Source organism: Taudactylus pleione, unplaced genomic scaffold, assembly GCF_031769625.1.
Source record: "Taudactylus pleione unplaced genomic scaffold, aTauple2 ptg000198l, whole genome shotgun sequence".
Classification (NCBI taxonomy): Eukaryota; Metazoa; Chordata; class Amphibia; order Anura; family Myobatrachidae; genus Taudactylus; species Taudactylus pleione.
The window spans coordinates 7,331,140-7,475,318 of NW_028284600.1; the positions used below are offsets into that span (position 1 = coordinate 7,331,140).

The 144,179-nt window shown below is 45.4% G+C and overlaps 2 protein-coding genes across 3 annotated transcripts; one reads left to right on the forward strand and one right to left on the reverse strand.

Annotated features, from left to right (window-relative positions):
* The first annotated feature begins 10,803 nt into the window (after positions 1-10,803).
* Positions 10,804-45,032, forward strand: CTBP2 (C-terminal binding protein 2). Its single transcript, XM_088476882.1, has 10 exons — positions 10,804-12,586; positions 19,052-19,206; positions 22,050-22,194; positions 27,554-27,760; positions 28,767-28,981; positions 32,335-32,465; positions 36,014-36,141; positions 38,673-38,790; positions 38,986-39,042; positions 43,598-45,032. Exons 1-9 carry the CDS (start codon positions 10,804-10,806, stop codon positions 39,023-39,025), a joined length of 2,922 nt encoding a protein of 973 aa, XP_088333008.1. The 3' UTR covers positions 39,026-39,042; positions 43,598-45,032.
* ZRANB1 (zinc finger RANBP2-type containing 1) lies at positions 44,881-120,625 on the reverse strand. 2 transcript variants are annotated; one of them, XM_088476884.1, is made up of 10 exons: positions 120,377-120,625; positions 66,192-67,025; positions 54,414-54,529; positions 53,834-53,987; positions 53,345-53,416; positions 53,054-53,252; positions 52,680-52,800; positions 49,077-49,206; positions 48,298-48,527; positions 44,881-46,033 (listed from the first exon to the last, which is right to left on the reverse strand). In XM_088476884.1, exons 2-10 carry the CDS (start codon positions 66,982-66,984, stop codon positions 45,815-45,817), a joined length of 2,034 nt encoding a protein of 677 aa, XP_088333010.1. In that variant the 5' UTR covers positions 66,985-67,025; positions 120,377-120,625; the 3' UTR covers positions 44,881-45,814. The 2 variants fall into 2 exon arrangements, with proteins under 2 accessions (XP_088333010.1, XP_088333009.1); XM_088476883.1 differs by having other exon boundaries at positions 54,342-54,529.
* Between the last annotated feature and the right edge of the window lie 23,554 nt (positions 120,626-144,179).

Sequence of the window (144,179 nt, forward strand, 5' to 3'; positions counted from 1 at the left end):
CCCCATAATAGAAGCACGGAGGGTGCGAACCAAAGGTGAGCACTGAAAAAAAAACAGGTGTTGGCTCACTGGGAAGGGGCGTGACCACACAATAGTACCCACAATCCAAATTATGCCACACAGTAGTGCCCCTTTGTCTCATTACAACCGACAGTGGTGCCCTGATTGAAAGTTAAAGGAAGGATGAGGATGGGGACACTGAAGGGTGGGTGAGGGCTGGGACACTGACTGGGAGATACAGGGAGGATGGGGGCTGTGACACTGATCGGGGCTTACAGGGGGGTGAGGGCTGGGACACTGGTTGGGGGTTACAGGGAGGGTGAGGGCTGGGACACTGCGGGTTAAAGGGAGGGTGAGGACAGGAACACAGGTGAGTTACATTGAGGACGGGGACACTAAGGGGGAGATACAGGGAGGGTGAGGGCTGGGACACCGATTGGGGGTTACAGGGAGGGTGGGAGGTGGGACACTGATTGGGGGTTACAGGGAGGGTGGGGGGTGGGACACTGGGGATTACAGGGAGGGTGGTGGCTGGGACACTGAAGGGAGTTACAGTGAGGCCATGGACACTGAGGGGGAGCTACAGGGAGGGTGGAGACTGTGACGCTGATGGGGGTTACAGGGGGGGTGAGGACGGGTACACTAGGGGTTAAAGGGAGGGTGAGGACGGGGACACTGAAGGGAGTTACAGTGTGGATAAGGGCTGGGACACTGAGGGGGAGATACAGGGAGGGTGGGGGCTGTGACACTGAGGGGGGGGTACAGGTGGGGGTGAGGGCTGGGACACTGATTTGGGGTTACAGGGAGGGTGGGGGCTGGGAAACTGGTGGTTAAAGGGAGGGTGATGATGGGGACACTGAGGGGGGAGATACAGGAAAGGTGAGGGCTGGGACACTGAGGGGGAGTTAAAGGGAGGGTGAGGATGGGGACACTGAGGGGAAGTTTCAGGGAGGGTGAAAGAAGGGACACTGAGGGGCACATATAAAGAGGGACACTGAGGGGGAGATAATGATTATACATATAAGTAAATAAGGTGCACACACTTACTTACCTGATAATGTTTGGTAGTGCCCCCTCTCCTCTCCAGGTTCCAGGAGATGCAGCTGTAGCATTGGGTCTCCTCCTGCTCCTGTAGTAGCGCTGCTGCTCCTCTTCGACACTTCCAGGTCTTCCCTTCACACACAGCAGGCAGGGGGTCGTGTGAGACAGTAGCTGTTACTAGAGGTCCTTCTGGTCCTCTAGTGTCTGCTGGCAGAACATGGTCAGTGGACACTAGAGGACTAGCGGGACCTCTAGTATCATTACTTTTATTAAAGTAAAATAAATGTCTTCTCTCCGGCGGTGACCATTTTGGGAAAGACATTTTGTATACTGTAGCATCCAAACGGACAGCCAGACCAGCCCACTTAACCATCGGCCCTTCTGGAATTTGCCAGAAGTGCCCGATGGCCAGTCCGGCCCTGGTGGGCATAGTAACTTAGCTCCCAACATGACCAATTCCAGGAGGGACAAAACGCCCTGTTCCTGGTCTTCCCTCTTAATTTATGATTGGCGTCACCTGTGGCAAAACACCTTTCTTATCATTTACCTAGTTGAACACAGATGTCGGCAATATAAATGAAGAGGGAACCAACATGCCCCTACTGGAATGGGTCATGTTGGTTGATATGTAATAGGTGGCCTCCTCAAACAGGAGGCCACCTATTCTGTATTCTCATTAGTACTACTCTAGTAGGGGCTGCAACAACTCTATTCCACTTTCTCATGTCTACCTCCAGGGTCCAAGTGAATGTCAAGGACCATATTGTACAGTATTGTACAACGGAGAGATCATACCCTTTTGCAAGTGTGAAGAGAAACACAATTTCTGGACGGGTAACATGGTAGAGGAGTGGAACAGGAAAACCCACTGGTATATGTATTGTACCTTAGGGAATAATTGGCAGGGGAGCAAAGGACGCCACATTCTGGCTCATGTGGGCCACCCAGTAATAGACTTTTAGAGGGAGATTTAATAAAGCTTGGAGAGAGATAAAATTGGAGATAAATAGCACCAACCTATTAGCTCCCAACTGCCATATTTCAAATACAGGGGTCTGTTTACTAAGCAGTGTTAGGAGACAGAGTGAAAAGTGATAAGAAAGTGATAAGGTGCCAACCAATCAGCTCCCAACTGTCAGTTTTCAAACACAGCCTGGGAGATGACAGTTGGGAGCTGATTGGCTGGCACCTTATCACTTTCTTAACACTTTTCACTCTGTCTCCTAACACTGCTTAGTAAATAGACCCCACAGCCTGTAAAGTGACAGGAGCTGATCGGTTGGTGCTATTTATCTCTCTCCAAACTTTATTACATCTCCCCCTTAATTCTGTAAAACCCCATCCTCCTTGTTCAGGAGCGGCAATTTGACTCTGGGTGGGTTGGTTTTCTAAACATATCTCGATAACCATTATTGGAGGGAAAAGAGAGAGGGTCTGTGTTAGCAATGGTTTGAAAATAATGAACACTCTTTTGAAGGTGGAAGATACTGGTTACCAGAATGTCCTCTGTATTGTATGCTGGTTACCATAATGTCCCATATATTGGATACTGGTTACCATAATGTCCCATTATTTGGATACTGGTTACCACAATGTCCTGTGTATTGGCTACTGATCACTAGAATGTCCTCTGTATTGGATACTGATTACCATAATGTCCTGTGTATTAGATATTGTTTACCAGAATGTCCTTGGATAGTAGTTACTAGAATGTCCTGTGTATTGGATACTGGTTACCAGAATGTCCTCTGTATTGTATACTGGTTACCAGAATATACTGCGTATTAGTTACTGGCTACGAGAATGTCCTCTGTATTGGTTACAGGTTACCAGAATGGTGTCTGCATTGTATACTGGTCACCGCATGTCCTCTGCATGTTCTAATTTTTGCATAGTAGAAGGGTCTGTGTTATATTTATTCATAGTTCTAAATGTTACAGTAAAACAATACCATGTGTGTACACTATGCCTGTGACATGTGTCTGTAACTGCTTTTTACACTGTAAGTTTTACAGTCCCAATGTTGTAAGATTTTATTCTAGATTATAGCTTTGTGTTATTATTATTATTGTTTTTATATTTTAATTATAAAATGCGGGCATATTACACATTGTTAGAAAAAAGTGTGGGGGGGGGCTGGGCTGCACATCCTAATTTAAACAGAAGAGGTGCTTCCATACTGAGACCTGTAGTTCTAATGCAGAATAAAAGGAGGGGGGGGGAATGCTTTTGCACCCTCTAAGCACTAAGAATACTCATTATCAAAATATATATAATAAACTCCAACAATAAACAAGATTTTATAATAAAACCATATTACACATTGTTTACAGTGAAGGGATTATATAAACAAATGACATACAATGACACAGAAGAAAAAGATGAGTTTGCTGCCTAAGAGGTGCTGGGACACCTGATACATAAGGTAGTGGAATAACAATTGTAGCTGCTGATGGGGACGGTATGTGCGGCTACTGTATAGCAGCATTGTCTGCTGCCAATCACAAAGCGACCATTGGTGATGGCATTTCTGTGCTGCTACCAGTGGTGCATCACTGGCAGAATTAGGGGAGACAGCGGAAAGCTGAGACATGAAATAAGGGGAGATGTATCAAACCTTAGAGAGAGATAGAATGGAGAGAGATAAAGTACCAACCAATCAGCTCCTGACATCTTTCAAATGTAGCCTGTAAAATTACAGTTAGAATCAGGGGCTTATCTATAATGGGTGCAGGGTGTGCGGTACACAGGCCCTGTCCAGGGGGGGCCCGCACCGCACACCCTGCACCCATATTGCCTAATACTTACCGGGTCAAGTGTCTCAGCCATGCACAAAATGCCGGAAAGTGGCTGCCGTGGCCATTTTTCTGCCGTTTTGTGCATGCGCAGTGAGGAAAACGCCGGGAAAATGGCAGCCACGCCATTTCTCCGGGCAATCTGTGCATGCGCAGTAGACTCTGGGCACACTCTAGTGCCCAGAGTCTACTGATGCTGCGGTCGACGGTCAGACGCGTCAGTCTGCTGCCGGCCGCCGGGGAAAAGAGGAGGGGGCCCGGACGAGGAATGAACACGGGCCCCTCCTCTACGCCGCTGGTTAGAATGTGATTGGTTGGTACTTTATCTCTCTCCAAACTTTGATACAGCTGCCCCCAGTTACTGTAGTCATCTTAAAACAGCTGATGTCAAACACAAATCACCTTCCTCTGCCCTCATAATCGTCCTCTGCCCCCTTCACCTTTCTTCATCCCTAGACCCCTTCACCTTCCTCTGCCCCCAGCCCGTGTCACCTTCTACCCCCAGCCCCATCACCTTCCTCTGCCCCTTCATCCATCCCTAGCCCCCATCACCTTCCTCTGCCCCTTCATCTTCCTCCATCCCTAGCCCCCATCACCTTCCAGTGCTCCTTCATCTTCCTCTATCCCTAGCCCCAATCACCTTCTTCTGCCCCCAGCCGGTGTCACCTTCTACCCCAACCCCCATCACCTTCCTCTGTCCCTTCATCTTCCTCTGCCCCCAGCCCATGTCACCTGCTACCCCCATCATCTTCCTTTGCCCCTTCAACTTCCTCTATCCCCAGCCCCCCCATCACCTTCCTCTGTCCCCAGCCCATGACACCTTCTGTCCCAAGTCCTCATCACCTTCATCTGCCGCCACCCATGTTACCTTCTGCCCCCAGCCAATGTTACCTTCTGCCCCAGCCCCCATCACCTTCTTCTGCCCCCAGCCCATGTTACCTTCTGCCCCTGCCAACATCACCTTCTTCTGCCCCCACCCATGTTACCTTCTGCCCCAGCCCCCATCACCTTCTTCTGCCCCAGCCCCCATCACCTTCTTCTGCCCCCAGCCCATGTTACCTTCTGCCCCAGCCCACATCACCTTCTTCTGCCCCCAGCCCATGTCACCTTCTGTCCCAAGCCCCGATCACCTTCCTCTGTCGCCAGCCCATGTCACCTTCTGTCCCAAGCCCCCATCACCTTTATCTGTATATCTGAAGGGCAGTTTCCGCATCCTCCTGTATGACCCTGCATCGTAGTGAAATCTGGGCTTCTAATCTTTAAAGCATCACTCAACCCAAAATTGTATGTGTAAAAGTTCTCATACCTTAACAGTATTTCAGATTGTTCACATTGTCAATTGTTATCCAATTGTAGGTAGGCTATCCATTGTAATTAGCCTACAAAGGCTGACCGTTCTAGTAATTTCACTGGCTTGATAACAAGGAGCCTGATTCTGAATTGTACGCTAGTCCAAATGCGACAGCGATTGTTAGCATACTGTGCATGGGCTGTAACCGGCATACACGGCTGAGAGCGTCTATGAGCGATTGGGACGCATTCTCAGTTGCTTCTCTCCGGCTGAATGGGCGTTACAGGGAGCTCACGCATGAGAAGTGTCCCATGGGTGTGTGGTCAGAGCTGCCACCTCTTCTTCTGAGTTGTGCTTATGCAGAGTGGAGCCATTTTCAGTGGCATCTTTGGTACCTAGCATGGTTTAGGAATACAAGCTCCGGGAAACTTCATGTAATATCAGGGGTTCCCAAACTTTCTTGAATCACGGTGCACCAGAGTTTAAGCATTTTTTTCATGGTACCCCTAGACAGGGGCAGTGTAAGGGAGGAGGGGGCCCCCTAGACGGGGCGGTGTAAGGGAGGAGGGGCCCCCTAGACAGGGGCGGTGTAAGGGAGGAGGGGCCCCCTCTTCTCCGACAACACAGTAGGCTCTTTGCTTTGTACCAGAGCCTCCTGCACACACTCTACGTTCCTGTGGACATCTCTAGTGCGCAGGCACAAATCACTGGGAGAATGTCAGCCGCAACATCTTCATGGTGATATCAGTCTGCGGCACCGGCCGATGTGGGTTCCCGGGGAGGTAAGTATATTAATTATAAGGGTGCGGTGTGGGCTTGTGTGCAGTGCTCAGCCTGCACCCGTTACAGATACGCCAATGCCCCTAGGCCAAAAGTTTCTTATTAAGAAATTCAGATAAAAATATGAAATTAAGTAAATTGTGCTTCTATGTCATCCTTAGGGTCAGTCATACGGTGGCGCACAGGGCTGCGCTTGGCCACAGATTTTATGATTGGCAGCCACCAGCACTGGTTTTGCCTATGAAATGGACCATAAATAATTTGATTTGGTCCTGGACCACCAACCGGTGGCAACCGTGCAAGTGCCCCGTGGCACCCAGTTTTGGAGTTACTGACGTGTTTCGGAATGTTATTATAATATAATTAATGACACTGTAAAGTATTTTTGTTTTGTTTTGTTTGAAGATCCATCATCTTCGTGGTTATATATTATTTTCTCCCAATATACTATAATTACATTTCAGGAAAAATACCGGGACATGTAGGCTACGCTAACTAGGGCACATGCTACGGCAATTTACTTTCTGTCCGCTCTTTTTTGGATTAAACCTGTTTTTGTTGAGTCACTTTGAAATGTGATCACTACACTGCTCATTGCATCCATTTTATTTATTTATAAGCCCCTAATGATCAGTAACAGATCCCCGTGATCTCTGACCTGGCTGATATTAGATCGCTGCCCTCCTTTGGTTGTCTAGGCTCCTTTGATTCCCATCCCTTCCCCTAGTCCTGCACTCTAATAAATTAAGTTACCACAAACTTTACAAACTGTGTTTACAAAAAACATTACCAGGGAACGATCACATTCGTCTTGTAACCGATACTACTTATTATTTACCTGTGACACCGTCCACGGCTCTGTATACAGATTGCCTGGATAGATGCTGCAGCCAGGGATAATAGCGTCTGTTTCAGAGAATATTGAGCTTTCTCTCTCTTATTGCATAATACATTTGTATTCCCATAACCATGCTGTGAATTATGAATTTCTGTTATTGACCTACCATGTAGACAAATACACGACAGCACGATTATAGCAATACAGATGTGTCCACATACATCTGTGCTCGAAAAGACGCGCCACACATATCTCGTGAGCGCTGTGCGACTCGGTAATGTCAACCGTCTTTTCATGCGACTTTTTCCCTTCAAATGTGTCTTGTTCGCGAATAGGACACTCAAGCAGCTTCTGCTGATTAAAATGATATGCAGATATAACCGCATATCATTTTAATCAGCAGAAGCTGCTTGTGCATCCTAATCGCATAATTTTAACACATTTGAGGGAAGAATTGCATGAAAAGACGCTCAGCGCTACCAAGTCGCGCCACAGCATGGCGCGACTAGAGAGACTGTTTAACGCGCAAGGAGGCTAGTTGTATGTGGAGATATCTATAGCAGCCCATGCTAAAAACGTTACCTCTTGTTGCATGCATACACTTCTCCTTCATAGACCCTCAAGTGTATACACTCCCTCTGTTTTTCACCCTTTCACATTTACTTGTGTCATTTCACACTGACCTTAATTACCTCCTCCCTCTAGGTTGTAACCTTTCACAGACCGGGTCCTCACTACCCTACGTCTCATGTCTGTTCACCTCGTATGCAGTGAAATGTCTTAGGGCAGCATGAGAACCTCAGTATATATGATTGTGACTAATAATCCCGACTACTACTAATGCCGATAGTACTCTGACCTACCGAATACTGGGCCTGGTTCAGAGACCCACGCTAACGTACGCATCGCAGCTGCGAAAATATGTTAATGGTTGCAAAGCCGACCCGAGCATAAGGACGCCTACTGCTGCCTTCTCATATGTGTACAACGTCGCTTAAGTGCGTAAATATTGGTAACATCGATGCACATCGAGCAGCCATCTTGCCCTTGCCGCAGGTCTGACCTGCTGCAGCCTTTGGAGCTCTTCTGACACGCAAAGCTGCGTATATACAATCGCAGTGGCTAATTTATGCACGCTCATGAAACGGCGTACAAACGGACAGGCACGCCTTCGGTTTTTAGACCACCAATGTCACTACTTCCAAAAGCTGACAACCTGGATGTTTTAGTATCTTTTCCAAGGGCTTCCGTCCCTTTTGATTTGGTGACCTGGGGAGGTTCTATTTATTAAGCCTTGGGTGGAGATAAAGTGAACGGAGGGTAAGGTACCAGCCAATCAGCTCCTAACTGCCATGTCACAGGCTGTGTTTGAAAAATGACAGTTAGGAGCTGGTTGGCTGGCACCTTATCTCCGTCAACTTTATCTCCACCCAAGGCTTAGTAAATAGACCCCCTGGTGTCTGAGAGTGTTTACAAAGCTCGCTGATGTGCATTAATGTGTACTAGGCCTAATGTGTACGTATGATTATCCAGAATTCAAAGTTAGTTGTACTTCATGCATCTACTAATATAATCTAGATACACTTCCTGGTCCTGATTCTGAGTTGTATCTACGATTATTCTTCCATGCGCTAGGCTGCGCCATCCACTGTTTTGCCGTCTGCAGCCACCATCATTAGTATTGGGATCTACACTCACCCCTTGCTGGGCGCAAGACCCGTAAGAAACAGGCGTCCCATCTCCGTCCGCTTGCTCCAAATGAACACGGAACTTGGACTACACTATGACACTCCCGTGAGACAGATCTGTGCCATGCGAGCCGCGCAGTTGCCACCTAGGGGTCTATTCAATTCAGTGCGCTGGTGATAGTGCCGGGGGGGAGCTATTCAATTCTGCGCGCTGTTAGGTCGCCAAAATTATTTCTTCTTGCACCCTCCTGAGGGGTGCTATGAGAAATCCGACCAAAGTGCTGGCTAGCACTTTAGTCAGAGAATGCCGGTTCTCACGACTAAACACCCAGGTTATGTTGCGGGAACCAGCATTCTAGGACCTAACTTGCAACTGTCGGACTAAACAGGGCGCTGAATTGAATAGCTCTGGGAGCTCCCTCCTGGCTCTATCAACAGCGCACTGAATTGAATCTGCTCCCTAGAAATTCCCATTTCACGCAAAGCGAGATCCATTAACAATCTCCGCCTGTGTGCACACACACACACATACACACACACACACATACGCCTTTGTTTGTGTTATAAAGTCACTTGGGTAAAAAATGGCCTGTTCCATTCATCGGTTTTGATCCATTTTGGGGGGGTTAACCCAGCCAGCCTGAGATCTGTGAATGGGTTAATGCCATCCTAATCCCAGCATGGCAGCTAAATAACACACATCTGCTCCCTCTTCATGTGTTCAGGATGAAACAGTCCTGTGCTCTGTAACCTGTAAAACAGGGCTCTGCCACCAGCACAGCACAGCAATATGCTGCAGTGCCTGCAGTGACAGAATATTTCATTAGGCAGAGGAACTTTCTGTAGGGAAGCAATTATTCCGCCATGCTTCTGTGCTGTGTATTTGTCCTCTGTATATAGATTTAAGGATTACTGTGTGATCCTGTAAGGATTAAGGTCAGCATGAGTTAGTGTGATGGGCAGGAATAAGCTGCTGGCTCGGGCAGTGACGAGCCGGATCAGGAAATTCATTACACTAAGGATGCATTATAAGAAAGTAAATGGATTTAATAGTTTGGAGGAATGGCTACCATTGTTTCACCATCTTTTTCTTTTTCGTGTGAAGGGGTCCCGACTAGACGTTACCAATCATTTTCACATTATAGGGACTCTTGCATTTGTTGCCTAGTGTAGGGACCGCCACGTGTTGCTCAGTGTAGGGACTGCCGCATGTATTGCTCAGTTTAGAGATTCGCATATGTGTTTACCAGAGTAGGGACTTGCATATGGGTTGCCCAGTGTAGGGACTGTAACACATGTTGCTTGGCGTAGGGACTGCCGCGTGTTGGCCAGTTTAGGGACCACCGCACCTGTTGCTCAGTTTAGGCCAGGGACTGCCGCACATGTCACTGTGACGACAATACGTCTTGTTCTTTTTGGCCACTGCGATAATGTATGTAGTGTTGAGGCCAGCACAGATGGTAAGTGGTACAGAGATGGCCCATGTATCCTGCTTGGCATTCAGTACCAACATTCTGTTTTATTGAATAAACTTTGTAGATGTACACTAATATATGTGTAGGAGTGATCATTTGACCTGCTGGCTGTCGGACTTTATTTGACAGTAATATATTATACTACTTCTAAAGATTGTATGTAGATTGTGGGATTACTGCAGTCTCAAAAAGTATTCCAGTGCCACAGATTGTACACGTCCTGTCAGTGTTGATCAGAGTCTCCACACAGCCCCCCGAACCTTACAGTGAAAGCCCCTCTCTGCATGAAGAGACATTGTATAGCATTGTGTGGTGATTAAATCCCGTCCCCAGATAGATTACTCTTTTATCTGGAGACATTTAGAAGGAGCTGAGGCGTTTTAGTTTTCCTCACGTCCCCATTCCTGTCACCAGTGAACATGAGACATGAGAGGTGCAGCAGTAAGGGGTGGGGTTGATAACAGCAGTCTGATACTGGGTCCATGCTGTCTCACACAGGATTATAGCTTTACAGGTTTTCTAATCTGCATACAGTTCTCCATACGAATAAAATGTCCCCACCACACTGTTTAGTTCAGGCAAAGCTACGAGGATTAGATGCGGGCACCCAGCCTGTGCCTGAAGCCTGCAGAAGCCACTATCAACGGGGTGTTGTACTGTGTCGTCTTCTATTACCTGGGATGAATAATTCAGCCGATACTTTGTAACTCAAGCCGCCTGTTTCTGTTTGTGCCTTCGGAGAGCTCAGGTGCAGCTACATCTGTTTATTGTGTGTGGGTTTTTTTTTTTTTTTTTTCATTTATATACGTGTAACAGAAGATTTTAACTGAGACATTCCCCTGCCTCCTCCTCTAGCACTGTGTCTAAGCTGAAAGGTTTTTTTTTTTTTTTTCCAATGCCGGTTCCAAGCAAGCATACGAACATCAGCCGTTCTCGTAGCTGGGATGCTGCAGGTTGGTATGGAGGCAGCTGGGAGGGAGACGTCTCATCAGGATATCAGAGAGCAGCCGGCATAAACAATTCTCTGACCTACAACGGAGAGGAAGCTTTTTACAAGCTGCCAAGCAGCAGATCCCGCGATATTATCGTGCCAGGCAGCTCGGAGATAAAGGCGGACCTCTGCTCCTACCCAGACGCATATATCCGAGGTCAGCAAGGTCACTTAGTGCGTCAGGATCGCAGGCCAGCGTGGAAGAACTCCGTTCCAGACTTCAGCTATCCCTACGAGAGGCAGATGGCAATGTCTGGGCGTGGATCTGTGCAAACTCACGATTATTATAATGAGCCTTCTCTGACAGGCAGATCCCTGGAGAATCCTCGTTATTATAGAGACCCAGTGCTAAGTCGATCAGGACACACTTATGGGCCCCCCACAAACCGAACCGCCTGGGAACAGACTCCTGCTCGTTCCTTTCACCCTCAAGAAGTAGGTCGTATGTACAGAGACCCTACAGGTAGAGTCATCACTGAGGGGCAACGTTCAAGGAGTCGGGATTCTTCCCCTGCTAGATACACAGTAGAAGCACCCAACCCCAGGTATGGATCCGAGGCTTCCACATTTCCCAACAGACAACTATATAATGAGATGATGGAAAGATCCATTGATCCTTCAACAGGGAGGCAGACCGCTCCTACCTGCCTGGTGGTGGAGCCCGGTGAATCTGCTGCTATGGACGGCACTCTGGGGACTTCGTCTATTTCAGGAACTCGCGGCTACGGTGCAGCAAGAGAGAACATGAACACTCAGATGGCTTATGATACGTACGATAGCTCTTTAGCCCCATCCCATGCCCAGATCCCTATGTCGCTCTCAGGAGCTGATCTGAAGAGGGCCGATATGGAGTTCCTCTCTGCCCTGCGGCATGAAGGCCTCTCCGAAAGTACTCTCGGCGCACTGATGCAGCAAGGGTTCGACACGCCCAGCTCACTGGCTGTCATGGAAGAGCACGACATTAAATCGGTGGCTGCTAATCTTGGTCAAGCGAGATTGCTTTCAGGTCTTATCAAGAGCTACAGGACAGATCTGCAGATGCTGAGACAAGACCAGCAGAAAAACAACTCCCTGAGATCCCGTGTTCGCTCCAATAGCTTCAGCCACCGCGGGGATCTCATGCGCGGTGATTTCAATGCACAACCCCTTAGCAATTCTGTGATGGATGGCGCTCCCAACCAACAACACTCCTTGTCGCTGCAGCCCGTCTCCCCCCGAATAGCTGAACTCAATCGCCGTCCTTCTAGCGCCCCGTCCCAGCATTTGTTGGAGACAGCCAACTACCCAACTTGTGGAATGAATGCCCCTAACCCACAATTCGTGCAAACTACCGGCTATTCTATTCCTGTTCAGCCTCGGCCTGCATCCGTCTACCATGCTCAGTCTGGTATTCCCATGACTGTTGTACACACTAACATCCAAACCGGGCCAAAGACGGCTTACCCCACTAGTTACACCGTGCCCATGGAGCTGATGAAGAGGGAGCGCCTTCCACCCACCTCTCCTGTACACAGCCCTCACTGCAGCCCTCAGCTCCTGCGCAAACATGGGAGTCATCTGGAGACCTCCATGAACTTGCCACTATCTACCATACCCAATCAGCACTCCCTCCACTCTCCTTATCAGAAAGTAACCAGGAGGACTGGACCACCCATCATTGTCTCCACCATGGCATCACCAGAGCCAAGTAACTATGATCTGTCTAGTTTCAGCAGGGCAGGGAGGCTTTATTGGTTTTCCTTGTAGCACAAAGTTTGACTTGACAAAGTTCTTGCAGTAGCGTAATGGAAATAGCAGTAAGAGATAGATAGAATAACCTTTCTTTGCAATAGTATTATATTCTTCCTGCCATAGTTTATATCCATAGTTTGTTGATTACTCCAGAGGTTCCCAAACGCGGTCCTCCAGCCACCCCAGCAGGTCAGGTTTTAGAGATATCCATGGTTGAGCACAGGTGGTTAAATCAAGTTGACTGAGGCACTAATTAAGTCACCTGCGGCCAAGCATGGAAATCCTTAAAACCTGGACTGTTAAAGTGCCTTGAGGACCGCGATTGGGAACCTCTGGATTATTAATTTACATCTTTGTTGCATGTTCTTTATAAAACAAAAGCAAATATCAGGCAATCTGTGGTTCTCGACTAAGTCCTACGCCCCCCCCCCCCCCCCCCGCCCCAACAGCATTTGACTGGCAGAGCATGCTGGCGCCTGTAGTTCAGCATCTCATGACCCATGGATTAACCAAGCCTGTCATTGTATTATACAGTTTATATTATAAGTATTAAAGAAAAAAAAAAAATCCCCTATAGTTAAATTTGATTTAAATACTAGACCATAATAACATTGGGACTGGATAAACCTAATACAGTAGCTAAGAATCACTGGTAAGGACCTTTTGAAAGCAAAGCTACAAACATTAATAATTGGGGATAGGATACGAGTCTGGCTTGGCCGCGTGTTGCTTAGATCTGGTTTCACTAGTCGATCCAGGTGTTTTTATCTAAGTGGGCAACAGGTGATCGAATATACCAAAGTGAAAATAATTAACCCTTGCCCTGCCAGTAGGCAGTAGCATTGGTGAGACACATGATGCAGTCATTGAAGGGGTTAAGTCATGTAAGCTGAGAGATCATTAGATGTGAAGAGGCTTTTTTTCCTGGATGAGCGGAGTACCTAAAAAGATCCCTATGTATAGTCCTACAGATAGCCTAATCTATAGCCCAGCGCAGATAGTGTTCTGGGATGGTGTTTAGGATTGGACCAGGGTTGAGTAACATATGTCTCTGCATCTGTTGTGGAATTACAAGTCCCAGCAAGCCTGGGCCTCCTGATTTACCTGCAGGACTAAGGGGGGGGGGGGCTCAGACATACAGTAGCTCCTGATCACAGACGAGCATCAGATATATTTCATTTGTGAGAGTTCTGGATGTGAGAATAATACTTTTTGTAGGCAGTGAGGGGGTTAAGTTTTGCTGCAGTTGTTTAATGAGATTCATGTTGTGTTACTGCGCATTCACTGCCATATAGAACTCATGTGAAGAAGCTGTTTTATTACACACGTGAGGTCTGAGCACAGGAGCAGAGAGAATAGCCAGCCCAAGTGATCGCTCTATCCTTTCTGTTACATCAGCCAGAAGAGGGCATATATACACACTTAAATGGTAACCAAGACCCACTGCCCTGGCTCACCCCCCAAGTATTGGAACCCATCCAGGAGAAGTCTAAAAGGGGAGCAGCCAGCCACATCTCCTCTTAATGGGCCTCGCTGCCCAGCAGGTAGGGGGCCGGGGGGGGCTGCGCAATACGTGCCAGACATTGGGAGCCTGTCGGAAGCTGAGCTTTGTTAGTGGAGTCCTGGGGACTGGTTCTGAAATCAGCGTTTTCTAATTCCTTTCTAGGCGACATAATCATGGCTGCAGTGTAACTGGTCACATTGCATGTAGGCTTCTGGTACATCTACTGAAGATCAAGGGTTACTGGAGATGAAAGGGATCTATTTACCTGCCTCTTTACCCTGCAGCCCTTTCATTCCCCGAGGGTGGCATTATAAGGAGAGCGTATGACATGAGACGTGTATACTTGCTGCCGTAACTTTGGTCCTTTTTATTTAATTTTATGTAACGTGTCGCCCAGCAACCAGAGGGTGTGATTAAACTCCCAGGATGCGCATCTCCACGGTAACCTCCAAATTGATCTGCCAGGGCCTGCGGGCTCCGGAGGGTTGAGGCTGGCACAGCGACACTGCTGCAGTATGTTTACAGAGGCAGGGAATTAGCTGTGTAAACTGTGGGCGTATGGTTATTATTATCTTTAGAGCAAGGGAATAATGTACTTGTAAGGCTCTGTGACACAGGGGGGTGCTAATGAGATAATTACCCACATCAGCCATACAGTAACATGCTTCTTTCTATTGTTGTTCTGTTTGAGCACCGGATGTTTGTTAAGAGATTACAAATGTCCTAATAATGTTGGTTATCTGCTGATACGTTTGGTTATTGCAGCAGTTAAATATTTGCCAGTTCCGTCTATAGTGCATATATCAGAGGGGTGTGATATGCTATGTCAGCTGTTATCATGTCAACATGTATAAGGTCAACAGGAGAATGTCAACATGTCGGCATGCTTAGTATGTCGACAGTGACCATGTTAATATTCATCATCTCTACGCGGATGACGTGTCAACATGATAGAATGTCTACAGAACGTCCGTGGTGGCCCAGCGATCACTTACCTGGTCCCAGCTGGAAGGCCGTCTCTGTCGTCTTTTTCTGGGTCCTCCTAGTACATAACCCACTCGCCCCACAGTCTAACCCTAACCAATTTCAGCCTAACCCTAACCTCCCCCTAGTGCCTAACTCTTCCGTCCCACAGCCTAACCCTAACCTCCCCCTAGTGCCTAACCCTTCTGTCCCACAGCCTAACCCTAACCTCCCCCTAGTGCCTAACCCTTCTGTCCCACAGCCTACCCCTAACCTCCCCCTAGTGCCTAACCCTTCCATCCCACAGCCTACCCCTAACCTCCCCCTAGTGCCTAACCCTTCTGTCCCACAGCCTACCCCTAACCTCCCCCTAGGGCCTAACCCTTCCGTCCCACAGCCTACCCCTAACCTCCCCCTAGTGCCTAACCCTTCCGTTCCACAGCCTAACCCTAACCTCCCCCTAGTGCCTAACCCTTCCGTCCCACAGCCTACCCCTAACCTCCCCCTAGTGCCTAACCCTTCTGTCCCACAGCCTACCCCTAACCTCCCCCTAGTGCCTAACCCTTCTGTCCCACAGCCTACCCCTAACTTCCCCCTAGTGCCTAACCCTAACCTTCCCCTCTACACCTAAACCTAAGTGTCAGCATTCTGAGTCTGTCTACATTTCAGATGTTGACATTGTGGACATGTTTACATTCTAGTGCTGACATTGTGACCGGATACCATATCAGAGCATATCCTCCAGGGGCCTGATTCAGAGACAGATGCAAAGGCGATTACGCATGCAATCGAGCGATTGTTTGCCATCGTGCATGTGTATAAGCAGCACTGCTTGTGCTCAGCAATCACTCTGCGATAATGGACGCACATAGGAATCCATCACAGAGAAACGCAGGCGTGTCTCTCTGTTTAAACGCCGTTACATGGGCGTGCATAAATTAGCCAGTGCGAGTGCATATGGAGCTCTGCGTGTCTGAAAACCTCACCAAAATAACTGTCCACGTGGTGAATCAGCCATACTGGTAGAGCACAAGTAGTGTATATACATACTGACGTCTGTCTCGTGACTCGGTGAGAGCATCCCTTATGTATTCCTGTCATTGAAGGTCATACTTTTCAGTTATGTCCCTTTCATGGGGAAGCAAGATAGGGTGTGGGTGCACCTAGTTCATTTCAACATGCTGCAGGGGAGTGATAGAGAGCATGGTGGACATTGACGGATATGTGCGCATGGGCGCAAATGACGAGTGTTCATACAGCACATACACGTGTACATTTACACATTTTTGCCTAACTCTGTCCTGTACGGAACTTGGTCGGATCTGTCTTTCTGTAAAATTGGGATTTTCGGGGAGGTAACCTTGTGAGCGCAGGGATCCACCTTGTGGGAGTGTCATGGGTGTGTTATCTACAGCTCCGTGCAATCATGAGTCAGCGTACGGGGCTGGGTTTTTTGTACCTAGAATGGGGCTGGTGCAGATACTAATAATGACGATTCCGGCAGCTGGCGTAATAACGGTGGCGCCATGGATTTCGGCTTGCAGGCGCATTAGTTGAACGGAATCTCGCATTAACCTAAGGTTGTAAATCAGGATTCCGCAGCTGCAGCCTCTTTGCGCATGACTCGGAATCAGCCCCACAGAGTATTCAATGCTGTAATGCACAGCACTTCATATATGCTCACCGGATGCCCTTATCACACCCAATGCCCTTGTTATATTGGGCAGGCATGGGCTGTAAGCCTCTATGCAATGGTGGAATGGTGCTTTGCAGGGCTCTATAGCTGTATTTATGACGCAATTGTAGCTTATTCTGCATGGTGTACCCATCCCCCCCAGTGATCACATGATCCCCATGGCCCCTGCAGAAGAGAGCGATATTGGCGCTGATTCAGAGATTGATTCAGAAGCGTGCGCAGCAGCGTCTATTGGCCGTCACCCCTCCGCAACTTTATGCAAATGCTGCTATGAGACGCCCACTTTCCTGGTCTGTACACGCAGCAGTACCGATTGGTTAAGACCCCACCATCGGCCACACCACGGAGTCCTATGTCTGGGACGCAGCCGCTGTCACTGACGCTCCCATAACGCTGACTGAACAGACCATGTTTGCGTAGACTACTAACCACCTCCCAGTCATTGCCCAGGAACGACCATCACTTTTCCACAACATGTCTGATACATTATGTGCACACACGCAGTGTAACGCATGCGCCGTTCCAGTATTTAGGGATTTTCGCGCATGCGCAGTTACAAAAACTGTCCCCGCTACATGAACATCAGCGATGCCTGCAGCTCTGAGTCACGTCCTCTGTGTTTGGGAAGACCCAGATTGGCGCTCACAGTAATAAACACATATATAGGGCCGTTTTCAATTGCAGACGAAAAGCCGTTCTCGGCGAAAAGTTTTCGCCAATGACATAATTTCGCCTATTGGAAACTTTCCGCCGTATTCAATTGCAATTGCTTTTTGCCGGTGGGAAAAGTCTGTATCATGTAAACAGCAGAAAAGATTCACCTCTGAAATGAGGCGGAAAAAAGTGCAGGTTTGGGGTGCAAAGTTGCGGGAACACCTCTGCAGCCTTGGGACAGTCCCCCAAAGGTAAACTGCGGCAAAAATCTTGAAAAAAATACTTAGATCACCCCAAAAAAAGTACTTTCATTTTGAGGGCTAAAAAGCAAAGTTGGGGGACAAACTTAAAAACTAGCAAAATAGACTCAGGTATGCCCCAGGTGTTTTTTTTTTTATTGCAGGTGATTGCTGAAGGTGCGTTTTTTAAGACCTCACTTTAGCGATTTTTAACCATACTTGCACCCATTTTCATGTACCCCAAATTTGCTGGGACTACTAATGTTCGCAAAAAAACCCCCTGCTAAATGCTATTCTTCACCACTTGTGCAAAGACGCTAATTAGCAGCTCTTATGAGCATTTAAGCACCACAAATACCTTCAGCAGGGCTAATCAGGGAGAAATCCATAGTGATCCCCCATGCCAGTGCATCTTTTGGGGGGTGTCAGGATGATTTCCCCAACTCTGACAGCACTTTTCGCCTGTTTGAGTTTCGCCGGGACGTGTTTTCACATCTTTTGGAATTGAATAGGGCAAAAAGCAGCCGTGCGCATGGAAAGTGCTTTCTCCAAAAACATGCAATGTAGGTGGAAAGTCCGGCAGGCAATTGAATACGGGCCATAGATTGGTCATCTCAAGCATAAATGATTCCCAGGCTGACAGCATGTATCTGGACACACATAATCATACATGTGACACATCTAGCTTCTATCTGTGCTACACTCTCACTATATAAGACGATCGTTTCGAACATTTGCAGTAATCTGTGGTATACTACGAGGGCAAAGGAAACTTGTACCGGTGGCAGAACTAAAGTATGTGCAGGGTCTGTGTCTGCTACGCTGTCAGGGCATACGCAGAGGAGGGCATACGCAGAGCAGCGTGTGGGCGCCTAGGAGGCTACAGCGGCTTCATGAATACCCAAATTTACTATGACACCCTGCCATGTACTGTTCTGCCCCTGCTCTGTACTGATTCAGTATACATTCAGGGGCGTCTGAACGATTTTATGTTGGGGGGCAATATTTAATTTTGGCGGCGGATGAAGGAGGGTCTCCATTGATAAATGAATGCTGTATGCCTAATCAGATTTGCTCCTTACTCCTAGGGGTACATTTACTAAAGTGAGAGTTTTTAGAAGTGGAGATGTTGCCCCTGCTTGGTTGCTATGGGCAACATCTCCACTTGTAAAAACTCTCACTTTAGTAAATATACCCCCTAGAGCCAGTGACTTGTGGGGCATAATTACATAGAAATGGGACAGCAAATTATATTATAGGTAAACGGAGATATTCGTAGAAGGATAAGAGAGTAGAACTCGACATGCCCTTACATATAATGGCTATAACTAGCTAAGCTGCTGCTGTGTGTCTATCATTCCCCAGGTATGCGGCCACAGACTCTCAATGGTCCAATGCACCCTCGCCCGTTGGTTGCTTTATTGGATGGAAGGGACTGCACGGTGGAGATGCCAATCCTGAAAGACCTGGCTACTGTGGCGTTCTGTGATGCCCAGTCTACGCAGGAGATCCATGAAAAGGTATGACCTAGAAATGATGTGTGTAGCAGGAGCTATCGTGTATTATCTGTCCTCATTACTAACTCCCATAGAGAGAGAGAGAGAGAGAGAGAGAGAGAGAGAGAGTGCCAGTCAGTGCATCCTATGGGGTTGTGTGGACGTCTGTTACATCCTGTTATGTTATTATTATATGGATTCTGCACTTTGTGGCCCCCCCTGCTCTGTAACACAGGGTGCCGGATCAGGCTGTGGACAAACAGCAGGTGCGCTAATAAAAAGGTGCTAACCAGCATCATTAACGGCAGCTGAGAGTAAGGGCCGTATATTTACTAAAGTGAGAGTTTTTAGAAGTGGATATGTTGCCCATAGCAACCAATCAGATTCTACTCTACATTTAACTAGCACCTTCTAGAAGATAATAGCTAGAATCTGATTGGTTGCTATGGACAACATCACATCTATAAAGTCTCACTTTAGTAAATTTACCCCTAACACAGAATCCTGCTAATTTCCCCCCCAAAAAAGCAAACGAAAATTGTGCTGCGTGTCTGCGCTAGTAATATCAACTATGTAACAATGAGAAATAAAATGTAGAATGTAAATTATCCCAAGAGCTGTTAAAATAAATATAAGTAACTTTTATTGAATCAAAATTCTATATAAAACCATTGACTGCAGTCATAAACAAATTGCCAATACTATAGGTCAAAGAGTAAATGGGAATAATTCACTACTGCAATAATACCTTATTCAAGTATATACTTAGTAATTAAATTAGTTATTTACAATATATTAAAGACCAATAAAATATTGGCATTTAGGAAAAAATTGTGAAATATGATCAGTTCCTATCAACCAGCATATTCATTGCCGCATAAGGAAATGTAGGAAGACTATTACCGGAAATGTACGAGGGTGGTTCAGTAAGTAAGGTAACAAGACCTCTCACGTGTGTAATGTTCCCTATTTCATTCTAATTTCCCACCATCCCAGAGCAGGTAGGCGCAGTCCTACTGTCCCAACATCAGTTATAAGATGGCAGGGCTGGCGGAATCATGGTCACACATTGAGGTGCGCAGTGTGATCAGACTTCTGCGTCTAAAGGGCACATCAGCAGCTGAAATTCATCACCAACTTGGCGAGGTGTACGGTGATAAAGTCATATCACGGAAACGGGTTTGGTGCACTGCCTTTGATAACAGCAGGACAAACGTACAAGATGAGCAGCGATCTGGCCAGCCAAGCACGTCCACCATAGTTGAGAATTTGTGCCGCATTGAAGGTCTGATTGAGGAGGACAGATGTATGATTTCCATCTCTTTGGACCATTGAAGCAGCACCTGGGTGGAAGGCAATTTGCAGCGGACGGTGAAGTTCAGCAAGCCGTCATGTCCTGGCTTCAGACGCTTGACACTGATTTCTTCTATGCTGGGATAGATGCCTTGGTGTACCATTGGAACAAATGCTTAGACAAGCATGGGGACTATGTGGAAAAGTAATATGTACCAAGGCCATACTATTGATAATAAGTATATGTACAAGTTGAATTAATTTATGCAATGAGCGGTTTTGTTACCTCATTTATTGAACCACCCTCATACAGAATACCTGCCATTTGAGTTACCACCGGGAGTCCTGAAAAAATTATAATAGAGAGGTCCCATGGCCGTTGGTGCACTTTATGAAACTCCCTCTTGATATATCACTTAAATAAACAGACAATGGGCGGGATGCATGACGCATCGCATTAGGGATACGATGAATCTCACCGGGCTTCGATTGCATGCCGGCATTGGTAATGTCTGTATGCATGACGAGCATCGCAAAGGACCGCTCTGTTGGTAAGAGCGTCCCTTTGTGATGGAGTGACTTCCGGGCCTATGACTCAGAAGCCCCTCTGGCGTCCCTCTGTGCATGCGCAGAAGGACAGACTCACAGCGGGGGGTAGCTGGGTGGGATCCAATTGGATCCCTCTTTCAGCACTCTCCCGAGAGAAGTCCATAGGCTTCTATAGGTAACTCCATCAGGAAGATGGCGTTACCCACCACAACCAAGCCCTGGAGTGCATCGCATTGGTGTATATGAGAAATGCGATCAAACACGCATTTCTCAGGTTGCTGCATCCTGCCTACTGTGCTGCTTTGATATAATCGGTATGGACCCGGTGTAGGTTTTCGATCGCAGTGCCTAATTGCCCACTTGTGTCAGCACAGCGCTTAATTAAGCAGATGGAGAATATCTGTAACTCTTATGGAAGGAACTAGTAAGGTCCCATAAGTTAGAGTTCAAGGTCAGCGTTCTGTAGCTCACAGACACACAGCCCTCTTAGAGGTTTCCATGAGCATGGGTTGAGACTCCCAATATTAATAATACGCTCCCATAGGTGAGCCTGAATGGTCCAGATATAATTACTGGGCAGATCTTCGGTAGACTTTGATCAGTATGGTCCAAATGCAGCAATGCAGACAGCAGTCAGCTGATGTCACATGATGCGTTTCCCCCCCTTGCCAGGGATTTTAGCGAATGGAAATGCTATGCTGGATCAGGTGGTTGCAGCACGCTCTTTATTAGAGCTCTGTTGAAGAGTTTTGCACAGATTAAATCCTTTAGCACTATGATCCCCTCTATTTGCATTATGGGGGCACGTTTATTTGTTACTCTGACACCATATTGTGCCATTTGGAGTCCAGAACCACAAGATGTTGCTCTGTGATACCGTATGTGCGTCATTTGCTGGACAAGAGACTGTTGGGTGGACAGTTGCCCTACAGTGTACGGAGGGGCAGGACATACACAACCCTGTTGTAATATTGAGAAGGCACTACTGTTTTCTTAGTTGTGTAATCAGTATATTTACGTTGTAGGTTCTGAATGAGGCGGTGGGCGCCATGATGTATCACACCATAACGCTAACACGTGAAGACTTGGAGAAGTTTAAGTCTCTGCGGGTTATAGTGCGGATAGGCAGCGGATATGACAACATTGACATCAAGGCTGCGGGAGACATGGGTATGTAATACTGTGTGACCATATGGCTGTATGATTTATGTGTCATTGTGAATGACTGTGTCCGGTGTACAAGGTACGTACATGCCCCATCTCTGTTAATTTGCCATTGCGGCAGATACAAACACCAGGACTATATAGAAGATGGACCAGAATGTCCCACAACATTAGGTGCATGCGTGTCCGTTATATGGGGTTCTCTCGCACTAGGGGCCTGTATTCTGAGTTGTACGCTATTGCATTAGTAAATGTGCGGAAATATGCTAAAGCCGCTAACAGACTCCCTGCCTGATATAGTGTGCGACGGACTGTGCAAGTGTTGCTACACCCAGCTGGGGGTTTAGAACACACCACCATCAGTGCAACATCGGATGCACATCAACTCCTTGAGTAAATCCTGGGCTGCGTAGATTCTGGGTCAACTTTCTCTCTAAAAATGGCCTCTGAGACTGTGGTCAGTGATTGGAAACGTAGCTGCGAGTGCAGAAACCCCCCTGGAAAATGCCCACAGGCTGGCCACCTCTCCGACTCCAGGAACGCCTATGGATCGCACTGGTCTGCTCTGGACCTTGTGATCATGGAGACATTGTGAATGCCATCTCAAACATTAGTTCACGCATGCGCAGGGGGGCGACTTTCCACAGCATTATGCGCAGTAGCAAAAAAAACACTCAACTGCGTGAACATCGGCATAACTTACAACTCTGAATCAAAGTTGGCACTGAATCAAAGTTGGCACTGAAGTGTCAAAAGTCATGGGATACAGTAGATGTCTAGTATTTTGAAGAACCACTTTAGCCCAGCATAGTGCAGTAACGTGACGTGGCATCGATTCCACAAGTGGATAGACCTCTGGAGAGGTGTTGACCCATGCCATTTGGATAGTGTTCCACAGCTCCGTGCAACTTGTAGGTGCAGGATTTTGGGTGCGAATGGATCTCTCCACCACGTCCTATAAATGCTCAATTGGGTTCATATCAAGGCGAATGTGGTGGCCACACACTTGGCCGGAACTGTCCAGAATGCTCCTCGAAAAAATTCTGTACAACTGTGGATGGATGACACGGTGCGTTATCCTGCTGGAATATTCCATTATTGTGGGGGTAGATGAAGTTCATGAAGGGCTGCAAATGGTTATCAAGCAATGCAACATCACTTATGCCTTGAAGGTATGTCCTACTTGATTATCTGGACTCAGTCTATGTGTAATAACATAGGAGGTGGTGCTACTAATAACCACACTTTAGTGAAATAGAGCTGGAGAAGCTTGTCCTTTCTCTTACAGCATTGCACTGTTCTTAAAAAAGCCAAAGACTATCCCGGCTTTTACATCTAGGGAGACACAACGGCAGCGGCAATGTGCACCATGAAGACATTACTTGCCTGATACTGAGTTTGACGGATCACTGGGCCTGATTCAGACCCGCTCGCAAGTAGGTCGATGGCCAGGCGTGCGCGAGCCCTGCAGCAAGCGAGAAATCACTCTCTGCGGGACTCACTACAAGACGGGGCGGCTGTTGATGTTGATCGACAGCTCGCCCCGTTTTGTAGGCAGGGAGGGGGGGTGGCTGGCCAAACGGAGGCGTTCCCGAAGGAACGCCTGCCATTTGGGGGCGGCCCTACTGACATCACGAGTGATGTCAGTAGTGAGCTTCCTGTTCTATTAGAGCAGGAAGCTCACTGGGGCTTGCGGGAACGAGACCCTACCACAAGGGTCTCGTTGCAAGCCCGATGATCGCGACCATCACCTGGCCGCTCGCAAAAGCTGTGGGTGGTCACCCACAGCTTAGCGAGCGGCCAGGAGGCCGGCTCCATAAAATAATAAAGCCCTGATTCAGAGCGAACGCTCTGAATCAAGGCCACTGTGCGATGATGCAAATGCGCAGTAGCGAATTTACACAGTTTTTCAGTTCTCCGTCCTGTTGTCAGTCAGATGGAACTTTGCTGGATCTGTCTCTCCATGAAATGAGAGTTTTGGGGAAGGACAGTGCAATCACATGGACTGTTCTGGCTTATGGGAGAGTAGCTGGAGTTCCGTGCGAATCTGACTTGTGCGTATGGAGAAAGGAAGCCTGTTCCTGACTGATCTCTTGTACCCAGCATTATTATTATCCTTTATTTATATGGTACCACAATGGGTGCGCAGGAGCTTACAGAGGACCTAATTCAGAGATGGACGGTATTGCACAAACGCACACAGGTGGCTGTGCATTACCGTCCATCTACAATGCTAAATCTGCAGGACTCATCTGAAGATGAGAAACGTCTCCTGTCAGCATCTGCGATCTAAGCGCTGCGACCGATGTTGCAGCCTGGGGTCCCCGGAGCGATGTTCCCCAGCATCGGCCAGCTGAGTAAGGCTCAGCTTATGCAGGCTGCCGGCTTCTGGCTGCTTGCGAGGTCAGGAAGTCTGTGTCTGTGTCCATGGCCTCAGCACTCCCAGAAAACAGGGACAACAAGCCCCCTCTGTCTATCAATCAGGCAGATGCTTTGTGTGCGAGATCACAGGACCCATTCTGCACCTACGCATAACAGGTCCTGTGCAAGCGCAGACTCCCAAACATCGGAGATGTGCGCTAACCATCGGGTTAGCAAACATCTGTGAATCAGGCCCAGATTACGTAAACAGTCTATGAACAGAACAAGAAAATCGTGACTTACATAGCAGGACATGGACAAGGTTTATAAACATGGCTGCAGCAGCAACGGTCATAATACCCAAATAAGCAGCAGGGCGGCCGAACTCAAAGGTGGTTTAAGTGAGGAAAAGCACATGAGGGAAGATTCCTGCCCATGGCAGCTTACAACCTAAAGGGGAGTGAGGGACAGACAGGGGTGACACAGATGGGGTAGACAGTGAGCAAGGAGCATGGGGCAGTGGGTTAGGATGAGAGCTGGATGACCTTGATGCAGTAGTGGGTATGGAGAGCACATTTGAAATTTTTAACAGATGCGGAGAGTCTAATAGGTAGAAGGAGCGAGTTCCAGTGGTAAGCCGCAGCACTGGCAAAATCTTAGAGGAGGGAGTTGGGACCAGAGGCAGCATTTATTGTGGAGCGAATTGGGCAGGCGATTACCTAAGCGTACATCTCTGAAGTGAGCAGAGCGGTGCATGTTAGCCAACGTGTCTGGCATCCATGTAGACCTTTAAAGATCACGCCAGTATATAACAACGCACTGTGGAAAGACTACATTTCTCAGCATGCCAAGCATTCAGATCTACCTCCAGTCCTGAAACATACGGGAGGATTGACCGATTGCTAACCCGATTCAATCCGGTTGTCAGAGTCAATCAGAGGGGCATTAGGTCCATCATAGGCAGGGACCCGACTGGAGATGAGAATAATATAGACAGTCTGAATACTATTTTTGATTTAATACATGATTCTTCATTTTCAGTTTTTTTAATGTTTAGTTTCTTTTATATTTACATATAACTGTAGTTTGCGTATTAACCTTTTGCCCTTGTGTGTTTAATATTTTTGTAATCAGAATTTACCCTTTGTCTTGATTATTCTATAGTTGTAGCTCAGTGGCATTAATATCTAGAACTATCATTATGGATACAGGAGATAAACCGCATAGCCGTATGTAGAACTGTATTCAGGCTGCTGCTGTTGTTGCAATTTATCAAATCTAAGGATAGATGAGCAGTTTGTGCTGAGTGTAGCAGGGTACTCCATTTATACATTTTCCTTTTGTAACATTAAATAATCACCACAAATCAGACTTGTTAATTTTCTATAAACTACAATCATTTATATGCAGCTCACTGGGCTCCTGGCATGTTACACTACACAGTAAACAAACATGAGGAACCTATATCACCAGTATACATTATCAGGGGCGTCGGAACAATTTTATGTTGGGGGGGGCGGGGCAACATAAAATCTTTCTGACGCCATTGGCCCCCCATCCCCTCCCCATCTCTCTTACCAGTTGCTGGGCGGCTGCAGACAGTCAGGCACTGTGCATTATAGCAGTAGGCCGCACAGCCTCTGCACTGCACGGAGTAGGATGTGTAATGTCTTTTAACTTAAAGACCGCAGATTACACCACCTCCTCCATGCGGTGCAAGGGCCGTGCAGCCTATTGCTATAAAGCACAGCCCCTGAGCGTCCACGCCGCACCTTTCAAATGTTTTTTTTTTTTTTGGGGGGGGGTGAGCCGCCCCCTTGCCCCTCCCCCCCCCCACCGCGTATCAACGCCCTTGAACATAACCAATGACAACATTTATTCCCCTACTGGGGTTTAGGGGTCTATTTACTAAGCTGTGTTAGGAGAGAAAGTGAACGGTGATAAGGTACCAGCCAATCAGCTCCTAACTGCCATGTCACAGGCTGTGTTCACCGTTCACTGTATCTCGTAACACAGCTTAGTAAATAGACCCCCTAGTCTCCTAAGAGTCCTACCAGAAAGCAAAGTCTGCAGATAGAACCCCCAAACAAATCCAGAAAAATACGGCACACAACCCCTAATCCGCTACCATCTGCCACATAATGCAAGCAGCTCCAGACCCTCTAGTACCCCTACTGCTTTGGCCAGCCTATGCCGACTACCCGATCACAGTTCCAAGTGACGGTCCATTATGGGCTTTCTTCTGCCCAACAGTAGTCCCTAAATCCAGGGGCCAAGACAGGCCTGTCAGAAGCCTTGTTTCACAAGAAACCACCTAGAATTGTATAAAGGATGATGGCAGACAGAATCTCCCTCTAAATAGTTCTTTTTCCGCCTTGCTTTGGCCCATCTGCAGGAGAGGCAGTCTGGGTGCCCGAAGGGAGTCTCTGTCATTGGCCAGGAAACTGGCTGGACTGGGCCGAGCTATGCTGTTAAAGCTCCTCCTCAACTCTCCATTGGAGAAGGCACCAAAATGTCATGAGCAGGACAGCATGGGGCAGTGGTGTGGCCGAACTCACACAATGGACTGGTATCTTGTGAGATAGGGGCCTTGGGATGGGAGTACCCAATGTAATCCCTTCCTGTGTTCTGGGTCTCTGCCTCACTAGTCCACACACTGCTTATTTCTTTTTGTCGGGGAACGGCACTACAGCTATCCTGGGGATCATCCATAGGGGAGCATTGTGCGATGGCGTTAGTGGGGTACAACGCCCAAGGAAAGCCAGTTATGGTATACAAGGCACTGCCGTGCAGGCGTAATCTGTTTTACATTGGACTCGCTAACTTGTTTCCCCACAGTTGTTATTTTTATTGTTGTTATTATTTCTAACATCAAAACTTATATGGGGAATAATTGCCATGTGGAAATGTGAAAGCCTCTGTCCTGTGTATGTATCGGGGGTCCCGCAGGACAGATGATTTGCCGCAGGTTAGCTGACACCTACTGACCCTGCTTGTGTTGTAGGCGTGGCTGTGTGTAACATCCCATCAGCTGCTGTGGAGGAGACCGCCGACTCTACCGTCTGCCACATACTCAACCTCTACCGGAGGAACACATGGCTGTACCAAGCGCTGCGGGAGGGTACACGGGTACACAGTGTGGAGCAGATCAGAGAGGTGGCATCAGGGGCAGCACGGGTTCGTGGTGAAACACTCGGCTTGATAGGATTTGGTGAGTACTAAACTGTCCATTTTATGTGGTTATTAGCTGCGCCATATAATACATGCTAATATAAAACATGCAATGTGCCAGGGAATAGTGAGTGTGGCAGAGAATGTAGCCTTATTACTGAATCATTATTCTATATAACAATGTTTTTAATTCATGTAAAGGTGTTTTGGGATATTTTTGTCAGCCTCTAATACGAGACCCCACTCCCCAGGTCCAAGTATTTTTGATATGAATTACCAGGACTCTTCACACCTCTATATATCCTGTGACTGGGCACCAATGAAGTCCAGAAATAGTGGTACTCTAGTTAGCGCAGAGGGGCAGCCTTGAGAACACACATTAGGTTTGCCCACGAAAAAACGGAATGACAATAAAATGCGCATTCTACTGGCCGTGAGGGGAAGCCGTGACCTATCTGCTCTGGCTTGGCGGGAAATTAGAATGAAATAGCTTCAGTATTTCTGGACAGTGATTATGAAGAAATTGTCTACAGACTGCAAAGGATTAGAGATTACAAACTGAAAAGTCAGATTTAAATTACTCTCCTCTGATTACATCTGAAGGAAAAATATGAAGGGAAACCTAAGACGAACAGATACTAATTGTAAACACAACAAGCATATTTATCAATATATTTTTGTACTACTGTAGTAGTATGATGTCTGTAGAGGATTAGTAGGCAATACAACAGTATTTGAATTGTTAGAACAAAACCAACTAACTATCTTGAAACATTTACCAGTAAAACCATTTACAGCTATAAGACAAATCATTATTTTGTATTGACCCTTTGCTTTTAATGGAACAGGGTTTCCATATCACAAGACATGCGTTTCACCTGCTGGCTGGGAAAACATATCACTATGAAACACGTATGCCACTTATGATAGCCGTGCTCGTCTGGGGAGGCATAGATCCATAAATTACCAATGCCATTTATATACTGTGCCCCAGCTTTCTCCCCGGTGGAAAGGCCTCCTCACCTGCTTCTGTTTTCTCCTCACAGGTCGCGTAGGTCAGGCCGTAGCTGTGAGAGCGAAAGCGTTTGGCTTCAGCGTTATCTTTTATGACCCATACCTGCAGGATGGAACGGAGCGCTCGCTGGGTGTTCAGAGGGTGTACACATTGCAGGACCTGCTGTACCAAAGCGACTGCGTGTCTCTGCACTGTAACCTGAATGAACACAACCATCACTTAATTAACGACTTTACAATCAAGCAGGTAAGTAAGCTGTTCATTATATATACCGTATATACTCGAGTGTAAGTCGACCCGAATATAAGCCGAGGTACCTAATTTTACCACAAAAAACTGGGAAAACTTATTGACTCGAGTATAAGCCTAGGGTGGGAGATGCAGCAGCTACTGGTAGTAATCCCTCCCCTGGTACTGCCCCCAGTAGTAATATTCCCCCTCTGGTAGTGCCCCCAGTAGTAACACTGTAATCCCGGAAGATGGCTCCCGCAGTGGGAGCAGCAGCCGCCTATGAGAGTCTGACAGACTCTCATCGGCTGCTGAGTACAACAAACACACAGCTGCCGGCGACTGTGTGTTTGGCTGTGTGTAGCGCAGCTGTGTCACAGAGACACAGTCTGCACCGCGGCCCGCATGGTACGCTACTCAACTGCGTACCATGCGGGCATCACTCGAGTATAAGCCGAGGGGGTGCTTTTTCAGCACAAAAAATTTGCTGAAAAAACCCGGCTTATACTCGAGTATATACGGTAATCCTTTTAATTCAAATATAAGTGCTGGGCTGTCTCAGGCCTGGAATAAATAGGATATTTCAGTTTTATTTGACTTTGCTAGTGAAATAAACCAGTTTCTCAACCCCTCTAAGTGTGCCCCCAAATCACACAAATACTATGGTCCTTATGCTGGGCATACACTGTCAGACATTTAAATGACAGCCTGATACCCAGCCGGTATCGTGGCCATACACTGCGAGATATATGTATAGCCACGATATCAGAGTTCCTCCACTGTGTGATAGAACAGGGGAAATTCATGGTGATTGGCTGCCGCGGCGTATACATTGGCAGATGCAGACGACCAGTGATTGGATCAGTCGGACGTCTTGGAGGATTTTTCATGCCTAACCCGTCCGATCATTGTTTATTGGTTCGCAGACATACACTATGCGATTACCCGCTGATAGTCTGTGAAGCGGGCCGATAATTGCACAATGCACAGTATGCCCGATTTTAGATCAATACATCTGTCTATGGTTTAGGAATCTTTAAAAGGACACTCTAAGGAAGCCTGTTTCTCATGTTAGTATTTGTTATACTGAATAATTAGCATACCCAAGGAAATGATTTTTAATGGACTTAAACAAATGTCAGTGTATCTTTACACTACCACCTGGACCCTGGGTCGATCTTGTCTGTTGGAATAAATTGTAACTTGCCTGAGGCCAAAATAATCAGTGAATTCTGTGTTCATTTATTCTGTCTACTTTCTTACTAGAATTTTCCATTGATTGGAACTGAGCAGAGACAAACACATAGTGCAGTTGTCAATAAACATAATTACCCTCGTAGCTGAGCGTGTTGTGTGGCAGGTACAAAGTACCTAGACCTCTGGTAGGGGTCAGCGATAGCGATCACGGTGGGAAGGGGGGGCTGATTACCCGGGAATACGTATGTAACAGAGTGCACACTTTCTGTGCATATTCCCAAGGTCTGGAGGAAGCCAGCTACAAATAGCACTGGCTTTGCTAAACGCACAGGGGCTGTCGCTGAGTGAGTACTACGCGGTGTAACGTTTAAAATCACTGTACGCATGCAGATTTGTGACATTCAATCCCTTTCACCTGTCTCCAGCAGCTTGCACCTCGATGTGCAGTACAGGGAGGGACGTGGGGGGTTCTGCCAGAGGCCAAATGCAGTAAGGGTGTGTTTCCATAAACGCAAGCACAGATGCAGAACGGGAAAAAGGAAAGCCACATCATTGGCAGGAGGTCAGGGGTACGCTTAAACACCGTATGATGATGACTGCCCCACAGACCCTAGCAAACTGCTTGTGATCGTCTGTTTTTGAATACTGATTGGTGCTTTTGAGAGCATGTATGCAAGAAGGGAGGGAGGGGGGGGTAGTCCGGAAGCCGACGGTCTAAATGCCGACCGCTGACTTCCAGACACTGTAATCCCGACTAGGGACGAATGACGCCTGTCATTTGACCGACGACGGGAGACCGGCATCCCGATCGAACAGATACCGGGCGCCGCAGCGGACAGCCGCAGGGGGGGAGGGTTAGGTTTAGGGCTCCCGGGGGGGACTTAGAGTTAGGCACCCCCCCGGGAGGTTAGGGCTAGGCTAGGGGGAGGGAGGGTTAGGCACCCCCTCGGGGGACTTAGGTTTAGGCAGCGGGGAAGGGGGGGTTAGGGTTAGGCACGGGAGGGGGGAGGTTAGGGTTAGGGGGAAAAATAGGTTAGTTTATACTTACCTAGGGACGATCGGGATTTCCTCCTCTGTCGGCCAGCCGTAGTCGGGATGGCCGGCGGTAATACATATCACACCCCTTCTCCATTATAGTTTTTTGCAGTTTAAATGATGCCTAGTAACAATGTGGTTGTTGCATGTAAAGAAAATGATTTATAACATGGTCGCAGGTAGATTGTAACAGTCTTTGACGTGTACCTAGCGGAACGCAACTTACAACTCTGCTTATGTGCAAACATCCGTCCTGCTTTCCTGAGGAGGGGAGCAGAAACGTGCGGAAAGTCTGTGGTTCCTAACTAGGACTTTAGACTTGTTTAGTCGTTTTACGCAACTAAACCCAGTCTAATTGGGGCGCAACAAGCGCAATAATAAATGTGCGCCCAAAAACAATTGAATGGCCCCTTAGAGTCTGAGTCAGAGATGTATGCAATGCCGATATTTTTGCACTCGAGCAATTAGTGGTAAACCGCGCTTGCGTCTGTCACACTGCGCATTGCGTTAAGGAACATGATGGTAGTTACTCACAGCGAATTATTACATGCTGTGTGATTGACAGTCAGGGAGCGTTTGGGGGAGGTAACTGGGAGTGGTGGCAAAGAACGCGGGTGTGTAGAGACTGTTTACTGGGCGCCACAGCCTGCGTCAGTGATCCTGTACGCAGCGAAAATGGCTCCGGTGTCTCAGTTCTCACAAATATTCTGAGTAGTCATAGGGTTACTTCGATAATTAATCTGCGACCGATGATGCGTTGCTTGGACTTGCAAAGCCGCAGGTGGGCGTCTCAATACATATATCCCACCGGCTGTGACATTTGCATATTTTCACACAACAGCTGCGTACACGGACACGATGGCGGCGTTAGCGTACATCTCCGAATCAGACCCTTGATAAAAAGCTCTATTAAATCTCTGGTTCATTTCTCAGCTAACCGCAGGCTACACCCCATATCCATATTCTCCTCTACATTAGAGACTGACTGTGTGCGGAATGCTGCGATACATTCAGGCTTTTATTTGTCAAAAAGAAACCTCAGCTCATTCCAGCGGTGACCACACAAAGAGCTGTGATCATGGCAGACGCTGGCACAGACTGGCGAATATTCCATGAACGTGTTGTGTTTTTGTCGGCAGATGCGGCAGGGTGCTTTCCTGGTGAACACCGCGCGAGGAGGCCTAGTGGATGAGAAGGCTTTGGCTCAGGCACTGAAGGAGGGCAGAGTCAGGGGCGCAGCTCTAGATGTACATGAGACCGAACCTTTCATGTGAGTATCACTAACCCAGACATGTTTTCTAAAAATATAAACATTCTAGAGACACTTAAATGAATGAGCACAGGCATAATGCTTACATCCGTCCTTTCCTGCTCATCCGTTACTCCCCAGCAGTAGACGGGAAAAGAATAAGCATTAGCAGGGCCGAAACTAGGGGGGGCTAAGGGGGCACGTGACCCGGGTGCCGAACTTGAGGGGGCGCTGGGAGGCTAGGTTGCTGTTTTTGTGGGTGCCAAATTATTGCCTTGCCCTGGGTGTCAAAAATCCTAGTTTTGGCCATGGCATTAGCCAATGATCTCATAGGAATACTCGCAGCAGCACAGATTATTTGAGGAGACGTGTACTGATCTTGTGGGAGGCAGTGACCTGTCATATGATTAAGGAACTAGATGGACATGATTCAGAGCCGCTCACTAGCTGAAGTCGCTCGCTCCCAGCGTATGCAAATCCAGCGCACGCCCAGCAAGGAAGGCGATCGCACGGCAAGGCATTAGCACGTCCACTATGTCTTGGCGAGCGATCACTTTGTGTATGCAGACACCCACCAGCCATTCATAAGATGCCCACTTGCACACGTCATCTCCAGGAAGAGCATGAAAACATTGGTACATTGAGCACCATCGGATGTGCTTGCAGCGCTTGAGGTTGACTATACCTTACCGCAAGCACTGCGATCCCTTCAGTGTGATATACAAGCAGGTGACATGCACAATGACGCTGCCTGTTAATTATGCACGCCTATGAAACGGCATCTGAGCTATGGTTACTCCTAGATTTTTTTTTTCCCACTTTGCAGTAACAACACTTACAGCTGACCAGGGCAGCTCCAGCAACTGACTTTTTATGGCAGTGCCATGTTGAACTCTTTAGTAAAAGCTAAGTAACTGCTAATGTTGCTGATATGTGTGTGTACTATTTGGCCGTAATAAGCAGTGTAAATACTATACACCAGAAAATCTACAAGAAGGGAGGGTTAGGGTGTGGGGTGGGGAGGATTAGGGTTAGGCTAGAATTAGGGAGGGTTAGGGTCAGGCACCACTGTGGGGCGTAGATAGGGATAGGCACTAAAGGGGGGGTTAGGTTTAGGCACGAAGGAGGGAGACTTAGGTTTAGGCACTAACTGGGAGGGCTAGGGGGAGTAGGGGGGAGAAGTATACCTACCCGACCCCTGTCGGGATACCAACCATCGGGATGCCGCTGTCTGTATTTTGACAGGCGGCATCCAGACAGCCGGAATTACATACAGATTCCATATTCAAGCATGATGCATTTAATGGACTTATACTCAAAGAGAGAAGACGTAAGCTGTATCTGTGTATATAGGTGGTACTCCCAAAAACACAGAGATGTTTGACACTTGGTTTTCTTCCAGACCACACTTCTATTGGTGTTGTGTCTTTTGAGGCAACTGTGAGAGCACGATTCTTTAAATAAACTGCAGTAGACACTGCTTCCCCTCAAAAATGCTTGAGGCCTGCATCTTTGTGCTCTGGAGTGTAGGCGATGGTCAATTGATGCACAATGCCATGCTTCTTTTACAAAGATTTCCACATCCTTGTTGAGATATTCTTCTCCATTGACAGACCTCAAGGCTTTCACCTGCAAACCTGGTTTGCTTTTTACTAAGCTGTTGCCGTCTGCAATTTTCTTCATCACTTCACTCTTTTCTTTGATGAAATAAATGTCGTTTTTGTGAAATCAGCAATGAATGTTATGAAGTATCAGTATTGATATTTAACTTCCTTCAGACCACACACATCTGTATGCACCACGAACGTGCAGTCAGAGTTGAGATTTGATATAAAAATGATTAGAATAATACAAAGAAGATATGTATAACTTATAAACATCTTCTTTGTTTATTGTAAAATTTTTTATAGTTAACACTCACCAGCTTTGTGAAGCTCCCTGGGACTTCAGGGAGATGAAAGATGAGGCAGCAACAGCTCAGCCTCGCTTCTGTATACTCAGACACTGGGGGTGGGGCCACACCACAGACGGCAAGCTGCACAGAAAGACAACCAATAGAGGTATGCCTTGAGCACTGATGGACACCTTGGATGTGTCATGTGACCAGGAAGTGCACTGCAGTATTTAGAGATTGGAGCTCATCAGCAGCAGCATGAGAAGACTCAGTGATGCAGGTAGGATAATAAATGGACACTGAAGCTTAGTGCAGTGAGAGGAGAGTTACAGTGAGTAGGGGGTGAGCCAGACTCCCAGCACTCAGATCCATGTGTGCCTCTTTAGCCATTGACCTCACCACACATCACAGGTATGCACTAACTCCAAGGGTGCCTCAGCTCTGCTTGTTGATTCTGGAAGTGGACAATGGCTTTGTTTTCCTGTTATACAGCTTTCACACGAGCCTTTCTGTATCAGTCACTGATATTCCTGTAACCATCCCATTAAGAAGTTCCTGGACATTGTCATATACAAGGTGACCTAATCTTTTGTTCCATAGACTATGAGTTAAATATCAACATTGCATAACACGGTTGTGTGCCAAGGACATATAACTGACGACATTGGGTATCTGTTGCTATTACCGTCCATCTTTTATTCCGTACAATGCACTTTCCCTTTACGAATTATGAGGACTCTAACCTATTTGCTGTAGGACACTAATAGCTATGGATTTGTTCTCATATCTGGTACATAAAGCACATCTTGGATTTCTGTAACTTTGGTTTTAGTCCCTATTTTTAAGTAGGTAGTTGTTATAGAACCAAGTGTTCAGTGCAGTGAACCACTCCTCATTGCAGCTCAAATGTTTTGTAGCACCTGAGTCAATATACTAGCAATGTTTTCTGCGGTGGTCTTTGACACTTAAAACAGACTCAACTTTGCTGTTGCGCTTCTTACATTGCATAGCATTCACATTTTTCAATATACATTCAGTTGCTTTGTGTGCGATCTTGTGATATACATAATATTTTTATTTGCTGGGCTTTTCACTTTTAGTGTGCAATTAAGTATTCTCAGCATTTAACTGAACGGGCACATGTTCTTAGAACTTTAGCAGTTTTGTCTCGACAATTTCTGTAGTTAGCTTGGCTGTGTTAGCTTCCAACGCTACCACCAGAATGTCAAATTCATGTGTTAAGTTCTGTAGCATCACCTAAGCAATCTCATTTACTTGTACTCCTACAGAGGTTAACTGCTGGGATATGTATGGATGGCGCTGCGCATATGCAGAAGACCAAACGGCAGCCATCTTAGTAAAGGGAAAGGTACTTCCTTGAAGGAATAACATGGAGGCTGCACAGTAGCATACTCCATATTTCAACAAATTTTCGGCTATGGAGACTTCATAGCTGTATACTTTGCTTTATGCACCAGTTAGCAATGAATGTGGCTGAAATGGCCAAATACACTAATCAGAAGGAATGTCGGCATATATTTAGCCATGTCATTCTTGTATATTATACTTTACATACTGTCACTCAAGGCTCAATTGTGGCATTATAAAGGATTTATTTTAGCAGATTATGGTCAGCTCTTCATAACCTAAATAAATCATTTGTACTGATTTACAGATTTGCTCAGGGTCCACTGAAAGATGCCCCAAATCTGATCTGCACCCCCCATACGGCCTGGTACAGTGAGCAGGCATCCCTGGAGATGAGAGAAGCTGCAGCCACTGAGATGCGTAGAGCGGTCACAGGTATGGTGCCAGCATCAGGTGTATTATTAGGTCCCTCTAAGATGCACTAAGATGCTATACAGGTCTCCCAGTCCCTGCTTCTACCCACTGCTCACAGGTGGCAGTAGAAACATTACATAGTATTGTAAATGAGAGCCTGAAAGGTGGGACAGGAAGCAAAGTGGAGATATAAGCCCAATATATACACATCCTTCAAAAAGAATAAAAAAAGGAAAAAATCTGCGCTGTCTATAATTTGTACTGGTGTTAATATTGTATGTAAACTAAAACACAGATGATACTAAAAACATAAAATACCATATATTTAATACATATTTGAAAAAGTCACATGATCTGTGACGAAACGCGTTAGACGGGACCTACTCATGATCCGACATACCATTGCCAGCTAACAATATTCCGACACCTGTGAATCTCTATCCGGGAGCCGGTTAGCGTACCAGCAGGATTCAGCTGGCTTGCACGTATTGCGGGATCGACATACAGAGATACGCCGCAGCTTTGTTATCCACGGCTCCAGCAGTTTTCACCCTGGATTCCCTAGCCACTGGGCACTGAGGACGGCACTGTAAATAGGGGGCCCCCACACCGCTTGATCTACTGGTCCGTGAGTACTCAGAGCAGTGCTCTAACTATGTAGTACTGACGCTTGGAATGAATATCTTTCAATATAATAATAGTCAAGCGGTTATATATGTGCCTCTAATACAACAAGAAAATTCCCCTAAAAAAACGTTGGGGTTACCTTGGACTTGCTTGACTTTTATCCAATATTAATAGCCCAGCAGAGCCAATATAAAAGTCGGAATATTATAAATGTTTTACAATGCAAATGTGATCTACCCCAATTGCTGCAGGATATACTGATTTACATCAGCTGTGTCCGCTGGAAACAATTACAAGGGTGATCTCTTACATGTTACAAGTGAACTGATAGTTTCCAAGTGGAAACATTGATAATAGACACAAATAGAGACTTTTATACGGATGCCAGCAGCTACTACTTCAATTTAATTGGGAAAGATTGCAAAGATGCTTTACCTTGGTCACTGGCAATTATTTTCCTACTAATGGTTTTTTTGATTCATGATATTATTGTCATTGTTGTGTGTCTTTTCTTAAATATGTATTAAATATATGGTATTTTATGTTTTTAGTATCATCTGTGTTTTAGTTTACATACAATATTAACACCAGTACAAATTATAGACAGTGCAGATTTTTTCCTTTTTTTGTTCTTTTTGATCTTCTCTTCAAACCCACACAGAGTTTGATATCTGCAGCAGTCTTTATTATATTTGATTATTGTTTTAGCGCCAGAATTGTTTCTTCCTTCTCATATACACATCCTTGGCCACAGGCCCATAATCCGTTATGTTTATTCTGCATTCACCATGAAGCTTAGGTCAGCTCAGACATAATTACAGAATATACACACAGTATGCCAAGCCTTTATAGTGAAAGCTGAAATGCACCGATAAAATACGGGTTTAGTAGGTATGGGCGGCGGTTCAAATCCCGACAGCAGCAGCCCGGCAAGGGTGAAGATCCTGTCAGCAGCAGCCCGGCAAGGGTGTGTGTGTGTGCCTGCCTGCCTGCCTATCCCCACCCCCCCACCCCTTGCCCCGCTCCCCCCCCCCCTTCCCCTAGCCTAACCCTAACTGCCCCCATTCTCTCCCCCCCAATTTTCCATGATGAGAACAAATGCAAAGCAGAGGGGAAGAGAGAGATCGTATTGCTTTATAGAAGTTACCTCCCATTGTGAGATCAAGTGGCAAAGGCATAGAGACGCCGGCAATGCCACTGCAATTCCAACCTGTGCGGCCTTATCTCCCCCCAGATTTGGCTGCGTACAAGGATGTGCGAGTCCGGAGGCCCCGTAAGTGTGGATTGAGCCCTATAAATGGTGCATACTACATTACTTGTCTATGGTAAAGAAAGTGCAATATAATGGGCTTCCTGCAAGTAGCAGCCTTTAGTTATACTGTGCAGGATATGGCTCTGAGGGCCTGATTCAGCACCGATCGCAGCTGCGTAAATCACACACAATACGGCTGCGAAAATACACCAATATCTGCCACCGCTCAGCCAGCATAGAGACGCCCACTATTGTGTTCTCACATCCGCAATACCTCACAGTCCTGCGTATACATCAGTAACATCGAAGCACATCTGCCTGTCATGCACAATTACAGCTGCTCTGACCCATTGCAGAAATAGCTAACCTCATCGCATGCAGTGAGTACACCAGCTGTGTAGGCAATCGCAGTGGCTAATTTATGCACGCCCATGCAACGGCATTCAAACACACAGGCATCCCTGCGTTTCTGCAGCTACCCCCCAACGCTCACGGCCTGTCACTCACTCTACGATGGCTTCCTGTCTACGTGCATAATCATAGTGCATGCGCAGTACGCACCATTCAGACGATCTGCGTACGCGGTTGCAATGTGATCTGTGCTAAATCAGGCCCCGAGTCCGCTGGGTGTCTAGTACAAAACATGACGGGTTGTGATTTCATTTCTCCAAAGGACGGATTCCAGATAGCCTCAGAAACTGCGTCAACAAAGAATTTCTAGTAGCGGCAACGCAGTGGCCAACCATGGAGCCACCAGGGACAAACATGGAGCTGAACGGTGCCACCTACAGGTGAGAAGGTTTTGCTATCCCAAACAGATACTGTAGATTTTTTTTTTTGTCAAATTAGTACATGGTATGACAGCACTGACTGTAGAATAGGGGAACTTTTTTTTTTTTTTTTTAGCTTTAATAATACCATGCATTGGAAACTACCCAGGTGCCAATTGTATATTTATTATTACTGCCATCTTTCCATTGTCACAGATCTGTCTGTGTGCAGCCGATCCAGGGAGAGAAGCGCTGATGGACTGCCTCCAGCACGTAAGTTCCCCATTTCTCTCCTCATAACTGTTACACATAAACTCTTACTCTCAAACAGGAGCATGATACTGTCCTGGGGTTATACCGATGTACAGCCGTGGCCAAAAGTTATGAGAATGACACAAGTATTGGTTTTCATAAAGTTTGCTGCTTCAGGGGTCTATTTACTAAGCAGTGTTAGGAGACAGAGTGAAAAGTGATAAGGTGCCAGCCTATCAGCTCCTGTCATTTTTTTTCAAACACAGCCTGTGAGATGGCAGTTGTAAGCTGATTGGCTGGCACCTTATCACTTTTTACTCTGTCTCTTAGTAAATAGACCCTTAAGTGTTTTTAGACCTTTTTTGTCAGATGTTACTATGGTATACTGAAGTAAAAGTACAAGCATTTCATAAGTGTCAAAGGCTTTTATTGACAATAACATTAAGCTTATGCAATATTTGCAGTGTTGACCCTTCTTTTTCAAGACCTCTGCAATTCGCCCTGGCATGCTGTCAATCAACTTCTGGGCCACATACTGACTGATGGCCGCCCATTCTTTCCTAAACAATGTTTGGTATTTGTCAGAATTTGCGGGTTTTTGTTTGTCCACCCGCCTCTTGAGTATTGACCACAAGTTCTCAATGGGATTAAGGTCTGGGAGTTTCCTGGCCATGGACCCAAAATTTTGATGTTTTGTTCCCCGAGCCACTTGGAGCACCTTGCCATAAGGCAAAAGTGATGATGAACAATGCCTTTTCCAGCATGATAGTTATCAAACTGTTCTTGGATGGTTGGGAGAAGTTGCTCTTGGAGGATGTTTTGGTACCATTCTCTATTCATGGCTGTGTTCTTAAGCAAAATTGTGAGTGAGCCCACTCCCTTGGCTGAGAAGCAACCCCACACATGAATAGTCTCAGGATGCTTTGCTGTTGGCATAACACAGGACTGATGGTAGCGCTCACCTTTCCTTCTCCGCACAAGTGTTTTTCCAGATGCCCCAAACAATCTGAAAGGGGATTCATCAAGAAAACAACTTTACCCCAGTCCTCAGCAGTCCAATCCCTGTACTTTTTGCAGAATATGTCTGTCCCTGATATTTTTCCTGGACAGAAGTAGCTTCTTTGTTGCCCGCCATCCTTCCAAAAGTCTCCACCACTCTGTGCGTGAAGATGCACTCACACCTGCCTGCTGCCATTCCTGAGCAAGCTCTGCTCTGACGGTGCCCCGATCTTGCAGCTGAATCAACTTTAGGAGACTGTTCTGGCACTTGCTAGAGGTTCTTGGGTGCCCTGAAGCCTTCTTCACAACTATGGAACCTCTCTCCTTGAAGTTCTTGATGATCCTATATATTGTTGATTTAGGTGCAATCTTACTAGCAGCAATATCCTTGCCTGTGAAGCCCCTTTTGTGGAAAGCAATGATGCCTGCACGTGTCACTTGCACGTAACCATGGTTAACAGAGGAAGAACAATGATTTCAAGCACCATCCTGCTTTTCAAGCTTCCAGTCTGTTATTCTAACTCAATCAGCATGACAGAGTGATCTCCAGCTTTGTCCTCGTCAACACTCACCTGTGTTAACGAGAGAATCACTGACATGAGGTCAGCTGGTCTTTTTGTGGCAGGGCTGAAATGCAGTGGAAATATTTTTGGGATTAAGTTCATTGTCATGGCAAAGAGGGACTTTGCAATTAATTGCAATTAATCTGAACACTCATGACAGTCTGTAGTGTATGCAAATTGACATCATATAAACTGAAGCAGCAAATTTTGTGAAAACCAATACTTGTGTCAACTTTTGGCTATGGCTGTATCCTCATACACCTAGGCCACTATCCATTTAGCCTCAAACATTATTTTGGTGTAAATGGAACCCCTGGCCTATCCAATTATCCCCGAAAACCAGCACTTACCGGGAATTTTGGCTTGCCTGCCTGATAGACTGCACAACAATGAAAATGTTTCCGATGTGAAAATAGTTACTTCTAATTGATTTCAGCATGCAAAGAATGAATATGACATTTAAAACTCTGTTAGCTCTGAGTTCCGAGATATAGCCCATTTATGACGATGTAGGGGTATTCCTAGCGAAGTGGGCAGAATGGAGAGAATCTTAGCAGCAATCTGCGTTCTGCGCAGAGGGGGCGGGGCCTAATGACCCAATTAAATGAATCAGTTATTTGTCCCCTCCCCTATTTAAATATATGCGATTCACAGGATTACCCACACAAGATAACTGTGGTGCACTGAGTGACAAGCATAGTGAGTGATTCCACCAAGACATTTCAGCAATGGGACAAAGATATCAGGGTGGGTGATCACTACTGTTGGACAGTGACAAGAGATGCCCCAGAAGAGGAGTACAAGCGACAAGCAAAGAGAAAGCACCCCCATGAATAGGCCACTATATTAGATAGTACTTTCCTATGCTGTATGTTTGTTTTGTTTTTGTGTTCTTATTTGTGATTGAATTGTTTTAATTCAATCAAGAAAATAGATTTTAAAATAGCTTTTCACTATGACTATATTACTAATGTACATACACTATAGTGCAAGTAGTATAGCTAAAAAAATAGCTAGTGAAAACATTCTGAAGTAATTTGTTTTTTTTTACCTCAAATTAGTAATGTATGACTTTTTAGAAAGGAAACTAATTAAGAGAGTTAATTTGTTGTACAGTGATATCTGCCCCGTTTTCATGTCGGCGATCGGGAAGACACACAGGTTGCACAGAGCCTGTGAATTTTCTCACTAAAACGGGACATTTTTCTCACGAGGATAAACGGACCCTGATTGGATAGCCAGATACTGAAAATTGCAATAAACACCCCATTATTTTCGTGAGAAAAATTGTTGGGGCTAATTAGATACTGGTCTTAGAGTCTATAGTCCATGTGGTGCGATAGGCCTAGTGTGACTGAGACGCTCTGAGATGTGTAGCATACGGTCTCTATTTAAATTATGCATCTTAATCGCATTTCTGATGCAGCAAAGAATCACTCACAGGAGCCTATGTATCAAACCTTGATGTGAGATAAAATTGTGAAATATATATCACCAATCAAGTCCAAACTATCATTTGTAAAACACAGCCTGCAAAATGTAAGTTAGAAGCTGATTGGTTGGTGATATATATCTCACATCAAGCTTTGATACATATGCCCCCAAATGTATTAGGGATGCTGGGCTGCGACTTTAACTGCACAGGAATTAGCTTTAAAGGTTTACAAAGGCGCAGATGAAGGACAACGGAACTTGGCGTGAGGAAAAACTGCAGCCACTTGCATCATAGTAGTTTGTATACAGATTCAGACTCAGTCGCACATAGATGTACTAATGCAACACATCATATTGATCAGTGCAATCGAGCATGCTATGCACAAATGCTGCAGGCTTACTCTTTGCACAATATAAAAAAATTAAATAAAAAATAAGTAGTCCACAAAATAGTTACCATCTTGTAATAGATGCATTTTCTGTACCATAAATCTTGGTATATACTTGACAATACTATTGGACGATTTGTCATGTAGAAGTGAATGGGAACGTCGCATCACTCAGTGTGTATGTCCTATTGCACGCTCCCCTGCATTGTATCGTCAGATCTGCAGGCAGACACCATACTTCTGGAGGAGGTGGGGAACAATATATTGATCGGTCCCTTGGAGTTAGGTTGTGTTTGAGAGATTTTTAGTTTCATAGTAAGAAACGTGACATTTGTAAATCTAATTTAAAGTGCGTAAATTTGTTTTATTTAACCATTTCATGAGTCACATTTTACTTTTTTAAGTCTGGGGTGCAATAAATCCCTTTTGCCGACTGTAAAGCAAATGCTGTTTGCAGTTCTGTCTATAATTTTACCTAGAAAGCTGCCAGGACTTGGTACAGTTATACTAAGTTTTTTTTTATTTAATAAAATAAGCAGGAATAGTGGGGGAGGGGGGTGTAGATATATATACAATATATATATGTGTAAATATCTATATATTTCTATTTTTTTTTTAAACCATATTTGTTGGATGTGCCTCCTATACTAGATTAGAGCAGATTACGGAAAGTAGAGAATTGGCCCCTTTTCTCCATCACCTGTATTTAGTAAACCAATCAGGTCTATTGTTTCTGCCAGCACCAAAGCCTTCAGTGTAAAGTGAATATATTACAGCGGCTTCTCACACCCAGGTTACATGGATCAGTAGTGCTCATCTGTTATGGAGCTGCGAGTGAGAAACTAGTAACTAAATGTAACCAATGACAGCCAGGGTTATTGGTGTCCCACACTCCCAGGAGATCCTTTCTACCTGCTGTTATGTTGTTGCATGGACCTCACCCATACAGAACATTCCTCCATCCATTCAGCTAGCAGAATGGGCAGTGCTCAGGGTCCTTACTGACAGCTCATTGGAGGGGAAGGCAGTCAGAGAGCCAATCACTGCCCTGAGAATGTTACATACTATTGTTACATGGAGCAGTTCAGGTTTTGGAGGCACTTTCTTTGGTGAATATCTTTTTGCTACCTCTTTAATACCAAATACAAGATGAAGCTGTTAATGGGTGTTGTCCTGCTTTTCTCTGCACAGATTCCTTACTGGCTTCAGCCAGCTCTCCTGCAGTCACATAAGGAATAATTCATTACCACTCATCCCTCAGTGCCCATTCTACCCAGCAACCTCAAACACATGGATTGCCCTGCGCGCCATCGGAAGAAGCTCGGTTCATTAGAGGCCAGTGACTGACAAAAAAAAGGACCGTGAGAACTTGTAGCAAGTCGGGACAATCGTGCAGCTATATATGGAGTGGTCAGCAGACAAAGCAACCAGCCAGCACGACCACACAACCATGGAAACTACACACCTACAAGCACACAACAGGGGATACGTAACATGTCGGGAAAGGGTGGGGAGGGGGTCCTATGTGAGCAGCAAGGTCTCTGTCCTTTTACCTTGTTACGCCTAACACACTGCTGTCCTTGTCCCTTTGGGAAAACTTGGTGCAAACTCTGGAAGGGACCAAGATATGAAATCCAGGAATGTCCCCACGCTTGGGACAACGTTGAGACCTCCACTAGCCGTCCATGCTGGGGTAGTCACCAGACTGAAAAGGGTCATTTGTCATGATGTTTGTCTCTCGTTTGTCCATCTGCTCCACCGGCTCAGGAAAAATCTAACGTCTATATATGAAATAACTATTTTGTAACACTGAATTCCACACTTTGCTTTTTTTTTTTTTTTTTTTTATTACTTTCCATTTTACCTGTTACATTGATGTAGACTGACTGTAGTATTGCACTTAATGTCCTGTGTGTTCTGAACTGCGTTTTAATTTTTGAAATGGACAAGAAATTCAGGCATCAGAGACTGCTCCAGACACTTTGAAATAAAATTAAGAAAGCAGAAAAAGATAATGGTCACATCTTAGTCCCGATGGCACTTTCTGGGCAAGGGAGATAACACAACTTGTGTAATACCAGAGAGCAGCAGTCCTAACCATAGCACAATGTTCTGGCAGGTTAGGGACAATATCCCAGCGGTCACAATACCGACTGCGGAAGCCCGATGGCTTTCTGTGAGTATTCTAACCCTAACCCACCAATCCTGCACTGCAGCCTAACCCTAATACTCACAGTCATGAATCTGCTGCCGGTATTGTGACTGCCGGTATCCTGCCTACATCCCTTCCTGACCACCGCAGACATTTTCCCAGTATACCTCCTACACTCACATGTTCTGCAGATGGAGCTGTGATTAGATGATTCTAAGAGAACCATGGCTTTAGGTGCATATAGACAAGTTAACAAGACACCCCAGAACAGTAACACAGTCTCACTCCATTCAGGACATAGTAAACACATTGCAAGAAAAGGTTCACAGCAAGATGATGTATTTTTGTGTCACATTCTCAATCAAGTTCAAGCTGGCAAACTGCACACAATCACTTTAGAACCTAATTCCTGCATGTGGGGAGGAGGGGGGAGAAGTGTTTCTGAACAAATAAATATAAAGTTTTCTGAAATTGGGAAAAAAAATAAAACAGGTGACTCAGGAGAAGAAAGCACGCGGGGGGGGGGGGCACAAAAGGTATCCCCAAGCTCTTCTCCTATAACTTAGTAACTATTTCATTACCACATGTCATTATTTCATAAAAGGAAAATTAAAAATGGTTTTGATCTGACACCTGAGACCATCATTGCTTGTGCAGGTGGCAGGCCACATATAGTGTTCTTACCACTGGTGTGTAGAATCCTAAAATTAAAAGTAACCTTAACCCCTTTATTGCTTGAGACAGCTACAAGCCATGTGTGTGTAACTGTGCAAAATACAACGCTTGGCCTGTCTAGTAATGCCAGGGTTAAAATGAAGTGAGGGGCAATTTAAAACAAGAAGTGAAAAATGAAAATAAAGCTTTGCAAGTTTAAAAAAAAAGAAGGGGAGGGGGGGGCAGGAACCAGGGGCAAAGCAAAAACGTGACCGGCCCATTTCTCTGATGGGTTTGATCATGGGATTTTATACCTTCAAAGTCCTCTCTCTCCCCTGCTGCACAACACATGCATTATACGCCAAGATTTACAACCCAGAGTAGTAGGGAGAGACAGAATGAAAAACAAAACAGTGTCCAGTCCTGGTAACAAAAGGATGTTTTCATCGGAGCTACAGGTGCGGTTTTCCGGGACTGGGTGGGCTGGATCACTCCTCCACGCGTCAGGCCTCAAGCAGATGAGGCAGGGTCCCATTACCTCAGGTCCCAGTAATGACACACGGTGTGTGTGTGTGGATCAGCCATTACTCCAGGGGATCTTCTCACTCGTCCTCATCTTCTTCGTCCTCCTCTCCATCAGACAGCGCCGTGCATGGGCGGATCTGACGATAACCATCCAGCCACTTTTCCACCATTTGTGTCACTAGTGGGTGGTTACGACGGCGGGAGCTTTTTTGCATGGCTACCAAGACTCCGCCTTCAGTCACACAACAGTCCAACCATTCGCGCAGGAGCTTCTCCTGCTGGTCCTCATTGCCGAGCTGGGAAGCAAAAACACAACGGCTTTAACATAGGAATTCTCAGTACTCATCAGATAGGAAATAGATTCAATGGTCAACCAATCTTTCTTATGCTGGGCATACACTATACAATGATCTGTCAGATATCTGTCCAATCTGGCTGGTTGGGATGAAAACCTGGTAATGTATGGGAGTAAATGACAGTCGGTCATAAGGTTTTAAACACTGGAAAACGGACAAAAATTGTTTGTGAGTAAATGGTCAATTGTCATTTGCTCCCATATTTTACCAGGTTTTCATTCCAGCCAGCCAGCCAGATTGGACAGATAATTGTATAGTGTATGCCCAGCTTTAGTTGCTAGTGGAAAAATGAAGGAAAATCTAAAAGCAAATATATTTCTATTTAAAAAGTGGCCACAATTATATTTAAAAGCATTTTTATTCCCTTACTATATGCATTGTGCAATTCTTCTCAGACTTGATCTTACTACATAATATAGTGTATACAGTTAAGCATCTCTCAACTGCTCTATCATATGGCTCTTCATTGTAATTCTAATAACCATTCCAAGCAATAGCACTTCACACAATTCCTCATTCATTTATGTTAAGGTCAAGTTGTGCAATTCTTAAGTGCTTACAAGATAATACATAAGAGATGGCTGAAGCACCGTCTCACTGACTGGAAGGACTGATGAGGAGATTAATGTGGGCACCTAAGTAGCAGCTTCTGGCTGCCTATTTAATGACAGGACAACCATTGTGAAACGGTTTAATACCCTGCGGAATAGATTACCTGTATACTTGTGAATGCTACTGATAGCGCTTATAGGGGGGAATTCAATTGTTTTCTGAGCCGCTATAATTAATGGTCTCCCGACGGAGCAATTCGATTGTTCTGGGCACCTATTAATATTCGCGCCCAAGAGACCGGTTTTAGCCATTTAAAATCCAGTCCAAAGTCCGGGTTGGCGTGGCCAAACAGCAGTCTGGATGCCTAAAACCAGGACTTCGTACATTTCAGCCGGCCACCTCAGGAGGGTGTGAGCAGAAATGTGTGCATTCGCGTCTGAATGCAGCAATTGTTGCTCCGTTCAGGGTGTCCATGAATTAGCTCGCAGCCTAAACAATTCAATTCCCCCTATAGACCATTATATGAAAGTCAAGCTGGGTACACAGTCTATGCATGGGGCATATTCAATTGGGTGCAAGAATAGCAAAAATCCTACACCTGCAGGGTTTTGCCTTCAGGTGCGGTATTTTTGCTATTCATTTAGGTGCAGGGTTTTGCCTTCAGGTGCGGTATTTTTGCTATTCATTTAGGTGCAGGGTTTTGCCTTCAGCTGCGGTATTTTTGCTATTCATTTAGGTGCAGGGTTTTGCCTTCAGGTGCGGTATTTTTGCTATTCATTTAGGTACAGGGTTTTGCCTTCAGGTGCGGTATTTTTGCTATTCATTTAGGTGCAGGGTTTTGCCTTCAGGTGCGGTATTTTTGCTATTCAATTAGGTGCAGGGTTTTTGACTTATTGCACACCAGGATGTTTTTTTTGCGCACCTCTCCAGAGCACGACCAATTTTTCCTAACATCCACAATTTTAGGAAAAATAAAGTCGGTAAATGCTCTGGGATCCCGGCGGCATCCCTCCGAGTGAGAATGTGAGTAAGTTCAGTGTGCCTCCCTGGAATGGGCGCTGGGAGAACTACATCTCCCAGCAGCCCTTGCCCCTCCCACCACCGAGAAGATAGAGGGGTGGCCACCGGGAGCTGCAGCGACCCCCGGACAGGTGGAGTGCAGAAATGCTTCTATTATTTTTTTTTTTGTGCGATGCGGGGTTTTGAGAGCTGAAAACCACTTTTTTCTTTTAATTGGAGACCGCGGGTATCAGTAGCACGCATACCCACGGTAATCCAAAATTGGGCGTGAGGTTTCTTTTTCGATAAACCTCGCGCCCAATTGAATATGCCCCTATGTGTACCCAGCGCAGCATTGCTGGCAACGGGACCCAGCATGCAGCAAGTGCATACACACTTGCCAATGCCAGGTACGATGGGGCTAAGGGGGGGGGGGTGAAGGATATGCCACGCTGCATTCATTCATGATGCATGGCATCGTTAGCGACATCCCCCGTCGGCCCTGCATCTAAAATATAGTCTACGGTGTGCCCAGCATTAAGTTTGGCTGGCCCAAGATCTGTGGCAAATAACAAAATACCCATCTGTGTGACTTGTGTAGCGAATCCGTAACAAACTACAGTACAACATGCAATGACCGGCGACAGGCTCACCTCTTGCGCAGACAGGAAGTGAATGTGCAGGAGTTTCCTTTCACTGTCCACCAGGGGGAGAAAAGTAACCGTTACATCGTCATCTGTGTTTAGATTTGCGCCAGCCCCACGATTGTCATAGCCGTCGTTCTCCATGGCGACCAGGGCAGAGAAGTGGCCTCTTGTGTAGCCCAAGGCAATAGGGCTTTTCCAACAGAAACTCTGCTCCCACAGAAGCGGTAAGTAGACTCCTGATGGAGTAAGCACAGAGGTGGTTACCTATAGCACAGCCATGACACTTCCAGCTACAAAGACTTATAATGGCCACAAAACACTTTACACACAAATTACATTTTAGCTTATAAACCTTCTAATCAATGCAAGTCCTCTGCTGACAGCTAAATAATATCAGCCCCCACCACTGGGTGGTGTTCTCTCTCCTCTCCAGCTCTTCTAGCCAAGCGCACATCATCAGGGCTGCAGAGGGCTGTGTTACGTAACTCACATAATGGCTGGAGAGGTTTAGCCCCTATGGCACTCTGGCCAAGCGGCAGGATGAATCCATGTGTAAGCAGCTTTGGTCTACCCAAACAATTTCTATATACAGGTTTGTTTTTTTTCCCAGGAGCATAAAGGACTAAATATCTATCAACAGGGAAAATGTAAGCGAAGGACTTCATAGAGAAACACACACACACACATATATATATATATTTATATTTTAGTATATATGGGGACCTAAATGATACATTGTATTATGCAAAGTACATTAGCACAAAGTCAGTAACGGTTGATGGTACCTTGAAAGCGAGTGTATCCCAAAGTCTCCCCGCGGAAGCTCTTGTAATATTTCACTCCATATACTATGATTGGTCTTCTAAGAATATGAGCAAGAACAAAGATGTGCGTCTGTTCCAGGCTGGCCCCTGGCTGTGACACAAGGATAAATACACCACATAAGAGGCTCTGTAACAGGAGGAGCACTACACCAGAAATACATATATATTTATATAAAGCTACATGTAACAGTATCAGATGCCTCTCATGTCCTCTCCTATACTCACTACGTCTGGTTGGTTGGGGGTCACAGAGGAAGAGTCAGAGGGCCACATAGATGGCTGATGAGACCATACCTCGCAATATGGCAAATGTAAATAAACCATCACAACTTACATTCTGTTGTGAGACCGCACGAGCCGAGGAGACAACATTGCTCCCTCGGTTCCCTGCTCTTCTCCTGTCATGGGGGTATATGTACTAAACCTTGGAGAGAGAAGTACCAACCAATCAGCTCCTGTCATTTTTTCAAACACATGACAGAAGCCGACTGGTTGGTATTTTACATTCTCCCCCTTGGTGAGCTAACAAACGCCAGACTCTATGCTGATAGCACACACAACTCTCCAACACCAGCCTCTCCCATATAGAAAGATGATGTGTGCCTGGTAGCAGGCATACACTGCAGCTGTGGCTAAACGGGATGATAACTGCACACAGTGTATGGCCATCTTTACTCTACTCCCACCGTGATATGCCCTCTTGTCTCTATGCCCCTTCCACCCGGACATCCTTACCCCTGTATAACAGCTGTTCTGTACCCTGCTATTACATCGTATGCACAGTATTAGGCTTCCTGTATGCCAACTACTTGGCCTGCCGGCTTGTCTGTTATATGCTCTTACATTTTTGTGGAGCCTAAAATGAGGATAATAATTTCTGTAAGTGTTGCCACACAGGACATGCTATATAGTAACTACAGGTGTGGCAATCACATTTAGTTACATGATCTTTAAGAAGGAGATGGTAAAGATGGATAACCCAGCACAATCAACATGTAAATGTCATTAGTATATTAATAATAAAATGTTTTCACTGAACAATGATAAACATTTCAAAGGACCTGAGATTGAGTTGAACATCCGATATGCCCACACACATACGGATACGATTGGGTTCAAGTAACGACCAATCAAAATGAACTACTACATACATCTAATCTCTTTTGGATCAGATTATGTTACGTGGTGAGCGTGCCACACAGGCAGCAATATTTTAAAGTCTCAATAAAAAGGATTGAATTGCAAAACAATCACTGTCCTCTGTGGACGCCTTATAGACCGGAGAACGGAAGCGCAAAATTTACATATATCAAACTATTAATATTCTTGCTTGACGCAAAGTCATTTTGCAACAGTGGGTTAAATACATGGAAGATGCCTCAGTGATAGGCCAAGTAAAGGCGGCACTGGTGTGAGCGGGTATTTGAATGTATATGTCATGTATTAAAGTAACCTGTGGTTACCTGGCAGTGGTGGAACTACAAGCTCCAGAAGGAAGGCATGCCTGCACAGGTGGCTTGCCGTCACAGAACTAGGCCAAGAACTGATGTAAAATCATTAAATTCAACTAGATTTCGTCTCCTGGGTTTAGGCAACAATAATCTTTGCAGGAAGCTGCACATTGCACTTAATTCTACTGTAATTGCCCAATCTGCCTCCTCCCATAGTCCGGCAACGCTGTGCTGAGAGGTAAAATGACAGCTAAGTGCTGCACTCTGCACTTGGAAAAGCAGAATGTGATTAGAGGGCAGATGGTGCAATTACAATTTTAGTAAGGGCACCGCAGTGTACCCGGCCACTGAGTGCAGGTTGGCGGTCGTAGAGATTGCAGGGTCCCAGAATTGGAGTTAGAAGGGGAAATGCTGGGCCTGTTACGTGCAGAATGGCCTAGTAATTGAGGAGGGCATGGGATCACATTAGGCACCTGGCTCTTGTTATAATGGTAAATGAAGGTGTAGGAGCTTTGTGATAGGAAGTGCCAGAGCAGAGCTTTGTGGGAAGACTCCCCGATAAACGGATGCCACTGCCAGAGGTATGTGTGCCATTCTGTACAGTATGGGGCAGCTACAAAGAAGTTCAGTTACAGTTTAAAATGATCCCTATTTTCATAGATCGTTTGCATTAGCCCATGCATATAATTAACCTATACATGTGTCTACATACATCTTACCCCCGTGCGCTACAAGTCGCGTTAAACATAACGTGTGAACACCATACGACTCAGTAGTGCCAGACATCTTTTCGTGCAATTTTTTTACCTTCAAATGCATCTTATAACAAAAGTGCTGCGACGCTAATGTAGCATTTCACATGAAACACACCCGCAGCTACACACCGAATACATGCATGATGCATGCAGACACACCCGCAGTCACACACAGAATACAGGCATGACGCATGCAGACACACACAGAATACAGGCATGATGCATGCAGACACACCCGCAGTCACACACAGAATACAGGCATGACGCATGCAGACACACCAGCAGTCACACACAGAATATAGGCATTATGACGCATGCAGATACAGCCGCAGTCACACACAGAATACAGGCATGACGCATGCAGACACACACAGAATACAGGCATGACTCATGCAGACACACACAGAATACAGGCATGACTCATGCAGATACAGCCGCAGTCACACACAGAATACAGGCATGACGCATGCAGATACACCCGCAGTCACACACAGAATACAGGCATGACGCATGCAGATACACCCGCAGTCACACACAGAGTACAGGCATGACGCATGCCGATACACCCGCAGTCACACACAGATACAGCCGCAGTCACACACAGAATACAGGCATGCCGCATGACGATACACCCGCAGTCACACGCAGATACAGCCGCAGTCACACACAGAATATAGGCATTATGACGCATGCAGATACAGCCACACACAGAATATAGGCATGACGCATATTATTTTAATCAGCAGATGCTGCTTGTGCATCCTGTTGGCACTGCTTTGCAAATAAGAAGCATTTGAAGGCAAAAGTTACCAGAAGAGACGCTCAGCGCTACAGAGTCACGCCACGGTATGTCACGACTAGAAGGGCTGTTAAACTCACAAGGAAGTAAGATGTATGTGGACAAATCTGTACATAATAAACCAAATTCTTTGTTGCACTTCAGACTGTCCCTTCCCTCATATCTGTACCCATCACCTGCACCAGCAGACAAACCTATGGCAATATGGTGCCGTCTATCTCAGTGTGTGTGACCAGCTATACTTTAACTGTTCGTATCCATGAGATTCCCAATAACTGAGTGTTCAAGTGCATCAGTGACCTAGATGTAGTGGAGCCATTGTGGCAGATCAATTAATTCATTTGGAACTTAGCGGACTGATAGGCCACATCCTCATATACACAATTAGGATACAATAGCTGCACCCTTGGTTTGGAAGCATGTTATTGTTAGTTGTAGAGTTTATAACCAATAGATGTAATTACCACACTACCACCATAAACACAAGTTGACTGCCAGGATCTTGCTGCTTGGCTAGGTTACTTGTCCATACGTCACAGTGAGCGCCTCCAATGCTTACCTGGCTTGCAAGTGACAGGATAAAGGCCCAGTCTTCCTGCCACTGTTCCTCTCTTAGAGAGAAATGTAATCCGAAGCTCTGGGAGTACCAAGACTCCCACTCCTTCCAGCGGCTGTAAAACCTGCACATAGAACACACAGCTAGTCAGAAACAGAAGGGGAGGGAATATTGGGAAAACTTTAACTGCAGTCACCCATGAAACCCGTGTCACACTGATCCTGTAACCTTAAAACAAGCGTAGCATGCTGCCACAAGGGGGCAGCAGTTATACATTTTCTGATAGAAAGCATACAATGCTGACCACGGCACAGTACAAGAATGCAGACTAATGGCATAAAGCAAACAAAGGCCGTTAGGGTTCATGTTACATTTACCAGTGGGAGCAGTCGTGGAGGCTGTCATGTAGAGCCTTCCTTAGCACCGAGTCTTTGTCATAGATGCCCCAGGTTGCTTGAAGTACAGAGTCCAGCAGGCAGTCACCTGCAGTGCGGTTCCAAAGTGCATAAAGTCTGCTGTCCAGACGGGTCCCCAGCTCCAGTGACCAATTAATAATAGGAGATTCCTCCTCTAATTCTGAGAAGTACAGAGAAAGGTGTTGGACAAAGCAGCACAAATCTAGGATGTGAAAGAGGAATAACCCTGAGCTGAGTGTCACTAACGCTTACCTTTCTGCACATCCCGGTCCAGGACTTCATCAAACAGTTTCTCCTGAACAGGAGGCGGCAGATCCTCTATGTCTGCAAAGAGAAAAGCCACCGGTCACTCAGCTCAGGTGGGCTCACAGTACACGTGCAATGAAGCAGAGGCTCTTGCTGTGTACACAATCACATATTACATTAGAATATCAGCGTGACATCTCTGCACAGACATCTGTTACTCCAAGGTCTCTAGTGAGAAGATACAAACATGCAACACAACGCCGCATGGTTTTCGAGAAGAACGCCACAATAAAAGTTTCAACCCCCCCTTCCCCCTGCCCTCCCTTAGATGATCACAACTGACAGTTCCAGTGTCTGGGACCTCCGCAAATCCTTCAGGCCTCACCAGTTTACAGTCCATTCATCATGGAGTATTAACTTGGATGCCTAGCAACCCAGCAAAGCAGAGAGCTAATTGGGTGAAAATGTAAATCCCATAACGGGCTGGATACTCACCTGCAGGTAAAGTGAAAGTCACCAGGTCTGCCAGGAAGTAACAAGCAAAGTCGCCTTTCCTCTGGTGCATGGAGGCTGCAATCTCCCTCCGGATTTGCTCGGTAAGCTCAGGACACACCATGGCTGGGATACATTTGGCTGCATGCTGAGACACCTGCAGGTATTCAAACCATTATGAGACAAAAATATAGAACGTTCGCCCTCAGGAAATCTATAATATGCTTATACTGGGCTCTTATTCTAGCTTCTGCAAAGGCGTAACAGCTTTAATGCATAAGTAATGCCAAGCATCGGGAGCGTTTCATTAAACATTTAGCACATATCAATTATTGATACATATTTATTTACATGAAACTGTGTAAACGGAAATCTCAGCAGTTTAACGCTACAGCCAGTAGGCATCACGTGGCCAGGGGCTGTGCGATGTAGGTAACCCACACGTGTAGAAAGGCCAGGGACAGGATCTGTGAGTGCAGGGAGGTAGGGAGTGACAACCCTGGCTGCTCACTTCTGTCAGAAGTATGGCCAGCATGTCCTGCCTCTGGAAGCGAATAGACAGGTGCACCAGAGTGTAACCCACATCAAAGGCCGATGGACGGTTCAAAAGGCGAACTTCATCGGCAGAGAGCTGACGAGCGATGTCTCCTCCTGACGTCTTGTACGCTTCCACCGCTGACAAATCGCCATCCACAACACCTGGAAGACAGGACGCACAACTGTCAACACCTATAGTGCACACACAGGTCATCGTGTGATCATCTACTATACACAGGATCAGCTGTGACCCACGCAGGTATGTATTACACAGTATCACCAATCCTGCCACTAGCAGCTTCTACTACAATGATTCTACAATGCATGCCAACGGCAAGTGAGAGGACATTAGGAGTTCAATTCATGAATTGTGCGAGGTCTAAAGTGACTATACGTAAATTAAAAAGTTAATTCCACCAAAACTGAAAGATCTACTCACTCCTATGTAGTGACAGAACTGCCAGTGTGGAGCACCCTGCCTGTCTGATAGTAGTAGAGACTGCCCTGGACTCCTCTCAGACAGGTGGCGTGTTGTCCTCCAGCAGCCAGCAGGGGGCAGAAGAGCAGCAGCTGTGGTACAAAGTTAGGGAGCCGCTATATAGACTGATTGCTGGACACTGGGTAATCTTACACTTGGGTGGAGTTATTTGTAGGGATGAAGGAAACATTTTATTGGTCATGGGATTTGGTATGAATGTAGAATTTTAATCACACTGAAGATAGACTGTGCTTTATAATACATTATGGTCATTAACTGCTCCCTGTAAATGCTCCCTAATGATAAGGTATTCTCTCTATGACATATCATTATCATGCCCTTACAGCAAGGTGCCTGGTGTCTCCTCTCTACGACAATTGAGGATGGCAGCATGTTGTAGACAAAGTCCTTCTAATACCTGTATAATGCTAATTAAAATAAGAGTCTTCAGTGGATTTCACCCTCAGAGTCAAGCCAGTCATGTCTGGACGTCCTGATACTGATCGTCCATTACTCTACAAGAGGCTTCACATGCGGAGATAACAGTTCTGTGGGCTGACCAGATATACAGAGACTGTCTAGTAGCAGGGAGCTAGCGATGGCACTGCAAGGCCAAATATCATGTTCCTAAGATACGATCCCTAGTACCGAGATAGGCTGTGTCCAACCTGTAGGTGACCAATGCACTTTCAGCCTAGAAACCATTAATGTGCTCCCAATAACCACAGAAGGCCAACACTCCCAGGATGGGTCACAGATGAGGACCTGCCAATGGCCATCTTTTCCCCGTGCAGTGACATTTAGTAGATGCAGAGATAGAAATAAAGCTAGAGGGCCATAATTCCAACGCTCGACACTTTAATATCTACTATAGCTCTGGCTCATCACAAATGATACAGGACGCTGATATGGTTCATTTACGAATGGAAACCAAAGTGGATAATAGGAACTTGGAGGGGATAATTCACAGAAAGGTCTCTTCTATAATGGAAAAAGCTGTTTTACACAATAGGAGTAACCCATTATGATTTATTACACATAATGGACTGCGGTACCGCTCACCAACTAGGAAACCCGCCCTCGTGACCAGAACAAACCCTATTAAAGGAAAAGGAGGATATAATGCCTGCAGTGTCCCTCCAGGCTGCTGCCTACACTAACTATAGGCGCTCCACTTTACCTCCCGAAAGATCAAATTAAAAAACAAAAACAGTAAGTATTAGGCGCTACCAGAAATTGAGCAAAGTGCAATATTGTCATACTACGCTACAACACATGCATCAACGTCAAACAGAATTAAAAAAGGAAAAAAAAAAAATCAATCTTACTGAACATACAAAAATATACCACGAGGAGGAATGAGGTTACTGAACATACAAAAATATACCACGAGGAGGAATGAGGTTACTGAACATACAAAAATATACCATGAGGAGGAATGAGGTTACTGAACATACAAAAATATACCATGAGGAGGAATGAGGTTACTGAACATACAAAAATATACCATGAGGAGGAATGAGGTTACTGAACATACAAAAATATACCATGAGGAGGAATGAGGTTACTAAACATACAAAAATATACCATGAGGAGGAATGAGGTTACCGAACATATAAAAATATAAAAGCTACTCTTGAAAATAGAACAAGAAAACATAAGTGAATTTATTTTCCCTTAAGCAGGCTGCCTAACATCAGGCCGTTTTAATTTATACACTTTTATATTGCCATCTTACATTTATTACAAATCTTTTTGGTCTACATCGGAGCTTTTCGGTTATGACACCGCTCTGCTCCCTACACTGAATGGAGTTGTATCCACAGCATTAGTCAGATATCCTAGGGCAACTATAATAGACCACTATCTAATTATATAAATACAGGACTGGGCGACCACTAGAAGATGCCATGTAGTATACAGTTAAGGTTTCAGGGGTCAAGAACAAGCCTATAAAGTCATATAAATATGTATTTCCCATTTATTTCCACTTTGAGCTCTATGACACCTAGTGCTTTATCAGATTGTGCCTGTGACACCAGCATTAGTGTCTCTGTCCTGTCACTTTCCAGGCACCAAGTAATATTCACTGACAACACAAAGTATCTATGGGGGGGGTTAGCTATACCCTAGTCCGCCTACATGACCAAAGCTAATGCATTTAAACGCATGTAACAGAAAAACATAGCTCACAGGACAGGACGTTGCTACAAATGCACGTGGCCATATAAAATACACACATCTCATGGCATTTACTACGCATTCCACTGACATGAATGCACATGGGTCAGATACACAGAAGTGAAACGTAGCAAAAATTAAAAAAACAAAAACAAAACAGTACACCACTTGTGTGCAGGAAGTTTACAGTACATAAACATATAGTTAGATGTTGATATATATATATATATATATATCTCTCTCTCAACATGTCAGGTGGGACATTGACAGAATTTTCACATTTTGGCCTCTATTCACCACCACAATGACTTTGCAGTTAAAGCACATCTTGTTTGTTTCATTTCAGACTTTCAGATTTAATTTGTGCCTCCCACTTTTTAAGGGGCCAAAAGTAATGGGACAAACTAAACAATCCTAAATCTAACTTTCACTTTTTAATACTTTGTTGCAAATCCTTTGCAGGCAATTACAGCCTGAAGTCTGGAACGCATAGACATCACCAGATGCTGGGTTTCATCCCTGGTGATGCTCTGCCAGGCCTCTACTGCAACTGTCTTCAGTTCCTGCTTGTTCTTGGGGCATTTTCCCTTCAGTTTTGTCTTCATCAAGTGAAATGCATGCTCAATCGGATTCAGGTCAGGGGATTGACTTGGCCATTGCATAACATTCCACTTTTTAACCTTAAAAAACTCTTTGGTTGCTTTTGAAGTGTGCTTCGGGTCATTGTCCATCTGCACTGTGAAGTGCCGTCCAATGAGTTCTGAAGCATTTGACTGAATATGAGCATATAATATTGCCCGAAACACTTCAGAATTCATTCTGCTGCTTTTGTCAGCAGTCACATCATCAATAAATACAAGGGAACCAGTTCCATTGGCAGCCATACATGCCCACGCCATGACACTACCACCAACATGCTTCACTGATAAGGTGGTATGTTTTGGATCATGAGCAGTTCCTTTCCTTCTCCATACTCTTCTCTTCCCATCACTCTGGTACAAGTTGATCTTTGTCTCATCTGTCCATAGGATGTTGTTCCAGAACTGTAATGGCTTTTTTAGATGTTGTTTGGCAAACTGTAATCTGGTCTTCCTGTTTTTGTGGCTCACCAATGGTTTACATCTTGTGGTGAACCCTCTATATTCACTCTTGTGAAGTCTTCTCTTGATTGTTGACTTTGACACATATACATCTACCTCCTGGAGAGTGTTCTTGATTTGGCCAACTGTTGTGAAGGGGTTTTTCTTCACCAAGGAAATAATTCCATCACAGTGGTCTTTCGGGTCTTTTGGTGTTGCTGAGAACTCCGATGCGTTCTCTCTTTTTAAGAATGTTCCAAACAGCAAAAACATAAGGTATGGCCAAATCAACTATCGCTCTGATGGGTTTGTTTTGATTTTTCAGCCTAATGATGGCTTGCTTCACGGATAGTGACAGCTCTTTGGATCTCATATTGAGAGTCGACAGCAACTGATTCCAAATGCAAATGTCACACCTAGACTCAACTCCACATCTTTTACCTGCTTAATTGATAATGAAATAACGAGGGAATAGCCCACACCTGTCCATGAAATAGCTTTTGAGTTGATTGTCCCATTACTTTTGGCCCCTTAAAAAGTGGGAGGCACATATAGAAGCCGTTGTAATTCCTACACCGTTCACCTGATTTGGATGTAATTACGGTACCCTCAAATTAAATCTGAAAGTCTGCAGTTAAAGCACATCTTGTTTGTTTAAAACTTCAAAGCCATTGTGGTGGTGAATAGAGGCCAAAATATGAAAATTCTGTCAATGTCCCAATATTTCTGCACCTGACTGTGTGTAATTAAATATATATAAATATATATATATATATATATATATATATACACACACATACATACACACATATATATATATATACACACACACACACACACACACATATACATACACAAATATACGCACACACAAATTTATTTTTTTGTACACTGACTTGTTAGTTTAGCAGTTTACCAAAACATTCAATCTACAGTTATACATACAATGAATATGTGGTTTGATTTAGCGCATGTCTGGGAAAACAGACACCTGGGGTGAGTCTATGGTCAGTCAGAATGGACGTGGTAACTAAGATGTTGAAGCTTTGTCCTGTGTGCGCAGATACTGGATAGTAAATACCTGGGATACGGCTCCCGATATGCCCGCGTTTTGCCCGGAATGCCCCGGAAACCACCCACAAAGCGGTCTCTTCCTGTTACTCAATTGCGAGTGAATCCTCACAACGATCGCAATTCATTTGCAGCACGTGCGCAATGCGACTGACGCATGCACAGACCACCGATAATCCCTCACATGCGTGAACATCGGAACAGCGTTCAAATCTGAATCAGGCCCATGGTTTTAAGCTGTAGACTATCAACTTTCATTTTGTCACATCCAAATTGGAGGATGGGTTTAGGAAAGACAGCTGTTTAATATGTAGCCCCCTTTTTTTAATTTTTTTTCAAGGGACGGAAAGTAATTGGACAATTGACTCAAAAGCGGTTTCATAGACAGGTGAGGGCTATCATTTAAGCAGGAAGAGAGGTATGGAGTGGATTCCAAGTGTAGCATTTGTATTTGGAAGCTGTTGCTGTGAAGTCACAACATGCGGTTAAAGGAGTTCTCAACAAATCCATCAGTGAGACAGCAGGAACCTTATGAGTGGTGAAACCTTTGGTACATTCTGAGAAGAAAGTGACGCACTGGCAAGCTCGGGAACACAAAAGGGCCTGGACGTCCATAGGAGACAACGGGGGTGGATGATCGCAGGATCCTTTCCATGGTAAATAAAAACCCTTCACAACATCCAGCCAAGTGGAGAACACTGTCCAGGCAGTAGGTATATTTTTATTCAAGTTTACCATAATGAGAAGACGACTTCAAGAGAGCAAATACAGAGGGTTCACCACAATGTGCAAACCACCAATAAGCCTTAAGAACAGAAAGGTCAGATTAGACTTTGGACAGATGAAACTAAAAATCAACTTATATCAGAATGATGGGAAGAAAAAAAATAAAAAATAAATAAAAGTATGGAGAAGGCTTGGACTGGCTCATGATCCAAAGCATACCACATTACCTGTAACACACGGTGGAGGCAGCATGGTGGCATGGGCATGCATGGTTTCCAATGGTACTGGGTCACCAGTGTTTTTTGATGATGTGACAAAAGACTGAAGCAGCCGGACGAATTCTGAAGTGTATAGGGATATACTGTCTGCTCAGATTATCCTAAATTCAGCACAGATGATTGGACGGCGCTTCACAGTACAGACAGACCATGACCCAAAACATACTGTGAAAGCAGCCCAGGAGTTTAAGGCAAAGAGGTGGAATATTCTGCAATGACAGAGTCTATAACCTGATTACATAAAGGAGGAAATCCAGCATTTGGTGATCTCCATGAGTTACAGACGTCAGGCAGTAGTTACCTGCAAATGATTCTCAACAGTATGCGTATGTTCATTTGTCTAATTTCATTTGAGCCGCTGAAAATACGGACGGTGTATAAAAATGGTGCAATTCATGAATTAAAGCTGAAAGTCTGCGCTTCAATTGCATCTCCACTGTTTTATTTCAAATCCTTTGTGCTGATATACAGAGCCAAAATTATGAAAATATATATAGCTAACCTAGCTATGTGCCAAACTCATGCAGCACCAAATCCTGAAATATGGCGGTGAGTTAATACTAGATCTAACACTAATATTGTATCACCACTCCACTTAATGATACACGCTATAGACAACCAATGTAGCCTGCCCCCACCTCACGGTGGGATGGGTACGGGATTCCGTCGGTCAGAATCCCGACCAAGTTACAATCCCAACGGCTCTAGGTAAGTAACCCTAACTCCCCAGTGACTAAACCTAACCTCCCCTCTAGTGCCTAAATCTAACCTCCCCCTCCATGGACCCTAAACCTAACCTCCCCCTCCATGCACCCTAAACCTAACCTCCCCCTCCATGCACCCTAAACCTAACCTCCCCCTTTAGTGCCTAACCCACAAACATACACACCAGGGATAACCTTTGTTAACTTTTTCTTCGAGGTTCATAGGGTCCACAGGGATACCATGGGATAGCATTTCGAAATCGTAACATGCACAGGACCTCCTCCCTATATACCCTGCCCCCAGCCACAGGCATTTAATTTGTAAACAAGCCTAATGGCAAGAGACGGAAAGTGGAGAAGGAAGTACAATGTACACAAGATACAAAAAGAAAGGGACAGATCCCGACTGAGGCCAGGTGCGTCAGGGTGGGTGCCCTGTTGACCCTATGAACCTCGAAGAAAAAAAAAAAAAAAAAAGAGTTAAAAAGGTATGTTATACCATAACTCTTATTTTCTTCTTCGGGTTTCATAGGGTCCACAGGGATACCATGGGGATGTCCTAAAGCTGTTCCCTTCCCAAAGGAAGCATCCTGGGAGGCAAAAAGTATCAAATGCATAGAATTTGCTGAAAGTGTGGACAGAAAACCAGGTGGCCGCCTTGCACAACTGTTCTGCAGAGGAGCCATGTCTAAACGCCCACGATGGTCCCACAGATAGAGTAGAATGTGCTGTCACTGTGTTCGGAACAGGGAGACCAGCCTGAGTATACACATAAGAAATAGTCATACGCAGCCAATAAATGCTTGTTAGCTGGCCAACCTCGCTTATGAAAGCCATATAAGACAAAAAATGCATTGATTTCCTGATGGATTTGGTACGATCCACGTATAGATACGAAGAGCGTGAACCACATCCAGTGAAGCTCCACCTACAGAAAGGCCAGAAGACAAAGGCTGGGACTACGATTTCTTAATTCATATGAAAAAGATACCACTTTTGGAAGGTAACCCGCCCTTGTATGGAGGACAGCTCTATTCTGATGAAAAATCAAATATGGAGAGCGACATGAAAGTGCTGCCAGATCAGAAACTCTGTGAGAGTAGATAGCGAGGAGAAAAAGGCTTCTCTGTCAACCATTTGAGATCCACTGTGTCCAAGGGTTCAAAGGGGGGGGGGGGGAGCCTGCAGCACGCTGAGAACAAAGGATAAATGCCTCGGTGCCACCGAAGGGACGAACAAAGAACACCCTGAAAAAATGTTCTAACATCTTGCAGTGGCAATTCTGCACTGGAACCAAACTGACAATGCACGAAGCTCCAAAATATTCCATAAACGGCAACTTTTGTTTAAATGTGTTGTATGCAGTCACCATGCGAGGGAGAACCGAACCTCTGGCGAGATGCGGATCGTTTGAGACTTGATCCGATCGTACTGACTATCCCAATGAGACAGAATCCATCTTTGCAGGGACCTGGAATGGAACTGAGCATATGCCACCATGTCGAAGGTGGAGAACATGGACCCAGGACCTATATTGCTGAGTGAACTGACACTCTTCGATTGCAGAGCAATTTGCTAGTCCAGCCTGCTCTTGTCGACAGGCAATGGTCAGCTGGAGCTGACCCAATATCAGGAAGTTTATCTGGAGTGTTCCATGCTTCCCCCATAAACTCAGTGAACTTTTTAGATTGAGGTAATCCAGCCTAAATCACCTTCAGGTGTCTAAACACCAGGTTTATTAGGCTTTAGGAGGCATTAAAATCAACTACCTAAACACAAGTTTTTGGTAGGATCTACCAGCAAATAAATATATATTATATATAATATATAAATATATTTGCAAATGGGCACTAACTCGCAGTTACATTGGTAGGATACAAGTGCAATGCTGCAAATGGGCACTAACTCGCAGTTACATTGGTAGGATACAAGTGCAATGCATACAAATATACTTACAAATTGGCACTGAATCAACTTATACAAGTATAAAAGTTGGTAGGATTCCAGTGCTATAAACCTTGGCCATAGGAGAAATGTATACTCAGAGAGAGCCCAAATCTCCCCTCAGCAAACACTCAATTGCAGATGAGCATCTCCAACTAATTAGGAGAGAGGGGGATGGGCAGCTCAGTGTTGACAAGTAAACGTAAAGTACAATTTAACCCCTACACACCTGGTAGTTGAGGGTAAAAATGGAGCAATAGCAGTGATCATTATAACAAACAAAAATAAAAAACTTTCATGAACTCCGGTTTCCCTTTATGCTTAGCATACATAAGTACAAAGGTAACAATACACTTTTTTAGCTGGTGTACTGGATTTGGTGAGGTAGCTGTCTCCTATAACTGGGAGCACATAAACCATCCTATATGAAATCTGGAGCAGATAGGTCTGCTGAAGAGGATTTACATGCACCAGCACAGGAGCTTCGCCTCCTGATTATCCTTAACCTTTGACCTATCAATGTATAAAAAGGTATAAGGTACAAGTTGTGAAGACTGTCACATTGCATTGCATTTATAAGTACCAGTATTTGTGAACGTACACATAAAACCCCACACACCCTGTACAAAGGGATGAGGAGAAAAACAGTGATAGTTACAACTGACAGAATTAAAAGGCAGTATCAAAAAACAGCTAGCACAAGTCACATACAATCCATATGCAATTAAATCGCAATAATCTCTGAATCAACTGACCAACACCCAAGGCTTGGTGGCTTTGTAGGGTATAGAGCACTATATACCTGACCCAGGGGAGCAGTATACAGGTAGACTGACAAACCTTCTGAGAACCAACCGCTTTCAGCAGAGCACCATAGGTGGACTGTGAGCGTCTCAATACACAAGGTTGTCAGAAATAAACCAGATGCGGGGACCCCACAGGAAGCTGCATCTGGGTGGGGGAGGAGGGGGAGCGCCTACCTCCTACCGAAGCTGCGTTAACGACACAGGTACGCTGACCTCACAGTAGTAGACGCTAAAAGTGCGCTGCTAGTGCGTGTACTACCCATCCCCGGCGTCAGACGATAAGGCACCGGCGGTCTTAGTGAGGACGTGCCTCGCAACGGAAGCCAGGACTGCAGCGCACGATTCCCCCGAAAACGAGGAATCGCCTTACCTTGCCATCTCCTTGGATCAGATTGCAGTCCGGGCCCCAGCATCGCTGTTAACTAAGCTTCGCTGTGACCTGCTGAAATCCCCAGGGCATATAGCGTTACTAGCGTTTCGGCATCAGCGGAGATGGGAGTCGCCATACATGCGTCCCATTTGGACGTTTAGTACTGCTTAACCCAGTAGTCTAAAAAACTAAAAGGTATCAATAAATAAAAAAACCTGGGACTGCCTAAGCAGTCCCGCTGTTCTAACACGTGCGTCTGGATACTTGCCGAGCACCAAACAAAAAAACTGAATGCTTGCGGCTGGTGGCGGGGTATATAGGGAGGAGGACCAGTGCATGCTGGGAGCTTGAAAGCTGTAGCCGTTTGGTGCAACAGATTACTCCAACTACATACCCCCTTGGTATCCCTGTGGTCCCTATGAAACCTGAAGAAATATATATATTTACTTTAACATGTTCTTAAACATTTACAGCTTGTTGGATAGCGGACTTGGAATTGACATACTTGCATATTGAACAGATTATACATTTACACTGACAGATCTGGAAGGCTCGGGCTGATTGATTACTGGCTCTATTAAGAAATCAGGAAAGGTATGAATCCTCTGACATGACTCACAGACGTTAGGCGTGGACAGTCATTTTTTAGGCATGCAATTGCCTGGCAGGATTTGTCCAGCACATTTGTGCGGCCACTGACATTCAGTCACCAGACTGCCACTTGTGCGAGGCCATAACACCAGATAGCCAGGAGCCCAGCGCTTACATGTACTGCACAAGAGGTAGTGTGGCTGTACGTTTGCCTACGGATTACACAAGCACTGTCTCCTTCCATGTCCTCTCCAGCAGCTGCTGCCCAGGATACAGAGAGCACAGCTATAAATATGCACAGCAGATCAGAGATGTGTTTATAAAGTGGATTCATGATCAAATTAAATTTAAATAATCCCTTCTACACAAAAGAGAAGGGGGGGGGGAATGACAAAATAAAAATTCCCTTTGACAATGAGGGGTCAGACTAAGACAGAAATAAACGCGACAGCATGTGTCAAACGCAAGAAAAAAAAAAAAAATCCATAGGCCATTTATTAATATAAATGTAAAAGCAACCCACACACTCAGATCCCTGGCTCCGCTGGATGCACACAGCAGACCTGTGAGTCATCCGGCTCTATTTATAGAGGCCCCGTCATTGCATGCAGCACAGACTCCGGCTCCACTCAGCCCTCAACAAAATCATGGTGCCTCATTTTACCGTTCTCTCGGCACCAGCACATAAACATCCGCAGGTCTTTCAGTAGAAACATGCAGCGCCCAAATCCTATTGAAACTGGGCACAGATTCCCTGCACTTAAAGCAAAGGACCTTTCCCGGCAAGCAGAGGCGAGAGTGGGTGGATGATGCAACGCAGAACACAAGCTGCACACTTCTTACAGAGACAACAACAAATGAACCAGCCGTTTGGCCTTTGCAAGTATGCTAGGGATAGAGAACCACCCATTAGGACCACTTCACTCAAAATGTAATGGTGGTCTTTATAAAAGCTCCTGGGTTTATGTGTAGTGCTTTCAGGAGACTGTAGATATTGGACAGGACTGCATGGCGTGATTCGGCCCGTGGATTAGGTTATATGCATAACAGACTTGCCGACAGCGTGCACATTGCACAGTGTTGCAGTACCTGGATCAGCAATTAATGAATGTAGAAAATGTTAGATAAACATATACAGTTGTCATGGTTACAAAATTTAATTTTCATTTGAGAGCAAATTTATTGTAAGCTCAGTAGCTCTTTAGGACAAAACAAGACCGTTAAATATATTACTGAACTGTAAAGGCCCCCATACACGGGGCGATATAGCAGGCGATCCGACAGATTGGTGCAATTTACCTGCTATATCGCACGGTGTATGGCCTTGGGTCGTACATCGCACCCCCTGACCTGTCTGCAGGACCATGAGATCAGGGGATGCGATGTGCAGTCTCGTGGATTGCTATGCAGGTGAGACAGGGGGAGCTGGCATATCGGGGGTGGTCGGCCACCCGGTCGCACCGTGTGTGAGGACCGCCCGTTATGTCAGACAACGGATCCCCTATCGCCTTGCACGGTGCACTCGCGGCGTATATGGGGGCCTTAAGTTGCAGAGACCACCAAAAAGGATTTTGTTAAAAAAAATACATCACTTACCCACACATGCATTCAAGAATAGCCAGTCTGTCTTCCTCATGCGGTTTTTGATTTGCTTTAGCTTCTTGAGGTCCAGTTCCAGCTCGTCCTTGCTACCCACTGCCCCGGCTAGCTCGATCCTTTGAAAGTCCATCTCGGAATCCCGCTTGGACATGGGTGGCGATCGGCGCTGGCTGTTGCTACTGCTGCAGCCACCTCTCCAGCGAGCGCGGTCTTGCTCGTTAATAATGGAGGATGCCTCATCAGTATTTGCCAGCTCTATAGCGTCCATGTTGTTGGGGGTGGGGTGGTCACACACTACGCATTTCTTTGCTTTGGCACAGTTCTCGTACGTGCAAGCAGAACAAGTCCAGTGCTGACCCTTAATGTTCAGTTTATTGCGGTCATTATATTCCTCACATGGGTCGATGGGGCAGGGAATGGACCGTAAACCTGATCCGGAGGACTGTGGAGATTCTGTGGGGCTACGTGTCCTACGTTGGGACAAACACTGAGTGCATCGGATGGCTCTAGGCCAGTTCAGGTAGGTACACAAATGACAGGACCACTTACTGCTATTTTCCATGCTAAATGAGGACTTTACACGTGGCCTGGCGCTTGAATCGGGGCAAATTAAGGGACTCCCCCCGCCCCTTTCTATAGTACCCACATTGGGGGTGCTGCTTTTGAACGGTTCCTCAGTGATGATGGCACCAGTGGGTCTCTGGGCACGACACATGGTACACTTGATCGCAGACGGCCAATTCTCGTAAGTACAATATTCGCAAGCCCACTTTATGCCATGCTCCGTCATCGTAACACTCCCAGGGATGGATGGCTGTATCTGTCAGGAAGCTGGAAAACAGGCAGAGAATGACTGATGAAAAAGCGAATGACGGATAAAAGCTTTTCATGTTAAGTGTTCCGAGAAGATAAAAAGTTACATATTCAGAACAAGTATTCCCCTGGTGAGTGCAAACATTATAGATACACCTCAGTGTGCAGAAACACAAAGCACCCAACACCACAGCAAGCGCTTTAGAACCCAGGATATGTAGGTATCCATTTAGGGCAGCTCAGAGCCGAGTAAGCGGCCCATGTACAAATAGGAGCATTCACAAGGTAATAAAAATTATATATTGCTTTGTAAATGAAAAAGTGGTGTACACACACATTACTATTGATTATCTATCTATCCACCCATCTAGGACGGTCATTATACTACCACTACCAACTGAGAACAATTAAGAAAAAAAAACTAAACACCTACTTTAAAAAGTCATAATAAAGTTAGAGACAAATGGCGCCATAATAGTAACTGTGCCTGAACGTGACTTGTGGGGAGGTTAGATAAATACATTTCTATTGTAAAATATAAATATGAAATATATTAAAGGAATAACCACTTAGGGACACACCCCGACAAAATCAAAACTATTTTTCTCAGCAGTTCGCCGACAATCTTAGCTGTTATTCATTATGTGTCCTTGTTATTTCATGGGTAGTGTACATCCTCCCTATATAAGGCATGGAAACTACTACAATGCATTAAACTGTCTAAAACAAAAATGGTTAAAGGAGATCCCACCTCCCCAATTTACAAGGCTCGTTGAAAACAAAGAATAAAAATGAGTTAAACATTTATTAAGTTTTGCGTTCAAAGACGGCAACAACTGAAGGCAATAGCTAATGAAAACCAAACTTTTTGCATTTGTTTTTGGAGCCAAAAATGTAAAACTACCCATCAGTATTGCCAAGCTAAAAAAATTAAATAAAAAGATTCTAATAAAAGTTTTACTAATGAATATGCCAATAATTGCTCCTAATACAGCAAATGTTATATTTAACTACAACAGAATGTCTAATGGTGCATACACACAGTCAGACTTGCTAGATCAATGATGAAAGATGAACGATTTGACCAACGATTTCATGAACGATGAATGATTTCTGACAGTATTAAAATTAATGAGATCATCCAAGTCTGTCTGCAAACACATCGTTGGTGGATGCATGCCCTACATGTCAAAGATATAAACGGTTTTTACAATCGTTAGCATTCATATCTGATAAGAAATCTGACCGTGTCTATGCACCATTACAATTAAACCCACAAGGGCTTAGAATTCTGCATTTAAAAAAATAAAATAAAAATGGGGGTTTTACCAAACCTTCCGAAGAGGACAAGTGAGCATCTCATAGAAAGTACTAGATAAACGATACTAAATAGCTTCTCGCTACGGACAACACAGCCACTAGTTCTCTTTACAAGGTGTGACATCTCCCCCGCAGTGTCATGGCGGCCGGAGCACTTTAGCGCAGCTGCATATAGTATTGTCCAAGTAAAACACAAGACTCTGCTAAAGGCAGGCTGGGTGGACCAAGTGGTTTGAATCCCAAACCATCCGAAATACTTTCATTTGTAACCTGCAAAACAAATGTGCAGACTGTCTGCTGTCTGGAACCACTTGTAAAAACCTCAAGTCAAAATCTGTATACATCCTGAGACAAGCATAGCTAATGCGTCTATAAACACCGGGCATTAGCAGTCTCTTTCCTCTCCTGTGAGGATCTCCATCTCTCTATGAAGTTTTAAAGAGAAACTATACCTAAATCTACAGGTTTTAGTTATTAAACTTATATAGATCTATAATTTAGCGAAAAATCTAGACAGACATTTTGTACAGATAACTGAATAGCTGCAGCATTTGTTTTGCTCAGTCTAGTTAAATATAAGAATATGAAAATTACTAAAGTGCTTAGGTTATAATACATGTTACACCCATTTATGTTGCAGAGTCCACAGTTTTTTTTTTAAAGCGAGACACACACACACACACACACAACTGGGCTAGCAACACAGAGAAATAGCCCACCTCTGGCGTCATTCTCCCCATCCTCTGCCGATGTGCCAACAGCTACCAACTGGGACTGCAGCCTCCAGTAGGGATAGCCATCGGTGGGGTGTCCATCGATGTTTACAATCGATGGGTCAATCAGTGGTTACCATCTATGGCACACAAACCATGTATGGTGAACCATCAATGGTTTGCACACCCTCGATGATAACCTCTGCGGCGGGTAAGGCGGGCTGTAGGCCAATCAAATAGGGGGGGGAAAGGCTTAGCTGCCACCGAGGGGCAGCTCCATCCTCCCACAGAAAAAAAAACAAAAAACTATCGCCTCCTACCATTGGTTCTCTGCCATCGATGGCAACACTAGTTAACATCGGCCAGCAACAATGGAGGTTTTGAAAATATCTAAGGTCGATGGCCATCCCTAGTACATACCTTCGGCTGGCTAGAGCAGCTGCTTTGTAATGAATCAGCTCTTAGTGTTAGTGGCTGATGGTATCAGGGCTGAGGAGAATCACTGAGCTCTAGTTTGATCAGCACCTTGGAGGAACAGATGTGGCCAATACAAACATGTTTCAATCTATCTCCTGGCTTCTACAGGCTGTAAGAACTTGTGCTTAGTGGAGGCTGGAGATCCTTGCCAGACTGAGGCTAGGGGCCTAGCATGGCTGTATCCTTGCAGAGACTACTAGACTTTGGGTTACAGGGCTAGACGATTCTGCAAAAAAGAAAAAAAAAAAAAAAAAAAAGTTTTGTCTTTTGCCGTTGGCCTAACAATGTTCATTAAATAAAGTGGATTCTCCATACCATGTCCTCCTCCATTATCTCACCCCACTCCCGCTTATTTTCCAGTCATATTTGAAAGTACTTTTTATTTCATAAATGCGACCAGCTCATCGCTTTATATAGCTATAGACTTCCTCTGCGACTTCCTTATTAATATCACGGAGAGCTGTAAACATTCGCTAATAGTGTAACAAGTACTTAGGATTAGTATTTTGTCTCAAATTAATTAGCATATTAAGAAAAAGTTGCATGATGCTTCTAAAGGTCTAGCGTTCAGACCTTCAGGTCACCGATGTGCGGTGCCCGCACTGAACGCCATTCAGTGAAGGAGCCCGACCTCCTATCTCTGAACATACCGAACGTCGTCAGGTTGACGGGCATGTTCAGTAGACAGTCGGGGACGGCAAGGACCCAGCGTGCACACCGGCTATCTATTACCCGACTTTATGAACAATGTGAACAATCCGACGAAAAACCAGGAGGTTTTGGTCGCAAAGTCGGGTAATGGATAGACCCCTCTAGTTGCAAAGTCTGCGGCGCACCAAAACGGGCTATTTGGCTTGATGGGAGGATAGGTCACATCTGTGGAAAACCTACCAACTCAACATGATCCACTATCAGGAACCTAACTCATGACCCCAACACTGAGGCAGCAATGCTAACAGTTATGCCACCATGCTGTCCCTGATGTCACCAATACTATTGCAGTCAAGAGACTTGTACAGCAAGTATATAGAGCATTCGCTTCATCCTCATGTTCTGCATGCAAGGAAATACACTCACTCTTCTCACCTTAATGCACATTTATAAAACTTATTCCTCATGCCATTTCTTCAACATGCATTTTACCTTGCTACAACATCAGTAAAAATAGGTACACTCAGGCCAGCATCCTGCAGACAATTCTGCCATCGCCATGCTCATTAACATGATGGGAAAAACACTCAGATGGTGAGTAAGGCCATGGCAGGATCATTATACTGACCCAGGGAAGAGGTTTAACAGAGGTGGAGATTATTTTTGTACAGAAAAAGGCCAGGACTGACACTCCCAAAATAGTTTAGGATTGTAGAGTACAGTGTCACAATGTTCCTGCAGGCGAGCGCTGTGATCCGCAGCTTCCAGTAAGCAGAGCTTGTGGGAGGGAGGAATGATGAAACCAACCCTATCATTACAGGAGAACTCTGCCTCGGACACGAATCCAAATCAAGGAGGGACCTGTAGCCCATCAGTCCTGCGTCACCAATAGTAGAAAACGGTGGTTACATTTCTTCTTGTGTCACGTGAAATTAGACCCCAAGTCCAAGTATTAAAATCAAAATCAGAATAAAAGACCAGTACAGTAAACAAAATGAAAGTGTACTAGTTAAGTAACATTTAATTGATTTATTCCAGGACTTCCTTTACAAGGATTTATCGCTTTGCATAATTTAATCTGATTTCCCTACAGTGTATGTATTGTGCTATAATTACTTTTTATCACAAACGGAACCTTACATCCGCATACCTGCTAACACTAAGTGTAGTGCATTTATTGACCCATACAGTGCCAGCAAGACAGGAACAGTAGTGCTACAATATTAGTATTTATATAGGCTATCCCAATGGAGATTACAATCAGTATATTCCCTAACACAACCATACACACACTCGCACATGTTTTAGTCAGCAGGCAATTACATCAGAATTATGTTTTCGGAGCTGGGAAGGAAAACCGCACCTAGAGGAAACCATGCAAATGTGGGGAGAACATACAAACTCCACACTGAGCCCCTGGTTGGTGATCAAATTCATGACCCAGTGGGCAGCAATACTTTACCATGCTACTTGAGAGATATATATATATATATACACGCAAACGCATATAAAAGGATGTAATATAATTAAACTTCCCCTATTCAGAGCAGTCTGTAGCTTGCTTCATGTTGTCACCAAATTTGGTAGGGAGACTAATTAGGCCATGGGAAGCAGGATTCTGTGAACACAAATTTAGCGCAAAAAGTTGCCGAAAGGGGGACAATGGCGCTGTACGATGTGACAATGGACAAATGAACAAGACTAAACTATTACCTTTATTGTGTTACATCAGGAGTGGCCAGACTTTCGGACTCTGATCTACTTTTAAAGCTAAAAATCTTTCATGATCTACAGAGCCCGAAGAAGACCCCAGTAAGGGGTGTGGGGACTGCCCTGCCAAAATCACACACATCGCGGCTAATAGGCTTGACCCCATAGTAGGCACAATTCAATTTACGCCACACAGCAGCACAATCTTATTCACATTACACCACAGTCACGTTACGACACACAGTAGTGCTCCTTATACACAATGCCCACAGTAGTGCCCCTTATGCAATGCCCCCAGTAGTTGTGCCCATCCACACCTCTACTTGTCTTCACGCTGGCACCACAAATCGCGGGTGACGTCATGACGTCACCCGCGCACTGCATCGCTGGCCTCTGATTGCTTCAGAGGCCAACGTTCCCAGTTGCGGTGATTAAGTTGTTCGCGATCTAAGAAGGGAGCTCCGCGAGCTACCAGTAGATCACAATCGACCTTTTGACCGGGCCTATGTTGCTCTAATGATAACACAGCAATAAATAATTTGTTATCAATATATTCAAACTGACTGGCATTTCACCATACATGATTTAAAACATTTGAAATGACCTTGCCTTGGTGCCCTCCCCGGGTATTTACCAAATCACAGTATTAAGAAATAGCAGAGCGGCAGCACTAACAGGACTCAATACAAAACACAACAATAGGTTGTTTCACCAACGCTTCAATCTCCTTTATCGGAGATTTTCTCAGGAACCAATAACATAAAACATACACGTTTTACATAACAAATCACCCATGTGCTCAGCAAACTACAGCCCCCCCCGGGGGAGGTGACTTAATCGGATCGCGACCCCGCTGCAGACGTACCTCCTACCACAGTTACTATAGTGATAAACCTCCACCCACTAAAAACAATGTACAGAACATGATGAAATCTCACAGCAGCCTCTTTTCAACTAAACTTGCAATAGAGGTATGTTGCTGTAATACTACAGGATGTAGATCAGAGGTTCCCAAACTTTTTCGAATCACGGTGCCCTAGAGCATCAGCATTTCCTCCATGACACCCCTGGGCCATATGTTTTTTATTGAGAAAAGTTCAGCAGAAATTAAATGTAGGAAATTGTGCTTATAGGTCACCCTTATGCTCAGTTATGTGGTGGCTGACAGGGCCGTACTTCTTTTAGTCCATATATTTTGACTTGCAGCCATCAGCACTGGTTTTGTCCATCACACTGGACTATCAACCTGAGGCGCCCCTGCAAGTGCCCTAAGGCACCCCAGCGTGCCACGGCAGCCACTGATGTACAGCACAATAGACAATAACATATCAAAGATGTGTCATCTGTAACTGTAATTTATCAAGATATAGTTGAAAACTATTGGAGCAGAAGAAGAAAAAAAAAAAAAAAAAAAAAGTGACCACCTAAAAGGTACACGCAAATATTAAAAGGGAATTGACAAACTGCGTCCCTGTGTATATAGTGGAAAACGATCGAGCAGAAAAAGGGAGGACTAGTGACCACATAAGGCACACAAGAATTAAGAGGGAATTGACAAACTGCATCACTGTCACTTTAGAACAGTGATGGGCCGTCGGAGCTTTTTTTCTGCTAGCCTCATCTGGCTAGCTGGGTGCATATCTTGGCACCCTGCGGCCAGAATCCATGCAGCAGTGCCGCCTGGAACGTCCTTAGGATGCTTCAGACGGTCACACCGCTGTCATTACAATAATCACCAGCGATTGTGGCCTCGTCCCAGTGTGACTTCACATGGAGGAGGCATGGCAATGTTATATATATCAAAATGGCCCTCGGCAGAATAAGAGGTTCCCCACCCCTGCTTTAGAATATGGCTGTACAACTATGCTACGAGAAAATAGTCTAAGCAACACCGTTCACGTGTCTTCAAATGGAGCAAAAGAACAGGTTTTATAAAAAGCAGAAAAATTATACATTTTCAGTAAGGCCAAACAGGGCCACACAATTCATTTGATGGATCCATCTGGCTTCCAATTGTAGGAGTGCTTTTTCCCTGTCACCTCCTCTTGGAGATGCTGGTACTTGGTCCACAATTTTATAACACAAGGTGGCCCAGGAATGTTTTTCTTTCTCACTAAAGTGGCGAGCCACTGGTTGATTGGATTCATTAGATATACACATATACACTAGGGAGGTTCAATAAGTAAGGTAACAAGGCCCATCATGTGTGTAATGTTCTCTATTGCATTCAAAATTTCCTACCAGGCCAGAGCATGGTAGACCAATGCTTCCCCTCACGGCCAGTAGAGTGCTCCTGTCCCAACATCACTAGTAAGATGGTGGAGCTGGCGGAAACGTGGTCAGCAATTGAGATGCGCAGTGTGATCAGATTTCTGCATCTAAAGGGCACATCAGCAACTGAAATTCATCACCAACTTGGTGAGGTGTACGGTGCTAACATGTCACGGAAACGGGTTTGGGTTTGGTGCACTGCCTTTGATAACGGCAGGACAGACGCTCAAGATAAGCAGTGATCCTGCCAGCCAAGCACGCCCACCACAGTTGACAATTTGTGCCACACTGAAGGTCTGATTCAGGAGGACAGATGCATTCCAGTTAGTGATATTGCTGATGATCTGAACATCTCAGTGGGGACTGTGCACAACATCACTCATGTGTATCCACACTGTGTACAGAAGCCACTCACAGAAGTTCACAAAACCAATGGGTTGGGATTATCTTGCGCGCACATGATGCGGTACCATGAAGTGGGAGTGCAGTTCAGCAGCATATTGTTACAGGCGATGAAAAATGGATGCATCATGTAATACCAGAGACAAAGCAAGCATCCACTACATGGAAACACGCATCTTCCCATCTTCACTGAAATTCAAAAACAACTTCATCAGCTAAGGAGATCATGACGACTATACTTTGAGACCACAAGGAGTAGCTTCTTGTTTATTTCCTCACTAAAGGGAGATACTGTGAATGTTGTCTGCTATTGTGAGCCGGTTGCGGAGGACAATTAATCAAAAAACAACCTGGGTTGCTGGGAACAGGCATCGTATTGCTGCACTATCGCGCCAGACCACACTACGCCAATTGCACGCGCGAGTTGTTACAGTGCCACTATTGGGAAGTACTGGACCATCCTCCGTATAGTCCTGACCTGGCACCAAGTGATTTGCATCTCTTGGACGGTTGAAGTAGCACCTGGGTGGAAGGAGATTAGCAACAGTGAAGTGCAGCAAGCCATCATGCCCTGGCTTCAGGCGCTTCAAGCCGCATATCCGCTACACGATATCGCTCCATGAGCAATATTGTGTAGTGTGCCCCCGACATTGAGCGCACACACTGAACGATATCATTAACGATATCGTTCAGAGCTGGCACCTTCCCTCATTCCCGAACCTGCACAACCTGACGATATTGTCAGGTTGGATAGCAGGTACAAGCGATGAGCGACGTCATCAACAACCAGCAGGAGTGCGCATCGCTGGTCGTTGCTGGCATATCCACTGGCCGATATAATAAACGATTTTGTTATCGTTCAATCGCTCATTATATCAGCAGTGGATACGCGACTTGACACAGATTTCTTGTATGCCAGGATAGAGGCCTTGGTGTACAGTTGGAACAAATGCTTAGACAAGTATGGGAACTATGTGGAAAAATCTGTACCAAGGCCACCATATTGATTATACGTATATGTACGAGTTGAACACATTTACGGAATGAGAGGTCTTGTTACCTTATTTATTGAACCACCCTCATGTATGTGTGCGACATATCACATTTAACACTCTCCAACAAAAGTAATTTTATGTCACCATAATACAAAGGTGGAATGCCAAATCTTACAGCATCTACAGCACAGCATTTAGCCGAAACATTCAATGTATCAAAATGTATGTAGAAAGTCTTCAGTATATTCTATGTAGCGTGGTCACAGTAATATCCACACGCTTATAACTCTGACAACATAAATATAGAAAATTCAAAATGAGTGATCTGGGGTAGCACAGAATATAACCACAGGGTTATATGGGAAAAACAAATCGGTCTTCTGAAAATATTCCTGCTTAAGTGCCGAATGAGTACAAAGTAACTTACAGATAAAAGTGATAGTGTTTTTGGATTTAGGAACAGACTATTTCAAGATTAAAGCACATGATTATCTTGCAAGTTATGACAATATGTGTGTGTGCTGAAAGACTAGTATTGCTGGCCAGATCTCTGTATGGGTTATTGGGCTTTATGTGCTAACCATGCATACAGCCCCACTAATTGCCACATGTGACATTTGCTGATTGGTTAGTTAGTTTATGAGCAGAGCTGCATTAACTGTAGGGTTAATAGAGGATTTTGGAGTAGGGATAAGGTGAGCGAGCGCCGGATTAACAATGGGGCAGGTGGAGCTACTGCTCCAGGCCTTCCCATCAAAATAGGCCCACTGGCTCCGCTGTGTTGCTGTAGACAGGACATTTTTTATTTCCCGCTACAGTGGCACAGCCTGCCAGCACTGTCCGACAACTCAATCCCCCCCCGACCTCCACCTTTCTGCATTTTCTACCCACGCACGATTCAAACACTTGGCGGGTTACTAGCTCTCCTTGTGTACTGTGCAGCTACAGCGCAGTGTCTGGGGCCTCCTCCACATCATACCACGTGTTGTCACATAGGTGCCGCCGGCTTTGGCCATCCGCAACCACTACCGAGCCTAAAATGCTGGGATCTGCTCTCCGCAAATGCAGCCCGACTGGGTGATGTAAAGTGTCCTGCTGGCGGTTGCTGCAGCTGATCATCGGGGATGCGATGTCGTGTTACCTGTGACTCTGGAAAAGGTGTGCTCCATCTGTGAGAGCCACTCAGAGATCTTTCATTAATGTTCTGTTTTAGTACCATATTTTACACACACTACACTGCAGACATATATATATATATATATATATATATATATATATATATATCCAGTATTAGTCCACACTCACGTCTGAAGATCCAATTGCTGGGGTAGCCACCCAAATGGGATCACCTGTATCCCTGCATACAAAAAATGAACAAAGGGGGTGCACTCACCAGTCTTCTAAAATGAGTTTTTATTTCATCTTTTTAAAAAAAAAAAATTTACAGCATCATAGTAAAGCTCCAAAAACAAACCTTACAGGTATAATCGAGCTGCATCCCCCGCTAGCGTGCGTGTCAACTCCCCAAACTACCTGCCAAGTGGAACGCAAGCCAGTACCATTTCCTGTCAAGTGGCACGCAAGCTAATACAGCAGTCATGACAACCGCTGTTAATGCTTCCTGCACTTCATCTGTCGATGCTAGCGCCCGGAGCAATCAAATCACAAAGTAATATACAAGAACACTAGGGACCCGGTGACGCAGACAAACAAGTATACGTCACCATATAACCCATTAATTTAAATGAAGATGTAACTAACAGAGTTTTCATATATTGACTCATTAAGCTAATATCAATCGGGCAGTCGACATGTACGCCCACCAAAAAGACGCAGCCTGTAAGCAAACCAATGATAAACACCTCCTCATAGATAATATAATGATGGGGCAACGCCTATCCATCTGGATTGAATTACCAGTCTTCTAAAATTATAATTTAGGCATATGTGAGTGCACCCCCTTTGTTCATTTTTATAATATATATATATATATATATATATATATATATACACACACACACGTTTTGATGTACTGAAACACCATCATCAAGTATGCATAACAGACAGTGTTCATCAAATCCTAGTGACTGTGTATTAGTACACAGAGAGTAAACTTCTAAAAAAAATATATACATTTGATTCTTAAAGTCCCGGAGAATTGTCCCCTTCCTATACTATATTGCATGGAACTTTCCAGACAGCGCGGCACAACGTTTTTTGTGTATGGAGTGCCGGGCAATAGTTTATGTATGTAATCATATTACCATATAACCAGTAAGGATTCCTGACGAAAGTTGCATAAACCGAAACAGAAGGAGGGCAAAAAGCGCCCTACCCTCACAGCCTGCGGGTGCAGTCTTCACCCGCGGAACGCAGTGTCCTGCGGGTGGAGAAATGTGCGGTGACCCGGTCACCGCCGGAGAATAGATGCCGGGCATTGCGCCCGGCATCTATTCTCACTGTCTGCAGCGCTTGAGGGGTGTCCGGCGTGTCTATAAGTGCCGGGCACGCCCCCAAGTATGACAAAAAGGAGACGTGTCTTATAGACAGGGCCCCTTTTCATGGCCGTGCCCCTTAATGGTTAGAATGTATACTCTGTATGTAGTGTCTTAAACCAGTTAAAGAAAGACAATGTAATGTCAAGACATTGTTGGAGAATTGGGACCTACCCCTAGTGACAACATATGAACTGTCCTATGAACTACAGCGTACTACAAAGACCAAGAACCAATGGAATTATGTTTGTCTGTCTACATTGTTGTTAACTGTGATCTGTAAAGTATATAGCCTGCTTGCTGATCCCAACATACAGCCATTCGCCTTGGATGACCACAGGCTTCTGGACTGATGACTGTATGCTGGAACCAGTGCACACACGTATGTATTGGGCTGTATGTTATTTTCTGTATTTAATGATCTTTGCACTAATTGTGCTAGATCAAAGCGTGTACCTTTCTTTTTGAATGCAATAAGAATTTTTGTGCTTTGGAACCACAATTGTCTGGACAGCGATTATTTCTCTCTAGCAACTTAGGGGTTTTCATAACACAGACACCTTAACAATATTGTTATGTGGTATGGACTTCTATCATTGGACTACTGAAACTTAAACTTTCACCTAGATACATAATTAGGAACACTACTTTTATTTTGCACAATGTAATATACACACACACACACACACACACTGTGGCTTACAATAACTTTTCTGCAATTACCAGTGAACCAATTTTTTTTTTTTTTTTTTAGTAAAGGCCCTCACAGAATATATGTAGCGTTCCCGCTAGGCTGTTTTAGCAGGGTGCGGCACCCTGCCATCCTTCTGGAGGGCAAAAAGCACCCTGCCCTCACAGGCTGCGGGTGCAGTCTTCACCCGCGGGACGCAGTGTCCCGCAGGTGGAGAAATGTGCGGTGACCCGGTCACCGCCGGAGAATAGACGCTGGGCGCATGTGCCCGGCATCTATTCTCCCTGTTTGCAGCGCTTGGGGGCTGCCCGGCATGTCCGCAAGTGTCGGGCACGCCCCCAAGTATGATGAAAAGGGGACGCGTCTTATAGACATGCCCCCTTTCATGGCCACACCCCCTTTTCACCCACGCACACAAAGTTGCCCTCTAGCTCTGGCACCCTGCCTGCCGCCGGAGCTAGAGTGAACACTATATATGGTGCTATTCTATAATTAAAAACCTAGCCATACAGGCATGGCATAAAAGACCTCACTTGGAAAGATAAAGCGATGAAGAGGATTTGGGTCAAAAAAAAGTAGAGAAGAGAGTTCTGAGCACAGACTGACATCTTCACACAGATTTTATGGGCTACACTTAGTCCAGTTGGTTTTGTAGCACAAACATTGTGAGTATACCTGTATTACATGGTCAACACTATTAGAGCAGAGTGTTAAATATACATCATTTTATATTGAGGAGACCCTTGCATGGAATATAGTGTACAGTATAACGGCAGTAACCTCCACTCACAAAGGCTTGTTCCTAGTAGTAATTTTCATGTACTGCCAACACCAATATTTGCTTTGCATGTAACTACATTGGCAAATGAACAGTTAATAGGATTATGGACTCATACAGAGACAAGAGGTAACACAAGCAGAGCTTTCCCCCTGTTATACATATAGTACCAAGAAAGGTCATCCATCTAGGCCTGGACACCATCCCTGGGCAGATCATGCATTCCATACACAAACTGGTATATACAGGACCATCTCAGTTATCTATTACCTCTTGCTGATATTCTCATTGAATAATCAGCGCCCTTCCTACCCGTATGAGGTTAGAGATGTCACCAATATGCATTATAGGCAATTGCTAGACCATTCAACAATATACAAAAGGAAACTACAGTCACCATAAATTATATATTGGTGTATACTCTGAATGGAGTTCTATATATAAAACTACATTTTTCAGCTCCCCAGTCGCAGAAAAAGGAGCGAGAATTTTCATAGCAGCAAATGGTTCATTCGGCCACCCCTCTCCTCTCCGGCTGGTTAGGCTCCCCTTCTCCTACAGAGTCCCATACAAACTCCCCACAGTCCCTTATAAGAAACACAAACCTCTCCCCCTATATATCTAAACTCAACCCCTTCCACACTGCCACCCATGTCGCTCTGCCAATGACTGCAGACCCGATTCAGACTTGTACGCTACGCTGATAATTGGGCAATGTTCATTACAGCGCATGTTTGTTATGTCACAGGGATCCTGCTTCCCGATGCCTCTGCGACATCTCTCACGGAGAGGATTTAGACGCAGAGTGATTGATAGTTATTAAGTTTGTGGGTGGTAATGTAAGGGTGGTTAGAAATATTCAGACACGTCACAGCCGTTTTATAGGAGTCTCGGATCTAGCGACTGGCTTTGTATGCAGTTTTACTGGTGCCGGCGTTTCAGTTCGGTTGCCCATTCTGAGTAGCAATAGGCTTACTCAATAGGCTGATGAGAGATGCTGTAACATTTTATGAAGCTGCTTGGATTCGCAAAGCCCCAGATGGGCGTCTGAATAAATTTGCATATTTTTGCATATCAGCTCTCTGAATCAGGCCTTGTGTTCCCAACAGAATACCTCTCCCACTCCCAGGATTTCTCACCAATAAAAAGCCATCCCTTTCCTCCTCTCTCCAAAGCTTTGCACAAAGCACTAAGCCTACCAGCTCTCCTCCTAATCCCATCATTTCCCCCCCTGCACACCAGCCTACCCCTCTCTCTGACACCCATGTCTGACTTACCCTCCCCTATAGATTGTAAGCACTCATGAGCAGGGCCCTCTTCCTTTTCTTACCTTCACTGTCATCTTCTCCCCCTTGGTATCCTTTTTCCTATCAGTGGCTCTGAACCAGTCTGCTGTCTGGGTGCAGGTTAAGCCAGCGCTGGTTTTATAGTTATAGTGACTTTATTTGCATGTGTATAGAAATTGGCTGTGAGATCTGTAATGGTTATGTTTGTACTGTACTTCTGTATGCATTTAGTACGGTGCTACGAATCTTCTGTGGCACACGATGAATATGAAGTAATAATTAAGCTAACACAATGACACACGGCGCTGACAATTGCATAATGCGATCCCTCACAAAGACCAATCTGCTGTTTAAAATACTACAATAAATAATATGTACCAAGTGGAGCTTCCTTACTAATACACCATTTATTTTGTTCCAAGGTGGTACAGGGGCTTTCCACAGGCCACCAGCTAACAAAGGGAGCGTTATTGTTCTCTAAAATGTAATACAATAACAATATAATGATTTCAAGTAAATTATTAAATAACATTATACCATGGTGCAAGATAATATTTGCACTTTCCTGATATGCAAAGGCGAAAACAGATGTGATGACCTGTTGGTACCAGTGTCCAGTCACAGTCTGTACTAGCACTTGTGTGCAACAGAGGCAATTCCTATTGGGAGTACTTAAAATAAATGCCTGTATATTATGCGTGTCACAGCATCCATGGCCAACTACAGAAAGGATACAGTAGAGATAGATATATCTATAAAATGTACTTATTTTTTGAAGAGATTCATTGAATCATGAAAAGAGCTGGTGACAAAAATAAAGTAAGAACACAAAATAAAAATCCCACAAAAGCTCCCAATGGGAAGCGAGTACTTGTGTGGCTAAACCTGACTCCAGCAAGGCTTCTGGTTCTCCGGTTACAGCGTTCAGTAACAGAGGAGAGAGGCCATGTAAGTGGAGCCAGCTGGTCACATGTAGGCAGAGAGATTCCAAATGAGAGAGAGTTATGAAAGCAAGTTCTGTGACAATATAGTGAGACGATTGACTAAACAGAAATACACCAACAGCGAAAAAGCCGATCTTCACCGCAACCAATCCACTTTGACTGACCTGGTAAGAGTCATACAGTGAGCTTCATTTACTAGCACAGCTTTTAGGTGCAACATTTGAAATTGTGTAACTTGCACTAGACAGGTAAAACCTCAAGGTGGCCAAACGCTGTGCAATTATCAGCCCAATTGGCACCTTAATGATCGGGACAATAGTTGCACAGTGTATGGCCACCTTAATTATCGGGCCAATAGTTGCATAGTGTATGGCCACCTTAATGATCAGGCCAATAGTTGCACAGTGCATGGCCACCTTAATGATCGGGCCAATAGTTGCACAGTGCATGGCCACCTTAATGATCGGGCCAATAGTTGCACAGTGCATGGCCACCTTAATGATCGGGCCAATAGTTGCATAGTGTATGGCCACCTTAACAGAGGACTAGGGGCCTGATTCAGACCCGCTCCAAGCGCACACTGCTCGCAAGCGGTCGATGGTCCTCCGGCGTGCGCATGCGCGAGACTTATACTGCGATGGCAGCTCCATCGCAATGGGTCTCTCTACAAGACCGGGCGGCTGTCGATGTTGATTGACAGCTCGCCCCGTTTTGTAGGTGGGGAGGGGGGGGGGGGGTGGTCGCACAAATGCAGGTGTTCCCTTAGGAACGCCTGGAGTTTGTGGGCGGCCCTACTGACATCACTCATGATGTCAGTAGTGGACTTCCTGCTCTATTAGAGCAGGAAGTCCACTCGGGCTTGCGGGAGCTGAGACCCTACCACAGAGTCTCCTCGCAAGCCAGACGGTCGCAATAATCGTGACCATCGCCAGGCCACCAGCAAAAGCTGTGGGTAACAGCGAGCGGCCTGGAGGCTGAAAAAAAAATAAATCCCTGCCCTGATTCAGAGCGAGCGGCTCTGAATCAGGCCCTAGGTGCAGTCATTCAGTGCAAACCAACATGAAAGGCTTTGCGTTGTGGATTATTTTTATTTCAAAATGAACAGAAAAATTATACAATACAATACATGGCATAATTTACCCAAAAAGGTTCAAAGTATTGAAGGGTGATAAGGAGGGGAATGCTATGGTGATTGCAGGGAGAAGTTTAACACAATTTAGAATATATTTTAAGTGACTTTCAATAGATCGCACCGAGGGAGCTGCTCTGCTACGCCCGAAACCCTGACCCAGAATCCGGTAGTCTATGAATGATTTAGCACCGGGTGCCCAGCGAACATGCGATGCGCCAAACACCAAAGTCCCAGCCATTTCTGTATGTACATTATATATGGAGTTTTATAAAGTGACAATAACTTGTACGTAGGTGGTAATGGAAACAGGACTAGTCTGCTGACCAACCTATATATCTGTGCACCACCCAAGGGTCACAGCCTCCGACCAGTACATTCTCCACTTACACTGATGAATGATGCGACTTAGTACATAGGAAAGCTACATTACCTCCTGACTACGCAGGTGTGCATGACAGGGTTTGGTAACAAACTCAAGTATGGTTCATGCTGAAGTGCAGGAAAGCTGATATGCAACATCCACATATTTCTAATTCAGACATTGATAAATAGACTCTATAGCGTGTATGGTTCATGGGAACGAGGGCCATACTCACTCAACTACAACAAATGTAGACATTGGGCTTGATTCGTAGTCAAATGCATCTGCAGCACTTTAGTTCAGCCACGGCAGCCTGTTTATTTCCTTACGCTAGAAGGAGAATTTGCTCAACTATGCCAAAAATCCTTACCGATGCATATGGAAAGCCTATCCTGCCCAACGTTTTCATGGCAGCTGCTGCCATCATCATCATTGGTATCTGTGCTTGCACTCAGCCCAAGCTAGGTGCAAAAGATCCTTCAGAAACTGGCATGCTATCTCTGTCCGCACGTGACGAGAACGCCTGGATGCCTGCTTACACGGCCACGAGACAGGGTTCTGTGTGATCGCATGGTCACCACTAGTTACAGCCCAATTCTCAGAAAGTGTTGTCACTCTACAGATTAATGTGTTCACGCTAGCACTCTGCGCCAATAACGCCTGATCCGATGCAGTTGCCGATTTCTTTCATTGCCGCATGTGCAGTATGCCGAGATATACAAGATACAGCCGCAATTGCACTTGCATCCAACTCAGAGTTAGGCCAACAAGAAGGAACTGCAGTCATTATATTTTGCATGTGAAGAACAAACCACACACCTGATTTGTCGTAAAACATCAAAGCATACAATGCACAAATCAGCGCTACAATTCGCCAAACACCCTAGTTTTCTATGAATCAAGATCTGGCAGTCAGGCTGCAATAGTCACGCGATTGGTTTGGGCTGCATTATGTTGTACATGCGATTTTAATCATATCAATAAAATTAAAAAAATTATAAAATCAGCAATAATCACCAATCTGAGGGGTGCAACTGAATTCTAAGCAATGCAAGAGATGTGCTCATAGCAGCGCCATCGCTTATGGGTGCTCAGAAAAATAAGGCATGTTGCGTTACCGTAAAGAACAGAATTGCCCCCCTAGACAGACATCTCATTGCTTGCAAGGAAATTGCTCTGCACTGCTCCATACCCTAATACACATGGATAAAAACCAAGAGCACCTGCAACATAACATGCATGGGTACAGCAGACTCCAGACACGTGCCAGCATGTAACAAATCTATATTTTATAGTATAGGACACATCGAGGCATTACGATTCTTCTTATATTCCTAAAAATGCCACAAGAGCTCCAGAGAGCTGCCCATAGGCAATATACAGAATTACAGTGTTCTCCCCAGGCTCAATTTGAGACAGGGCGCGGTTTGGATAGCTAGAACATTACAGAGAGAACAGACGGAGCGTGGAGACGTGCCTCAGCATGTATTGCTTGACACAATTATATCTGTCCATCCAGCAAGTGGGCAATATCTGTAAGAGCCTATACAAATTATGGGGGCAATTCAATTGAATGCGATGTGAATAGCACTGGGAGGGAGTTTCCTGGGAGCTAATCATTTGTTTCCCCCACGCCCAGCACTTAGTCGGGAGATGCTGGTTAGTGTGCCTGAAGTTAGGTGTTTGGGTGCACTAATCGTCATTTTCCAACCTAAGCGCCGGCAGCAATGCTCTTAGCGCCGCACTGAAAAACAGCATCGTGGTTGGCACTAATCTGATTTCTGCTCCCACACTCCGGAAAGTGCGAGAAGAAATCCTTCATTTGCGCTAACAGTGCAGACAATTGAATAGCTCAGAGAACCCCTTCCCAGCGCTATTTACATCCCACTCAATTGAATAGCCTGCCATGTCTATGTCCAGTCAGATTACACTGTCCCCATTCAGCTATTTAATGCCACCTGGACGGCACACTCTCCTGGAGGGACCACCCGGTGTTCTCCCCAGATTGTAGTAACCTGAATCCAAGGAATACTAAGGCTTGAAAAGGCAATGCAAAGCGGTTCCGTTTAAGCCATACGGATATAGGGCCTGAGCTGAATGTTATTCCGATGTTCACGAAGTTGAGCTATTATCGATAGTTTGCAAGTGTCATAGTCGCATTGCGCACGCGCTGCATATGAATTGCGCTCGCTGTGAGGATTAACGTGCAATTGACAGGAACAGACAGTTTTGTGGGTGGTCACAGGGATCTCCGGGCCAAAATGGGGGTGTGTCGGGGTAGTTTCCTGCCCGTGTACTAGCCAGCGTCTGTGATGGCAAACGTAGAGAACAAAGCTCCGGCGCCTCAATTACCACGTCCATTCTCAGTGACCATAGACTCACTCGAGGAGAGGAGGGTTTGAGGATCTGTGTACAACGCTGCGTTTGTGCACGCAGTTCCGGGCAGCTGCTAGGGCTCCGGTGGGCGTCTCGCACAAAATCTGCTGGCTGAGGCATTAGCATATATTAGCAATTGCTAAGCGGCAGAATTCACTAATACATTAGCATTAGTGTACAACGCTGAATCAGGCCCCATATTTGCATTGCTGTGCTATAAATAGCAGGTTTAGATCAACATATACAATAGGCACACTGAGAAATGCCCATTTAGAATAGAGTCTGCAGTGATGTATTCTATGAGTGGCAGGTTTCCCGTATAATACATACAAACATTACATCAGTGTCAACAGGGGAACATTTATATAGAGAATAATAAGAGCTGCTGCACTGTCATCTGTAAGAAAACCACACACACACTGTAATAAGCATCCATTCTACACACACACACTGTAATAAGCATCCATTCTACACACACACACTGTAATAAGCATCCATTCTACACACACACACTGTAATAAGCATCCATTCTACACACACACACTGTAATAAGCATCCATTCTACACACACACACTGTAATAAGCATCCATTCTACACACACACACTGTAATAAGCATCCATTCTACATACACACTGTAATAAGCATCCATTCTACACACACACACTGTAATAAGCATCCATTCTACACACACACACTGTAATAAGCATCCATTCTACACACACTGTAATAAGCATCCATTCTACACACACACACTGTAATAAGCATCCATTCTACACACACACACTGTAATAAGCATCCATTCTACACACACACACTGTAATAAGCATCCATTCTACACACACACACACACTGTAATAAGCATCCATTCTACACACACACACTGTAATAAGCATCCATTCTACACACACACACTGTAATAAGCATCCATTCTACACACACACACACTGTAATAAGCATCCATTCTACACACACACACTGTAATAAGCATCCATTCTACACACACACACACACACTGTAATAAGCATCCATTCTACACACACACACTGTAATAAGCATCCATTCTACACACACACACACACACACTGTAATAAGCATCCATTCTACACACACACTGTAATAAGCATCCATTCTACACACACACACACACACACACTGTAATAAGCATCCATTCTACACACACACACTGTAATAAGCATCCATTCTACACACACACACTGTAATAAGCATCCATTCTACACACACACACACTGTAATAAGCATCCATTCTACACACACACACACACTGTAATAAGCATCCATTCTACACACACACACTGTAATAAGCATCCATTCTACACACACACACTGTAATAAGCATCCATTCTACACACACACTGTAATAAGCATCCATTCTACACACACACACTGTAATAAGCATCCATTCTACACACACACACACACACTGTAATAAGCATCCATTCTACACACACACACACACACTGTAATAAGCATCCATTCTACACACACACTGTAATAAGCATCCATTCACACACTGTAATAAGCATCCATTCTACACACACACTGTAATAAGCATCCATTCTACACACAAAGCAGGGATCAGCAATAACTCTGTTCTGTGGAAACCGTATGGCCCGCTCTGCAGATATAGAAACGTATTTCATGATAATGGTACCTAAGACAATTCAGGGTCTCGGTGGCCATATCTGAGAACTGGCTGAGCTCTCTATTACAGTGGCTCAATTTTGTTTAACTTCCATCCTAGAACAAATGAATTGGCAAAATGCCTGTCCACCCCTACATAAAGTCTTTGTGATAAAAAGCCATGCAGCATTGCTCATGTAAGGCTGTAAGTTTAACTTCCATACACCAATTAAATTAAATGCTGCAAACGCCCTGTTGATTGCATCTACAAAACATATCTATGCATCTATGCATCAATGTTGTACAGAATCCAGTCTAGTGACCTGAGAGGCCTTGTGGGTAAGCAAGAGCCGCGCTAAGCAAGACAGTTACAGTACATCCGTGCTTATAGCGGCAGATCAGCGCACACTCAGATGGAGCTGCTGAGGAAATACCCATCCAGGAATGGATATTGCCCATCACATTCCACACAGGCATGTTCAGGTCACAGTTTCTCATCCATACATTAATGGGTTTATCAGAATACAAGACCACAAAGAATTTCAGTGTACAAAACAGTCTCTCTTAAAAGATGAAAACTTTGCGCTTTTATTTTTTTCAAATTATATAGGACTGGTTAAAGGTTCTATTTACTAAGCAGTGTTAGAAGACAGAGTGAAAAGTGATAAGGTGCCAGCCAATCAGCTCCCTCCTGTCATCTCACAGGCTGTGTTGACAGTTGGGAGCTGATTGGCTAGCACCTTATCACTTTTCACTCTGTCTCCTAGCACTGGTGCTTAGTAAATAGACCCCTCAATCAGTTAAGGTGGCCCAGCAAACAAGAGAATGAAACTTAAACAAACCTACTTCCATAGTGTGCTCAATCCCTTTACCCAGAGCTCTACCACCACCAAACTGTATTTCCCATTTTAGTGTCTGCTTTCTGCTGTTATGTCCTTTCTATGAACTGGGAACTTTCATAAAGCTATTCTACATTTTCACAAAATACTCTCCATGACTGGACCAAATATAGTCTTTTATTCGATTATTTACCCAACATAAGTTCTGCATTTAATACTTATGGTCATTAAGCAGCTAACTAAAGTGCATGTGCAAAATACACTTTCAATCCTAATTCAACTGGAGGATTTTGCAGCTTTTGAAATCAAACTAAAAGAACGAATGGAAAATACTATAACAACCTTACGCAAGTTTTGTTTGTCTAAGGTGTTACAAATGATGGAGAATAAGGCCCTCATTCAGACCCGCTCGCAAGTGGGTCGATGTTCCCCACTGCGCATGCGCACGACGGAGGGTGCTCCGTCGTGCGCATGCGCGAGACCCGACGAGCGAAGGACTTTCCTTCGCTCGGAGTGTCTCATCAAAGGGGGCGTGCTGTCGATGGTGACTGACAGCACGCCCTCTTTGGTGGGCGTGCCTGCCAGACGGAGGCGTTCCCAAGGGAACGCCTACCGTCTGAAGCCGGCCCCACTGACATCACTAGTGAGGTCAGTGGGAGTGATTTTGGCTCTGATAGAGCCAAAATCACTCCTGGCCTTGCGGTTGAAAAACTCAACCGCAGGCTTCTGCTCGCAGTTTCGATGGTCGCGATGGTCAAGACCATCGTGACCATCATCCTGCACGCTCGTATATGCTGTGGGTGGTGACCCACAGCTATACAAGCGTCCAGGAGGACGCTCCATATTAATGGAGGTGGGCCCTGATTCAGAGCGAGCGCTCTGGTCAGAGCGTCCGGCTCTGATTCAGGGCCTAAGTGCGGAGCAGATCAAGAAACCACCGAACTATTAGTCCAACCCCAGATGCATTGTACAACCAACACATCCAAACATTTTGGGAAAGATTTACTAAACTTAGGGCCATATTCAATTAGGTGCGAAAAGTCAGTTTCTGCAGAAAAGTATCGCCGGTGATGTCATTTAGCCATGCGAAAACTTTACCCTGTATTCAATTCCAGAAACTTTTCGCCGGTGCAGAAAGTCAATGCAATGGGCCCAGCGAAAAAGTTTCGCCTATGAGTAGGTGTCGAAAAAAAAAGGTGCAGAATTGGGGTTTTGTGGTGCAAACGTCCGGAAACCACCCTGCACCCTTGGGACAGTCCTCCAAAAGGTAAACTGTGTCAAAAAGAAAGTTTAAAAAAAAAAAAAAAAAAAAAAGTTGAGCCCGCACTCCCAGGGGGATCTTCCAAAAGACTCACCCGCTGCTACCTTTTGGTTTCCGTTGCTCATTTCTAGGGGATGTGAACGTACAACACCCTTTGTATTATACTCGGTGAGTGCAGGATAATACCAGCCGGCGTCACTGTAAAAAAAAAAAAAAAAAAAAAAAGGCGTTTCTCCGCCTCAGAGATCGACGGCTTCCTCAGTTAGCTAAGATCCCCCCTGGGACTGCAGGCTCAATATCTCAGTGAAGAGTTGCATTTTCTACTTCAGGGTCCATAGGGTATCCACAGGATACCTTAGGGTATAGGTGTGACGTCAGTCGCAGGGCACCAAAGAGTTAAGCTTTCAGCCTCCCAGGATGCACTAGGTCCCCCTCCTATACCCCGCCCCCGAGCCAAGGCACCTCAGTTTAGTTTGGTGCCCGGCCGGAGTCGGGTGCACCTGTTGGAGTGGGGGCTAGAAGAGCCCCTGAAGCTTATTCTTCATGCAGCTGTGGCTGCACAACTGGATGAACAGCATGGACAGTCAGTCCTGACGTCCATGCTGTCTTCCCTACACCCCGCCGGTACCAGAACGCCGGTACTGATCCGGGGATGCTGGTGGGCGTCTGGGGCCACAGCTAGCGGTGACCCCAGATGCTCCGGACCATGGCCGGATTCAAGGGGGACAGAGGTAAGCAGCGGGGTCCCGCGGTGGGTCCCCGCTGATCACATGGTCCTAAGTCCCCAGGCAGGGGGCTCCCTGGGGACTGGCTGCAGCGTGGAGCCAGGCGACCAACCTGCGCTTCCACTACCCCCTGGGACAGCGGACCGCAGCAGAGCGGTAGCGCTGCGGCGTCCCAGGGGTTAAATGCATGCCAGGGGAGCGCGCCTTCCCTGTCTCACAGCCGGCGCCTCCCCCGCTGCACACAGCCCTCTCTGCATGCTGCCGACTGGTCCTGTGGCAGCGCTCCTCCCCCAGGCCAGCCTCCTCTCTGCTCCTCGGCGGCCATCTTCTCCAGAACGCATGGTGAACGCTGCTGGAAGCGCTGGAAGGAAGCATCGTGGTCTGGGTCCCCCCGCATACCTCTCCTCCGCTGTGGTCAGGTCTGTGTATGCAGCGCTGTGTCCTACCAGGCCCTGTGTCTGTGTAGTTGAGTGATCAGCGCTGTTAGTGCAGGAATTGTTATTTTTCTGCATTGTATGTGACTGTGCTAGCGCTGCTGCCTGTAATCTTTTCTTCTCTAAACTGTCAGCTTTATTACTGTCCCTGTTCTTTCTGCTAAAGCCCTTGCGGTGCGGTGCTGCAGGGTGGTCTCTCGCCTATTTAATACTTAATTGGTGAGAGAGGTCACATACGTGGTGCCATCATGTCTGAAAGTGATTTTCCCCTCCGGCTACAGTGTACCACGTGCAAAGTACCGTTAGCGGAGGGGGAGGGTAGCGCGGAGGGCCTTTGCCGGCAGTGTTTGTCCATGGCGCGGCCTATTACGGTTACAGCACCGGTACAGGAGCCGCCCTGGGCTTGTTTCGCTCAGGCGTTAACAGCTTTAGTGGGCCAGTTAGCTCCGCAGCCCGCGTTTACTCCGATGGGTTTGTCCCAGCAGTCTGTGGTGTCGTCACCCATGCAGGGGTTCCCACGACAATTGGTGGTACCCCACAGTCTCCCTATTTCCCCGCTCCCGGGTTCTCAGGAGCCAGCGTGGGTTAACTCCCTGACGAGTTCTGTACAGCACTTGTCGGATGTGTTGCAAGGGGAGTCTGTGATGCGGTCTCATAAAAGGCCGGTGGCGTCTCTGTCCGCTCCTTATGAGGATGACGAAGGGACGTCTGATGATGGGGAGATTCTAGATCCTTACGATCAGGAACCTCTCCATACTAAGGACGCTGATGCTAAGTCCAAAGTATATATTCCTGGACTTATTCGGGCGGTCCGCACAGCCTTGGTGATTGAGGACGAAGTTCCCCCAGCGGCTAAATCTAAGTATGCCTTTTTCAAAGATGTGAAGGGCGATGCCACAGTCTTTCCTCTTTCGGGTCAGTTGGTGGACCATTTAGAGGAGGCGTGGAAACAACCTGGCAAAAGATACCAGCCGCAGAGACGCCTGGCGGTGGCTTATCCGTTCGCGGATAATTATTTTGCGGTGGGAATCCCCTCCACAGGTGGATTCTCACGTGACCCGTCTTGTCCGTAGTGCCACATTGCCGATGCCATCCATGTCCTCCCTTAAGGATGCTACGGACCGCAAGGTAGAAATCTGCCTGAAGTCCGCTTATTCCCTTGCAGGGGGGGCAGCACGGCCGGCTATGGCCATTTGCTGGGTTGCCAGAGCGATGGAGCGCTGGGCGGATTCATTAGAGGCTTCTTTTGAATCCGACTGTCCGGCCGATCAGGCGGAGTTGATTGGCAATCTCCGTGATTTGGCCACCTACATCAACGAGGCGGCTCTAGACATTAGTACTCTGGTGTCTAGAATTTCTTCAGCAGCGGTAGCTGCTCGTCGCACCTTGTGGCTGCGATCCTGGAAGGCGGACGCAGATTCCAAGAAAGGTCTGGAAGCGTTGCCGTTTACCGGAGAAGTTCTCTTCGGTCCGGATCTGGATAAGATTGTGGCCACGCTGGCGGCAGCCAAATCTGCCTGTCTCCCGTCGGCCGCTGCTCCTTCTGGTTCGGGACCATCGTCCTTTCGGTCATCTAGGGCCCAGGGCAGGCCCAAACCACAGTCGTTTCCTCGACAGGCTGGCCCTAAGAAATCGGTCAAGCCCCGGAAGCAGGCATGGAGTACCAGACGTCCGGCCCCCAAGCCAGATGACAAGCCTGCGGCCTGACGGTCCGGGCCTCCCTTTGGGGGATCCCAGGGTGGGAGGCCGCCTGCTACAGTTCGCCCAGTGTTGGTCGACCACTACGACAGACACTTGGGTTCTGGAGGTAGTTTCCCACGGATACGCCCTCTCCTTCCGGCACAGACCCCCGGCTCGCTTCTTCACCACGGGTCTCCCATCAGACCGGAACAAGGCTACGGAGCTGCGGAAGGTATTGCACACTATGCTCCAGGCTGGAGTTATAGTGGCGGTTCCATTCTCCCAGAGGGGCCAGGGTTTCTATTCAAATCTATTTTTGGTACAGAAACCCAATGGGTCATATCGTCCGATTCTCAACCTCAAAGCACTCAACAAGTCTTTGCGGGTCCCGAAGTTTCGGATGGAGACCCTACGGTCCATCATTCTGGCGCTGGAACCTGGGGACTACTTGGTGTCATTGGACATACAGGACGCTTACCTGCATGTCCCTATTCTTTGGCGCCATCAACAGTTCCTCAGGTTTGCAATCAGCAGCGACCACTTCCAGTTTCGGGCGTTACCTTTTGGCCTGGCAACAGCACCACGTGTTTTCACCAAGGTGATGGCGGTCATGGCGGCTTCTCTGCGGCTGCAGGGAGTCCGCATGTTGCCGTATTTGGACGACCTGTTATTGGTGGCAGGATCTCCAGAGCTCCTGTTACGCCACTTGGACCTGACCATTGCACTGCTGCAACGGCACGGCTGGCTAATCAACTGGCAGAAGTCCACTCTAATCCCGTCTCGGAGGATTCTGCATCTTGGAGCCTTATTGGACTCGGGACAGCAAAGGATCTTCGTGACGGAGGACAAGATCTCTGCTTTACAGTCAAGGGTGCGCAGTTGTCTGCACAGCCGCCGGGTGTCCTTACACTCGGCGATGAGGTTACTGGGCTCCATGGTGTCGGTGTTCGACATGGTGGAATACGCCCAGTTTCACTCCAGACCTCTGCAGCACCTGATCCTGTCCAAGTGGAACGGGCTGACTCAGTCTCTGAAGTCCCAGACGATTGTGCTCACCCAGGAGGTTCGCCTGTCCCTTACGTGGTGGTTACAGACGACCCACCTCAACAAGGGACATCCGTTCTGGGTTCCAAATTGGGTCCTGTTGACAACGGACGCCAGTCTTCGGGGCTGGGGAGCAGTTTCGGGTCCACATTTGTTCCAGGGCAGGTGGACGCCGACAGAAGCGGAGCTTCCAATAAATATCTTGGAACTCCGTGCGGTCTTCAATGCTCTCCAGCAGGCACAGCGGTTTCTCCAGGGTCGCCCGGTGCAGGTCCAGTCGGACAACGCTACCACCGTGGCCTACATAAACAGGCAAGGAGGAACTCGCAGTCGGGCGGCTCTCGTAGAGGTCTCTCGGATCCTGGTTTGAGCGGAGCGCAATCTTCCGGCCATATCAGCGGTCTTCATCCCGGGAGTGCTCAATTGGGAGGCGGACTTTCTAAGTCGCCAGGACGTTCATCCGGGGGAATGGTCCCTGCACCCGGACGTTTTTCAACTACTGGTGGACAGGTGGGGTCTTCCAGAAATCGACCTCATGGCGTCCCGGCACAACAACAAGTTGCCGGTGTACGGGTCTCGCACAAGAGACGAAGGGGCGTCTCTGGTGGATGCTCTGTCCGTCCGGTGGACGTTCCGGTTCGCATACCTGTTCCCTCCGGTCTCCCTTCTTCCACGGGTAATCCGGAAATTCAAACAGGAAGGAGGGACGCTCCTGTTGATAGCTCCCGCGTGGCCCAGACGGCACTGGTTCTCAGACCTTCAGGGTCTGTCCGTGGACATTCCTCTGCGGTTGCCGCTACGACCGGACCTTCTGTCTCAGGGTCCTTGCCTTCACCCGGACCTGACTCGGCTGTCTTTGACGGCGTGGCTGTTGAGACGGCCATGCTGAGGTCCCGGGGGTTTTCCAGCTCTGTGGTGCGGACCATGTTACGAGCTCGGAAACCGTCTTCCGCGAGGATATACCATCGCGTGTGGCATACGTTCTTCCAGTGGTGTCGACCGAGAGGTTATGCACCGCGGGAGTTTCGTCTGTCTCGGATTCTCGCCTTCCTGCAAGCGGGACTAGATCATGGGCTTCGCCTTGCTTCTTTGAAGGTACAGGTTTCGGCCCTATCTGTCTGGTTTCACCGTAGGATTGCTACAATCCCGGATGTGCGCACCTTTATGCAGGGTGTTCTCCGCATTCAGCCGCCCTTTGTTCCACCTGTGGCGCCTTGGGATTTGGCTGTGGTCCTGAGGGCTCTCCAAGGACCGCCGTTTGAACCACTGGGCTCAGTGGATCTTAAATGGCTAACAGCTAAGACTGTTTTCCTTCTGGCCATTGCTTCGGCCAGACGTGTTTCTGAGTTAGGGGCTCTTTCTTGTAGACCCCCTTTCTTGGTTTTTTATGGGAACAGGGCAGTGCTCCGCACTCGGCCCGAGTTTCTTCCCAAAGTTGTTTCCCAGTTTCATATTAACGAGGAAATAGTTGTTCCGGCCTTTAACTCACCGGGTCTTTCCGTGGGTGAGGCCTCTTTGGATGTTGTGCGGGCCTTAAGGACTTATGTTGACCGCACTTCTTCGTTTAGGAAGTCGGACGCTTTGTTTGTCCTCTTTGGCTTCCGTAAAAAGGGTTGGCCTGCTTCAAAGCAAACTTTGGCAGCCTGGATCCGTATGGCTATTTCTGAAGCTTATCTTCATGAAGGCCTACCGGTCCCTCCTTCTCTGAAGGCTCATTCCACTAGGTCTGTGGGTCCTTCGTGGGCAGCTCGACGTGGTGCCTCGGCAGTTCAGATCTGCAAGGCTGCTACGTGGTCTTCTGTCCATACCTTCGTGAGGTATTACAGGTTTGACACCTTCGCCTCTCAGGATGCTTCCTTCGGGCGGCGGATTCTCCTTTCTGCACAGGAGCGTCCCCACCCTTAAAGGATACTGCTTTGGGACATCCCCAAGGTATCCTGTGGATAACCTATGGACCCTGAAGTAGAAAATATGAGATATGGTAAGAACTTACCCTTGTTATCTCTATTTCTACGAAGTCCATAGGGTTCCACAGGACTCCCGCCCTGTCGCACCTGTGCTGCAGATGGGCTTTGCTCTGGTCACCGGTTTTCCGTCTCCCTCTGGTGAGAATGTGATTCTTGTATGTGTCCAGATCTTTGTTCTCTCTCTTCCTTCTCCTCCTCTGGCCTATGGCTTGGTAACTAACTGAGGTGCCTTGGCTCGGGGGCGGGGTATAGGAGGGGGACCTAGTGCATCCTGGGAGGCTGAAAGCTTAACTCTTTGGTGCCCTGCGACTGACGTCACACCTATACCCTAAGGTATCCTGTGGAACCCTATGGACTTCGTAGAAATAGAGATAACAAGGGTAAGTTCTTACCATATCTCATATTTTTTATTCCTATATAACCACATGGCCATGATGGATGAATGATACATATTGCAGACTGCTGAGACTTTGAAAAAGGCATCCATGTTCAGAAATTACAGCTAATTAGCTGTTTTCTTGGAGACTGTATAGGATTCTCAGTATAAAGCTAAATATCGCAGTAGCAAATCACCACCAAGCTTCTATAAATAATTGGACAAACTTATCTCCGTTTTTATTACAGGAGTGCAGCAACTGAACAAATACACACGCTGCTATAAATCAATCTATCGCAAAGGACACAAATTACCAGCTTGTTGCAAAACTGTCTTTTCAGTTTGATACTAAATAGATTCTTTGTATATTTGTTGTACGTATAATATGTATCAATGTAGCCTAACAAAGATGTGGAACAAGTAGTAATTATCTGAGGCAGGGCTTAACAAATTTTTCTAAAATCTATGAGCCAGGATGAAAGTGTAGGAGCCAGACCATCACCACCCCAAAAATTACCGGAGTGAGTGAGGAGCACAGCTGTGTGTGTGTTATGCAACCGTTATATACACACTATACTAGTCCACAAAATGGTCACAGTTGAATGGATACAGTAACAATGAGGCCCCCTCACTGCTCTGCACAGCTCCCCTGCTCCACCCTCCAGTAATAACGGACCACATTTCACATAAAATAATGGTGCCAGAAAGTACAACAAGACCCCCCCTCCCCTCGTGGTCACACCACCACTATCCCTCTGAAGCCACTCTACAATCCCTGGCCACGCATAGACCCTATGCAGCCGGAGATAGGAGACAGTAGACAGCCAGGACGTACAGGAGGATCAGCGTAGACTGGGATAGACAGCAGGCCAGGATGGAGAGGAGTCATCAGTGCAGGCCGGGACAGACACAGGCACAGCAGTCACCGCAGGCGACACATGCACTCCTGTGCATAATATGAACACTGCAATACTTCAGGCACGAATCTCCACCAGAGCTGATGAGGATCTGCTTCCTCCCTCACTGCAAAATCTGGTAGCCAGGCAGCAAAATCTGGTAGCCATGGTGACCTGTCCCCAAGGATTTGTCGAACCCTGATCTAAGGGTGTTGCCATTAGAAGTCTACACAGGACCCTGAACTTATTAAGAGGGCCAAACAAGGTGGATTTTATAGAACATATCATTTATATGTGTTTTTTATTTTGTTATTTTTATTTTGTTAGAATTATTCATATCAATTGGGTTATAAACATCGCCGGCCGGCATTAAGATAATTCTTATTGGAAAGATTTTTTTTTTTTTATGTGCATTTATAGTATATGTATTAATACTGTTTCCAGCGCTCCTTTTCAACCCTCCCCCCGTTTTTTCCTATACTATAGATATGTACGAGATTGTGAGTAATCTCCCATATAGAGCTGCAGATTTTTTCCTGATTTAAATAGTGTTTTTAAATAAGATTGGCGCCAGGTGCATTCTATATTTTTGTGTCTTTTCTACTTCTTTGCCTACCCTTGCTATAAACTAACACACTTATTAAGCAGTAACTGCAATGTTACTTTTATCAGGCTGAACAAGTTGGCTTGGTAATGAGTGGCACTCCAGCTGCTGTAAAACTACGAATCCCAGCATGCCCTGATAGTTTTGCCATTAAAGCATGCGAAACAGTGGCAGGGAACGCTGGGATGTGTAGTTCCGGCTGGATTACCGTACTTTTGCCTACCCCTGGTTTGTAGAATTATTACCACATTGATAAATACATGAGGGAATTATTCCTTCTATGCAGGGAAATCTTCCTGAAAATAAGCCAAACTCACCCGCTCAGTTTGATGTCTTGGTGGAATCCAGTATAAGAAACAGGATCTAATTATATTAGACACCAAGTTCTGTCATGGTATGGGAACCTCAATATACACACTTTGTGATCGTTGGCAGAAGAATTATCACATAGTATTATTATATGTGGAATGGCGCTTTATACCTGTATGTGTCAGACCTTTAGACTGACATTTGCTCAGATTACAAACGGCAAGGTTTCCTTGTAGCCAGGCACACGGTGCATGGACAGACTGCTCCCTACAACGTCACGCCAATACCCAAGTGTTCCTAACCATTGCAGTAGCAGACAGAGCATCCTGTGCCAATAAGCTACCATTACTGAACACTGACTGTAAATGGCAGCACAATCCCTGGACTGTGCAGAGCACACAGAACAGAAGACACATGCTGTACAAAATAGAATCATTAGGCTTGTGCTTATTTAGTTGAAGAGTCCAATCCACAAACATCACCCAGAACTGTGCATGAGATATAGGCGATCAGAGCAAATCAGAGCAGTCTGGTCTCTTAACAGAAATCTGTCTGTGGCACAGCTGGCATGGAGGAGATCAGCTGCAGTCACCTACACAGATTCCATGCAGCTTACTAGGCTGTGCAGATCGTTAACTCCTCAGTGGCCAGACAGGAACATCAGAACCAGACTTCCTTCTATAGGAAGCCCTATACCAAAAAACAACAGAGACTGACTGTTCACATGGGAATAGTATGTATAACTATATCTATACACTATACCAAGGGTTCCCAAAATCAGCCCTCAAGGCACTCCAACAGTTCAGGTTTTAAAGGATAGCCATGCTTGTGGATAGATTGTAAAATCAAAGTAACTGGAGGTACTAATTAAGGGGTCTATGTACTAAAACTGGGTACACACTTAAAAGATATATCTGCAGATGATGGTTGTTCAGTGTGTATGAACAACCATCATCGGTCATCAGCCACAGGTCCCGCTGCACCCCGCTCCCCGCGGCCTCTGCTATATTTGCCATCGGCCGTGCAGCACAGCTGACGCGATATGTCTGAACGACGTCGTTCACAGACATGTCGCTGGTACACACTGGCCGAAGCACACACAATATATTGGCCAATCAATTGATCGGCCAATATATCTGCCAGTGTGTACCCAGCTTAAGCTTGGAGAAAGAGAGAAAGTGAATGGAAATAAAGTACCAACAAATCAGCTCCTGTCATTTTTCAAACACAGCCTGTAAAGTAAGTTAGGAGCAGATTGGTTGGTACTTTATCTCCGTCCACTTAAATCTGTCTCCAAGGCTTAGTATATAGACCCCCTAAGTCATTTGTGCTTAAGTATGGCTAGCCTGAAAAACTGAGCTGTTAGGGTAGTTTGAGGACAGAGTTTGGGAACCACTGCACTATACTATAGCTAGCTGCAATATAATTGTCCAAATGTCCCCCCAGACACTGTCCTGATCAGGGCTCCAGGAAAGATAACAGACCAAGTACAGTCATTGGCTACACAACAGTGCTACAAGTCAAAGTTCCCCTAAATCACTCAATGCTTTCTTATCAAGTTTAGAAATGAGAACAAGTGGCTCTAACTATACAGCTGGTAACCTGCTAAAGCTCTCTGCATTCCTGAATACCGTAGTTACATACCATACTTCTTAGGTAGCGCCTTAATTACTCCACACGCCTCCCGCCCAGCTGCTCTACCACTGCTGGCTCACCTGTACTGCCCCTGCCACTACGGAACTCACTCCATTGACTTTCTGCCAGCTTGTAGACCTTCAAACAAGCCCTTGACTCATTACTCCACTCACCCACTTACTCTCAATCCCAGCTCACCCTTAAATGTTATGGTCCTCCCTCAGACTATAAGCAATTATGGAGTGTTCCCTTTTCTCTTCTAATATCAAAGTCTATGGGTGGCAACTTTACAGAGAGTAAACAAAGCTCTTATGGAAGCTTAGTAGAATGAGATTTTTGCTGTATGGGCATGAACTAGAGAAGAAAAAAAACCCATCACAGTGAAAGGGAAGACTGAACATTGCATAGCTGTGAACCAGTTGCGTACATATGTATGTACCATTCAGTGACACCAGCGACGGGCAAGAAATTGCTTTTCACCTGCAGCCTCCAGCTTTATGATGCATGGTAAATCATTTCTGCTTTGTGCCCCACTGGCCCTAGCTCTAATACTTTGCTTTATACCATGGAGAGCCTTAGCTGTGGGCTTAACTATTATTAAATAAGAGTTGGGGCAGCGGGTGAGGCTTTCCCCTAAGGAGCCATCACGACCTCATCCGTACAAAGCAGAGTGGTCACGCAGCGCCAGCTTCATATGCAGATTGGAGGAGAAGGGATGTGCAGTTTGTACCATGTGATCTCCTGCCTTCCACTGTGGGAAAGACCTGTGTGACTCCTGCTCCGTAGGCTGCAAAGTTTATGTCCATTTTTGTTTCCACTCACATTGTCTACCATGGAGCATATTAAAAACAGGCCGACGGATGAAAACCGCTCTGCAGAACCGTGCTCCGGCCTTCCTCTTCACTTTCACAAAGCTGCTGGAAGATCTGGTCACCCAGAAGTCACATTAGCTTGGTCAGATTTATTGGTAATGGCTATTACAAGGCACGCTAATCAGGGGCTGGCTGGCAACTTTTAGCCTGGGGGGCAAATGCATGCATGCGGCCCTGGCAGAGGAGTAGCGTGTAGCCAGGGTGTCCGAAGAATATGCGTGCTACGGCGCCCCTCCCCCCCTCAAGTGTTCCAGGGAGGAGGCGGGTCCATATGGGATTAATGTAAGGTAAAAATAAAGATTAGGGCAGCCCCCTGTCATAGTGCCCATATGCAGTGCCCCCATGTGCCACAGGAGAGAACACCCTTATGCAGGCCTCCAGTAGTGCCACCAGTAGTAGTCCCCCCCCTTGTAGTGTCCCCAATAGTAGTAGTCCCCAGTAGTAGTCCCCCACCCCCCTTGTAGTGCCCCCCAGTAGTAGTAGTAGTCCCCTTTTAGTGCCCCCAGTAGTAGTAGTCCCCTCCCCCTTGTAGTGCCCCCAGTAGTAGTAGTCCCCCACCCCCCTTGTAGTGTCCCCAGTAGTAGTAGTCCCCCACCCCCTTGTAGTGCCCCCAGTAGTAGTAGTAGTCCCCTTATAGTGCCCCCAGTAGTAGTAGTCCCCTCCCCCTTGTAGTGCCCCCAGTAGTAGTCCCCCATCCCCCTTGTAATGCTCCCAGTAGTAGTAGTCTCCCCCTTTGTAGTGCCCCCAGTAGTGCCAGACCCCCCCCCAGTAGACACATAATATATATATAAAAAAAAACAAAAAAAACACTTACCTGAATCCTCGCTCCCGCCGCCGCCATCTGCTCCTCAGTCTGTCCTCCCGGGCCCGGCCGCTCTGCATTATGGGAGAGACGTCATATGACATCATGACGTCTCTCCCATTGCCCACTGCGGGAGCCGGAAGATGGAGCGGCTCCTCCAGTGGGCGCAGCAGCAGCAGCTAATGAGAGTCTGACAGACTCTCATTGGCTGCTGCTTACAACAAACACACAGCTGCAGGAGCCGGCGGCTGTGTGTTTGTCAGTGTAGCGCTGACTGAACTCCGTCCGGTCAGCGCTACACACGCGGTGCAGTCTGTATCACAGTGACACAGACTGCACCAGCCCGCATGACGCTGCGGCCCGGGGTGCACATGGCACCCTGCCCACCCCCCAGCCCAGCCCGCCACTGACACTAATATCTTATTACAGGTTGCCGTATTCCTTTGATTACCAATTTTCAAATCTCACTGAGATTAAAAGGGTAACAGACGGCAGGCACCTTTGAAGCTTATTAGGTTGCCAATTATCGGTGTAAGCCCTTTGGAATTTGCTAATATGTTTTCAATAACTGAAACACTCCCTTTAAACGTAGCCTAACAAGACTGGGTAATTACTAAGCCGACTACTTGTCATACAGTTATCTTGAGTGCAGACTGTATGACCTCTCAGGTCTGCTCTCCAGTATTACCACCTTGCTTACAATGCCCTTAAAGGGCTGGCGGGCAGAGGCTGCAGACGCCCACGTTCTCAAATTAACCAAATCACTGGAATGATCAGTGGACTATAGGCCTGATTCAGAGCCGCTCGCACGATGTGTATGCAAATTGCGTAGGCAGTGCTATCGCACAGCAATGCATTAGCACGCCCAGTATTTCATAGAGAGCGATCACATAGTGTATGCAGACACCCACCAGCCTGTTTTAAGACGCCCACTTGTGCATGTCATGTCCAGGAAGTGTATGCAACCATCGGTACACTGGGTAACATCAGATGCTATCGCAGCGCTTGAGGTTGACCATACCCTGCCGCAAGCACTGCAAGCATTTCAGTGTAAAAACAAGCCAGGCGACGTGTACTATGATGCGGTCTTATAATTATGCACACCTCTAAAACGCTGTTGAGATGCTCAGGCACACCTGTGTTTGCACCTCCACTCCCCAGTTTTTAATGGACAACCCCTGTTACCACCTACAAACGGCTTCCCCTGTCACTCACTCTGTTGAGCTGCCTATGCGCAGCGAACAAGTGCATTGTGAGCTTTCGCTAAGGTATGCACATGCGCACTGCGATACATACGCACAATGCATACACACTGCATACCATCGGCAGCAGCGAGAGTATGCATCTTAGCGAGCGAGTCTGAATCAGGCCCTATGGGTCTCATTCAGACCCCGGTCGCAAGCGCTGAGCGCTCGCAACTGGGTCGATGTTAAGGCCCTGCGAACGCGCAGCGGCCGCACTGCACGTGCGCAAGCCTCTGAGCGAGAAATTCTCTCGCTCCAGAGCTCACTACAAAAAGGCGGCTGTCGATGGTGATCGACAGCTCGCCCCGTTTCGTAGGCGGGGCGGGGGGGGGGGGGGTGGTGGCTACACAAACTGAGGCGTTCCCGACAGAACGCCTGCCGTTTTGTGGGCAGCCGCACTGACATAAGCAGTGATGTCAGTCGGGAGCTTCCTGCTCGATCGGAGCAGGAAGCTCCCTGGGGCTTGAGGTTGCAGAGGCCCAACCTTAGGGTCTCGTCACAAGCCCTGATGGTAACCCAAAGCTTAGCTAGCGACCAGGAGGCCGCACTTTAAAAATCAAGCGGCCACCCTCATTCAGAGAGCTCGCTCGGTTCTTGCGAGCGCCTCTGAATGAGGGCCTATGTGCCAAGCGCCACCTATGTAATTATGTACTCAAGAGACTGTAGTAAAAAAAAAACACCACATCTCTTTACCCCTAATCTACCAAATCTTTATAGGCCAAGAGGAAATAACCATAACGATTAAAAGGATTCAGGGGGAGATATATCAAAACTTGAGAGATAAAATGGACAAGTTGAACATGGCAACCAATCAGCTTCTGTCATATCTAGCAGAGTCTATAAAATGACAGTTAGATGCCGATTGATTGCTAGGAGCATTTTCCGCTTTATATCTCGCAAAGGTTTGATACATCTCCCCCACAGAGAGGTCATCTACCACACAAATAGGGAGGGGATTACACAAATAAAAAGACATACAAGGAACCTATTCCCTTGGCACAATCTGTGATTTTATATTTCCCAGATTTCTAGTTTTCTATATATGGTTTTTGAGAACAAACTTTAATTACAATTTTAAGTGCTATTTTTGCAAGATATTTCAGCAACTCAGTGTGGAACATGAAAACAGTAACAGAACTTTTGATTTCTGAATTCTATTGTTTCATGAAATATATAGGTTTATGGAGAATCAGTAGTGTTCTGGAATTTTTTATTTTTCATCTTATTTCACATGTACTTTAAAAAAAAAAAAAAGTAAAAAATGTATTAGATGCCACGGAGGTTCTGTAGCTGGGATTAAACTGGCAACAGGACACATATGTACAGAGTGTATATGATTGCACAGTACAGTTAGCATAATTATGTAGAGAAAACAAAGGAAAGAGGGCCTTGCTATTATGAGCTTGCAACCTATAGGGGATGGGTTTGCACATATGCTGTATCAAATTTGGAATAATCTAGGACTTAAAATGTACGCTAGTTTTAACTACATTAATTCTAAATATTTAATTAGATAAAAATTGTTTTTCTTTAATACTTTAGTTCAAAGGAGATGCAAATAAAAAGTTCAAAACAGTGAAATATTGAGCTTGTGAATATATTACACTTTACACCCTAGGTAAACGGCAAACTCTTGCATAGCCCATCCTCACTACCAAGAACGTTTGTGAAAACCTTCGGTATTAGGTTGGGCACATTTATGGGAAGATGCAGACTTGACTTCCCTGGTTGGCCCAAAAATACAAAATACAGTCCATTATGCCCCCTGCACCCATCCTTATGCTCAACTTAAGACAAGGGCTGAACTGAACAATATTTTACAGCTGCTGACATGATTGAAGGATGCCATCCAAAAAGTGGTAAAAATGTGCACTTTGTTGCGACGCTATGATTTCCACCATGCGCACTCTTTTGTAAGACTGGTAATTGGCTATGCGTATTGATATGCTCTCTGCAAACTAGGCACAGCTTCTAAACTAGAAAACAGAGCTGGCTCCTTTTTTTTTGCAGTTGCTAAATGACCCTTAAATGAATCCAAATCAACCAGTAAATCATTTCAACAGATCGAGTTTTGCACGTGTAAGGAGAATGGAAATCATGCGGAGTGAACGTCTACCTAAACGGTCATTGTGAAATTCCTTCCACAGCCAGGTAACCATGAAGGATTATGTTCTATGCTACTTCCTGGGATTTGCTTCCCCCAGACAAATAGATTGGTGCGTTTCCTAGCTCCCCCTTTATGTTCGTCATAAGCCTTCAATGTGTGAACCTGCCTAGAAATTCCCCTCGATATTGGGATAAGGTTGGCTAAAAGGCATTTCTATCCAAGTATTGTAAGATTAGTTATTCACCTGCAGATCTTTAACCTAATAAAACACTCACTAGCTGAAGTAGGATACTGCGCTATTGATTTCCATTGCAATAATATGTTTCCACGGGAAAGACGCAGAGGTAGTTTTGCGGATAGTCTTGCGCGTTTCTGTACTGCGCATGCCCCGGAGGTGAGTACATATAGCTATCTGTCACTCTGAGCCGTGCGCACATCTACTGCATCTCCGCATGTGGCCTTAACTTGGTGGCAATGGGGATTTCACATGGAAGTTACATTTATCTAGGCCAGTGGTGTCAAACTCGGGACATCCAGCTGCAATGGAACTACACATCCCAGCATGCACTGCCACAGTTTTGCCATTAGGGCATGCTAAAACTGTGGCAGGGCATGCTGGGATGTGTAGTTCCACTGCAGCTGGATGGCTCGAGTTTGACACCCCTGATCTAGGCAGATCAAGGTTGTGCCGACAAGAACATGTGAGCAATGCGGAGTTGTGCGTATGCATGGATACAATGTGTGCAGGCAGATTTCTTGCACAAAGGATAAAGCTGGTGTAAGTAAGCACTGATAATGACCACTACTGGGAAATTAACGCACTAATAGCGCTACAGGGATTCCTACAACTCAACATACGGTGAATAGCCATGTAATTGTAAGCGACTTGTATTCAAAAATATATAAATCACACATTTCACTCCGTACCTGGAGCTTTTCAGAGACCTTGAAAAAGCTCCAGGTACGGAGCTAAACGAGTCGACGAAGGGGCTTACTATCTACATACCACTTGCGTGAGTCCAAAGTCTTTCTGCCCAGTCACCGCTATAAGCCAGCGGATTGCTTTACTGCAAGGGCATTCACTACCCGTGCAGAGGAGAGAGTACATGGAGAGGTGGACCCGGTAATTTAGGTGCCAATCACTTTGCAGTGACCGATGCCGACACCGATGCTGGGGTTTCCCACACTGCCAGAGGATGTATATCAAATGAGAGCACGGAGCTTATGCTAACAAGCCAGGTCGGTATACCCATTGCGCAGTGTACACAGGCTGAATAAGCGCACCACAGAATACAAGACTCTGCAGAATATAAGTGAACTATATATACACACACACACTTTTTTTGGGTCAGTTGGTTACTGTCCTATTGGACTTGCAGCAATACAGGTGGACAAACCAGGCGCAATAATAATAGTTGTTAGGTACTAACATACTATATATATATATATATATATATATATATATATATATATATATATATATATACAGTCAGGTCCATAAATATTGGGACATTGACAGAATTTTCAGATTTTGTCCTCTATTCACCACCACAATGGCTTTGAAATGAAACAAACAAGATGTGCTTTAACTGCAGACTTTCAGATTTAATTTGAGGGTAATTACATCCAAATCAGGTGAACGGTGTAGGAATTACAACGGTTTCTATATGTTCCTCCCACTTTTTAAGGGGCCAAAAGTAATGGGACTATCAACTCAAAAGCTATGTCATGGACAGGTGTGGGCTATTCCCTCGTTATTTCATTAATTAAGCAGGTAAAAGGTCTGGAGTTGATTGTAGGTGTGACATTTGCATTTGGAATCAGTTGCTGTCAACTCTCAATATGAGATCCAAAGAGCTGTCACTATCAGTGAAGCAAGCCATCATTAGGCTGAAAAATGAAAACAAACCCATCAGAGAGATTGCAAAAACATTAGGTGTGGCCAAATCAACTGTTCGGTGCATTCTTTCTTTTTGAGAATGTTCCAGAGAGCTCAGCAACACAAAAAGACCCGGAAGACCACGGAAAACAACGGTGGTGGATGACAAAAGAATTATTTCTCTGGTGAATAAAAACCCCTTCACAACAGTTGGCCAAATCAAGAACACTCTCCAGGAGGTAGATGTATATGTGTAAATGTCAACAATCAAGAGAAGACTTCACAAGGGTGAATATAGAGGGTTCACCACAAGATGCAAACCATTGGTGAGCCACAAAAACAGGAAGACCAGATTACAGTTTGCCAAACAACATCTAAAAAAGTCATTACAGTTCTGGAAAAACATCCTATGGACAGATGAGACAAAGATCAACTTGTACCAGAGTGATGGGAAGAGAAGAGAAGGAAAGGAACTGCTCATGATCCAAAACATACCACCTCATCAGTGAAGCATGGTGGTGGTAGTGTCATGGCGTGGGCATGTATAGCTGCCAATGGAACTGGTTCCCTTGTATTTATTGATGATGTGACTGCTGACAAAAGCAGCAGAATGAATTCTGAAGTGTTTCGGGCAATATTATATGCTCATATTCAGTCAAATGCTTCAGAACTCATTGGACAGCGCTTCACAGTGCAGATGGACAATGACCCGAAGCATACTGCAAAAGCAACCAAAGAGTTTTTTTAAGGCTAAAAAGTGGAATGTTATGCAATGGCCAAGTCAATCCCCTGACCTGAATCCGATTGAGCATGCATTTCACTTGATGCAGACAAAACTGAAGGGAAAATGCCCTAAGAACAAGCAGAAACTGAAGACATTTGCAGTAGAGGCCTGGCAGAGCATCACCAGGGATGAAACCCAGCGTCTGGTGATGTCTATGCGTTCCAGACTTCAGGCTGTAATTGCCTGCAAAGGATTTGCAACAAAGTATTAAAAAGTGAAAGTTAGATTTAGGATTGTTTAGTTTGTCCCATTACTTTTGGCCCCTTAAAAAGTGGGAGGCACATATAGAAACCGTTGTAATTCCTACACCGTTCACCCGATTTGGAAGTAATTACCCTCAAATTAAATCTGAAAGTCTGCAGTTAAAGCACATCTTGTTTGTTTCATTTCAAAGCCACTGTGGTGGTGAATAGAGGACAAAATATGAAAATTCTGTCAATGTCCCAATATTTATGGACCTGACTGTAGCTCAACTTGCATTCAACTCTGCATTGGCTCAGATATGAATACATATACTACAATACAACAGTTGTTACCACTGCCGTCAATTTTCAAGGTAACAAATTACCATGAGAGGTTCATTGGAGGAAGCCGGTGACCTTTACACACATTATGACAGCAGATTATTACATTAAAGAGGACAATCTTCAAAGCTCTAAATGGTCATTTTGGCGGATTAATGAATATCCTCTCAGAATGTGGACACATTGTATAATGTGGTATTAGCCTAATGACATGACTGACAATCTACACTAACTTGCATACTCCTGTATAGCTGTAATAGTCAAACTGGCAGCATATTATTATTATTTGAAAAGGGCATCACACAGAGCTATGTAACAGACGGTGAATGCAGAATGGCGATTTACCTTTTCACAATAAAGGGTTTGGAAAGAAAGAGAAACCGTTCTTAACAGGAACCAGTCTAGTTTGCGAAATTTTTAAAAGGAGGTGTCCACCCAAAATGTGCATATTTTAATATTAAATCCTCCCCATGTGTTCAACACCAAGTGCAATATGCCCAGAGCCACCGCGGTAGGGGAGCTAAAGTAAGCAGCAGAATATTTAAAACATGACACAGAGGGCATCACCCAAGTCAAGCACACAGCCTAGGGATGGGGGGGGGGGGGGGTCTTCTGAATGAGGGGGCTCTGGTTATAATCAAATGTGGCCAACTGTCTAGCATCCACTAACTGCAACACGTAGTTTCATGTAGTTTGGGGTACATAGATGTGTTTCTGCACTACCAGCAATATTGCTTCGGTTTTTTTTACGGTCTGTGTTATATGTACTTAGAGCAAACTGTGTCATCATAGTTCTAGCTTATTTTTAGTTCTCCAAATCAGCAATTCTATTGGAAAGTGTTGTATTAGAATGGAATTGCTGGGCATATTACTTCCTCTGATATGGTTTCCATATTACTAAAAATGCAAATGTGATTACTATAGATTCAGGACCCCTATTTATATGGCATCAGTTAATTATATGGGTGCCACTCACTAACTTGTTAGGAACTTTCTATTTGAACCGTAGCCCGATTCAAACCAGTGAATAAAACGAATGGTCAGCAATCAGAAGGAAAGTTAAAGCTTCCATGACCAGCGTACCAGGTACCCCATTTGTTATAGAAAACCAGCAAGTTGGTATGCTGTAGCAGGTGAATGTGACTACCGCCTCCAAGGATCACACCCAATATCCAAGCCCTTCCTTAGCTCAGAAGATGCACTCCTGCAGTGCAGGTCGATCAGAAGAGATCTTCAACGACACCATGCTTCTGGATGCAGTCACTGAACGATATATTGTGTGGTCTCATAATATATCGTTTAGTGTGTACGTCCGTCCAACATATTGTTCCATCAGCCAGGATGGTGTAGGATGCACCCAGCTTTAGGAGCTGATTGTACATGTGCGATATAGAGGTATGATAGCGCTGAGTAGAAATATATTTTTTGGTGGTTGAATATAATCACTGGAAATTGAAGTATTTGTGATAATATTTATTAACAAAAGTTTTATGCTGTTGTTACACACACAAAAAAAAGAAAAAAAAAAAAAGAAAAATTATGGCTGAATAGGAATCTCATTTGATGGAGCTATGCTGCGCTTCTTAAAAATCAAAATTAACTAAATGTAATAGATCCCTTTTGGATATGGAGAAAATACACATTTAATGTGCCCCAAAGTAATAGATATAAAATAAACATTATAAATGCATATCAATACTTGCATAGGTAAAAATATATGCAGATGTAAAAGTCCTAATAAAATCCTAATTACAGCAGACGACTCAAACCTTTAAAATATAGAATGCCAAAGTAAATCGAAATATACCAAACACATAACGTTTTGAATCTCAGAGCCAGATCGTTTATATAGGCTCTGTATATATGCTGATATCTCAGAGCCAGCTCAATTATATATGCTCAGTATATATGCTGATCTCAGAGCCTGCTCAATTATATAGGCTCAGTATATATGCTGATCTCAGAGCCTGCTCAATTATATAGGCTCAGTATATATGCTGATCTCAGAGCCAGCTCGTTTATATAGGCTCTGTATATATGCTGGTTGGTACTTCATCTCTATCCAAGCCTTGATACATCTCCCCCATGTTTGAAAAAAAAGTTAGGAGCAAATTAGTTGATACTTTATCAACATCCACTTTCTCCCTCCAAGGCTTAGGGGGTCATTCAGACCCACTCGCAAGCAGCAGTACGCTCGCAAGTGGGTCGATGTTCCCCACTGCGCATGCGCACGACGGAGGGAGCTCCATCGTGGGCATGCGCGAGACCCGGACTGCGACAGCCAAGCTGTCGCTCCGGGTCTTGCACCAAAGGGGGCGTGCTGTCGATGGTGACTGACAGCACGCCCCCTTTGGTGGGCGTGCCGGCGGCGTGCCTGCCAGACGGAGGCGTTCCCATGGGAACGCCTACCGTCTGAAGCAGGCCCCACTGACATCACTAGTGATGTCAGTGGGAGTGATTTTGGCTCTGATAGAGCCAAAATCACTCCAGGGCTTGTGGCTGGGAAACCCTACCGCAGGGTTTCCGTCGCAAGTCCGATGGTCGCGATGGTCAAGACCATCGCGACCATCTTTTTGGACGCTCGTATATGCTGTGGGTGGTCACCCACAGCTATACGAGCGTCCAGGAGGACGCTCCATTTTAATGGAGGAGGGCCCTGATTCAGAGCGAGCGCTCTGGTCAGAGCGTCCGGCTCTGAATCAGGCCCTTAGTACATATATCCCTTAAAGAGCCCAGAAAAGCACCATCAAACCCATTTGGCCACAAATCACCTTGCACATGGACCAGACAGATCACCAATACAGATGGGAGAGCCTTAAGCCAACCATGCTGCACAGTTATTAGGATTTCACAAGAAATCATATGAATTGGAAGAACAGATGATACGAGTAGTAAAATATACACCTCAAGGATGGCCTATTAGGGTATATGATAGTTTGCCGGGACAAAGATCTCCTGGCCTTTCCTAGGTGTTAATCAGCTCCATATAAGCTGCCTATAATATTCTAGAGACCCACCTAAACAACACTAACGTGTATTCACCGTGCAACCCAATCACTCTAGCTGTAACTTCTGCATGGCTCCAGATTAATGTAAACCAGAGAAGGTCCCTTATGTGGTGCCTAAGTAGGTATGCTTGCAGCATCGGGAAGCCACTTGTAGCATACGGACAGATTTAAATATTCCTTTTAATAATAGACTTTGGCACTTCAGATTATGTCCACTAATGGGTTTACTTGCTTTAAGTAAAACAGATCAAAGCTTCCAAACCCGGCGCATAAATTATTACTTCCTCTGATGTATGAAATTTATGCCAACAGACCAAATGGAACAAGACAAGTCAACCTACGCTCTTTCCAATCAACACTTCTCTATCTAGTCCAGTAATTAAGATTAATAGGGCTGGGGATAAAGTAGCATGCTTGTTACTTAAACCTCAGAAATAGGCACCAGCAGCATACCCTAAGAGCACTGGAAATACAAGCTGGCACCAACAAGTTGTAGGAAGATCAAGTTCATTTCTTAGAATCCCTACCCTGGCGACAGGCATCTCTCTGCAGCAGTCATCTGGTGATCACGTGCTCGAGATGCAATTTATTCTCAAGTTCTCAAAGCTACAGAGTAAAAATGATAACTAAAACGTCTTATAGAATCAAAGCTGCTGAATATAAGCAAAGTAGATTCCACAGGCAGGATGGAGGATTTACTCTATGACGCTTCATGAGAAGATTAGATGCGTCAGTCATCTATACACTAACGATGCACTTGCTTCTAACTAGATAGGTCAATGGCAGCAAGACAAGGGAACATTTAGCTGTACCTATCATTACATACAAAGAAACTCTGCAGCAAGCATAACTTCCCGATATTAGGATATTTACAGTAATAGGAATCCAGAGCAGTGTTAAGACTATATAGAATTTATACAATATATGCAATCTCTGTAGGACTAAGCTGCAAAATACAGATCTGGAGATAGAAGTACAAACATGTTGGGAGAGCAATGTAAGATAAGGAACATAGATATAATACTGGATGTAGATGGCATCCCGGTGGTGGCTCAGAAAGCTGGTGCCGGATTCCCGACAGCAGACAGAATATCATCGCCAGCATCCAGATCGCTGACGTTAAGCCTTGAGGTTAGGGGGAAGGGTTAGGTGTAGGCTGCGGTGGGAGTAAATGGAGGGTACTTGCCGGCTGGTGTCTGTATTTTAACCCAGTCGGGATGCAGGAGTCAGGATTGTTAGGGCCGGCATCCCGTACCTAACCCTATAATACATGTAGGATTGTGAGGAATCATATCACTAGGAACAGCATCAGCCTAAATATAAACATGGCCACAAAGTGGAAACTTAATAAAATTCAGACAGTCCTTCAAAGAATATGTCTAAACAGAAAACAAAGGATGACTGTTACTATACAACATATCATGTAGGATGGGCTGAAATTTCCTATGGTAAGGCTGCCAAGAATCTACCCACACGGTATACTATACCCATGTAACAAGCATCCACTTCACACCCAAAACGCATGTTTGCCGGAGTGGTTAAGTGAAGTCTTATTAAAAAGGACACCTGCTGTGTACAGATGTGTCCACATACATCTAACATCCATGCACTACAAGTCGCGTCACACAACGCGGGAAGCTCTGAGTGCCTCAGTAGTGTAGAGCGTCTTTCGTGCGACTTTTTACCTTCAAACAGTGATGCAAATAGCTAGCACAAGCCGCTTCTGCTGATTAAAATGATATACAGCATGCCTATATTATCTGTGCATCTGCGGTTGTATACGACATGCAAAATGCTACATTACATTGTCAGCAGCTTTAACACTGTAATGTAGCGTTTCGCATGCAGACACAGAACATAGGCATGCTGTATATCATTTTAATCAACAGAAGCTGCTTGTGCTATGTATTTGCATCAGTGTGTGCATAAGACGCATTTGAAGGTAAAAAGAAGCACGGCGCTACAGAGTCATGCCGCGGCACGATTTAATGCGCAAGGAGGCTAGATGTATGAGGACTATCTGTACATTTGCAGTATATTCACATATAGCAGTAATAAGTGAATGGGTAGTTATCCATAGGGTTTTATTGCTGGTGCGGTCAGAGGTCATCATCGAAACTTTCCCCCCATAGTCTCAGTTGGGACTCATTAGCAGTTAATCACACACTTGCTCTTATGTAACTTACACTACACTGATGGAAGCTAATTACTTGCTGTGACCTAGTGTAAAGCTGCGCATCCACTTGCCGATTAAATAGAGCGATTGAATGATTACGACATCGTAATCGTTCATTAATCGTGCATAAATCGGCCAGTATAATGTTGGAAATGACCAGCGATGCGCGCCCACGCTTCCGACATCAATCATCGCCTGAACGTGACGGTCAATCTGCCGATAACGACATATTCAGGGATGAGGGAGGGTGCCTGCACTGAACAACATATCGTTGAGTGTAAGCACTACAGGGGATGAGGAACGACTGCACGATTACAATGTTGTAATCGTACTGTCGTTCCAAGATCTTCAAGTGGATACGCACCTTAAGTTTTGCAAGAGCACAATGTTACCAAATATACTCTAAGGGGTGAAATCAATTTGGAGTAATGTGTAGTTCTGGAAAAGAACATTGTATCTGTCTACATTGTCTCTTTCCAAGCACCCCATGAAGGAGATCAGAAAAACCAGCTATGTGGACAGAACTGTAATATGTAAAAAGGTGCGCAGCCATATATCGCAGAGGCACATCACCCCTAACTGAACTGACCCATAATATTTTACTTTTCACCAAGCTGGTGCATCATTATTATATAGCATAGCGTTCCCGCTATGCTGTTTTAGCGGGGCGTGGCGCCTTGCCCTCTTTCTGGAAGGCAAAAAGCGCCCTGCCCTCCAGAAGGAGGGCAAAAAGCGCCCTGCCCTCCAGAAGGAGGGCAAAAAGCGCCCTGCCCTCCAGAAGGAGGGCAAAAAGCGCCCTGCCCTAACAGCCTGCGGGAACCGTCTTCACACGCGGGTCGCAGTGTCCCGCGGGTGAAGACATGTGCGGTGACCCGGTCACCGCCGGAGAATAGACGACGGGCGCATGCGCCCGGCGTCTATTCTCCCTGTCTGCAGGGCTTGGGGGCTGCCCGGGGTGTCCGTAAGTGCCGGGCACGCCCCAAAGAGTGACGAAAAGGGGACGCGTCTTATAGACACGCCCCTTTTCGATGACAACGCCCCCTTCTCGGTCGCGCGCGCCTTCGGCGCACGCATGGACATGCCCTCTCTAGCTCCGGCGCCCTGCCTCCCGCCGGAGCTAGAGGGAACACTATAGCAGATGTCTATGGCCTAGTCAGCGCTAGACATCAAATAATTGAGTATTGTGCAGGGTTTCTGGAAAGACACTGGAACTGCACACATAGGCCCGAATTCAAGTTGAGCCAAGCCACGCTACTTTTTCGCCTCTTTTGCCTGTTGCGCAGGTGGAAAAGTATTGTGCGCGTGCCCGTGTACTGCCGTATTCAATTTGAAAGTAGGCGAAAACGGGACCCGGCGAAACATAAACAAGCGGAAAGTCCTGTCAGATTTGGGGAAATTGGCCTGACACTCCCCAAAAGATGCTCTGACATGGGGGTTCACTATGGTACCCCCCCCCCCCCCCCGATTATCTTGCTGAAGGTATTTGCTGTTTTTAAACGGGCTCAATAGCTGCTAAATAGCGTTTTTGTATAAGTGACGAATAGTATTCAGGAGGGATTTTTTTGCAGAAATTAACTTAGCCCAGCAAATTTGGGATACTTGAAAATGGGGACTAGCATATTTAAAAGTTGCTAAAGTTAAGTTGAAACAATCGTGAAAAATCCACCTGTCGCAAGCACCTGCAATGAAAAAAAAAAAAACACACCTGGGGCATACTTGGGGACCCCCCCCAGAGTCAAGTTACCTAGTTTTTAATCTTTGTCCCCCAACATTTTTGTTTTCGGCCCCAAATTTAAAGTGATTTTTTTTTTGGGTGTCCTTAAGTGTTTTTTTTTTACATTTTTTTGACACAGTTTACCTTTGGGGGACTGTCTGAAGGTTGCAGGGGGGTTCCCACAACGTTGCACCCCAAAACCCCAATTCTGCACTTTTTTCCGCCTGCTATTCATAGGCAAAAAAGATTTGCCTATTACATTGCATTGACTTTCCGCCTAGGCGAAAAGTCTTCTAAATTGAATACGGAGTCAAATCCAAACAGGCGAAAAAGAAGTCATCGGCCAAAAACACGCAAAAATGGCTTTTCGCTCCAAAATTTTATACGGGTCATAGATTACAAGTGAATTAACAGATAAATTAACCCAATACGATTTTTTATCTTCAACTACTGAATAAAAAAGTAAAACACTAAAAACGGGTTATGTAATAGGTTACAAGTCTGCTGCTGAATTGAAAGCGCAATCCGTTATAAAGGCAAAAAACAGCCATATAAATTACTGGCATTTTAAATTTAGCAGGGAACATTACAAAATCACGCCAGTTCCGTAATTTTGTAACATATTACATAACCCCCTACAACTTTATTTAAATGACCAAGGGCACACAAAATTCATGCTTCTGTCCCCTTAAAAAAAAAAAAAAAAGTACATTTAAATAATTGTGTAACACACCATAACGGAATCTAATCAGAGAAATAAAAAAAGATCCTGCATAGGAAAAATGATCATGTGACCTGAAGGACAAACGGGGAAAAGCTGTGATCGAGTTGCGATTTACAAGCATGCAAAAACATTCTATAGACAGCAATAGAGGTGTGATAGGACGGACATACTCTGTAGAATCAAATTACAATGTTACAAGACCATTCAAAACCACCATCTCATTGGCAGCCATAAAAAACGAGGTCTTAAAATACAGACACGTGGTAACCCTTAATAACCTGCAAATGTCAGCTTACACAACTTGACCTCTGCTGCCAAAAATAGATATGTAAACAGCAACAGTAATGAACTAATGCATAAAGCTCCGATAGCAATGCAAACCATTCTTCTAGGGTCACCCAGAGGAAAACATCTAAACAAAATAAAGAATCAATTACCAAAGCATTCCCTATTGTTAACAGCAGACACTGACCTTGAAACTCATAACAATTCTAGAAGGAACAGACAGAGGCTGGCAGACAATGGACCCACTAACAATAACAAATCATATTGCAAACAGCACGAGAATATCTGTACCCAAAAATACACATACATAGTTATGTAAAAGCAGACTGAGAGGTGCACTTGCATATTGGTTATACAGAACATTAGATGCAAGCACTTGTCACATTCGGTGGAATTCACTTACCATGTTATAAAGCAATTAACATTCAGGATCCTGCTGGCAGCCAAAGAGGACTCCAAAAGCAAACAAGATTTAACCCTCATAACAGACCTCTCTTGCAAAGTGGTGTACACAGCAAGAGACAGCAGGATCACACAAATAACAATCAGACATAGCCAATACAAGTCTTGTATGCCTACCTCCACCACAGGGACATTAATCACATCTGTAAATGTATACACATTGTTTTAAGTAAAATTACCCTTTAAAGTGTCATACGGATTAGTTCATTAATTATATAAACCTATAATTTCTAATATCCCAGGCTTTTCACCTGGCAATATAATCATGTACATAGACAAGAAGCACTTCATGTGCTTCTAATCTAAATAGACAGTAACAAATATCAGTTATATGGTGGCAACGTAAAGCTATTACATCATGAATATCGTACATCCTTATAGAGCAGGGCTCGACAAATCCATGGGGCCAGGTCGCCATGGCTACCAGATTTTGCAGTGAGGGAGGAAGCAGATCCCAATCAGCTCCGGCAGAGATTCGTGCCTATAGTATTGTTGTGTTCATATCATGCACAGGAATGCATGTGCTGAGTGTCGCCTACGGCGACTGCCTTGCCTGTGTCCGTCCCGGCCTGCGCTGATGACCCCTCTCCCTCCTGGCATACTCTGATCCCAGTCTACGCTGATTCTCCTGTACGTCCCGGCTGTCTACTATCTCCTATATCTGGCTGCATATAGCTCTCCGGTAATAGGGTCCATGCTTGGCCAGGGATTTTGGAGCGGCTTCAGAGAGATAGTGGTGTGACCACGAGGGGAGGGGTATTTTGTTGTACTTTCTTGCACCATTGTTTTATGTGAAATGTGGTCCGTTATTACTGGAGAGTGGGGGGTGGAGCAGGGGAGCTGTTCATTTTACTCTATCCATTCAACTGTGACCATGTTGTGGACTAGTATAGTGTGTATAACAGTTGCATAACACACAAAGCTGTGCTCCTCACTCACTCCTGTAATTTTTTCTGGGGGGGATGGTGGTCTGGCTCCTAGATTTTAGAAAAATTTGTCAAGCCCTGTTATAGAGCATCCGTTTATTTAGATTATTAGCTTATTATCCAGAAATCAGGTAACAAAACAAAAGCCACATTCTATTAGCTCTGATATTACATTTGGCAAAGATCCAGTCACAAAACAAAGTCATTACATTGACATTTGTATACAAGCATCATGTCTGTGTAATAACGCATACAACTAAATGAGATCATGGCATAGTAGAAATATCTCACTGCAGAAGACAGTTGAGTCATGAGATGCTCTCCATAAGAGAATCACAATACGAACATGATAAAGTTTAATTACAACTACTATTAAATTTGCACTACTACATACTCTAAACATGTTACTATGATATTGAACTTATACACTATTCAGCTTTTAACATACATTAATGTCAGGTAATGGTTGTACTTGCTGCAAGGATCTGCTACCAAAGAGGTCAACACATTTCAAAGCAATAAGGGGTTAAATAGCCACTAAGGTGTAGCCGAATGTAATCCTAATATTGGGGAGGAGAAAGCAGACTAACCCACCATGATCACGGTGCGGATGCGGAGGTCACGCTGTGCAGTTCATGCTCCTATTCAGTTGCACAATGGTCAGACTGGGTGGAAACTGCAGAAAATACTGTGTTGACAACCTGCCCACCCTCCATACAAATAGGCTGTGTACACATGGCATGGTGACAGCAAACTCAGCAGAGGCTGGTGGGTGACACTAACAAATAAAAGATCACCATCTCATATCATACACATTAAAGGGATTGTCCGTTCTAATATATCTATACTTCTCTTAGCGAGATTAGTACTCTGGTGGGAATTCCTCCCATGTGACCCCCACCATTCACTGCACTTAATAGGGTTCCAGAACCTAATTATAGCTGGGACCTCTGTTTCTCGGTGCAGTTTGATGCTTTCTCCATAGCAAGGATGTCATAAGAGCAACTGACTATCTTGGATCTTTACTGCTGTGAAGGGAGCCGTACAGCAACACAGGTCCCAGATTTATGTTCTACCAGGTCCATGCTAAATACTGTGAATAGTTAGTGTCCAAAAGACAGACCCCCACCAAATAACTATTATAGGTAAAGAAAGCTATTTAGTAAAGTTAGATTGTTATGGTGACAGAAAAGTAAAAAACTTTGTTACAAGATGTCAATGGTAACTGTAACTACTCCCTTCAGCCAAAAGACGGCGGTGCCATAAATAACACATAGGGTACATTTGCTTCATTACCGTAGCATAAACAGAATAAAAAAAAAAAGATAACGCCATAAAATAAGCTTGCTGGTCAGAGTGCTTCCACAGTACTCCGGGATAGTCTACAAAATATACATCTTCCACATGCATTCGTTTAGCAGGACCCTTCCTGGCACCGCTGCTCCACCCTCACATGGAACCCACACAAGTTTCTCCATTATAGAAGCAGCACATGAGCTTCATACCGGGCCCTTAAAGGGGTTACCAAGGAATTATCCAGACAAGCTAGAATCTAGAAGAACACTGCAAGTGGCACTGAGGATTAAACACTAGGGGGTGTATTTACTAAGCAGCGATAAGAGACAGAGTGAAAAGTGATAAGATGCCAGCCAATCAGCTCCTAACTGTCATTTTTCAAACACAGCCTGTGAGATGGCAGTTAGGAGCTGATTGGCTGGCACCTTATCACTTTTCACTGCTTAGTAACTAGACCCCCAGATGTGCTGCTCCCATCAGGAATTGGTCTAGATTTTTTTTGTTTAGAGAGGAAGTTCCTATACTTTCCTGCCACAGACTATTGGAGAAGCATATAGTAGTGTGGGAGCAGCAAAGTAGATAACATTACTATCAGGGACGTGGAGTCAGTAAGCCAAAGCTTTGACTCAGACTCCTCTAGGCGTCACACCAAATCCACAGCCCTGACTGCTAGTGTCACTAAAATGTAGAAGATCCCACTTTACTACCAGTCATCAAGTCTACCAATACAAAGATGCCACAGCTCCATAACGTTGGAAGAGGGAGAGGAAAACAAACACCACGATATATAAAAGGCCTTTTCATAATAAATGTTGGTATTTCACAGTGGTTGCATCATTCCAACTTATTTAAAAAATTATATTTTAAAACTACAATATTATAGTCCCATTTTCACGGGGCAGATCACAAGCTCTGTGAGTGAAGTATAACTTAACAAACCCATCACCAACATGGAGAAATCAAAGGCCACAACGCATCAAGAAAACATACAAAGCAGCTGTAATGAGCATACTCCCTGCAGTAACAGGGGTATTAGACCTATTGTGACTAGCATATTCCCTGCTGGAACAACACCCATTGTTAAAAATAGATTGCCTATTGGAACAGGCGCATGAACAGGGAGTATAACACCCATGGGAGATGTAGTTAAGATGCCGGCATTTGGGATACCGGTTGTCGAAACAGACCCACGGGCAGAACACCGGCACCGAAATCCCGACATCACTTCAGATGCTGACACCGGAATCCCGACAGCCAGCATCCCGAACACAAGTATAGCGTGCCTGAATAGGTTTACCCACAGGGGTGGGAGGTTTAGGTACTAACCTAACTAAGGCTTAGGCCTTAGGTTTAGGCACTAACAGGGAGGATTAGAGTGTAGGGGGGAGGGTTAGGATACTTACGGAGCCCCCGTCGGGATTCTCGGCATCAGGATGCCGCCGTTTCTTTTGGCTGCTGGCATCCCCTATCACACCCCACCCATGGAAATGAGCATACTCAATGATGGACCCGAGGGTGAACACCCATGGTAATGTGCATACTCCCTGCTGGAACAGGAATGTACACACGGGACGATTTTCTCCCCAAACGAAACTGTCCTGTGTGCCCCCGGCAGGGGTGTGCTGTGTGTCGTTAACACTGAGCACAAACACTGAACGAAATCATTTAATTCAGTGCCGGCCCCCCGAACATGTTCAACCTGAAAATATCGTCAGGTTGGACAGGAGGTTCAGGCGATGAACGGCAACTACCAACGGGAGCGCGCATTGGAAGTTATCGTTCATCGTTTTGGGGCTGAAAATGGACCATTTTTTGGACGAGTGAACGATAACGATATAGTTATCGTTCAGTCATCCAAGAAAAATCGACCCGTGTGTACGCACCATTAGACCATGTGAGTTAGATGCTGCATGCAGATCACAGGTTGGTATAAGTACAGGAATATATACACATGGACGGCCTTTTAGGTCAGTTAACAATATCCTGATTAATTCTGTACACGGCAATGAGGAAGCTGGTAACAAAATGTGAAGACACAATCTCATCTCTGTAGTGTTAGTACATACAGCTTTCCTGGATAATGACATTATACGGATAATCACTCATGGTCCTGCAGGGGAGCATTTACCTGGGGTCTAATGATCAGAGATCATTAAATAATAAACAACACGGTGCACAGATTACACCTCCCCAATGTCCCGATTTCTATGTGACAGTCCGGAATTGGAAGATAAGTTTCTCCCAAAAGTAGCCGTTTCTGGGCGGGGCTGAGGCGGGGCTTATGTTGTCCCGATTTCCCCCATCAGAATGCCGGGAGCAGGGGTGACAGTAGGTGGATCTGGATGGTCACACAGCAGCCCAGGTCATGTGACCGCTCTACTGCCCCAGCCACAGCTCCTTGCCCGAAGAGCTCGCAATCAACAGCCTACGCTAAGGTCATCCCTACGGCTGTGTGACCCGCTGCTGCCCCCGGTGTAGTGAAGGCGCCGCGCTATGACGGGGGGGTCTCCCCGGTGCGGCTGGCGGTGTGTATGACGGCGAGGGCGCTCACCTGGCTCTATCCCGTCGCCGGCCTTCCTCCACCGTTCATCTCCCCCGGGACCGGACCCCTCGGTGCCGCTCGTCCGGTCCCTCCCGCTCTGACCCGCTCCGGTGTTCTCCAGCTCGGCTCGCTCCGGTCCTTCCTGTAATGGCGGCTCCGGAGACCGAAGCAAAATAAAGCAGACGGGAACTTCGTGACGTCACACTGCACCCGAGGCCGGCCCGGCAGCGGATTGGCTGAGCTGCGCACGGCGTGCGGCCAATAGGAGGTGGCGTCTTAAGCGGCTGTCCGGTGATGTCATGACAGCGGCAACAACACCGCACACTAATAATAATAACAACACCACACACGTAATAACAATACTGCGGCGGTGCCGGGTCACTGACTGGTACACAGGGCGGGGGAGGGGGCGTCACACCACACACTATCATTTAGCTATTATATATATATATATATATATATATATATACACACTGCATAGCCTGCATGTACATATGCTCAGACATTCACAGATTTTATATATATATATATATATATATATATATACACACACACACAACACTGCATGGAGTGTATGTATATGCTCAGACACATTCACAGATATCTATCTATCTATATATATATATATATATAGTATTGCCAGATCATCCCTTTAATTCGGGACACGTGAATTACAGTGATTATAGCTAGGTGAAATGGGTCAATCCTATTCCATGCAAAGGGTGCGAGTTACCGTCGCAACACCAGCAGCGGAACTGCTCCTCGCACCCTTCGCGTCCTGCTCCGAGCCCGAATTCGCTTTATTTGGCTCGGAGCCCTATGGCTCTGCGAGCACTTTTAGGCGAATACGGGCTGCTGTGAAGTGCGGCCGTTGTCGCGATGACTCTCATCCGCCAGTACATCGCGTGGAATAGGATTGACCCCTTCAAGTCAGTAAGCCACAGAATCTGTGTAATTCATGTGTCCCGAGTTAAAGGGATGATAGAGCATGCCTATATATAATGTGACATCATACACTACTAACCACACAACACGCTGAGTGACGTTACACACTAATAACATCCACACAACACACTGAGTGACGTTACACACTAATAACAGCCACACAACACACCGAGTGACGTTACACACTAATAACATCCACACAACACACTGAGTGACATTGCACACTACTATCCACACAGCACACTTAGTGAAATTGCACAGTACTATCCACACAACACACTGGGTGACATCACACACCACTATCCACACAACACATTGAGTGACATCGCACACTACGATCCACACAACACGCTGAGTGACATCACACACTAATATTCACACAACATACTAAGTGATCTCACACACTACTATCCACACAACTTACTGAGTGAAATCACACACTATTTTCCACACAACACATTGAGTGACATTGCACACTATGATCCACACAACAAGCTGAGTGACATCACACACGAATATTCACACAACACGCTGAATGACATTGCACACTACTATCCACACAGCACACTGAGTGACATCGCAAAGTACTATCCACACAGCACACTGAGTGACATCACACACTGTTATACACAACACACTCAGTGACATAACACATTAATACAACATACTGCGTGACATAACACACTAATATACACACAACACACTGAGATACATAACACCCTAGTATGCACACAACACGGCCTCATTTATCATCAAGTTTTATCACTCACGAGTGCTAAAACTCGTTGCGTATGATAACAGTGCACCAGCCAATCAGCTCCCAACTGTCATCTGTTTGAAAAATGACAGTTGAGAGCTGATTGGCTGGAGCACCATTTATCATATGCAACAAGTTTTAGCACTCGTGAGTGATAAAACTTGATGATAAATGAGGACCTGAGTGACATAACGCACTAGTATACACACAACATACTGAGTGACATAACACTAATACACACAACAACCCGAGTGACATAACACACTAATATACACACAACACACTGAGTGACATAACACTTTTATACACACAACATGCTACTATCGATACTAACATTACATGCTAATATCAATACAACACACTGCATGACATAACACACTAATATACACACAACACACTAAGTGATAACGATACCGGATCAGAACACAATTCGGCGCAAAGGAATTATTAAGACCCAAGTAAAGTATACATACGCAGCGCTTCCGGACCAGATGTTAGGCATCAGCAAGAAACCCTTTGTCTATCAGCATTCAGCACGAAGACTAAAAACCCATTGTTGGAGCACACATATTTATACCCCCCAGGAATAGACAACACAATAGGGAAGTTTGTTGCTGATGCTATTGGTTCCCAAGGGGGATACATCTGTTACAGAGCATTTAACAGGCTGATTCAAATAGACACAACCCAGCCTCCCACAACTGAGGTTCCCTAGATTCCCGCCAGATGCAACATCCTAGCAGTTATTCATATCATATACATTTTGTTGCTTGAAGTCTCTGCGGTCCATAAGTTGAGAATCCGTGATGCGATCTCCCCACCGATAACACCGGAATACTGTGGAAAGAGTACGCATCAGTACAAAACCAAACATGGCTTACTTATCATGTATAAAACCTTAGTTACCAAACAATCTTTATTTCATAGCATTTATACTAAATTAACAAACTTAAATCTTATACCTTAAAGCTTATGAAACCTTGTATGTGAATATGTAAGGTGTGAGTATGCGGGTTTGATATAAAGACGCTAGTTAACTTGGTGCGGATGCGTGCGCATTTAGCTACTAAACGGTGTTTTATCTTATGCATTCGCTAATATGCGACTAGTTAACAGCGCAATTGTGCGTATTACTGTGTATATGAGAAATGATGAAAGATGCAATCGCATGGTGCTAATAGTAATCTCGCCATATGTACTTAATTGTGAGTTATCTAAAATGGCGCTTGGGCGGCCATTCGCAAAATGGCGTCTTGCGATTTTATTTCCAAGATGGCGTCTTGCGGCCAGTCGCAAGATGGCGTCGCCGCGATTAAATTTTAAACTGATCTTGTCTCAGCCAATTATCCAGCTTCGACAGTCCACCCTTTGATAGCAAACAACATGCTATCACAATCTACTCTTTGAATTTAATTTAGGCTTACATTTACATGTTATTGTGGGATGGCACAAGGTGGTTCTTAATCCATCAATAATGTGTCTCTGGGTGGGGACATAAAACTATTATATGCACACCGCGGATCTTGGAAGATCATGTGAAAGGTGTGGGAATGCACCAGTCTTATAAAAGCAGTCTTGAAGGGGAATTGAGACTTTACATTATCTGAGGTGTTCTAAAAATAACATTTCAATAATACATTTTATGCACATCTAAATATAATACATCAAATGATGGTATTTCTTAGTTCAGGGTTGTAATGCAGTTCTATATTTACCTCGGTATTCATATTGTCATTAGTGATCACCATCATAGTTTCATTCTTGTGTTTTACTCTATTTTTACATTTTCCACACTTCAACACAATAGGGACACACCGGACTCATATGCCAATTACTGTATTATGAAGACAATTAGTATAAGGATCAAGAATTTGCCTATGCTAGCGATCACGTCCTGGACCCATTCCCCTAGACCTGAGAACCATTTTACTGGGTTCAGCCATGAAACCCATCCTTCTATCTTTTCCCCTACTTCAGCCACTGAAGCGTTATGGTTCTTACGAAACTCCCATTTTAGCTGCAGAATTTCATCCATCTTTCGGTCTATCACCTCTTTTAGGTCGCTGGTATCATTGGTGACATAGGTGCAACATTTTACTCCGAACTGGGTGGCTAACGTTACGCAATACCCTCCAGTAACAGCAGTTAAATAATTCAACACTAGCCTGTGTTGCACCAGTTCTTTCTTGTACGCTTGCAATTCTTTCCCTGTATACCTGAATGTGTCATCGTACATCTCGGTGATATTATCTATCAATTTAGCAAGTTCCTGAATATACCTAAAATTTAGTGTACCCCGTGCAATCCTGGTGGGATCCAGTGCGACCAAAACTTGAAAGCCAGTTGTCTCACTTATTAACTGAGTGGCTTTATGCACGTCACCAGGTATCATATTTCTTTTGCCTCTGTGTTCATATTGTGTGTGAAGATATGGTGACGGTGTCTTTTTATGTATATCAAGCATTTCAACATGTGTGAGGGTCATAACGTCTGGGACTACTCTTCCCAGGTAACACAAACCTTCGGAACTCGGGGAGAGCCATTTATATGCTTTTCTTCCACATATGAAATATACATTATCAGGGAGAACATAAGGAATGGTATGCATCATTATCATTAAGCACATTTCCCTTGCAAACAATCCTATTTCTGGATCTTCCATCTGGTACTTGCAAGTTTCTGGCTGTATTATTTTTGCACAATAACCATTTGGCACCTTACCAATAATTTCTTTGGTGGAACTCAATGTATACCGATACCATAAATGTTTCCCACCAGATTTAATTGAGCGTAAGAGATCATGGTTTATGGGCTCATTATCAGCTCTTTGTGAGAATGTCATCGTCTGATTATTCCCCGTCACTTCCCAACTCCTGGGTTTATTGGGGTTGGTTATGTTTAAACACAAAAGTGATCTATCTACTTGGAATTGATAGAGTTTGAAATTAGGTGTTTTCCCTTTCTGTAATTCTAAAATTTCTGTGATATTCAGCGGAAATGGCACCAACCCTACATTATGCTGTCCCTGTGGCACATGTGAACACACCCAGCAATCAGTTTGATTTAACACTTTGCCTACCATGCTATGATAATCCTCTAAAGGATACCCACCCCAGTACGGGTTATATTTAGGTTGGCACCGTTGGATACAGTTCTTATCAATTAGGGACCCACATAGCTCACAAATACATGAATCTTCAGACAATAAACCTCCACACCGTCCCCGAGCATCTGGAATGACAGCTCTCTTAACAATAACAGTACTAAGATTGGTCAGGCACTCCCCTGATTGGCATTGCACTCCTCCTGACTCCACTCCATCAGCTCCCATTTCCTCGATCGGTCTCCCATCACAGAAACTGGATATTCCCAAACCGACCAAGATGGTGAACACTCTAAAAGAGAATATGAAAATTAACACAGCAGGCCCGTCCATTGTCACAACAAGACCTGCAAGTTTCTTTTAGTTCAGGTATCTCACTACAACCTTTTCAATCCTCCCGGAACAAGCTCACGAGTGACAGGTCCACACTATCAACCTCCGACTTGTTTCTCCACCGGTTGATTGACCTTTTTGCAATGAGTAGAATGGACCCAAGTATCTCTCTCTGCCACCTTCAAAGATGTAGTACTTGTCAGCAGCACCTGGTACGGACCTTCCCACCGATCAGTCAAACAACCTGAACGAAAGAAATTTCTGATCATAACATATTCTCCTGGTTCAACATCATGACAGTTAGTTTCAGGCATATCATTAGACAACAATTTCAGTTTCTGCTGCTGTTGCTTTAACTGCTTACTCATTGATATGATACTTTACAGTTACCTCATTGTTACCCTTCAGGTCTTCCTGTGGACTTATAATCAAATGAGGTTGTCTACCGAACAGTATTTCAAATGGGGACAGATTTAGAGGGGGTCTAGGAGTGGTCCTTATGCTATGTAGGACCAAAGGCAACGCTTCTGGCCATCCTAGTCCAGTCTCTGCTATCATTTTACTTAACTTATTTTTAATAGTCCCATTCATCCTCTCTACCTTGGCACTGGCTTGCGGTCGGTAGGGGTATGAAGTCGGCTATTAATACCCATCAGCTTACACATATTTTGAAAAACATCACCTGTGAAATGAGTACCCCTGTCACTCTCAATGATTTTAGGGATACCTTACCTGCATACAAATTCCTGAACTATTTTCTTGGCAGTAAATGCAGTAGTATTAGTGGCCGCTGGGTAGGCCTCAACTCAGTTAGAAAGTACGTCAGTGCACACTAATACATACTTAAGGTTCCTGCAGGGTGGTAATTGGATGAAATCAATTTGTATCACCTGGAAAGGTCCATCAGTCGGTGGAATGTGGGACGGTTCGGTAGGGATCGCTTTCCCTATGTTCTTCCTCAAGCAGGTCAGACAGGACATTGCTATCTTTTCTGCTTGTGAAGAAAAACCTGGTGCGCACAAGTATGCTCTCACCAACTTGCACATAGCCTGTTTGCCCAGATGAGTCAGACCATGTGCTGCCTCAGCCAGGCTGGGGTAATATGCCTTGGGGGCTACTGGCTTACCTTGTCCGTCCCTCCAGAGCCCGGAGGACTGTTGCCCACATCCCTTGGACTTCCAAATGGATCTTTCCTGAATTGAACACAAATGTTGCATCTCAATTAATTTCAGCATATCAATTGTTTGGAAAGACATTATTTTTTCAGTTGGAGAAAACATTTTTAACCCTGCTGCCCATTTTGCAGCTTCATCGGTTCTGTTGTTGCCCAGTGACACCAGATTATCTTCACATGTATGGGCTTTACATTTAATTACTGCCACCGCTTTGGGCAGTTGGATTGCTTCTAAAAGATGTTTTATGTGTCGGGAATGTGCAACTGGTGTGCCTGCTGCTGTCATAAAATTTCTCAGACACCATAGAGCCCCGAAATCATGCACCACCCCGAACGCATACCTCGAGTCAGTGTAAATGTTAGCAGATTTGCCTGCTGCTAGTTCACACGCTCTAGTTAGTGCTACTAACTCTGCCACCTGGGCTGAGTGAGGAGGACCAAGAGACTTAGCTTCTATGATGTCTGTGTCATTTACAACAGCATAACCTGTACATAATTCACCTGTGTCTGTTTGTCTATGACAACTCCCATCCGTATAAAAAGTCTCATCCACATTCTCTAAAGGTGTGTCATGTATGTCAGGTCTAGCAATAAAGGTCTGATTCAGATATGTCATACAATCGTGCGTATCATTATGTCTGCTGAACTCACCTCCCGCCAGCAACTCCTCTCCACCCTTTGTACATCATGTTGTACATATGGTAAATACGTTACTGGATTCAGCGTGTTGCAACGTTTAACAGTAATGTTTGCGGGTGCGATTAGTGCTAGTTCCCTTTTGGTAAACCTAGCCGAAGAGACGTGTCTGGTTTGAGCTGAGTTCAAGAGAGCAGATACAGCATGGGGAGTGTAGACAATCATATCATGACTCAATACTACGTCCTCACTTTTACTCACCAATAGAGTGGTAGCTGCTACACTTCTCAAACAGGTGGGGAGTGAAGTCGCCACAGTGTCCAATTGGGCACTGTAGTATGCTACTGGCATCACCATGTTTTTGTGTAAGGACACCTGTAGCACAACCATCGGCTTCCGTACAATACAAATCAAAAGGTTTTTCAGAATCAGGTATTCCCAATGCAGGAGCTTTTGTCAGACTATCCTTAAGATTAAGGAAAGCCTGCTCTGATTCCGCTGTGTGTACAACACGATCGGGCTTTGAGGAAGAGACTAATTCCTGTAAAGGTAAGGCCAAAATAGAAAAACCTGGGATCCACATTCTACAGTATCCACACATTGCCAAGAAGGTACGGATTTGCTGTTGATTCTGCGGCAGTGTCATATTTTGTATGGCCTGGATTCTATCCGTTGTAAGATGTCGTAAACCCTGGGTTAGGCAGTGTCCCAAATATTTTACTCTGGATTGGCACGGCTGTAGTTTGTCCTTAGCCACCTTGTGTCCTGTTTGCGAGAGATGAAGTAACAAAAGTTTAGTATCATTTAAACATGACATAAACGAGTCAGAACATAGCATTAAATCGTCCACATATTGAATTAGCACAGATCCATTGGCAGGTTGAAAAGATTGTAAACAGTCATGCAATGCCTGGGAGAAGATACTGGGGCTATCTATGAAACCTTGGGGTAACCGTGTCCATGTGTATTGTAAACCTCTGTATGTAAATGCAAATAGATACTGACAGTCAGGGTGGAGAGGCACAGAGAAGAAAGCAGAACAGAGGTCAATGACAGTGAAATGGGTTGCATTTGGTGGGATCTGCATAAGAATGACAGCTGGATTTGGCAGTACAGGGAATTGGCTCTCTACCACCTTATTAACACCTCTAAGGTCTTGTACCAGCCTGTAACCCATTCCACCACTCTTTTTCATTGGAAAAATGGGACTGTTGGCTATACTAGCTGCACGAACTAAAATTCCCTGTTGTAATAATCGCTCAATTATTGGAAAAACCCCTAATTGTACCTCCTGTTTTAGTGGGTACTGGGGAATTTTTGGAGCTTGCCTACCGCTTTTTAAATTTACCATTACAGGGCTTACGTTTGCCATTAATCCAGTGTCCTGTCCATCCTTAGTCCAAAGGGAATCTGGAATTTGGGACAACATTTCATCTACCTGAGATGGATTTTCATTTAAACTTGTAGAGTGATAAATTATCCTGTGGGGAGTGTTCAATATATCCCGCACCTCGTGTGCAACTCTCTCTGGGCTATCTAAAAATACACCATCAGGGGTGCAATATATAACACATCCCATCTTACATAACAAGTCTCTACCCAGCAGGTTAGTAGGAGCTGCAGCAGCCAGAAGGAAAGAATACCTGGTATGCAACGGCCCAATAGTAACCTCTGTGGACTTTGTTAAAGGATAATGTTCCACTTTATCTGTTACACCCATTGTTGGTACTGTCTCGTTGGTCACCTATAAATTAACGGGAGATTTAATCACTGACCTGGTCGCCCCTGTGTTTACAAGAAAAGGATATTCAGTACCAGCTACATCAACCATCATGACCGGTTCTTCCCTAGTACTTCCCATTAACCTGACTATCTGTAGACTACAGGTATGACCTGACCCCTAGCGTTGGCTACCATCCTCCAATAAAGCATTTACGGCCACAATTGGAGCTGGTGCCTGCTGGACATTTGCTGGTCTCTGTGCATATCCCTTATGGGGATATCCAGGTCTTCCCTGACTTGGGGTTCCTACTCTTTTTACTGTACGGTTTCTACTTAAGTGTCCTGTTTGTTTACAGTTAAAACATGTTCGTGGATCGGGTGAAGACGTGTTGTTGTGAGGTTTGAGCAGAGGGTAAAGGTGGTGGATATGGGTAAGGATAGGGAGGGTAAGGGTATTGTGGGGGATATGAAGTTTGTGAGTAGTATGGGACCTGTGGTTGTAACGGGTTAGTGGGATAGAACTGTGACTGTTGTTGCGTAGGGCTAGTGAGGGCATATACTTGTTCAGATGTAAGTGTGTGTGCAGGTGCAAGTGTGTCTGTTGGCTGTGATGTTACCGTCATTCCCTCCAGAGCTTGGATACTGACAGCCATTAGTTTTTCGCTCTGGGCTTCTCTCTTCTTTGAGATGTTTTTATCATGTTCAATGGCGGTTTCTATGAGGGTATCTATTGTGAGTCCCCGCCAGCCAGGCTGTGAGGTCTAAACCCGGGTTTTTAAACTCTTTCAGACCGTCCACGAGTACCGTGACTATCATTCCCCTGTGGTGAGTGCTATCTTTAATATCGTCTATCCCAGTGTACTGGGTGATAGCCTGCAGTGCCCGCTCGCAATAATCTTCTGCAGATTCACTCTCCTTTTGCTTAATGGTGAAAATTTTGTTCCAGTTAACTACTACTGGAAAATATATACCCAATTGAGTTACAATGCGGGAAATGTTACCTTGGTTTACTTGGTCTGTTAAGGGAACGTCACCATCCAATACACAATCCGTGATAAATGTTGTCACGTCTGTATTGCGTGGTAGACAGGCCCTTAACACCACATGCCAATCTTTATTAGTGGGCTCATGTGAACTACCCAAATTTCTCAAAAATATTTGACATATGGCTAGTTCCTTTTTGGGATCAGGGAAATCATTTATGATGGAATTTAGTTCTGCTCTTGTCCACGGACAATGCATTACTACTTCCCTCATGGGCACTACACCGTTCTCTGCATTTCCATTTGGAACGGTTATTGTCCGAATGGGATGCAGACTGGTAGCACTGCTACCTTTGACCTGGTTACCTGGCTGGGGGTTTAATCTGCTGCTGCTACGTATGGTATGAACAACTTCCTCTACGGGTGCAGAGGGTGTTAACACTTCCCTTGCTGTTACCGATGGAGATGGCGGCACCACTCATGATTGTGGTGATGCAGCATCTATCATTTGCACAGCATGGGAAATGGCAGACATTACAATAGGCTCATCATCCACATCATAAACATTGTATTTATGGTTGCTTAAGAGAGGGTACAAATGGCTTGTTACATTTTTATGAGTATTTTTGGTAACTGTACTTGCACCTCCATCCACATAAGGTGGGGGAGGTGAGCGTGAACTGCTGGCAATACTCTCCACAACGCTACCTTGCAGCACGTGCGCGCCATTTTGTGGCTCGTCCGTATTGCAATTTAGCGTCACGGATGTATTCTCTGGCAATGTGCTTGCGACGCTAGTTTGCGTCGCTTGCTCATTTTTAAGCCACGCATCCCCTTCATGCTGCCACAGTTTTAAACATTCATAATATTTAACCTTTTTCTCTCGGGAGCACATCAGACTGATGTGATCCCGGACATTATCTAATAAATTTTTATCAAAACTACCAATTCTGGGAAACGGTCTAACACTTTTCATTATAGTTTTAAACCATACATCACAATGCCTTATCGCATAAGTACCGTACTGAGTATGCATAATACGACGAGCCGATCCGATCGGCGCCTCCATTAGCAGCACATCATTGTCTAACATCTCTACTGTTTGCGCGGCTCCCATTCTGAGACAAAATCCTACGCTTTTCAATAAAGATTTAAACTGGTGAAAGACAATCAAGATACTTTCACTTACCTGTGGACGATTTAAGTCGGCGGCGCCCACACACCTGGATAAGATTTGAAAAAGGCAACTTCCACACCTGGATAAGATTTAGTAAGGCAACTTCCACACCTATGGAAGTTTGTATGTCGGCTACTTCCACGCACCTCTCTACAATAAAGACAACATGTACACCTGCTACTGTGTATAGAACGGTAAAGCTGCTTACCGAGCGACTAGCACTTAGCCCTTAAAGGTCATACGGTACCTCTAACTGTAGGGAATAAGTTACCCCTACCAACAAACACTCACTGTTACACACTTTTTCCTGCGCAGAAAAATATACGTTAACCCAGATATTGATAACAATTGAAAAAATGTAAACCTCAGCGGCTTTATTTAAACACATGGCAGCACAACCGGAAGTACATACACGCTATTGTGCGACCAGTCGCATACAGAATAATGCGACTACCACACAACCGTATGACAACTTTTTAGCTGTGTACGCAAAAGTGCGTCTTTGCTGTGTGCAAACCTGCGACTCAGCCGCATACTCAATACTGCGGCACCCCTTTAAACGTTAGGTTCTATCAACAGAGGAAAACAAACTTTTTCCTCTCTTGTCCCTGGATTCTAGTCAGCTTCCTTGATTCACACGGAAACGGATAGCGATCTTTCAGCACAAAGTGGTTGCAGGTAAACCCTGCATGTGGCCACTCCACCCTTTGCTGAAATATCGATAACCGTATGTACCATGTGAGCAGGTAAGTGACTTCACTACGAGCCCCCAACTAACGATACCGGATCAGAACCTCTATACACTCCTTCCTATACCTTCTAATATCCTGCCTATACCTTCTAATATCCTGCCTATACCGTCTAAGGATTACGCTAATTTGCGTACACAGACATACAGTAAATAAAGACTTAAGACCTGGAATCTGTGGTTCCAAAGCCCAAGTATTATGCAAGTAAAAGTACAGTCAGTTACACGCTATTGATCCAGACACAATTTGGCGCAAAGGAATTATACAGACCCAAGTACAGTATACATACGCAGCTCTTCTGGACCAGATGTTAAGCATCAGCAAGAAACCCCTCGTCTATCAGCATTCAGCACGAAGACTAAAAACCCAGTGTTGGAGCACACATATTTATACCCCCCAGGAATAGACAACACAATAGGGAAGTTTGTTGCTGATGCTATTGGTTCCCAAGAGGGATACATCTGTTACAGAGCATTGAACAGGCTGATTCAAATAGACACAACCCAGCCTCCAACAACTGAGGGTCCCTAGATTCCCGCCAGATGCAACATCCTAACAGTTATTCATATCATATACATTTTGTTGCTTGAAGTCTCTGCGGTCCATAAGTTGAGAATGCATGATGCGATCTCCCCACCGATATCACCGGAATACTGTGGAAAGAGTACGCATCAGTACAAAATCAAACATGGCTTACTTATCATGTATAAAACCTTAGTTACCAAACAATCTTTATTTCATAGCATTTATACTAAATTAACAAACTTAAATCTTATACCTTAAAGCTTATGAAACCTTGTATGTGAATATGTAATGTGTGAGTATGCGGGGTTTGATATAAAGACGCTAGTTAACTTGGTGCGGATGCGTGCGCATTTAGCTACTAAACAGTGTTTTATCTTATGCATTCACTAATATGCGACTAGTTAACAGCGCAATTGTGCGTATTACTGTGTATATGAGAAATGATGAAAGATGCAATCGCATGGTGCTAATAGTAATCTCGCCATATGTACTTAATTGTGAGTTTATCTAAAATGGCGCTTGGGAGGCCATCCGCAAAATGGCGTCTTGCGATTTCATTTCCAAGATGGCGTCTTGCAGCCAGTCGCAAGATGGCGTCGCCGCGATTCAATTTTAAACTGATCTTGTCTCAGCCAATTACCCAGCTTCGACAGTGACATAACACAATATTATACACACAACACACTGAGTGACATTACATGCTAATATCAATACAACACACTGCATGACATAACACACTAAGGGGTTTATTTACAAAGTGTTGAGTTGTAAAATCCGACAGTTCTGTTCCTGTTTATTCCCAATATTTAAAAGGGCAGTGCATTTACTAGCTGTGTCTTGCTAGTAAAAGCACTGCCCTTTTAAATTTAAGGCATGAACGCGAACAGAAGTCAGTTATACAACCAAACACTTTGTAAATAAACTCCTAAGTGCCAAACAATACCCTGATGATTGTTAATATCATTATTCTTAAAAATAAAAAAATTCCAAGATTTACGCAATGCAGATATATTTAGAGATTGAGCGATTGATAACCATTGCGCATTCGTGAAAGCCGCACTGCACACGCACAGCGATAGTATTGTAATTACGCTCGCCCAGAGGATTCACTCGCAAGCTAAGTGACAGGTAGTCAGCGTTAAGGGGAAGATAACAGAAACACAGGCATGTGTGACTGTTTAAACACCGTTCCATGGGTGTGCATAAATTAGCCATTGCAATCTTCTTAGGTGTATGAGAGCTCTCATAGTGTCAGGAGTGATGCAGTGTTTGAGACATGTCAGACTTGCCTTAAGCTGGCCACACACTAGACCAACTTTCATCCAACCAGCCAACTAGTTGATTGGTTGGAATGAAAATCTGGTAAGGTATGGGAGTAAATGATGATCAGCAATTTGCTCCTAAATGCCAGAAAACAGATGAAAATGGTCGTCAGACAAGTTTGTTAAATGTTTGATCTAAACAATTTGTTCAAACAACAGTTTTTGTTCATTTTCCGGCGTTTGGGAGCAAACTGCTGATTGTCATTTGCTTTCATACATTACCAGATTTTCATTCCAACCAATCAACTAGTTGGCTGGTTGGATGTAAGTTGGTCTAGTGTGTGGCCAGCTTTAGGCTAGAGGCTGTGTGGCTGCCCCATGTGCGTCAATGTTACCGATGTTTACGCTGTTGTATGTCATTCAGGGGCAAACGCAGGATTTTTATGGGGGGGTTTCCATATATTATATACTGTGTGTGTGTATATATATATATATATATATATATATTTATTTGTATACACATACATATATGATATACACACATATATACGTACACACATACCTTACACACACAAACATATGTCACATACATTACAAAAGACTTACCTTGCAGCAGATCTGATAGGGACAGGAACTAGCAGACTAGCACCATGTTCTTAAGCCCCACCCCCTCGCAGCAATTTTGCTGCGATTCACGGGTCAATCGGGAGTGGGGCAGAGCCAAATGACTGAAATCTAATTAAATTGTGTCATATTGGCTCCGCCTCCTCCATATTGACCCGCGAATCGCAACAGAATTGGCGTGAGGGGGCGGGGCTTAATAACATGTTGCCTGCACTCTAGTCTGTCGGGGGAGTTTCTGGGTACTCAGAAACCCCCCCTGCGTGGATGTATATAAGAAGGCAGCAGTGGGTGCCCCTATGGTCAGGTAAGTTTTGAAAGGCATTAACATTATAGCAGTTGCGATCGGTGAGAGAGCTCAGTTGCGATTGCATTAGCGTATATATTGGAATCAGCCCCATATACCGCAGTACTTTGCAGAGAACATTTAGTCATTCACATCATTCTGTAAGTGGAGCTTACCAGAGCCATAACTAAACTTTTTGGTGCCCTGTGCCAGAAAGAGCATTGGCGCCTCCCTCATTTTTCAAAGGGACATAATGCACCCAAAAAAGGGCCATGGCTTCATGGGGAAGGGCCAGGGAAGAGATAGGGGAGGCCAGGAGATGCTGGGGATGAAATAAGAGGAAGCTAAAAGCAAGAATGATAATAAACAGAAATTTGACAGGCCCAAACAGCGCCCCCTGACCTGTGGTGCCCTGTGTGATGGCACCGGCTGCACTACCCTAGCTACGGCCCTGGAGCTTACAACCATTTGCACAATTCTGCTGCCAACTGATTGACATGACACACACTCATTTCCATCCAACACCCTGAGTGACATCACTAGTATCCTACACAACACCCTGAGTGACTTCTCACACCAGTATCCTACACAACACCCTGAGTAACATCTCACACCAGTGTCCTACACAACACCCTGAGTGACATCTCACACCAGTATCCTACACAACACCGTGAGTGACATCTCACACCAGTATCCTACACGAATACACTGAGTGACATCACACACTAGTATCCTACACAACACCGAGTGACATCACACACTAGTATCCTACACAAATACACTGAGTGACATCACACACTAGTATCCTACACAACACACTGGGTGACATCACACACTAATTTCCACACATCACAATGAGTGACAGCACACTAATTTCCACACAACACCCTGAGTGACATCACACACTACTATCCACATAACACCCTGAGTGACATCACACACCAGTATCCTACATAATACAATGAGTGACATCACACACTATTATCCTACACAATACAATAAATGACATCACACACTAGTATCCTACGCAACACAATGAGTGACATCACACACTAGTATCCTACACAACACACTGAGGAGTTCATTCAGACCCGCTCGCACGATGCGTTTTGCTCGCACGTTGCGCATGCAAATTTGGGAAGGCAGGCGATCGCACAGCAAGGTATTAGCACGCCCACTATGTTTTCACGTGTGATCGCTCTGTGTATGTAGACGCCCACCAACCTGTCTTAACACGCCCACTTGCGCACGTCATCTCCAGGAAGTGTATGCAACCATTGGTACATTGGTTACCATCGGAAGCGCTCGCAGCGCTTGTGGTTGACCATACCCTGTCACAAGCACTGCAAGTGCTTCAGTGTAAAATCCAGCCAGGTGAAGTGTGCTATGACGCTGACACCTTAATTATGTATGCCTCTGAAACGGCGTTGAGAGGCTCAGGCACGCTTGCGTTCGCACCTCCACGCCCCTGTTTTTAATGGCCATCCCCTGTCACCACCCATAAATGGCTTCTCCTGTCACTCACTCTGCTGGGCAGTCTACATGCAATGAGCGATCGGTTCCCGATGTCTCGCATTGGCTTGTGCACTGCGATGCGTACGCATGCACACAATGCGAACCATCGGCAGCTACGAGCGAACGCATCATAGCGAGCGGGTCTGAATCAGGTCCTGAGTGACATCGCACACTAGTATCCTACAATGACACAAGCGTATCCTACACAACACCCAGAATGACATGACACACTAATTTCCACAAAACACCCTGAGTGACATCATAGACTAATATCCAATAGAAAACACTTAAGTAACATCGCGCAAAGATTATCATTGTGCCTCATCATCTCATATTCCTCCAGAGCAAATATACTGTATTACTACATATGTCCACACATATACCAAGCACCCTCCTCTACGTGTGCAGCATATGCGCCTGCCTTGCTATAATTCATCAGTGAATACTGTACCTGCCCTGCACCAGTTGTATGAGATACATCTCCTCGCAGGCATACATTCGCTTATGTGCACGCCCGCATAGGCCACAGGTGCATGAACACGTCTTTCCTGAACTTTGCTTACATGAGAAAGCTGCTTCACACCCTTATTCTGCCACGAACGTGCATATGTTCAACTCTGCATAGGCCCCACTGAGTGCAAAATGCACGTGTATTACATTTTCACAGAATAAGAAAGTGTCACACAAAAAACACAACATAGTCTCATCATGCTTAGGGGGAATCTAACTGGCAGAAAGATGTGTTTTGTATGGGTTTATTTTTTTATAACTTTTTACAACCTTTTTTATTACTTTTTAATTATTTTATTACATCTTCTATCCCTGCATGCTTGCATAAAAGCCATATCTAGATCCAGGGCACACGGGGTCTAATAGCTATAGCGGCTTAAGATATCCAATGTGGACCTCCACCACCTGCAAAGGGTAAATTAGATAAGGAAAAAAATGCTATATTTTAAAAATATATATATTTTTTTTCCTCTCCATCGCCATTGCTACTGCCCTCCTGAGATGGCAATAGCATTGGGATAGGGGTGTCCAAATTCATACCTAAATATAAAATATACCAGGAAAGAGAATAATTTACTGTGTGTATATATATATATATATATATATATATATATATATATATATAAATGTCCTGACTCATCAACGCCCAGCTCAAACCCCTGAACCTAGAAACATGAAATTTGGGGAGTATATGCCTTCCATGATGTAGACATCCACTAAGGAGAGATTTTTTGAAAACTGATTGGGTGACAAAGCAACATGTCCCAAGTGTTCTGGGACTGCAAGCTCATTGGCTGGGTCGAATGGCGGCTTCAGAGGTGGGGCTGCAGAGCAGTCCAATATTCAAATAGGGGAGCCACACCAACTGCCAGTGATGATGGCCAGCATTTGGGGTGACAGTTGGTGTGGCTCCCCTATTTGAATATTGGTCTGCGCTGCAGTCCCACCTCTGGAGTCCCCACTGTTAAGGACTTAACACTAGCCAGGTCTTGACCCTGTTATATTGTGTGATCAGTATCCTGATTCTGTTTGTGAACCCTGCATTCAAAGTACATCCAGTGTAAACTCTGGTTTCTGTCTCATCCACAAGTGTGCAATAAATCAGCTATTTCATTCCATTTATGTATTCCTTCTTTTGAGATACACACCTGTAAGGGTAGTTCAAAACCACTCATGACTTAAGGAGTCCTAACAACTGGTAGTGGCTGGGCAACAGTTTGAGTTTGTCTTCGAGGTTTACCGCAATGGTGAGCTCTATGAGAGTTTCAGTGCTGAACATCACCCCGTGAGGAGGTTATGCTTTATGCAGGACCTCTCTAGGGACCATTGCGATGCATACCGGCCACCTTAACCTCAAAAAGTGTGCACCGCACCAGCCCGACTCTGCCTCACACGTTTTACAGACATCACCTATTCCTGTCCCCAAGAAGGCTCCTGCCTAATGTCATGCCAGATACACCCACCCTAAAAGGAGGAAGCAAATTTAGGATGTGGCAAGGAAATATGCGCAGATTAATCTTGCTAACATGCTCCTTTATACCAGAGGAATAAAATAAACTAAGCATATAAGTTAAGATGGTATGAAGGAAATGAAAATATCTAAGGTCTACCTTGGTGAAACTGGGTACATCAGCTAGTATAATATATATACACTATGTAGACAAAAGTGATTGGACAGCCCTGCGCAAGCTAAATGCATACCATTGCACACGAGTTCCAAATGGCCATTAATGTGGTGGTTTCGACAATAACACTTCGTAGGGCGGCCCACGCACTTGCAGGTCTATGGAAACAACAAATGTTTTTATCATGACGACAATGCCACCTGTCATGTTTCCTGGGTGACGCTAGTCTAGTATACAGAAAATTTGGTAACCTGGATGGACTGGCCAGCTCAGAGTCCAGATCTTAACCCCACTGAGAAACTCTGGGACAAATTGGAGTGACGGCTACGTTCTAGGCTGACTCAACCTTCAGTGTGATAGTTGGTCACTGTACATAAGGTGGAATGGCAAAACACACCGCCTGCTGTTGTCCAGGTATTTGGGGACAGTTTGCCAAGAAGGGTGTCTGCAGTAATCACTGCACGTGGTGGATCTACCAAGTACTGATGTCAATCAAATCTTGTTAATCTGTTTGCTGTCCAATCACTTTTGTCTACATAGTGTATGTTTAGCTAAAAGGACTGTCCTATTTAAGGGGTTCAGCAGGGATCTAGGCAAGCTTTACAGGGGAAAGAATGGTGCCCTCCACAGTCACATGGTAGTTTTCATTCATGTTTTGTGTCTGGGCAAGCATGGCCACTCCACCATGATTTGGCCACATCTACCCCCATCACTGAGGCTGGTCATTGCTCACTACAGCCTTGGATATGATAGAAGCTTTCAAATATATATCTTAAACAAGGTACAAGAGGAAACATACTACAGAGTGAAATAAGTATTGGAACAAGAGGACGTGCACTAAACTTGAGGGGGGGGGGTGGAAATTTAAGGAAGAAAAATTCTACTAAAAGGATAGAAGATAGCAGGAGGGCAGGGAGGAATGGAGAAGCGGCTTCAAAGTCTGGGGGCCAGGGCTGCAAATGAGGTAGAGCCACACCTCCAAGATGGGTTATATGTGCCCCCTGTGCCTGTTCAGTCTTGTATAGTTTGGGCCAGTATATGGCAATACAGACAGTGGTGGAAGCTTTCTTGCACTTTATAGAACTCCACTACGGGAAAAGCGACTGAAGGCTGCTTGTATATGCAGCGGCACTGAGGTGGGTGGGGGGGTACTAATTACTTGGGCCTCTTGGAGGTGTCCAGCTGCTAAGGGGGACAAATCTTTCCTTTCTCAGTGCGCAGCGTCTTCTACCAAAGCCACTCATAGCAATTTCCATAATTTTTCCCCCAGAGGGGTTGTGGCCAGTTCCCATGTCCTGTGGCTGTCTCAATGGCCTTGTGTATAAGCCCTTTCATCTACTTCATTCAATATGTTAAATTACCCTAAATCTGTGGCTATTTTTTTATGTTTTGTTAATTTCTAAAGTATTACTAGCCAGCTGTTTTATGCTTCATTTACCAGGTTTAGATTCCTCTTTATCAATACTGGGCAATAAGCAGCAGCTCCTGGCCACTTACCTGAGGGGGCTGCCACTGCAGCTGGTCTGGCCGTGGCCGGGTCCCGGAGCCTGTGCAATGAATCTGGCAGGTGTCAGGATGCGGCCTGGGATCGGCCACTACTCACCTCTGCGCTGGTGTCCTTGGGTTTAGGTGTCCAGACACTGGGAGTGGAGGTGAATGGTGACTGAGTATTCTCCCTGGAGTCTGCTAGGGCTTCCGTGCATGCGTCCTGGTTTCCGGGGTGCCGGGAATGGGCGCAGCCATGTTGGTTCATATCACCTGACTAGTCTCTCCCAATGGTATTCCTGTGGTCACTCAGCTGATCCTCTGATCAGCTACCCAGGGGTATTTAAGTCTGACTCCAGGAACAGGAAACTGCTGTTCAACTTTGCTGTTCCAGTGACTTGTGATTCTCACCAGTGTTGCTCTGTGTTTTCCCTTCAGAGTGGCGCTTCAGCCCACTTACAGTCCTCTAGAGTTCCTGCATTGGCTTCCATGCTACTTTCAGTCTAAAGCTGCATACACACACAACGATATTTTGAACGATTATCATTAAACGATATCGTTTAACGATAATCGTTTGAAAAAATCGTTCACTTTCTGAGTCAAACGATGAACGATAATCGTTCCTGCGCGTTCACGTTTGTAGTTCAGTCAGACTTGTCAACTCAACGATTTTCAGTAAGGGAATATGACAGATAATCTGACAGAAAATCGTTCATAAAATTGTTGGTAACAAAATCGTTGTGTGTGTATGCAGCTTAAGACTTAGGACCTTATTTAGAGGCGGCCGTACGGTCTACGACCGCACGGCCGCCTCGATGTTTGGCCAGTGTGCATGCGCACGAGGGAGCCGGCTCCCTCATGCGCATGCGTGAGACCCGCTACGACTGACAGCGCCGGTCGTAGCGGGTCTCTTTCCAAAGGGGGCGAGCTGTCGATGTTGAGTGACAGCTCGCCCCGTTTGGAAGGCGGGCCGGGGGGGGGGGTGGCAGCCCAAACGGAGGCGTTCCCATGGGAACGCCTGCCGTTTGGGGGAGGCCCCACTGACATCACAAGTGATGTCAGTGGAGAGCTTCCGGCTCTGACAGAGCCAGAAGCTCTCCGGGGCTTACGACAAGTGAGACCCTACTCTAGGGTGTCGTCGTAAGCCCCGATGGTCGCGATGGTCTCTGACCATCGCGACCATCACCCGAGCGGTCGTTAGAGCTGTGGGTGTAAACCCACAGCCTAACGACCGAAATAGAGGTGGGCGGTCAGGATGCAAGCGGCCGCCCAGTTTCTGAGCGACCGCTTGCATCCTCCGACCGCCTCTGAATGAGGGCCTTAGGGGGTCATTCAGACCCACTCGCGAGCGGCAGTACGCTCGCAAGTGGGTCGATGTTCCCCACTCCGCATGCGCACGACGGAGGGAGCTCCGTCGTGCACATGCGCGAGACCCGGGGAGCGACAGGCTTTCCATCGCTCCGGGTCTCGCACCAAAGGGGGCGTGCTGTCAATGTTGATTGACAGCACGCCCCCTTTGGTGGGCGTGGCGGCCAGACGGAGGCGTTCTCATGGGAACGCCTACCGTCTGAAGCCGGCCCCACTGACATCACTAGTGATGTCAGTGGGAGTGATTTTGGCTCTGATAGAGCCAAAATCACTCCAGGGCTTGCGGCAGCGAGACCCTACCGCAGGGTCTCCGTCGCAAGTCCGATGGTCGCGATGGTCAAGACCATCGCGACCATCTTTTTGGCCGCTCGCATATGCTGTGGGTGGTCACCCACAGCTATGCGAGTGGCCAGGAGGCCGCTCCATTTTCATGGATTAGGGCTCTGATTCAGAGCGTCCGGCTCTGAATCAGGCCCTTAGTTCTCTCCCAGTGCTCCTGTCTTTTGTGTTTCTATGCCTGTGCGTCTTGTTATGTTCTGCTATTTCCCTGTGTTACTGAGGTGTCAGATTACCTGGTATTGCTGATTACCTCCCAGCTGCATCTCTTAGTATTCTCAGTATATGTCTGTGTCCACTCTGCTCTGTGTTTGTCTGGGCAAATCAGCACCTGCACGTCTAGCAATCCCCTGTATATACCTGTGTCCATATCTCTCTGTGTTTTTCTATCAGCACCTGCATATGTAAGAATTCCCAGTATATGCCTATGTCCAAATTTTTCTGTGCAAATCAGCACCTGGATTTCTAGTAATTCCCAGTACATTTTCCATTATTCTCTAGCCAGCCTGTGCTTAGGATCTCTAACAGGGTTCTAGCATTTATTTAATTAAACATAGTTTCCGGTCTTCTGCCATTCCCAGGTACATGTCCAGAGGGCTGTGACCTGCTCACTTGGTGCGGCAAAAGCCAAATCCCAATTGGAGGGGTCACTGGAGAAAACCACAGAGTTAGACTCCGCGCCTCTGGGCAGGTCTATCCAAACCTGGGTTTGGCCGCAACGAGGAGACCTAGTTACAGTCACTTCCCTACTCACCCAAACCCCCCGGCTCACCGCCCTCCACAGAGGAACACTTGCACCAGATCGTGACAGCAGGAGCTGGGACCAGCGCATGAGCGGTGGTGGCGCTGCACGTGCACATAACACCGGCTTCTGGGGACTGCATTGGTTGTAGCCCCGAGAAGCCGTGTAGGGCCAACAAAAAGCCAGAGCAGCGGCTTGCACTGGAAGCCACTCTCTGCTAATCGCAGCCCGGACTGGCAGCACCAGGCAGAGGAGTCACCTCCCCCTGGGGCTGCCTGTCCTTTGCGTGACTGGCAGGTGGCGCTTCCAATGGGAAGCCAGTGTAGTCATGGACTGCAACTGGCTCACTGAAGTAGCAAACTTTACTGGGGGGGGGGGGGGGGAGAGAGCTACATCCCCACAACCCCCACTGGCAATAAGGATTTCCTGTTGCTGCTTATTGCAGAGATAGAATTTTTTACTTTAATTTTTTTGCCCCAATTTGCCATTGAAATTAGGCCAGGCATCTGAGGTAATAATCAGCCCTGCAGCGATAATGTCTGGCAGCTGTCAGAGCACACTTACATCTAAAGGCCCCCATACATCAGAGATGGATTGCAGCAATCGTGCAATTTGCAATCGATTGTGTATAAAAATCTGCAATGTATGGGCTTCACAGATCGCAGATTGCAACCAAAAAGTGATTGGAATTGTTTAATCAGATTGTCCAACATGTTGGATTTCACAGATGGATTGGGGCTGTAGATTGCTAGTGTATGGACATGATCAGCAGATTTGTAGACCGTTTCTAGCAAAATGATGGACCTTTCAAGATTGCCAAATCTGTGTTTGCTGCAATCGATCTGCAAATCACTGATTGCTCGATTGGGAAATCCTAAGATTGGGCAATAAATCTTCAAATTGTTCAATTGTGGTTTTCAGATTGCTGATGTATGGGGGCTTTAAGTTATTGTTCCCTTATCTCATGCATGACAGGTGGGTGCAGGGTGTGCGGTGCACACAGGTTCACACCCTGCACCCATTTATTCAATACTTATCTCTTCAAGTCCTGTGATGGCGGTAGCAGTGCTGTACAAATCACCAGCAAAATAGCACAGCGGCCATTTTCCTGGCGTTTTGCACATGCGCAGTAGACTTTAGTACAGCACTAGAGTCTACTAGTGCCCAGAGTCTACTGCCCGGCTCAATGTGCTTCCGGCCCCTGGGTAGAGAGAATGGTCACCTAATAGGTCCCTGATGTATGACAGGGCTTTACCATTAGAAAGTACTTTCATTCTTGGTCGGCATTCACTAGAGAGTGTGGTAAGGAGAAACTTTAGCAAGACTGTTAGAAACTACCCTGCACACAGTCTACTAGCTGCCCACAGTCTAAAGGGGCTTTACCATTAGGTGACCTGAAAAACTGTCTAGCGTTCAGTCCTTCAGGTTGCCGGGTGCGGTGACTGCACTGAACGGCGTTTACTGAACGTCATTCAGTGCAGGAGACTGACCTCCCTATCTGCTAACATGTGAACCTGACGAGCGTCGTCAGGTTGACCAGCATGTACGGCAGATAGTCGGGGTTGGCAAGGACCCAGCGTGCACGCACATCGCTGGTCCTTGCCGGCTATCCAATACACGACTTTCTGACTAATACGACCAAAACCTCCTGGTTTTGGTCGGATCGTTCAAAAAGTCGTGTAATGGATAGACCTCTTACCTCCTGCTGCCCAGGGGACAAAATGTTTTTAAATCTTCTCTGGCCTGGCTGATGTGATGACTAATTCACTGATATGAGCCAGGTAGCGGGAGATTTTTTGGAAACAGTTCAAGTAGAAGAAGTGATGCTGGTAAGGAACAGTAATTAGTAATTAATGATAAGTAATTAACAAGTACTTTTATTTTAATATTGTTTCAAATAAATATAATTTAAATAGCACTGGATTAAGTGCCTAACCCAAAACCTAAAAAAAAATAAA

Coding starts and splice junctions, on each gene's coding strand:
- ZRANB1 (XM_088476883.1), bottom strand. CDS start 66,984: ATGACGGAGCATGGCATAAAGTGGGCTTGCGAATATTGTACTTACGAG. Junction 54,530..66,191: donor ATTCTTGAATGCATGTGTGG/GTAAGTGATGTA, acceptor CCTGTCTTCCAG/GTGTTGTGGATGGCGATTTG. Junction 49,207..52,679: donor TCCTGTCACTTGCAAGCCAG/GTAAGCATTGGA, acceptor CTTGTGTCACAG/CCAGGGGCCAGCCTGGAACA.
- CTBP2 (XM_088476882.1), top strand. CDS start 10,804: ATGCCGGTTCCAAGCAAGCATACGAACATCAGCCGTTCTCGTAGCTGG. Junction 22,195..27,553: donor CAAGGCTGCGGGAGACATGG/GTATGTAATACT, acceptor CTTGTGTTGTAG/GCGTGGCTGTGTGTAACATC. Junction 38,791..38,985: donor CTGAACGGTGCCACCTACAG/GTGAGAAGGTTT, acceptor CCATTGTCACAG/ATCTGTCTGTGTGCAGCCGA.